The sequence below is a fragment of the Podarcis cretensis genome (assembly GCF_951804945.1).
Source record: "Podarcis cretensis genome assembly, chromosome: 5".
Lineage (NCBI taxonomy): Eukaryota > Metazoa > Chordata > Lepidosauria > Squamata > Lacertidae > Podarcis > Podarcis cretensis.
The window spans coordinates 32269153-32411544 of NC_137174.1; the positions used below are offsets into that span (position 1 = coordinate 32269153).

Sequence of the window (142392 nt, forward strand, 5' to 3'; positions counted from 1 at the left end):
AGATCTACCTGAATAGGGCTAACAGTGAAATGGGCAAGGGAAATGGGCAGACAATGTCCATTTTGGAGCAAGAGGAACCTGATGGAGAGTGGGCTTGTTTTGATTTCCCTCGTTCCTCGGTGTGCATGGCCTCTAACCTCTCTTCCACTCTTTGCCAGTCTGTTCCTGCCAGTCCAGTAATTACTGGGCCAGGTGTTTGCCTGTGTGCCTCTGCCAGGTGTTGTTGTAACCATGGCACTGGGGAGAGGCACAACCCCCCCCCCTCCACTGATAAGAGCAGCTTCCAGTTTTTCCTCTCAGTGAAGTCAGTTGGTGGGAAAAGATTCCAAGGAGCAGAGGCTGAAGGGAGGGGGGAGGAGAGAGAGAAAGAGAGAGAGAGAGAGAGAGAGAGAGAGAGAGAGAGAGCAAATTCAGGCACTGAGCAAAGCCAGTTAGCAGCATCTGCTTCGGTCACCAGCTGGATTGAAAACAGCCCTCCAATTTCCACCTGCTGCAGAGCAGATAATTCTGGAGCTGTTCATCAGAAGGAGCAGGGGTAACTAGAGAGGACCTACACCCAAACCATTGCAAAAGAAACTTGACGCCAACAAGTCTTTTGGAACATTTTCCAAAAAGGCATCCTTGAAGTGTGTGTGTGATCTCAAGGAGGAAAAATCCAAATAAGGGCAAACTGAATATTTGCAATGTCTCTGCCCGTTTGCTTCACTGAAAATCCTGCAGTCAGATCTTGAACCAACAACTGTTTGCAGAGTGCCTGATCTTGAAAACTGCTTCCATCGTACTGGAACAGAAGCAGAGAGGCAGACCTGGGGAAACAGGGGTATTATAGAAAGAAGGAGCATCTTTGACAAAGCAACGTAAGCTCTCCAAACTGCAGGGCCACTGATTTAAGTGCAAGCAGCCGACTCTCAGGCCAGAATACTCTTCCCTTGAAATAGCATGACTGACTTATTACCGTGTGTGAGAGAGAAAGACTAAGCCTAGAGGAAAGAACGTCGCAGAGCGGGACTGATTTGAATACTCTGGTCCACTGTCGAAAACTCAACCCCCCACAGATATAGTTGGAGAATAAGCTGGAGACTCACAGCATCATGGAAGATGAGGAAGGTAAGGACCTTAGATTCTTTATTTGGAAGAAAAATAAAATAAAACTTGGTTTGCTTAAGACCTGATCTCCAAAGCTGATTTTTTAAAACAATTAAGTAGATTTTTCTCATGCTGCTAATCCAGTCTCTGTGTAATTAAGTAGTTACGTGTGATCACCTAACAATCAAGAAGAACTTTTTGATTTGGTTGTTTGTTGCTGTTTCCCCTGGCCAAAACATGCTTTATTCTGAATGACCTAAACAGCTAGTGAAGGGATGTGTAAGGGGGGGGGGTGAGGCACCTGTTGTTTCTGTAACCAGTGCTTTGTAAATGCTGTTTTACATATCAAAGCAACTGTACAATGCCCCCTGTAGTGCTGATTTGAACACTTCATTTCTTAGTTGGCTCTGATCCGTGCTTCCAGGGGGTCTCCAAGAGCTTTTTTTTTGTTTTATAAGCCCCAGAATCAAGGAGTCCCATCTCAGTATTTGCTGTAACCCAAGATTTGCAAGATTTGTGAAGTGCTTCAGACCGCCCTAAAATCTCCTGAGTCCACACAGCTGATGGGGACCAGTGGAGTCCACGTGGCTGCTGGCATTCACCACGGAGAAGTCCTGGGAGGAAAAGAGCCTGCTCGTATGAAACCCTTCTTCCATGGCGCAGGGTTGCATGCCAAACCAGGAACAGGGGGGAACCTGTTGTCTGCACAAGGATGGATGTCATGGGATGGATGCAATGTCTGCTTCCAGACCCCATAACTGGGTTGATTAGCCACTGTTGATCTGTCCAGCAGGCTCTGTTTGTGCCAGGGAGCAATATGTCTCAGCCTACTATTCGTTTTCTCTTTTGGGAGGAAAATGTCCTCTCTTTTTTTCCTCACTCTTCCCTCAGAACACCCTGTTGTTGCGTTCATCCGCTAGTACCAAAATGGCTTCCGATTTCCCCAGATCTTGGCACATAAAGTACCTTCACAATTCTTCAAGGATGGGGACACCTGCTGCCCTCTGCCTGTTGCTGGACTCCGGCTTCCCTCAGCCCCAGTCAGCACGGTGAAACAGTCAATCTTCTATGCTGACAGAGCAGAAGATTTTCAAATTACGTAATGGGGCTGTAGTTCAGGAGATGGCTTCCTAACTTCTAATGGGAAGGGACATGATGTAGGTGTTATACAGCCAACAAGACTGACCTAAGACATTTTGCTGCTTCAGGTGGAACAATAAATAGCTCCCACATCTCCTCAAGTCACGATGCACAGCAGCACCCAAGATTAGCCAAGTCCTTTTCGCACCTGAAGCAGAAGATTCTCCCCAGGAAGAAGCTGGCCAGGTGTCAGAAACTAAGGAGACCCTCAGTGACAGCAACCACAGGAGTCTACCTTGGGCACCTTAAATGCTCACAAATTGTTTGTGGCGTATGCTTTCATGCACTAGAGGCTACTTCACTGTGACTTTTAAATAGGAGGTCAACTAGAAATAAACAGCCAAAGACAAGTTGTTATTGTTATTCTGTTGTAAAATGCAGCCACTTCTTACTTCACCGAGGGCCTTTCGAAATAATAAAAAGATGTGTTTATTTCATATACATGAATAGCTTTGCTGGTCAATGTTTGCCTGCTGAAGAGGCACTTCTGTCACCAGGCCTTTATCACCTGAGTTGTATGTTTTTTGGATCTACCCTATTCTTGTGGATATGGTTTGTTTCAGACTGTTTTAATATTGCATTAGAAATTGTTGTAACCCTCTCTCGGAACATTTGATGCAGGGCAGATAATAACAGTAGTCGTAATAATAATAATAATAGCAATGACAAGTTTTCTGTCTAAAAACAAAAGCAAAACAAAGCTAAGATATGTGCTTTGGACCTAGAGAGGGTTAGCAGAGCTGTCATTATTGCCACATGAGGTTGCTGCACTGCACATTCCTGCCACATTCACACCATACATTTAAAGCACTATAAACAGTTGTTCTGTGCCCCCCCCCCCCAAGTATTCTGGGAGCTGTAGTTTGTTAAGGGTGCTGAGAGTTGTTAGGAGATTCCCTATTCCCTTCACAGATCTACAATTTGCAGAGTGGTTTAACAATCTCTCTTCACAGGGAACTCCAGGAATTGTAGTTCTCGGCATCCTAACAAACTACAGCTCCCAGAATTCCTTGGGGGGGGGGTTAGCCACGACTTTTTAAAGTGGCATCATAGTACTTTATGGTGTGAAGATGATCTTGGAGTTAGTTGCCTTCTTTGGAGTTTTTTTAGGTCGGAGCCATTCCCCTTTGGACTATGGTTGTTGGTTCTATTTTCACATGCCTCCCAAAAACAGAAGATCCTTTGGGGGAAAGGCTGTAGCTCAGAAGTAGAGCATCAGCAGAAGGTCTTAGGTTCAATCCCCAACATCTCCAGATAGGGCTGAGGACCCAGCCTGAAACCCTGAGGAGCCATTGCCATTCAGTGGTGACCATAGAGGGATCAGTAGTGGATTCTCATGTTCCATTTGAGTTCCAAAACCTTTGTGTCGAGATCGCTTATTGCCTTGAAGTGAAGAGGAGCTAAAATAACTGAACTAATTTGCAGGGAAGCAAGATGAAGGGAGAACAACACCTCAGTAGGTGCAGGGGGAGAACTATATTATTTCAGTTATTCCAAACAGCTAAGCTCCCTGTTAACCTCAATAGGTATGTGGTTGGTGTGCCACCACAAGCTTAGCTTTGTTTTCAGTTGCTGTTTTTAACGTTTAATGGTGTTGTTGTGATTTAAGCATATTTTTATAACTAGATTTGAAGTAGTTTTCTGTAGGTTTAATGCAGGCCACTTCGAGTACACTTGTGAAAGTGTTTAGATATATGTGAATACTTACAAGAGCATATTTTCACAAACCAATGAATTGCAAGTTTATCTTTCATTTCTTTGGGTTTTCCCTACCCATCCACCCAGGTGACACATCCTGCCCTACCAACAGCAGCCCATCCTTCCCCAGGAATGAAAGCCGCAGCCAGATCTATAGGGGGAACTATACCTTCTCCTCCTACTATCAGCACTCCTCTCCAGTGGCCGCCATGTTTATTGTTGCCTACGTCTGTATCTTCTTCGTTTGCATGGTCGGCAACATGCTGGTGTGCTTCATAGTGCTGAAGAACCGGCAGATGAGAACAGTCACCAACATATTCATCCTCAACCTGGCTATCAGTGATGTCTTGGTGGGGATCTTCTGCATGCCGACCACCCTGGTGGACAACCTGATTACAGGTGAGTGAAAGAACAAAGTGCAAACACATCGGAACATAAGAAGAGAGCCCTGTTGGATCAGTCCAAAGGCCTATGCTGACCTGCATCCTTTTCCCACAGTGGTCAGCCAGATGCGTATGAGAAGCATTTGGGTGTTTAGAGGCATATGGTCTCTGATACAGAAGGTAATACTAACAAATGAAATGCTAACAAGTCTCCAATGCCATTAGGACTGTTTGATAAGCTTACAATGGTACCTTGGGTTAAGAGCTTAATTCGTTCTTAACCTGAAACTGTTCTTAGCCGGAGGTACCACTTTAGCTAATGGGGCATCCTGCTGCCGCCGCACAATTTCTGTTCTCATCCTGAGGTAAAGTTCTTAACCCGAGGTACTATTTCTGGGTTAGCAGAGTCTGTAACCTGAAGCGTCTGTAACCTGAAGTGTCTGTAACCTGAGGTACCACTATATATATAAATGTTGGGCCTTGCTGGTTTTGGAACCCATTTAGTGTCTCCAATAGGACTACCTTAAAATTACAGAATATGCAATTGTGCAGATGTTTCCTAGAATGCAATTATTTTCTTCAGGCAGACTTTCCCCATTTTGAAGTCTATCTTTTTTCTTTTGTGAGCTAAGGCAGCTGGTGTTCCTGTGACAAATACTGGTGGCAGAGTGACAGATATTGTATTCACAGATTAACTTCATTGGGAGACAGAATGAGAAGTATTGAGATTTATGAGGTTTGTTTTTTTCCATTCACGCACAGAACAACTTGGTTTTGTTATTGGAAAAATAGGGCTACAGTCTCCAATAATAATTTCTGCTGTGATTCTCCCCAAAGAGGGTTTATCCTCTTCAGTTCTTTAACATGTGCAACATGTTTGCGCAACCAAATGGTGGTACTCATGCCCTGCAAATTGTGTTGAGGTTAAGGATGCTGAAAAATCCCAATTGCAGAAACTGCTGGTGTTTGCTTATTTGTACCATGTCCAGAATGAAATCAATCAAGTGAATATGGTCAGTATTCACTGTTGTTGTTTGCAGTCGACAAATAATATATGATCGATGAGACACACACTCCTTGGAATTTGCACTTCATTTCCTTTGCATTAAAATAAATTGTGTGGAGTAACATAATGATAACATAATTCATTACACATAATTTCACCATAGTAGACAGGAAGAAGGATAGCTTAATATTAGTCAGAAGCCAAACTGCAGTGGAATGGAAACAGCGCTGCAGCAACAAATTCAAGGCAGAACATAAATCAATGCCTTTTTACACCCATAACTGAAGCACCTAGTTTTGGGACTTCACAGATTTCATGACATTCCTAATCCTGACAGCTTTATGTCTTTGTGCTCTCTGTAGCCAGAGGGGAAGATAGTGGAAATAGTGGAGCAAAGAGCTGACAGAGGGTCTCTGAACAAGGATGGCTTGCAACCATTGGCTCTTGCAAAATAAGGAGAGTATCAGCAACTCTATTATTTAATTGTGTTTTATTAAAGCACGATTTCCAGTTTTGTTCTGTCCCATCTCTGGCCAAGGCTTTCTCTGTTCGCTGAATGGTAGGCATGCCCAGTCCAAGAATTCTGCAGATTTTCTCCAGTGTTCCTTAAGACCATAATTTGTGAGAAAAGATAATGCTTCTCAGTGCTCATCCAAGTGACTCAGATGGCTGAATGATGAGTTCCAGTCAAATGCCATATAGACACCCAAAGACTGCAGCAGGAGCTATGCCCCCAAAGTCCTTTCTCTTTCCAGAGCCACTTTTCCTAATTCACACCCAATGGGGATAGGGCATAAGATGTCGGCCTTTGGCAGAGCAGCAACTAGTTCATTTGGAGCCAGAGATTTGGCAACCATAATGGCACCCTGAACTACACCACCACAACCACTCTATTTCTCTTCCTGACTTGTTGACCCATTGTATCCCTTCCAACTCTATGATTCTATGATCCTCAGACCTATGGATTATAGCATTACCCCAACAGAGTCTGTTCTGCCTGCTATCCAACAATTCTGGGAGTGAAATTCCTGTACTTGAAAGCATCTCTTAGGGTTGGCCAACCTATGAAGCCAGGTGAGGCATCTGCCTCAGGCGGCAAGATCCCCAGGGGCAGCAAATCCCAACACTGATCGTTCTTCCCCACTTGTTCCTCGTGTTAATCTCTCCTCACCCCTTCTTCCCTGGTGGGAGGACTCCCGCCATTGGGGGGTTTGCCTCAGGGGCCCAAATACCTTGGGCCAGCCCTAGCATCTCTAAACAGTAAATCTGGTTTTCTGGGTCGTATCAAAGTCTAAGATAGCAAGGATGTTCAGCGGCTGATTGTTAATTCAGATGGGAGGTTGGAAATTCACATTCTGCAAGCATTAGCATCTTTGTAACAGCCGGGGGGGACATGGCATGGCAGGGTGGAGAAAAACAAAATCTAAAAGAGCACAAGTAATGTCTGCCTCTTTCAAGAAACAATAGCTCAAGGATTTGAATGTCAGGGGACATAATTGAACTTCTGCCAGCCATTCTTTCCTTCTTCCAGCAACATGCACATTCATTTCAGTGGAGAGCAACATTTTTTACAATGTACAACATCCACATTTAGTAGAAATGAAGCTCCAGACAGTGTGATCAACAGAAAACATTTATCTGTGTGCAAACCATAACGTAATTGTTTCCTGACTGCTGAGTCACCTCCCTTCCCTTAAGATCTTTTGTTGATTTGGGAGCTTTGGAAACCCGGCTCCGTTCATATTGCAGGTCGGGCTATATATGCTGTAGATCTGGCAGAAACCACAATTTGGCAGAAATATGGTTCATTCACCTATTTACACCTTTAGTCTGCATGGAGGAACCCAGATTTTACAGCATGGCCATTTCAAGAGGGGCTTGTCCTCCACAGCCATGGAGTTCAAGGCATCTCTCCCAGCTCGCCTTCAGCCAGCCTGCCCAAGATGGATCCCAATCTTTTCCTCCTCCTCCTCCTCCTCCTCCTCCTCCTCCTCCTCCTCCTCCATCACCACCTCCTCCTCCTTCACAGAACACCCTGCTAAAAACTCTCTTTTCCTTTCACCTCATACCCTGTTACCCCAGTAACCTTTCCAACTTCCAGTCTCTGTTCACACCTCAGGGCAAGGGTGAAAGGACAGCTCTCTTGCATTGCCAATGGTCCTGTGTTGTTTCTTAATGGCCAGGTCATTTTGCACACACTAGTTCCAGAATTCCTCTGTGGTTTGTATTTCTCCTTTCATATCTGAAATAATCAAAATCCTATGATTTATTAATTTCTAGGGTTTAGTCCCCCCCCCCCCCGAATATTTATAACAATAGGAAGCCTCAGGTGCTTCAAAGCACTGCTCGGGATTCTTTAAAAGTCCTGCATAGTGCTTTGAAAACCCAACTTTGGGAGTTCAAAGCATTCAATCATCTGATGTCAAATTTTACTTGTGAATCTAACATCTGCTAAGGAACATGCAGAACCAAAATGGTTTCTTATTCCATACTAGGCATGACCATCACGCATTCAAAGAAGGAGCCACCAATTCTGCCAGGCTGAAGCAAGTCACTTGTGTAAGCCTATACAGATCTCTGAATCTCAGCCGATATTTCATAGATCTTACTATGTCTAATATTCCTTAGACTCTGGAATATTCAGTGAAATGGTGTTGGGAGATAGCTGTCAACAAGTGATTTGTTTTTCTTATCCCTTTTAACCAGCAAGGAGGTGGAAATATGATAATGAAAGGTTAAGATGCAAGCTACTACTTATGGAGAACTGCAGATAAGATATGGAAATGCCTGAGATGTTTTGCCCAAACATCAAATACCTTATTAGCATAATTCCTCATTCCAGTGGAGCATGTCAGTATAGCAGCATGCCAGAAACCAGTTAGGGGGCAATTCATTGATCAGTTAGTCTGGAGAAATCCGATTGGCCTCAGTGGAGCTTACCTCACTGTAAATGACCCTTGAATATTTCTCTTTAGGCAAGTCTGAGCTCTGCCTAATGCCAAATCTAAGGATGTTCTGATTGGACTTTGGATTGGATTGCAGGACTGAGCCATTGCTGTTTTTAATCCTGAAAGCAGCAATAGGAAAGAAGCCAAGTTGCATGCTTAAAGCTAATGCTCCATGTATGTGTGTTCGAAAAACACCGTTCCGAAATTATGTTATGATACACATTTCTGAAAGGGAGCAAAGGCAGGCCCATTTTCACCACGGAAAGCAGCTAGTGCTAAGAGCCTGAGAGACCAGCACAAAAAGATACAAAGGAGTTTTGGAAACGGATATTACGCTACTGGCTGCCTCTATCTCTGTTTTTGCTGCAGTAGGTAGCCCTGGCATTGCACTCTTGTAAGCTAATTTGTACTTAAAACAAGATCAGATTTCTGACTAATTATTATGCAGAGCAGGCAGGCACATTCCGACTCAGCCGGGGCGGCCCTGTCAACGGCTGAAAACCTTAATTTGTTAAAATCATATTTATGTTTCTGAACTGCTATTAGCACTTCAGAGCTATGCCTAAAAGACCCCATTCCACACTATATCCTTTTAATCAACAGAATAATGAGCTACATGCCAGTTACGAGATTGCTATTGCTTCCCCAGCTCCCAGGGGAGGATAGCTTCAATTTCCCTCTCTGATTTTAGTGAATTAAGGATGGGGTTCACCTAACCTGCTGTGTTACTGGAAGCTGTGCACAAGGACTTTCACTTGCACAGTGGGGCTTTCCCTCCCCCCATGTCACCCACACCCCTGAAATTAGCTCTGGGAGGGGTCAGGAGAACCCCCAGAATAGCATGGGGGGGAGGATAGTTCACTTTGGCAAACGGGAATGCTTGAGCAAAGGAAAGGATTCTTTGAAATCCACCCTATGTATCCGGCTGTCTATGGGTGGTAGTCAATGCTAGTCTTCCTCAGAGTAGGCCCATTTGAATCAATGAACCTAATTTAATCATGCCCATTAACTTCAGTGAGTGCACTCTGAGTAAGATTAGCACTGAATACCTTGTTTTATTTACACATTAAGATCTGGAAATTCAGGATACCAATTCAAATTCCCTGCAGTGGTGCCATTAGGTACCCCTGGCTTATTGGAGAATTAAAAAAACAAAACACATTTATCCTATGTGACTGTAAATAAATATGTGGTTAAGTGGTGGTATGTACCTTGAGTGAAGCTCTGTTGTTTAAGCTGCTCCATCTGTCTCTAAAAAGTCACCCCAGTCTTGAGAGTGAGTTGTCTCAGCTAGAAGGTCCCCTGGGCTTGCTGACATCTTCATTTGCTCTTGATGAGTGGAAAGTCAAATAGCTTCTCCCCATCGCCTCCTCCATTTGCTGTTAACGATGGTATCTTCCTTGTAGATGTCGAAGCTCTTCCTTTATTTATATGGTCTTTATGTTTCTACAACAGAGGTTGCTGGGCAGCCCCAGCTAGCATGGCGAGTGGTCAGAGATTATGAGATTTGTTGTCTAACAACATCTGGAGGGTCTCAGGTTCACCTCCCCTGCTTTACCGTATCAGTCTCCCCCAGTCCTTTCCCCATTTCTTGGCTTCAGAGAACCTATTCCACATTGGTTCACATTGACCATTCAACAGTAACACCTTGCAGAGGATTCTGGGAAATGTTCTTGGGTGCGCAATAAGTGCACACATGAAGCCTTATGTGAAATGGGAGGGCACTGCAGGAACTAGCCTGTGTTCTCTGAAGGCTGTGAATTGGACTGCGAAGAAAAAAATTGATCCATCGTGGACAAACTGCCCTTGAGGGAAGTCGATCCAACATGACGGTTCTAACAGAAAAATAGGTTTTGAACTCCACTGTGCTTAGCCTGTGGTCTATAGTAAATAAAATAATACACAGTGGAATGATTTTTCTCGAATGCTTTTTTATTTAGCAATTTGAGCTTTGGGGTTTACAGTGACTAGCCCCATTCCCAATTACAGGCCACAGCAATGCAGATAGAATATCTACCCAGTTTCAGTCTCCAGCATTTTCAGGTAGGGCTGAGGGGGGAAAAACCTTCCAAACCCCTGGAGAGTTGCTTGACATTATCCTGTAGATAATGTCATGGCAGATGGACCAGTGGTCTGACAAGGCAGCTTATTATGGGAAGGAAAGGTTGTAGGGCAGTGGTTTGGCACCTGCTCTGCATGTCAAAAAGCCCCTGGCATCTCCAGATACGACTGAGAGAGACGCATCTGAGATTCTGGAGGCCTACAAGGAGTCCCTAGAGACAAAAGACTGAGCTGGAGGGACCTAAAGTTTGCCAGCTTTCTATGTTCCTATAGCACGTCTGTCTCTTTGAACATTCTGGGTCTAAAAGCTGTCATTTGGAGATAGAGATTAGTGAAATATTATGTCCGTTCTCCTGCTTTCCTTCTGTCCCCCACCCCTCCTGTAATGATCATGGTCTGTATGTTGGCTCTAAGTATACCTTTCCCCTCCTCATCAAGTGACAACTATCCACTTACCCTCTTATCACCTTGAGCACTTACAGCTGTCAAGCGGGGGGGGGGGGGGGCGTGTAACTTTGAGGATTCACTCTGCTGCCGCCAGTCAACAGAGAGCCATGACTGCTCTTCTAATTGCAGCAGTAAAGCAAAAAAGAGGTTTGTTCTCAAAACAAGCGCAGATTTTGCAGCAAAAGCTCTGAACATATTTTTAAATGTGTGGCTCACTCCCATATTTACCATAGCTAGTTCTCTTTACTATCTGCACTCTGATGTTTCCGGCAGAACTTTACACCCGTCTTTCCAATCTACAACCAGCATATATGATGAAAATGAAGCACATTTGCATAATTTCTGATACAAATAATTAGTAGCATCATTATGCATATGTTCTGAATCTGCTAGGCATGGAAAGGAGCGGTGCAATTGCAACACTGGAATCCTGTCCCCTTGCACTTACGCAGCAATTTCTTTTGCTTCAGAGATTTTGCTAAGGCTTGCCTCTGCACATTCAAATCTTTTCAGTCCAAAGGGCTAGAAAATTCTTTCCAAATAAGAAAAGAAAGCTTTGCCCATATCCTCTCTACTGATCATTCAATATCACCCATCATATAAGACGCCTGTGTTAGAAGGGAACAGCAAGTGCTTGTGGGCAGGAGAGTGTTCTGCACATTCTCTTGAAGGAGCTGTCAATCTTTTTATTTTTTGACAGTAGGAAGTTCTAAATGGGTAGCAGTGATACCACGTGCAGCTAGCTCTGGTGCCCTGCACAAATCTGACTTATTCAGAAATGAATGGGATTGTGATCGTATGGTGAATGGAGACATCTAGAGGAAGCTGAAAACATTAAAGCCCGAACGCAGCATGCTTACAGGCTTGGGAGCACTGTATTTCTAGAGGGCAACACAGTCCTGCTTGCTACAGGAAGATAGATAAAGCCTGCCTCAGGACATTTGGGCATTTAAACTAGAAATTACTCCCCCTCAAGGAACAAAGCTACCCTGTAGTGTAGAAGGTTGAAGCTAATCTTGAACACAAAATGCGTATGATTTTTAAAAACATAATTTAAAATAGACACCATAAAGACAGGGAATGGTGTCCCTATGGGAAATGGGATTATGCTGAATGAAAGTGCAGAGGAAGCCACTGAAGGGTCTGCTGGCACCTTTGTTATTGCTGGATCTGAGCCTGGGAAACTGAAAAGAAAATTTGTTGGCCGAGCGATGCAATAGGATATTATAATTAGTATGAAATCCCCATCTTTGAAAAAGAGAGAAACGTGGATAAACGTTGGGTTGAAAAGAAACAAATCGTGATGGGGTTGCTGTGGCCGAATGGTGATTCCCATGGGCATGGGATCTCTCACAGGGACTTGATGCTAACTTGCAACTTGTGAATAATTTGGAGGCATTTATTTATGTTTGTTTGTCAATGAATGTTATATGTCACATTGGTCAGGCTACCCTGGTTGCAGGTCATTTCCCAGAAAACATTTTTTTCCACAGTTTCCAATAAATATTACAATATTGTTGCATGTTTGGGGAGTCAGTTCGCATAATGCCAGAGTCCTTTCCGATTCTTGGCCTCCAAACTAGACGTGGTTTAGCAGCTCTCGGAGAAGGCTCAGGTTGGATCACTATGCGTTTGCTATATTACCTCTCATGAGGACTAGAATGTTAAGAAATGCACTGCAGTTGACACACTGCATATCATTCCAGGCTGGCCATTTGACATCACCATGTGTAAAATGAGTGGCTTGGTGCAAGGGATGTCTGTCTCCGCTTCCGTGTTCACCCTGGTGGCCATTGCAGTGGAAAGGTAGGTTTGTTTTATTTATTTCAAAGCAGTTATAAACCGCTTAGTGTTTTTAAAAACCTCAAATTGACATGCGGCATAAAAACAGTAAATGGTATCATTAACACAAAGGCAACATTCCATATAAGAACAGGAAAAAGACAGCATATGTATATTGTAATGGTTCTAGGGGTTGCTCGTGTGTAAATCGGCGCCACGCTTGGCTGAGTTACCTGGGTGAACCCTTTCTGTCCGGACAACCACTCACCCGTGGCTGTCTCAATCGCTGGCAGAATCCGTCAGTGGGCGTTTCTTGAACTTCTTCCAGCAAAGAAGCTCTTTGACGCCTAGTCTCCGCCTACTCTCCCTGCGCGGAAGCCTTCTGTGCAGGGAGGGTGTGGGCAGCGGAGGACCCGTGCTCTCTCCGCTGGTCTCCGGTGAGGAGTCATGGAGCCACCTCGCCGATTCCCCCATCTGCCCCCCTTCTCCACTAGTGTTACGCTGATTTCCTTCCCCAGCAGATGGGCTGCTTCTCTCCCTCCCGGTACGCTCTCCGGAATCCCTCTGGAGCCCTCCCTCTCCCTCTGGCTCCGATGCCAGTTCCCTGACATCCATATATATATAAAATAAACAGGAATTCATGCAGACAAAAACAGGGTGTGATTTCATGGGTCAGGTCATTGGCCATTGCGACCCATATGTTGGCAACCTCCTATCTGGAACATTGCAGTGTGCTTGATGTGTGGCTTCCCTCGCAGCTTGCCCAGACACCTGCAGATAGTACAGAACACCACAGCCTGGGTGATGCTCCTTTTCAGGCCCATACCATGCCAACGCTGAGGGATCTGTACTGTGCTGCCTTCTAGCCACCAAGCCAACTTTAAGGTTCTGCTGCTTACATAAAAAAAGGTAAAGGTAAAGGACCCCTGACAATTAAGTCCAGTCGCAGACAACTCTGGGGTTGCGGTGCTCATCTCGCTTTACAGGCCGAGGGAGCCGGCGTTTTGTCTGCAGACAGTTCTTCCGGGTCATGTGGCCAGCATGACTAAGCCGCTTCTGGGGCAATGGAACACTGAAACCAGAGCAGCACACGCAAATGCCATTTACCTTCCCACTGGAGTGGTACCTATTTATCTACTTGCACTGGCATGCTTTCGAACTGCTAGGTTGGCAGGAGCTGGGACTGAGCAACGGGAGCTCACCCTGTCGCAGGGATTCGAACCACCGACCTTCTGATCGGCAAGCCCAAGAGGCTTAGTGGTTTAGACCACAGTGCCACCCGTGTCCCTGCTGCTTACATACAAAGTCCTAAATAACTTTGGACCAAGGCTATCCTCCACTGCCCAGCCTTGCGACCAGCTTTTGGAACCCAGTTACTTTTGTCATGACCCAATGATGATTGGCTTGTGGTAACACAGAGGAGGCTTCCCTCCCCCCCCCGGGGGGGCACCAGTTTTGCAGAATGCCCTCCCTGCTGAAATATGAGGCCCCATCACTATTGGGATTCCACTATCTCCTAAATGCCTACCAGTTTAGACAAACATTCCCTTGAACTCCCTGATTTGTTTTTAAACTGTTTTAATTGTTAGGCTTTTTAACTGGCTTTTGTTTTACTGTATATTTTAATTAAGGACATTTTGGTTCATTACGCATGGAATTTTGTTTATTGATTTTATAGTTGCAGACCACTTCAAAACCATTTTGGCATATACACAGTATATTTTGTTGTTGTTGTTGTTTAGTCGTTTAGTCGTGTCCGACTCTTCGTGACCCCATGGACCAGAGCATGTCAGGCACTCCTGTCTTCCACTGCCTCCCGCAGTTTGGTCAAACTCATGTTGGTAGCTTCGAGAACACTGTCCAACCATCTCGTCCTCTGTCATCCCCTTCTCCTTGTGCCCTCCATCTTTCCCAACATCAGGGTCTTTTCCAGGGAGTCTTCTCTTCTCATGAGGTGGCCAAAGTATTGGAGCCTCAGCTTCAGGATCTGTCCTTCCAGTGAGCACTCAGGGCTGATCTCCTTCAGAATGGATAGGTTTGATCTTCTTACAGTCCATGGGACTCTCAAGTGTCCTCCAGCACCATAATTCAAAAGCATCAATTCTTCAGGGATCAGCCTTCTTTATGGTCCAGCTCTCACTTTCATACATCACTACTGGGAAAACCATAGCTTTAACTATACAGACCTTTGTCGGCAACACAGTATATTAGCTATTATTAATAATAAATAATAGCCAACACAGTAAATAAGCAACAATTTTTAAAACCCCATCAAAGGCATATGCAGAGCCCCAAAATAATCTTCTCTGTCAACTATGGAAAATGTTACAATGATACCATATATAATTTTGATAACATTTTATCCGTTTATTATTTATGTTAAACATTTTTATTGCTTCTACCTTCTCTATAACCCACTGTCTCTGAGGATCTATCGCACATTGCATTGTTTTTAACTTCTTGCAACTCTCCTTGAATGCTTTGGTAGAAAAGTGGGGTGGAAATTAGAATAACACCTCCCTTCTCCCAACAAGGGCTTCAGGGAGAAATAGTTTTCCCTCCCCACATTTTATCAGCACAACAACCCTGTGAGGTAGGTTGGGCTGATTGGCCACTCATATCATGTCTGGGCAAGAATCTGAGCCCGGGTTCCCCTGACTGAGGTCTGGCTGCAGCCTTCATTTCACAAGCTGCTCATGTTTGCTTTTGCTAATTAGAACTTTGGGGGTCTATTGAAGTTTGTTTTAATGACGTTTTGTCCTGAAATTATCATCTCCTTTTAGAAAAGTAGAAAGCCACGACTGAGATGCAGTTTTCTCTCATGTTGTTATTAATTCGTCATGCAGGAAAACTGCCTTCTCAAAATCATACCTACGCAACCGCCTCTCCTGGTATGTCCCATGGAGGACCTTACGGTCTTCAAATAAAAACATTTTGGAGGTCCCAGGCCACAGAGAGGTTAGGCTGGCCTCAACCAGAGCCAGGGCTTTTTCAGCTGTGGCCCCGATCTCATGGAACGCTCTGTCACAAGAGACTAGGGCCCTGCGGGACTTGACATCTTTCCGCAGGGCCTGCAAGACAGAGCTGCTCCACCAGGCCTTTGGCCAAGGCACAGTCTGACCCCCTCCTTTGGTAATCTTCATAGAATGCTAGCCCAATGGTTGCCATTAATTTGATCCTGAATTGATGTTAGAATGAATTGATTTGAGAATGTATTTCAATTAATTGATTGTGATTTTATGTAAACTGTGTTACTTTTACTGTTGTTAGCCGCTCTGAGGCCAGCTTTGGCTGGGGAGGGCGGGATATATATGGTACATCCCACAAGTCTCTCAACAGACCATGAAGGAAATGCTTGTTTCTCATAGCTTTTCCAGTGTTGTATCTGAATATATTGCTTTCTCCTTCTTCTCTCTTAGGTTCCGCTGTATCGTGTACCCATTCAGGCAGAAGCTAACCCTAAGGAAAGCTCTGGTCACCATCATTATAATTTGGGTCTTAGCCTTAATCATCATGTGCCCCTCTGCAGTCACCTTGACCGTCACCCGGGATGAGTACCACTTCATGCTAGATGCCTACAACAATTCCTACCCGCTCTACACCTGCTGGGAGGCATGGCCAGACAAGGAGATGCGCAAGATCTACACAACCGTTCTTTTCTCTCACATTTACCTGGCCCCTCTCACCTCAATTGTGATTATGTACGCTCGGATTGCCTTCAAACTCTTCAAGTCATCCGCAAGCATTAGAGGCTCCCAGTCGGAGGAGAACGAGGGAAGGAGAGTGTCCAAGAGGAAAATCAGAGTTATCAACATGTTGATCATTGTGGCGTTGTTCTTCACCCTCTCTTGGCTGCCCCTCTGGACTTTATTGCTGCTGACAGACTACGGGAACCTCACCGAGAATCAACTCAACCTCGTCACGGTTTATTTTTTCCCCTTTGCCCATTGGCTGGCTTTCTTTAACAGTAGCATCAACCCAATCATCTATGGGTACTTCAACGAGAACTTCCGGAGAGGATTCCAGGAGGCCTTCCAAGTCCAGCTCTGCTCCATGGAAACAGAACACAAAAACACCTATTCTGACAGGACCAACAGTGGGTTGCTTTTTGGGGCACGCAATCGGATTTTTGTCGAAGTCCAAGGCAGTGACTCAGCGCAGCCCTCTGAGTCTGGTCAGAGTAGCCTTTTGAGAACAGGGCTGTATCCTGCAAGGAACGTAAGGGTAGCTCACCATGGTCTGATGGTGGAGGACTTTGACAGCAAAAGTTGCTCCCCCAAAACTGTCAGTATCCCAGCTTGGGATATCTAAGGATATTTGAGATGCTGATGGGTTGATTATACAATATATCATTACATTACTTTCACTGCATGTGAGCCAAATCCATTTCCAGTAAGCTTTTCAAGACCAAAACACATTGTCAGTGTAGATATCTAAGTGAAAGGACTTGACGTTTGTGGAACTTCCCCTTCTTATCCTGGGTTTTGATACTTCGGTATGACACGCACCAGTTTTTATAAAGCGCTGCAATTTATAAATGCTTATTCCTCCCCTTAGAACCTTGTATATATTCCAGATGAGGTGTTGGGATTCAGGCCTGTGTTCAGGGCCATCTTAAGCATATCTCACAGAGTTGTCAACCTTTTTTTAAGGGTGGGGGGAGTTTACATCGCGTGGTCCAATGCGTGCTCGGCATTGCATGTAAGTAAGAGGTGCCCGGATCGCAGCCCAGATGGCCTCCTGCAAAGCCTCCCTCTAAGTGCCCAACGCCCCTTACATGTCCCCGTCCAGGGAAGTCCGCACGACAGGAAGGCCAACAAGCAGATCAGGTGCCTTGTCGGCTGTCCCATCCTCGCTCGGCGCCGGGATTGCACAGGGCGCTTCCCTGCTCTACTCGCAGACTCCGCAGGGAGGCGTGCAGGCAGCGACACAGGCAGAGATGGGCGGAAGAGACACCCCCGCCCTGCCTCCGCCCCCGATTGCACCCACCAGGTGCCCAGGCAGCCCCGGCAGGAGGGGACGCAAAGGGGCTTCCCTGAGCCGGACGCAGCGCACTCCAATGGGTGGCTGTGAGGAGAGGAGAGGGCTGCCCCAGAGCGGGGAAGGAGCACGCCCTGACTCTCCTTCCCGGACACTCAGCCTGTGGCGCCCTCCAAAATCTGGCGCCCTGGCGCCCCGCACCACTAACATCTATGGGTAAGACGCCCCTGCCTGTGTTTAAAGAGGAACCAGACAGAACAATTATTCTGAACTAGATTTCTAAATAGAAGCGCAGTTGGCCGTGACTGGTCAGCAACCTCATCTGCTGGAGACTGCTTGTTGTGCTACCTCAACAATAAAAGCAAGGTAAGAGTGACAAGTGAGAGGAAAAAAGCCTCCATTCAGGAAACAGGAAGATACAGTATTTAGAGCACACACGCACGCAGACCATTCACTTACTCTATATCAGCCCCATAATTGATCCATTAACTTTTGTGAGACTGCCCGAGAATGATTCAGATGTTACTGTTGTGTCACGGTTGCTGCTTCTATGTGATCAGATGCCAGGGTTTGGGGGGGGGGGGTTGGTTGTTATTTTGTTTGTTTTTGTAGGAAGGTGTCTCTGGAATCTGAGATTCCCAGCTAGCATATATTAAATTTTGAGAAGCAATTTCAAAACCTACACTGTTGGCAGAGAACGTGGTTTATGTTCCCAGTTCATTGGGGTGGGTGTGGGGTGCCCATTTTATTTATGTCGCCAGGAGCCAAGTTTAAATGATGGCCGCACAGCCAGATCCAGTCAGGGATTTAGTTGGGATTTTTTGTGTTAATATGCATCACTTTAAACTTGAATACTGTTGATGTGTGTATCTCATTGGCCAATTGTTGCCCATTCACTCTCTTGGAGAGATTGTGACCAAGTTGGTGTCATCTACCTCACTGCTCAGCCTTGACTCTGTGTTATTTATGAATAAGTTAAATAACACCAGCCCCAAAACATATTCTTAGAGGAATGTGTCTCTTAGTTTTAACAATGAAGGAAATTATCTATCTCCTCACAACCCTGCTTCCTGGTATATGTCCATTAGAGGACTTACCTGTACTTCTATCTGTTTATTTTTCCCACGGTTACTAAGTCTCCTTAGGAACCGTAGCTGAAAGAGTTTGTAAAAGCTCTTTGAAAGTCCGGGTATATAATACCTGTCAGATTACCTCTACCTGCATGTTTGTTGGTGTTGATACATTAAAAAATATATATATTCTAGAAGGGGTGGTGAGGCAGTGTTCCATTAATTTTATCATGCTGACTTTAAATGTTTAGCCCACCTTTAGCCCAACTTTGCAGAGTAGCTTGTTGTTCCTTAATTGTTACACTGGGGACTCAGCTAAAAAGGTAAAGGGACCCCTGACCATTAGGTCCAGTTGTGACCGACTCTGGGGTTGTGGCACTCATCTCGCTCTATGTGCCGAGGGAGCCGGCGTTTGTCCGCAGACAGCTTCCGGGTCATGTGGCCAGCATGACTAAGCTGCTTCTGGCAAACCAGAGCAGCGCACGGAAACGCCGTTTACCTTCCCGCTGGAGCGGTTCCTATTTATCTACTTGCACTTTGGCATGCTTTCGAACTGCTAGGTTGGCAGGAGCTGGGACCAAGCAACGGGAGCTCACCCCGTCACAGGGATTCGAACCGCCGACCTTCTGATCAGCAAGTCCTAGGCTCTGTGGTTTAACCCACAGCGCCACCTGTGTCCCTGGGGACTCAGCTACACAGCTGCAAATAAAACATTATATAAATGTGTTGTGAAGTGCAATATACAAATATGACACTAGATGGCGGCAGTGAGCTATGCAAAATTCAATGTATTTTTCAAAACTTTTTTTATATGTGTGTAGATTCCACCCTGGAGAGGAGATGACATCCTCATTTCATTTCAGGAAGAGATGCATTTCTACCACATGGGGTTGCCAAATGATCAGAATAAAGAGTCTGTCCTGCTTTTTAACAGCAGCTTGATCTACAAAAATCAGCAGATGAAGCTCTTCGCCACAGGAAGAAAAACATGGTTTCAAATCAAGCTGCTGTGAAAGGCACTGGATCAGGGACCTTTTAAAAAAATAAAATGGCAGTTCTACTTATTTCAAATACATGGCTTGTATCCTTCACTAACCCCACATTTTAAAGAATAAAACAATCAAGAAAATGGAGGGTGTGGATGTTTGTATAAGAAAGCATTATTGAAGCTCAAAGGCAAACCCAAGAGGATAATTCATTTGCTGAATCAAAGTGTTTACTGCCTGTATTGGTCCATTGTCTTCCATTGCACTGTGACTAAAGACTACCTACCAGAACTCTTTTTTGTAAATTAGCTGTCCTGTGTTGTAAAAGTGGTCATGATGCTATTACGCAGTTGTTGACAATGTATCAGAAATAAAAGATACTCTCTGTTGCTGTATGCTTTTAAATTATGATAATATTTGTAGCTGCTGCTGCTGCTGCTGCTGCTGTGCAAGTCTCTGTTGCATTTAGGGTAGGCCAGCTTCTAGGCAGAGGAAGGAAGCTGCCTTGTGAACTTGAAACAGTTTAGCTTATATGTCCAAATACGAACAAAGTGCTTTCCTGCATGTCATATTGGGCAATGTTAAGGGCCCTTAGGGAGTTCAGAGTATGTCACAATCACATTACTTTTAGCCCCCTACATTCATCATTTCTCCATACCAATTATCACACACAGCTGCATTGTGTGTGCATAAGCTTGCTTTTCTGCTGCTCTGAAGGGTAGGATCCGAACCAATGGCTTCAAGTTACAAGAAAGGAGATTCTAACTAAACAGCAGCAGGAAGAACTTTCTGGCACCAAGAACTGTTCAACAGTGGAAAGGACTCCCTCAGAAGGGGTTGGGCTCTCCTTCCTTGGAGGTTTCAAGCAAAGGTTGGATGGCCATCTGTCATGGATGCTTTAGTTGAGATTCCTAAATTGCGGGGCGTTGGACTAGATGACCCTCAGGGTCCCTGTCCAGTTCTGTGATTCAAACCTCTGTAAGCAACACTCCTAGCTGTCCGGCAATAAAACTGCTAGCACATTTACAACAACACATCATTTGTCCCTTGGATTTGGGGGTTTTTCATAAGCATCTGGTGGGCCACTGTGATAGCCAGATGCTGGAGTTGATGGCTCTTTGGCTCTTTTTACATAGCAAGAAATGAGCAATGAGTTATGACGTTTTTGTATTGCAAAAAGGGGAAAGAATGACGGGTTTTGTTCAGGTGTGGGGCTGGGAAAGAACAGCTGCTAAGACAACCACTCTGCAGTCCAGTCCAGGCTTAATATCCCCCCATATTGCCAGAGATTATTTTTTTTGGGGGGGGGGGGAGCTGTTACCGAGGTTTAAGATTGCCTTTTGGATAGCGCTGCCGTATAGAATCTGGCTTAACCCAATAAAGATAATTTATTTAGGGGAGGAATATAAAACTGGGAGACTAGACCAGTGTTTCCCAAACTCTCCTTCTGTTTTTGGACTACAGTTCCCATCATCCCTCGCGACGATGGGAGTTGTAGTCCAAAAACAGCTGGAGACCCAAGTTTGGGGAAACCTTAAGTCTAGACTTTCTCCAACCTCGGTGATTATTATTATTTATTATTTCCACAGAACTAGCCCTGTTAATTCTCCAGCAGCAGCAGCAGCAGCAGCAGCAGCAGCAGCAACAACAACAAACTAGCTCAGCAAAGTGTTTGGCGGCACATAAGGCTTTGCATACCCAGAAGCAACTCAACGGGGTTACTCCCAGTGAAGCGGCGTTTAAGGTGTCAAAGGTGCCCCAAATCAAATTTGCTGAAGAAAAAGCGGAGGGGCGGGGAGAACTGCGAGGGGGCGGGACGTTGTGTCTTCACTACGGGGCATGCGCAGTGCGGGGCCGAGCCCGGCGCGGCGTGGGGAGGATGATGAAACTCAGAGGAGCGCAGGGAGGGGAGAGGCCGCGCGCCTGCGCAGTGCGGGGGAAGCGGCTGGGAGGGCGGGCCGTCGGCTAATAAGAGGCCGCCTCGAGGGAGGAGGAGCAGCGAGCAGCTCTCCTTTTGCTGTCTGTCGGACGAGCCGGTGGGGAGCAGCATGGCCAGCTACAGCGTGGAGGAGCGCGGCTGCCCCAACAGCCTCGGCTACAGGCTGTTCTTCAGTGAGTTCTCCCCCGGGGGAGCCGGGCGGGCTTAGCCGGGGGGCTGCGGGAAAAGCCCGGTGCGCGGGGCGCCCGCGAGCGCGCAGGGCGGGAGATGAATGAAAGAGGGAGGCGAGCGAGCGCGCGCGTGCGTGCGTGTACCTCGGGAGCGCATTTGTGGGGCAGACAGGCAGCCTAGGAAAAAGCCACAGCCGGGCTCCGTTTGCTCCTCGACGCCTTCTCCTCTGGAATCGTGTCCTGTAATTGCTTTGATAGACGGCGAGGCTCGATCCTGGATCCTTTCCATGGCGCTCTGCTTTTTGAAAAAGTTGCCATTGCAATGTCCAACTTGGAAGCGCAGTCAGGGAAAGGGCTTCTCGGCAGCCCCTGTGCGGGTTTAATTTGGAAGCGGGCCCCCTGGGGCGAGTTTGCGTTTTGCGCCCCTGCAAGCGGCTGGGACAGAGGCGCTAACGCGGGGCCCTCCCTCGCAGGGTTGTTGTGAGGCTCGTGCAGCGCCGGAGCGGGCGCCAAGGGGTTTGCGGACGCTGCTGCAGTTTCCCCTCGTGGGTAGCCTGGTGCCAGCCCGCTGTGTCAGCGTGAAAGGGGCTTGTCCAGAGAGCTTTTATATAGCTCTGCAGGGATTTTTCACAAGAGAGAAGGGGAAGGGATCCCAAATGCACCAGCACAGCCGTCATGCTGCCATGGGAGTTTCCCAGCTTCTCCAAGGCCTAATATTTGGGGTGGGGTGGTGGATTAGGCTTGGCGCATGGGTGTGTGCTCCTGCAATCTCAGTCACCCTTAAATCTAGGGCTGGGCCAGGGAATTGGGTTTGGGACAGGTGCATCACCTGAATCCAGTGCCCCTCCAAACTCTTGTATACAAACACACCTGTCTTCCTATGTGGAGATTCAGGGATGGCTGCTCCAGCCATGAAATCACATCCTGTAATGCTATTATTATAGAATGGCAGCGGAGATTTCCCCACTTCTGTGATTCTTTGCTGAGCCCCAGTTACCAACCCTCACTTTTGACTCCAGAAGGATGCGGTACAGAAAATAGAACAACAAATACATGGAACGTAGCATGCAATGCATTTAGCTGTGTGAGAAGAGTACCTTTGAAAGCATTTAGCTATTCTGAAGGAGGAGAGAAGATGGGGGAAGGGAAGCTGTTGGAAGGAAATGAAAGTGCGAGATACAGCTGCCCTTGGACGCTGTGACAGAGAACTTGATATATGGAGAAAAAGTCATTGCCCAAGGTACTAGAATGGGACTGATGCTGTCATAAAAGTTTTGTGTGTGGTGAGGTTTAGGATGACTGGTCATGGCATTAACTGTCCTATTAAGTGGCTATGGCCTAGTTTGCATGTCACATTAACCATAGTTTGTTTTTAAACTATGGTGTAATGTTAACTGAGCAGCATGCGACTCAAATGTTCCCAAGGCAGTCCTTTCTTGCTGCTGTGCCACAAATGAAACAAGCCGGAGTCTGACTTGCTATGTCATCTGACCCAGGTGGTTTGGAGATTACAAAGGTAGCTCACCTGGCTCCTACCCTCACCTTTCAGAATAGTTAAGTGTACTTAAAGTACTCTTTGTATATGCTCAGATTTGCTTGCTGGCTTTCCACTGGCTGTTTTGAAATTTCTTGCCTTCCTTGGTGCCCCAATAGCTGGCAGGTGAGCTCCTGGTGTGCTGTTCTCCTCTAACCCTCCCCCATTGAGCAAACAGCTGTTGGGTTTAAAGTCTGAACCAGACTGTCGGATATGGGCAGTGAAGGTGGCTGTAAAATGAAAAGCCTCCCGCAGTATAATCCTTTAAGGCGATTTTCATTTCTTCCTGGTAGTGCTCCACCTCAAAACAGCTTCAGTTTTTGCTGCACAAAGAAATGACGATTATCCAAAGTTTTCTTAACTGATGTTCCTGGTAAGCTGAAAAAGCTGAATCATAAAACAAGTCCACTGGGGTGAGAGACTGCCATGCTTTTTACTTGAGGCTCCTAAATCCACACCCAGGCAATATCTTTATTAGCAATATATAATTGCTAAAGGCAATATATAATTAAAATACCAAAGCAAGGCACCAGCCATTTAAAAAGAGGCATTGATGGGAGCAATTTGTGCAGACACTGAGACAAGGTGTGCTAGATCCTATGCCTTGACAGGAGATTCTTTTTTAAGGTAATGCTCCAAGATGCATACTCTTCTAGATTGAGAAATGCAACTTGCAGTTTGTTTTTGGTGACTGCTGGGAAAAACTTTTTCCTAAAGTGACTTAAGTACATGAAGGTATCTACCCTGCTGTCATCCATTCTAGTGGAAGCTTGGCTTGGCTTGGCTTTCTGGCAGTTAACCTTGCCTGTTAATCCAGGAAAGCCATGAGTCCAAAATTAAATGAGCCTCTGAGTCCAGACATACCTCAGCTAATAAGTTTGGACAAATGGATAGGTCCAGGTAGTGATGATTTTTCTCATCACAGGCTACCAGGGAACTGGCAACCTTCGAGTCTTAGCAAGGGAGACTCCAGTGACTCAGAGTTCGTTTCAAGTCCTGTTGCCCGGTGCCATTTGAACTAGAGGTCTTCTGCTTGCACAACATGTTCTCTGCTGCTGAGCTGTGACCCTAAACCCACATGCAACTTACTAGGTCCTCTTTTCAGGAGTGTGCAATGCCATAAGGGAGCAGATTTTCCATGGCAAAACTTGTGGGTGGGTAAATATATCAAACGTGTGCATGGGGCCAATTATTTGGGTCTTTCCCACCCCCGCCAGCTCCCCCAATGAGAGCGAAAGATTCTGCTTGGGTGGAAAGGTGCAGGAAAAGGGTGCAGCACACATGGCTGCAGTTCTCTCTCCCCTACTCAGTCCATAACACACACACACACACTGTGTTGCTGTGTGTGATAATTTCCTTGGAGAAATGCCATGTAGGTGTGTAGGGGGTCTAAAAGTAATGGGATTGTGACGTCTACTGACATCTATCCAAGTACCCTTAACATTGTGCACTATGACGTGTAGGAAATCATTTTGTTCGTCTTTGGAGATATAAGCTAAACCATTACAGGGCAACATATCAGCCTCAGTTGTCATTTGATAAGACTGGAGTCCGCTTGCTTGTACAGGTTTTGCTGTTTCCAGAGGCTCCCGTGGTTTGCACTTCAGGGAGAACGCCTTCTGAGATACCTTGTAAAACTGAGCGCACTATGCTGGAGCACAGAAGCAGCAGCAAATAGGGCTAGCCCAAGCCCTGGGCTTAGCTACCTGGCTGTTGCAGGTCACAGTCTACAGGTGTGTCTGACTACTGTGGAAGTGTGCCTTGGAGATTGCATAGGCTATCTGAAGCACTGCCGTTAGCGATGGGAGCTTTAAGCTGTGACGAACCGCTATCACATTTAGTGCTGTCTTCTGAGAAACTAGGTCAGGTAGGAACTCTGCAGCACACCTGCTGTTGCACTGATTTCATTGGTGCCAACTTGTCTTTGTTTATAGGCATTCACATTCTTTAAACTTTCTATCCCTGGTACTTTGTCGGCTTTATTTTACTACTGCATGCATTAAAGATAATAAAAAACTTGGACATTTCCTTTGTTTTTCAGAAAACGATAAGGGACAGTACATTTCTCCGTTCCATGACATTCCGATACATCCAGATGCTCGCAAGGTAAGGCTTGCCGTCATAGTGAGCAGAACTTCGTGGGGATTCACCCTGCAGACTGTATAAAGGTGACCCAGTCCCTAGATGTAGAGTTGCTTGCTCTTAACAGGGGACAAGCTGTGTGTGTTCAAAGCAACTTCAGCCTAATTTCTGATCTATTCTTGACAACTTAAGGTAACTGCCTTGGCTTTATTAACCAGTGTTACTTAAGTAAAACTTGACATGAAGGGAGGAATAATCTTAACATAGCATGTGCATGCAAATTAATTTTTGTTCTTAAGTTGGGATGGAGGGGTGCAACTTTCCCTTTACTACCATTGTTCACTAGTCATTAGTGCCTGTTTCAGCCCAACGCTCACTTTTTCTCTTTTCAGCTGTAGAACAGAGGTTCCCAAACTGGTCCACAGACCACCAGTGTGGTGTAGTGGTTAAGAGCGCTAGACTCGTAATCTGGGGAACTGGGTTTGCGTCTCCGCTCCTCCACATGCAGCTGCTGGGTGACCTTGGGCCAGTCACACTTCTTTGAAGTCTCTCAGCCCCACTCACCTCAGAGTGTTTGTTGTGGGGGAGGAAGGGAAAGGAGAATGTTAGCCGCTTTGAGACTCCTTTGGGTAGTGATAAAGCGGGATATCAAATCCAAACTCTTCTTCTTCTTCTTCTTCACCAGTGGTCCACATGCTTCATTTAGGTGCTGTATGGTGTGTCTGTGAAAACGCAATATAAACAGCACAGTGCCTTACAATTGGTTACAATAGGCAGACAAATCGTGAAGTGGTCTGCTAAAAATCCTCAAAGTTTTCAAGTGGTAAAAGCCACTCCAAAAAAGCTTCCAACTGGCTGACTCTTCCAGCAGGAGGAAATACATAACTGTCTCATATTATTGGCATTTTCATGTTCTTAAAGCTGGTGAAGCTGGTTCATTGCATTTTGTGTCCAACTTATACAGTGTGATGTTGCCAAAATGAAAAACCCGTGGCACTGACTTCTTAGCTATGTTAGATTCCCCCGGTAGTTTTCTTTCTCATCCTTCTTTCCAGATTTTAGAAATTCATGTTTTTTTTATATCCATGATAGTACTCTTCCCCTATAACTTGTTTGGTATTGAAGGGTTGTTATTATTCTTAGCAACCTATCTTAAGCTCATATTTGTACACAATGGCCAGCTTCAAAATGTAACAATCTCAATCTGATAAATCAAGTTTTTGGGGCCTGAAAGTGTACTTTTTGCCTACTCACCACATCCCTATTCCTTCTCTCCTCACACCTTCTGCTTTGGCAGTTATATCATGATTTGGTTTTGCCACAGTTTCCTGTTGTATCTGAATTGGGAAACAATGATTTGCAAGCGGGGATTGAACAAGCACATCAAAGTAGGGCTGAGCACTTCAGGCACAAGGAGTTTTATCAACCCAATAAACCATCATTTATTGGCTCAAGTGTTTTTTATAAATTTTTGTATTGCTGATACGAGGGGAAAAACCAGACAGAATATTATTGCAACAGTGGACAAAGACAAAAAGATCATGCACTATAAATGTAATGCACCACAACATATATTATGGGCATTAAAGCAGATCAGGATTGAATCAAGTCTTAACTATAGTTTTTTGGATCAAGAGCATTAAGTCTGAAATGGAGCAATGTTTGTTTCACATTTTCTATAGCTTTTGTTGTTTCAGCACTTTTTTGTTTCCAAGTAGGCCTAGAGGCATAACTTGATGCAGTGAAATCTTCACGTTATCTTCTGGAAATACTGTAAAGTTAAATAGTGTTGTCTTATTTGGGCAGCCCAAACTGCCAGGTCATGACATATTTTTAAAAAATTATTGCTTTTCAGATTTTGGGCTATAAATATCAAAACTCCAGGTTGGCTAACAAAACAAGAGCAGCACATAATTGTACCAAAATTTTAAAGCTCACTATTAAAGAAACCCAAATTAGTTAGCCACGATCAGAGCAGCATTAACAAGAAAAACACTGTAAACTGTTTTGCATGAATGACCCTGTGGTTTTTCTCTCTGTGTGTGCGCGCAACCAGCTTAGTTTATAAAACAGAATGGAAATCTAATCTCGTTGGTAGTAAATGCCAAGCTCTGAGGGGGCAAAAGGAATAGCAGGGTTGAAAACTAGAATTGAAAGGAGAACTTAAGTTTAAGTAGAATCTTGGCTAATTTTAGGCATGTACAAATCGGATAACTAATGGCCACTGTAAATGGTGCTCTTGGGCACAATTTACCTCATGTGGCAAGCAATAACTCTTTCAACAGAAGGAATGGGATTTGGCCGTCACTTGATGCATGGTACCCCTTGTTCACTATATTCCATTTTCAGTTATAAAGTGCTCAAATACAGTTGAAAACAACCCCGCAAATTCAGCCACTACTATCAGTGGAGCAAGGAGTAGAGGCAGGGGCTTCATGTGAGGTTTTTAAAGAAGCCACCTGTGGCAGCAGAACGGACTTTGTGTACAATGAAACCCTGCCCATTTGAAGGTGCCATGCCTCTTGCTTATCTGTTCGAGACACAGGTATAAAAGTTAGTAGGAACAAGCGGACATTTTATTGTCCCAGAAACTAGATGATACAATACAGTACTGATTCTCAGACTTCGCTTCTCTTTGTTTTTATTGCAGGGATGGCTCTCCTCGTTATTCTCCTGGGTTCTCCACAGCTTCAGTAGCAGCCCAGATAGGGAGTCCAGTTTAGGGCAAAAGGTTACATTACCCAGTCTCGTCTATAGCTCTTGCTCCTAATCCTCGTATTCTTAAGATCTTGAGAGGATTGGAGAGGTTCTAAATTTATCAGCACCTGGGCTACTGCCCTTGTCGTATGTTAAATGTATATGGCCTCGTTGTACCTTTCCGTGCTTGCCAGGGCATGGCAAACTGGAATGCTGCTTATGTTTATGTATGAAAAGGGTGTGGGGCTCTCTTTGCCTCAGGAAATAGCTACAGAACTGTCTGGGATTCTGTCATAAATATTTCCATTATTATTTTAATATACTTGCAGGCTGGTTTGTAATTTATATGAGCTACATCCAGAGCAGTACCAGTGGCGTTTTGCTGATGCGGTTGTGCTTCTGTTTCCTTTCCTTCCCCCCACGCACTCCACAAAACCTTCCCCAAAGGGTCCTTCAAGCCTCTGGAGCTGATTTTGAGAGCTGCAGGGGACAGAAGGGGAAAGTTGTATTACGCTAGTACAAATCTCTTGTTAGGGGAACAGGAGCCTTGGATACTGCCTCAAGGCTCCAGGGTGGTTCCAATCCACTTGACTCAATGCCTGCATAATTTTTAGCACATTTAATTCTGTTTTCTTAAGAAGCTATTTTTCCTTCTGAAGGAAGAAGGGATGTCCCCTCCCACCTCGTTCTCAAAGTAGGCTGTTGATAAAAGCCAATTCACTCTTCAAACGGTGTTAGGAAACTGAAGTCTGATTAGATAATTTTCTGAGATACGAGCTAGGTATTTGTGGGGGGTGATGTGTTTACCTAATAAAGGCTTTTAGTCCAGAATCCCACATACTTAAGAGTAACCCCCATTGTGCTTCTGAGTAGACCTGTATAGAATTTGCAGTGCGAGGTTCCTTTGCAGGTCTCAAAATGCCTGTCGGAATTCTAGCTTTTAAAAAAGGCACATTTGAAATAATGGTTGCGAGGAGTGTCCCTGGTACTTCATGCCAGCCAGGTTGTTCATTCCTGTATTCGATGGATAATCCTAAATGACGTTATCCTTTCTTCTGCCAGGCTGGAATTTGCTCTTCTGTGGCTGCTATGTAAATGCAGTTTATTTAAAAGAAAAAGAAAAAAAAAAGAAAATCTGGACGTGTAAAATCTTAACCTGCAATTGAAAGCAAAATGCATTAGCACGATAATGATCTTCAATCATTGAACTTTTGATTGTGTTCTTGCATCTCTTGCGTAATGGTCTCTATTAAATATCAAGTTATGCAATGAAATACCAGGTGGTTGGTGTGTTTTTTGCTTCCATTATGGATTGAAAGACTCAAAAGACAAAATTGTCTCCCCCACTGATGAATTCATGAAAGCTGTATAGTTTTCACCCCATTCCTTTATTGCAGCCCTGGGGGGGGGGAATTACTTGAATCCCGATGGCTTTGCTATTTTTACTTAAGATCTATTATCTAGACAGTTATATTTTTAATAAACGAAATTAAATGCTCAATTCTAGATTTATATGGATATGGTATATACCTCTCTGGTTTCTTACTCTTTTCAGGATGTGTTCAACATGGTTGTGGAAATACCTCGATGGACCAATGCTAAGATGGAGGTAATGGCATTATATATTTGGAAAGCCGTAGTTCCTGGCTTGGTGGCTGCCTCTTCATTAAAATCAGCTTATCCGTGAAAGATAAAGCCATTCTGCATCAGCATCTCTGAAATTTGAAATTTTCTGACTAGTTAGTAGTAAAAAAACTGGCAGCTATTCTAAATCTGCAGGACTGTGCACACAATTCGTGAGCAAGCCCTATTGGACTTCTGAGATTTCATGGTTGCTGTCAATTTGAATATTTAACTTTGAAAAGTAAAGTTTGAAGTACCTACCGTCCTAAAATTGGATTGCTTGTACATTCTTCTGTTAATGCTAAACTTAAACTAATTCTGTTTCAGATTGCAACCAAAGATCCTCTAAACCCAATTAAGCAGGATGTGAAGAAAGGAAAACTACGTTATGTCGCTAATGTCTTTCCCCACAAGGGATACATCTGGAATTACGGTGCTATTCCACAGGTATTTGTCTAGCTTTCTTTACTTTCAGATGTCTTTTAATTGCTGAGCATAGATGTTCATTAGGCTGCCCCTGGAAGTGTTATGTTTCCTTGAAAACATTTTAGCAAAGCAGCATTGTAGCAAGAGCAAAACACTAATGAGGAGGAACATGTAACTATTGCATGGACAACGGGATGGCAAAATCTCAGGAGAAAAGTGAGAATACAGTCTATGTTGTAAACAAGGAAGCTGATTGTGCTGCAACTGAATCAGCTGGCTTTGCAGATCACAATTCACATATCAGGGTCATCTTGAAAAGTACACAAGCAACCCCTCAATTTATGTAGGTGTTGCATTCCAACGCACACCACACGTTTAAATGAAATTGTGTATATTTGAAACACAATCGAAAAAGCTTGCAAAGACCCCATTTTGAGGCCACTTCCAGGTTTGGCGCAATGTGAGTATGTGTGCACATATCGGACATGCCTGAAACGGTCGCTGCCTGTATTCAACCCTCAAAAAGCCAGCACAAGTCACAGGGGATAATGAATGCATATGACTAAGACTTTAGAAACATGCCATTACAGTGCACTAACCAGACTTTTTAAGAAGAAAGACGTGAGAGCTTGCTATGGAAGCTATACTGTTAGCTTTATCACTGTAATACTGACTCTCTTACGTTTTGCTCTTTTCTTTACTTCAGCTAATTCAATTCCAATACTTGTTTTCTAGCTGGCATCAGTCCCTCCCTTTGGTCAGTTTGTTGTACCTCACTGATCAATCCTCTATTTCATGTGGTACAGAGGCTACAACATACTGTCAGACACTTCCTCCCGCTCCAGTTGGCATTGTGGTTACGGTTCTAACCACCTTTTCTTCAGACCTGTCCTACTCTGAGTTCCCTCTGACCACAGAACTACTCAGACTTCCTCTGCTCAATCATGTATTCTTGTCCTCAATAATTTCGAAGATTTTTATTTTTTAATCTTAAACATGTATTGAGGTAACTCCTACTTTCCAAATTGGCAGCATTTGTTCCAGCTAAACTTTAGATGGCCAGCATAAGGGATGCTATGGCATCATTATGTAAACTTTTCCGGAGCCCTGCCCTTGCCGGGGTTTTAATAACTCTGCTTCTGACCTGGAAGGAAGTTAGGTCAATTTCTATTAAAGCAGTCTGAATGGCAACTTCCCTCTGGCATGTGTTATCAACACATCCATATTTCTGTGTAAGGTAGCTAAATGCACGCACGTGGAAGTCTCTTCGACTTGAATTTATGCGAGCGTGTTCTGGTTAATGCAACAAATCTAACGGCAAGTTGAGGTTTCATAACTAGATCTAAAAATTTCCCTGCTCCTTTCATATGCAGGAAAATGCAGTGTTTTGTGGATTTGGTAAAGCGTCAAACAAATGGCCTAGATTCAGCTAGGAAAAGCAGACTCCTTCCTCTGATTCCTGAATTTTCTTGTAAGAAATATATCACAACCGCCAGCCATACTCTTGTGGCTGTCAGTGGACAAAGTTGTCTGCCTAAAGAGCATTTTAAGAGAAAATACTTTTTAAAAGACGTAAAACTGCAAATGCCGTATAAGCAGCCAATTAGCAAAGTAACTGTATGTGTGCTACATATAGCCTCTTCTTCTTTTTAAAGACATGGGAAGACCCAGAGCATAAAGATGAAAATACCGGCTGCTGTGGAGATAATGACCCAATTGACGTTTGCGAAATTGGAAGCAAGGTAACGTGTTTTTTGAAGTTGTGGTAGTCTGCATTTAGAGCTGTAAACTGTTGTTTCAATCTCTCTCTTTTTGTCCACCTTGGTGAAACTTTACACTTGAATGTCTTGCTGAACTGGACTTTTCAGCTAGTTGCCCTATGCAAACTTGGGCATTATAATTTTGCATCATGGCATGGTAAGGTTGCAATGAGTTTAAATCAGCGGTAGGTAACTTGTTCTGCATATACAACCGTGCTGGAAATGTATTAAGAATTATAGGGCTTGTTAGTGGGTCTGTTTGCTTCAACTGATTTAATATAGCGTTCATAATGGATTCTAGAATGTTTTGGTAGCAGAAACAGAGAGTCCTATGGTACCATAAAACGGAATTATTGTGGCATCAGCTTAAATGGACTACAACTTACTTAGTCAGATGCTGGAAATGCTCTCCTCAGCTGGAACATATGCCTGCATTGCTACGCAGAGAAAAGTTTGTAAAGAGTGAGGCTAAAATAAATGCCAAGGCTTACATTTCTACACGGACTCTAAATACTATTTAATAGTTGCCAAGATGTGCGGTGTAGAAATAATAAATTATTATTATTATTATTATTATTATTATTATTATTATTATTATTTTATTATATAAGTTAGACTCATGCTGCGGTATTGTCTTAAAACCGTTACCCCTGAGTTAGCCCTCAAAAAAGTTTGATACAATGATAATTAATATTATGACATGTGAAACATCCGTCTTTTTTATCACCCATATTCTCAGTCTCTCTACAAACATCTGTAGTTATACCTTTAATCTGAAAATAAAAATAAGAAAGATGAGCTCCTTGGGAAAACTTTACACCAACTCACAAATACCTTGGTTGGTGAGTGTTTGTCCCTGGTTTAGGCAGAATAAGTGGTTCAGGCCTATTGCTGAGCAATCGGTGAGCGATACTACAGTACTTAACAATTACGGCTTATTTGAATTGTTTGTTCAGTCTTTCCATCTTATTAATGAGGAACATCTACTCAATCAGGTGTGCAGCAGAGGAGAAATAATTAAAGTGAAAGTGCTGGGTGTTCTGGCGTTGATTGATGAGTCCGAAACCGACTGGAAGGTCATTGCAATCAACACTGAAGACCCTGATGCTGCTAAATTGAACAGTAAGTAGCACTGAAGTGATCTGAACTTTTCTTCCTCTCCCTTCAAATGCCCAGCAAGGAAAGGTGAGGTCTGTGTAGAGCTCAGGTAATATGTTTGTCTCGAGAACAATGTATTCCCAGATCCATGGAATATGTAGCAGGTTGTTAACAAACCTTTAGCAGGACGCTAACATCACTACTGCACAAATCTCATGGATGGATGGTAATAATGGTAATCCTTCTTGCCTCGAAGGGACTGAAGTCTTGAGTAAATCAAAGTTTTGTAGGTTCCACTTCATTTAGAAGAGGTGAAACTTATACTACTGGTAATAGCATGAGCAATAAATATTTGGACCAAACGTTGTTTTCCAAGTTACTTTGAGTTTCCTGGGGCAAAAAAAAAAAAAAAGACTACTAAATTTAGTAGTAGTGATGAGAGTGTGTTAAGTGCTAGAAACAACAGTTGCTTTGTTTACAGAAGGAAGTGCAAGCATTTAATTGAGACTTTGCTACGTGGAGTTTATCTGTAGCTTGGAGACCCAGTTACAAAGAGCAGGAAGATTTTTCCCGTGGTGTAGTTGGAGTCTGTGCCTAGATGGAGCCTAAGGTGTGGTCAGAACTTCATAAGTCGGCATATTTTATGAGTCATGGATAGGAAAACTGCCAGGTCTTGGTGTTTACACAAGAAATAGTACCTTTCTAAAACACCAGCCTAGCTTTGAATTATTCTTCACTGCATGTGATTTCCTCTCGACTTTCTACACACCAGTTAAGGCAATGGGTTGTTGTTTTTTTAGTTTGGTGGGAGTTCTTAGATTCGCCTCTTCCCTGTACAGGGGTGGATTTCTAGTGGGGTTGCCAACTTTGCCCTTGCAACAAGAGTCCACTGAGAAAGATAAGAATATTGCTGTGCTAAGTTGTAGATCTTGGCTGTGGTGCAGAAAAAAAAAGTACCCATGCAAAGTGATAGGTTCTATCTATCTAGGTTCTTGTATCTGTTTGCAGGCTCTCGGCAAACCTTTAATCCATGTTAGAACAATTGCAACTAGGCAGGAGAATGGATATGGTGGCAAGGTTGAGGGGTAAAGCATGTTCTTGAATCTAAGGCATGTCCTTTTAGTGTCCTGTAACTAATACTCGTAACTGGGTTCTGAAGGCATGGTTCTTATTTTTATTTATAAGATATTAATGATGTCAGGACGTTGAAGCCTGGCTATTTAGAAGCGACGGTGGACTGGTTTAGAAGATACAAAGTACCTGACGGGAAGCCGGAAAACCAATTTGCATTCAATGGAGAATTTAAAGACAAGGTATGTTTGCATCTTGATGGATAGCTGTCAATGTCTGAAAAGAACGCCTAGCCTCTTTCACAGTAAAATGGCGTACCAACTCCTTTTCGGTAATTGACAATATCATGGGGGGCCAGAGTTCTTCATGCTTCATTCTGTGGGGAAAGTAGCTCCTGATGAGTGCTTCATTTCCTTTAGCTGGAAGTTAAAAACCTATTAAACAGACAAATGTACATACAGTGGTACCTCGGGTTACATATGCTTCAGGTTACAGACTCCGCTAAACCAGAAATAGTGCTTCAGGTTAAGAACTTTGCTTCAGGATGAGAACAGAAATTGTGCTCTGGTGGCGCAGCAGCAGCAGGAGGCCATTAGCAAAGTGGTGCTTCAGGTTAAGAACAGTTTCAGGTTAAGAACGGACCTCCGGAACGAATTAAGTATGTAACCAGAGGTACCACTGTATTCTGTCATATGTTTGTTTACACACACACACACACACACACACACACACACCCCAACACTTGTAACAGCTCAGCCAGTCTCTCATTGAGAGACATAGGCAAAGTGCTTTTAATTCCCTTTCTCATCTGTTAGGCTGTATATTTATTGCTTGATAAACCTTGACTGTTCATTTCTTGTTTTTCTCTTTTCACTGAAGACAACAAGCACATTTATTTATATTTCTCTGTCCTGTCACTTGGTTAGAGGTGAAGCTGCAGCATTTATCTTCTTCTTTTAACATTTCTATGTTCAAATCAATACACTGATAAGCGGTAGTGAGCAGTGGAGAATGGCTGAGGGAGTCAGTCAAAACCTCTGCTGCTGTTCATGCCAAGTTGGAAGAGCCCTTTGTCTGTGTCTTACCATTGCAAAACTTTGGCTGGCCCTCCATCCTATGCCATTTCAAAGTACAGCCCTTGTTAAAAACTAGTTGCCACCCAGAAATGTGCCACTTCAACATTATTTTTTTAAAGGAGATGCATTGTTTCTGTGTTCCTTGAGAATGCAGCACATAATGAAATGGACAGATTAATACTAGAATGCCATTGACAAACTAGGATGGGACATAATGCAGGCTTGTGCGGTTATTGCCTAGATTTTATCTTGACTAGGGAAGTACTTGTTGCATTAAACACAAGGCATTGTTGCATTGCAGATATTGAGAAGAGGCACTGAATTTGTTCTGTTCTCTGTTTCATAGGACTTTTCAATTAAGATTATCGGAGACACCCATGATTACTGGAAGGCTCTAGTAAATAACAAAACAGGTGGAGAAATTTGCTGGTAAGTTGTTGTTCTTCTCCTTCCAGTCTTGGGCTTTTAAAGAGATGGAATTAAATGAGAGGGACTATCATACAGCTCACACAATGCCTAAAAATGTTGCTGTTAGCACTTGCACTCCTAACGCAGGCATCATTTTGAAATATGTCAGGGTTAAGAATGTATTTCAGTATTTTCATATTGAATAAATATGCTTGGAGTGAAAATGTGGCTACTTCTATAATTGAACTTTCTCTTCTAGCACAAATACAACTTTGCCAGACAGCCCTTGCCATTGTGATCAAACATCTGCGGGGGCTACTGTGGGAGAGGTAAGCAGATCTATTTAATTTCTATGCCCAGGACATGTAAGGACACTCTTCTAATTTGCATGGCTGTGTGCATTTCATGCAAAGGTGCAAAAGCTGCCAAGTGTGGTATTGGCTGTAGAACTCAGCATCTTGGAAATCTTTCTATTCAATGTCTTTAAAAGAAGATGGCTGTCTGGCAAAAAAGTACCTGGCAAAATCTGTCATGGTCCGAAAGTGGCTCCTTCCATGTCCCAAATAGTTCACTTACCTATATCCTCGTGAACAAGGGATGCACATTAACCAGGCTTGCTTTATGCCTTCTACATGGTGCAGAACTCTGGTGTTGTGTATGTTTTGTTTATGTAAAGCACAGCCTACACCCAGTTCTGAATGTTGTGCATCTTCTGCTCCTGGGATGGTGACTCCTATTGCACAGCCATCATTTTGAGAGAAGAGACTGTCTAATCTGATTAGTAGTGCAGCCTGTGCCTGTTAGTGATTACCTGGATAATTGTAAAAAAATGCTAATACTATTTCCAGGTCCCACCCTCCCATATGTTTCAGTAATACCGCTTCATTGACACCATGGGCAGAAATATCCTCCTAAACCCATGTTTTGTAAATGATGGGAAGCCCTCATAAGAACGTCCATGCAAGTGCTAGGAGAGGCTTAGCTTCCTTCACTAGTCCTAAGGCTGTTCAGGCTGTATCAGCTTCTGTTTTTTATTTTACTGTGCAAAGAGAGCACACTGTACTTCCACCCCCCTCCTCTTCTCCTCCCCCCCCCATAGGCCTACATTTTCTACTCTTCCTCCCTTCCTTCTCTGCTCTCATGCAAGGAATAGAAAGTTGTCACTGTGAACCGTGATGCCTCCCCCTGCTCTTTAGCTGATCATCTGGGGAAATGCAGGGATGCTGCCTAGTATAATGACCGAAAATGCATCTTCTAATGAATTTGGTTAAATGTGAGTGCAAAATAGCTCCTTGATTCTGGGTGGGGTTGGTCTGCAGCAACTACAGAATGCTAGCTCCACACCAGAATGCCAGCACTTGGTTCTAGGACACATCTTTTTAGTCTCAAGTTCCAGCTCCTCAGATATATAGTTTTACTGGGAGCATCAGAAGAGTTACTATTTTTCATCCAGTTAGTACCAGAAGGGGCAATAACTGGATGGCATTTAATTTATTACAATTATTGCATTTATTTCCAAAATCTTATGTACTGATGTGAAAGAGAAACTGAGTTTTTAAATTTAGCAGAAATCCTGGGTTTAATGCTCTCTTTTTTCCCCCTAGGCACCTGCCTGCGGACCTGCCGATCCAATACCACCAGAAGGTAACTTTAATTCAGAGTGAATTTGAGGTGTGTGTGTGTGTGTGTGTGTGTGTGTGTGTGTGTGTTCTTGAAGAGTGGGAACCATCAGTTAAGAGCTCTCATTCTGCATCCTCACCTGTATGGCACTGACCTTTACATTTAAACTACTACCCTATTAGAGCTCCTGCATTCTTTATCATTTGTGTAGCACTTCTGACAAGTGATTATGCAGTGCCTTAGGTGTCTGTAAAACTGCACTTGTCTAAAAAATCTGTTAATGCTTACAGGAGGTCTAACATCAATATTTGACAACCCTCACTTTATGACCCAGTTTCCCAGGAATTACATCTAGTGCAACTTTTCTCTTTTTCGTTCTGAGTTTCCAGTAAATGTTGAAGGGCTGTCTTTCTAGTATGCAAATGGTCCAGTGTAAGCTCAAGACATGGTTGCAGGTGCAAAGCTTGCAGCGGCCCTTCTAGCCAAATCCCTGGTACCTGTCCACTTGCCAGTACAAAGGACACAAGCATTTGTTTGCCTGCTCTCTAGCTGCTTCTAAAACATCCAGTTTTAAGAACAAAAGCCAGGATAAATTATATGGAAATTAGCACTGAATACCCGGTATGCACGAAGTTTGCTTCACATTTTGAAATGATGATTTGCAATGCCTTATAAAGAATTTTTGCCAGGTTACTTTATGAGGCTAAAGTTTTTGTCTCCTTTCTCCATTTCTTTGCCTTTAAAACCCAGTGGACAGGTGGTACTTCTATGAGAAGTGACCGAAGCAGATGCTGCCGTAGTTGCTACCACAACACCAGGAAACACTTGTGCACAACTAGATGAGAACCGAGAACTTCGATTTCAAGAGCAGTCCTGTTTTGAAACATGTAAAATAGTTTATGATGATGTAACAGATTTTGTGCTTGGAATATATGCTCGAAATACATCGAGATCCTAGCATCGGAGCAGTTCTTGTGTAAAACTTCAGCCTGACAGTCTTCAAAATCTACTTGCACATGATGGCAAATCACTGTTGCATGACCCAGTTGTGTGTAGATACCTGCTTTCGTTGCTTATGAAGAATTTTTGCTGAAGCTCATTCTGAAGTCTTGTCTCCTTCATGTTCTTTTGAAATCTCATGTGATCGTGAAGAGAGAAGCGTGCGTAATGGAAGATGGAGGAAAAAGTAAAAAGAAGCGTTGGATTCTGAAACGTCCCCCCCCCCCACTCCTTCTGTTTTAAAAACAGCAACATTATTATGGAAGTCAGAGATGCCTCTCCCTGTCACCAACCTTACCAGCTTGAGATGAGGCGGAAGTACAACACTTTTCAAGCAATCCTTGCGTTAGCTATGGCTGGTTTGGTAGCTCTGATGCCTAAGTGTAGTCTAACCCTCCCATCTCACAATAAATTATGGCCGCAACTTCCTCACTGCAGTGCTTGGTAGGTAGAGCTGCCATTGACAGGTTGAAGGGGGGGATAATGACACCCACTACTTGCCTAGTTGGTGGGCATGCTCCATGCCTCCTTGCCTGTCCCTTGTTCACTGCCCCCATCATCCATACTACACTGATGCAGATATGTCAGGAACATATCTTTCAGGTTGTGGCACTGGCAAGAACAGAGTAGACATGTAGGCCGGGAATTCTGCATAGCACTACCCGGCTGTCGCCCCCCACTGGATCCTGTGGCGACTGGGGGGTGGGTAGCCTAGCAGCATTAATGCTGAGTGGAGTTTCTGGCCTGTGCACCTATGCTCTTAACACTGAATATGCACAGGGTGGGAGTGGGGCTGCCATAATTTGGGTGGCAGTGCTGGCAGGTTTACATGTACCACACAGGCCCCCAGCTAAGCTACATTTGTTGGCAGCAGTAGACTGGCATATTCTACTTGGTAGTAAAAAGGATGATCTGGAAAGCTCACTTAATGCAAAATTATAGAGTCAATATCAATACGCAGCTTTGAATGTCTTGCAATGAGAGTGAACACTATGTCTGAGCAGCAGGGCCATGTCAGACAGGCAATTGCCCCCATCCCTGCTTCTCTATGGTGGGAGCTGTAATTTGCTTGGTGTTGACTACTTTGGCGTGTCAGCCTTGCATTTTATACTAGAAGTGCCAGTTAGCCTGCACTGGGCCTAGGGCCCCTCATGCAGAACTTGAGGCTACTTTCTGATAGGAATGAGTTTCTGGAAACGTGTGTCCATCAATGGCACTGACTGTTCTATACAGAACTTGAAATTCTTCAAAAGGATTTGCCACGCACTTCCTTGAGGTCATGTTTTGGTGTTAAAATGCAGCATGGCTTTTGTTCCATAAAAACTTCTGTTGAGGCCGTAGGTGCTTTCTGTTTTTGAAAGATCTGTTTCATTGATTTGGACAGAACACTATTATGTTCCAAATAAAATGCTGTTTGTGTAGTTCGGAATAAGATAACAAAGCTTCCCTCCCGGCAGCAGCATTGTAATGGCTATGGCATTATGCTGCATGTCTTTTGTTGTACTGGAGACTGGGTGAAAATTTCAGTAATGAGGTGAGGTTTGAAGATGATGGATTTTCTCACTGGGATCATTATGAATACTTGTGTGGGAAAGCAGACAGTCCTCTTAGCAAGGAACATTTTGAGCGCTTGACAGAGAATAAGCTCTTGAAGTCTCATAAAAGAATTCAAGTGATAAAGTACATTTCAAGTACTTTCCTTACCCTAATTTTTAAAGTATGCCTTGTTCTGGAACTCCTGGCTCCTACCATCTGTTCCTGGGCCTACTATTTTGCCCTTCCATTGACTCCTACGAGTGAATTTGTTTAACAACTGCATTTTGGGTAACTGCAAGTTGCAATGGGGGCAGGACTGGGAAATGGAGTTGTTATGTAGCGTAACCTGTTTTACCCCTCTCCCCACCCCTGACACACACAACGTACGTAAGCAGGACTTAAACTGGCTGAATAAAAGTAAATAGTGGTGTAGGGCAAGCTCAGTGGAGATGCGAGAGAAAGACACTACAGCCGTGTTTTCTTGCAGATCAGTAACTGGTTGAGGAATGGGAAAAGAGTAGGAATAAATGGGCATTTCTTCCACAGAGGGATGTAGAAAGTTGACACCCCTCCAGGATTGTTATAAGGTGCTCTCACTTTACACTAATTCATAAATGACCTAGAGTTGGGGTGAGTTGTGAGGCACTCCAAAGGATCTCTCAAAAGTGGGTGAATGGGCATTAAACTGGGAAATGCAGTTCAAAATACCCCACCCATCTGACTGGGTTGCTCCAGCCACTTTGGGTGACTTCCAGCATATATAAAAACATAGTAAAGCCTTCAAAAGCTTCCCTATACTGGGCTGCCTTCAGATCTTTCCCAAATGTTATATAATTACTCATCTCCTTAACATATGATGGGAGGGCCTCCCACAGGGTGGGCACCACTAACACGGCCCTCTGCCTAAGCAAATGTTGAGTGAGAGCTCATCCAAATCTTGTCCCACCATTTTTCTCATGGTTGAAAGCCTAGTTTAGTGCTGAATCAGAACAGATGGCAATTGGGTTTTTGTGCAGATTGCTGTTTGTCCCAATTTAGTACTAAAGAGCAGATTTTCCTGGGCTTGGGGTGGGGGAGCTGCAGGGCAAAGGCAAAACTGCTTGGACTCATGCTTTCTAGGCTTCAGACAAGCAAAAGTGTGGTCAAGCCCTGGTACTGTTAAAGATCCAGTTTCGAGTAGAACTTGATAGTGAACATGAAAGAACAGCATTTGCTGTGTATCTGAAGGCTGGCGAGGCCTTGAGACGCACAGTGCAGGATCATTGCAAAAAGCGAATGGATGGATGCTAGATAATCGACCAGGCCAAAAGAGAGAGAGAAAGCTTCAGATCTTTATTTTCTAATCGAATATTGGGTTTTCTCATGGAGAATCCACAGCCTTCCAAGATTGGAAGATTGAGGGAAACAACAGAAATTCTTCACACAGCACATAAATCAAGCAATCCGCTACTGCAAGAGGTACCGATGGCCACCAAGTGGAAAGGCTTTAAAACAGGCTTAAAACTCCCTGAGGATAAGCCTGGTCAGTGGCCACTAGCCACAGTGGCTGCGTCCAGCTTCGGAAACACCCACTGCTGGGGTGGAGATCGCAAGTGGGCAAGACAGCTCCTGCGCTCATGCCCTGCTCCCACCTGCGCGGCGACCGCAAGAGCACCATGCCGCAATGGAAGGGTGACTGAGCTGCAGAGACCTTCTTCACGTTCTCATAGACAGCCGAACTGAATTATAGAATCATAGAGTTGGAAGGGACCCCCGGGGTCATCTAGTCCAACCCCTGCAATGCTGGAATTTTTTGCCCGACATAAAAGTTGAAGCCACGTCTCGTAAGATTAAGCGACTCATGATCTACCAACTGAGCTATCCCAGCTAGCAAAGCCCGGTATGGTTTCATATTGGATGGGATGTTATTTCCCCGCCGCCGCCCGCAGACATTGGACGGGATGTGGAGTTTCCTGCATTGCAGGGGCTGGGCTAGATGACCGCGGGGATCCCTTCGAACGCTGCCATTCTAGGATTCGTAGCCTTGCACGCCCGGTGGGCGGAGCCTCCACTCTTGACGTCACTGCGTCTCTGGCAGGACACGTAGCGCGCAGGGCCAGCGCGGCGGCGGCGGCGGCGGCGTCTCCGCCTTCCGCTCCAGCTCCGCCCCATTTCCCCCTCACCGGAAGTAGCCCCTGCCGCTGAGAAGGGAGGAGATGCTACGTAGTTCCGGCGTGTCGCTGGCGGCTGAGGAGCGAGAGCGGAGGGGTGAGGGGGAGCCGTCGGAGCCGCTTGCCGCCGTCGTTGGTCGAGGCTGCTGCTGCCGCCGCCCAGTCCGGTAACAGGGAGGCGCCGCTGGGCGAAGGGAGGCCGCGGGGGAAGGCGGGGACTGCGGCGCGGGATGGGCGTTGGGCCTGGGCCGGCGAGCGGGCGGGCGGCCGAGACGGAGGGAGGGAGGGAAGCGAGCAAGTGACACGCAGGCGAGGTGGGGGCGGGGAGGAGTGGTCTGAGGAGGCCGAAGCCGGAGGGAGCCGCTCTTTTCTCTCTCTCTCCCCCCCCCCCGGATAATATATAATTATATTTTATATTATATTTATTATACATTATATTATATTATAATTATAATGGATGTATGTTTGTGCCTGTGTCTCTCTCCGTCTGTCCATTGACCTCTCGGGACCGGCTCAGTGTTCCTCTCTCTTTCTCTCTCACTCGGCCTTAGCTAGAGAGCCTTTTCCTTCTCTTACGTGGCTTGCCGGGATTGCCTCCCTCTCCTTGCTGTCTTTCTTTTTTTTCTCTCTCTCTCCTCAACTCCTTCCTCCTCAACTCTCTCCGTCGTTCTCCTTTAGTTTATTTATTTTTGGGGTCCCCGAAGTCCCCAAGGCTCAGCTGCTGACAGCCCACCTTTCTCACTTCCATCCTTCCCCTCCTCAAAAACAAAAAGGGTAGGTGGGGTATTAATACTAATGCTAATGGTGTTGTAATGCTAAACCGGTGTTGTAAAATCGGGGCTGGAAAGCGCGAGTGCCGAAACAGTGGAGTAGTGACCTCTCTCTCCCCCGCCCACACAAAAAATGGCAGTCTGTGCCCGTCTCTTGAGAATGAGGGTGACATCTGTGCATTTTTTGGTGGGAGGGAGAGGCATGGGTCTTTGGCTTGCCACCCTGGTTGTCCTCCTCCAACTAGTTGCTGGCTTGCGTTGTAAGGTTATAGTTGGTTTGAATAGCCGGAACTGCTAGCAGTATATTCCGCCCACCCGCTACTCATCCTTGGTTTTGGCTTCGCCCTAAAGCAGCTTGCTCTCTGTAGGATTGCCACCTTTATCCCTTCGCTCATAGGCACTTTCGTTCCTTAAAGAAATATATGGGAGGCTCCCAATTCGTGGCAAGTGAATTCTGTTCACCTGTTGGGTTTCTGGTTATTATGTAATCTGGTTAGTCACAAGGGGTAGGGGTAAAAGAAGGCAACCCAGACTTGGCATTTGGATTTTATGTGAGTTTTGATGAAGGAGTGAGTGATGCTGTTCTCTTCTTGGGAGTGTACTGTAACCCAGGGTTTCCCAAATGTGGGTCACCAGCAGTTTTTGGACTACAACTCCCATCATCCCTAGCTGGCAGGACCAGTGGTCAGGGATGATGGGAATTGGTAGTCCAAAAACTGCTGGAGACACAGGTATGGGAAACCCTGGTGAAACCTTTGTAAATTTATGTTAAAAATACTCCCCCCCTCCCCAGTAACTGAATAGTTTGACAGTTAACTTTTAAAATAACCAAAATGTTTTGAGCCATAAGCCTTTCTGGAATTCATGCCCTCTATCCTAGAAGTCATGGAAGTTCATTTAGTTTATTAGTAGTAACAGCAAATGCACTCTGTAAGTGCTGACAATAGTTTTGTTGTCAGAATCACAGAAGTTGGAAGGGAACCCAAGGGTCATCTAGGCCAGTCCCCTGCAATGCAGGAATGTCAACTGGTTCAGACTTCAGAACCTTTTCTTGGCATCAGTCTGTTTTGGGGGCTGAGCACTGACTGATTAAGCTTGGAATTCATGGTATCCTATTTGCGTAGCCATGTTGAAATAAGGAAGGATTATTATCTGGTAATGCTAGACTTTAGACAGAAAAGTTGGTGGGTAACTTGTTCAGTGTTCAAATTTATGAGGAAAATGTCCCCACCCTAACCCCTCCCAATTTTAGCCAAATTGTGTGCCCTGTAGCCTTTGCTTTGCATTCCACTCCCTCTTGTAATTCAAGCAGCATTTTTGTTCTAACATTTGGATTCCATGCTTTTGAATTTATAAATACATTAGAAGTTTAACATTTGGAATTAGATGAACTGAAGAAGATGTGGTCTGAGCACCAATTAAACGGCCTTAATATTGGTATCCATGGGTACTTTTTGTAAGAACATTTGTGAGCATAATGAGTGTTATTGTGTGTTTTGTGGGGCATGATTCACCTGCTGTGGTCCATACTGAAACAAGGAACAACTTTTCTCACCCTCAGTTAAGATGAATGTGTATCCATGCATTCTTCCATTGTATCCTGAGAGAAATGGATGCCAGTGGCTTATGTACCTTGCTTGAGTGTTCCCTAAACACACTAGCTGCAGAAGGAGAAACTTTATTTGTGTTCACCATATGCAGTGACAAGGCAGGGGATCCTCAGCTATATGGTAGTTGGGGCACTCGTTAGCCTTTTACAAAGGCCCCTAAAGACTTGTTTTGGTGTATAAACCTCAAATGAAAGACTCCCAACCAAGAGAAATCAATTTAATTTCTCTTCTATCTTTTCTTTTTGTGATTTGTGGGGTTGTCACTCAAAGTCTTGCATAAGAAGTAATTTATATTTGGAAGCTTCGGGAAGACACCTCGTAATATTTCTACTAAGAATAGAACTTGACTTCATATGGGGTTAGAGTAACCTGCTATGCATATCAAATATGCTGGTACAGAGAGTCAGTTGAAAACATAGGAGCCATTGTGCAAACTGTTTAGCTTATATTCCCTGCTTGAGGGAGGAAGTGTTGATTTGTTCCTGCTATCTTCATAGCTACCACTCAGTTTTGTTTTTTCTGCTGGTCCCTCTTAAATGGCAACTTTCTAGTTCATAGGAAATTATGATAGCTGAAATGTTCTGGTATATAGCCAAAATTGACAAACAGTTGCTTTTATTTTTCTCCTAGGCAATTGATCTCCCACAATGTCATTCATATTTGAATGGATCTACAATGGCTTCAGCAGTGTTCTGCAGTTTCTAGGTAAGGCTTCAAATGTTCACTTATGAACAGTTCTCTTGGGCTTAGTGTTAACATCTAAACTGCTGGTTTTCACACAATCTGCTACTAGGAACTGAGAGGTGGTGGCACATTATCTGATGCCATTTTGACCCCTCTGACTTTTATAATTCTGAATGTGTCATTTTACTCATTTGCCCTAGAGACCTTGCTAATTTTTAATTTCTTAAAACTGGCTACCTACAGTGGGTCTCAAATTTCAGCAGCACCCTGTGCAGTGCCAAAATTCTACAGACTCCCCTAACCCTCCTCTGCTACTTTGCAGTCCCATCTCTAGTTGATTGGCTGCAGCTCTTCAGATTTTAAGAAAGGAAACCGTCCTATCCCCACCAGGAGATGCCAAGGATTGAATCTGAGATCTTCCGTATTTAAAGCACATGTTGTACTGAGCTATGATCCTTCTCCCCTTTTCCCTCTTGGCTAACTTCACCAAATGTATTGGAGTCTATATGGAAGTAATTGTACAATTACAAGGAAAGGGTGGAGACACCATAGCTTACAATTCTAGGAGACTAAAGGGCACAAAAACCTGTGTAAGAGGGGCAAGCAGCAAAACTGAATTAAAACAGAAGACTTCTACTTTGTATAGTACCTAAGAGGTAGTAAAGGTAAAAGGTAAAGGTACCCCTGCCCGTACGAGCCAGTCTTGACAGACTCTGGGGTTGTGCGCCCATCTCACTTAAGAGGCCAGGGGCCAGCGCTGTCCGCAGACACTTCCGGGTCACGTGGCCAGCATGACATCGCTGCTCTGGCAAGCCAGAGCCGCACATGGAAACGCCGTTTACCTTCCCGCTGGTAAGCGGTCCCTATTTATCTACTTGCACCCGGGGGTGCTTTCGAACTGCTAGGTTGGCAGGCGCTGGGACCGAGCAGCGGGAGCGCACCCCGCCGCAGGGATTCGAACCGCCGACCTTTCGATCGGCAAGTCCTAGGCGCTGAGGCTTTAACCCACAGCGCCACCTGGGCCCCTTAAGAGGTAGTAGTCTGTCTTAATTTCAATACTGTACAAGTTAGAAAGCTCAGCCCTTCCACAAATGCTCCCTTCTTCCACTAGTAGCACCGGCAATTTTCTGTAGAAAAGCATCTGTTAATGTGCCCAAGGTAGCATGGATATTCAACATACAGTTTTCAAGATCCGTTTTTTAACATGCTGCTTTTTACATGCTGCTTTTCTGTTCTGCAGGATTATACAAGAAGTCCGGAAAGTTAGTTTTCTTGGGTTTGGATAATGCAGGCAAAACCACTCTTCTGCACATGCTTAAGGACGACAGGTTGGGTCAACATGTGCCTACCCTGCATCCAAGTAAGCTTTACATAGCTTTGGGTGGTGTTATCTATTAAGGTCATTTTTTAAAAAAATAAATATATGCTACTGTATGTTACTAGACTACTTAGAGCAGGCATGGCCAAACTTGGCCCTCCAGCTGTTTTGGGACTACAATTCCCATCATCCCTGACCACTGGTCCTGTTAGCTAGGGATGATGGGAGTTGTAGTCCCAAAACAGCTGGAGGGCCAAGTTTGGCCATGCCTGACTTAGAGCCTGGCATGTATGTTTTAAAAAAGTTGTATAATAGCAGTTCTCATTGCCTTGAAAAGTAAGGCTTATAAGCCTAATACCTAATAATTTTATAAAAAACTAATAAGAGATTATAGGGAACTGTGTCATTAAATGCACATTATACCTGGTAAATTTTTATAAGCTAGAATTAAAAACAATTCCATGTCATTTGAAGAATTTGAAAGTTTAAGAAGTAATTTTAGACTTAGGTGGTGCTTTAAGGCTAGGGTCTTAGCCCTTCAGCCATTGCTAGAGTCCAGCTCCTCAGCCACAAACAGCTAATGGCTTGGAATGATGGGAACTGCTGCTGTTGTCATTGGACTGCATCTGAACGGCAGCAGGTTGGCCATCTATGGTTTTAAAGTCTGGTTTGTCCTGAATGGCTTCTCTTAGATGCAGGCATTTTTATATGTGAGAGAAACAGTACAACCAACCAATACCGGAGTTCATAAAATATTTTCCTTCTTTGCTGCAGCATCAGAAGAACTGACAATTGCAGGAATGACTTTCACAACTTTTGATCTCGGTGGCCATGAACAAGGTAAGAGCAACATTTCCCATCATGTGACTTGCGATTGATACGTGTTTCTGTCTTGGTGTTGGTTATTTTGACATAGCAAATTATTAACTGGGAGTTTTAATTAGCTGGTCATGAGGATGCCATCATGGTTCTCAACCTTTTTGGTATGGTGACTCTTCCCCCCCCCCCTGCCAAAGTCCAAATTTCATTGGCATGGCAACCAACAATTTATGTTGTTGTTTTTTCCTCGCTGTCGGTTTATTGTTAGATGAATTTTGGATCACAAGCTAGAGTTTGTGGACCTCTTGTTGCCATGCTTTTCTCCTCAAACCATACTTTCCCCTCTTTGCTCCACACTTGCATGATCTTGAATGATGTGACAACCCCTGTTCTCAAAGAGAAGGGACACACTTGATACGAAGAGTGCCCTTTCACCACTCCCACACATCCAAAATAAACCTTTGGGTCTTTACTCCACACCTCCCTTTGTGGGGGGAGTTTGAAACAACACATTTTTATACAAGCCAAGTCTGTACATTTTTTATAAAAATACAATTTTTGTTTGCTCTGGGGATATCGTAATACTTGATGTTATAGCAACGTCCACCATGAAAAGAAGCTCGCAGTTAAGTCAGTCCAGATGCCCATCTAATCCAGCATCCTGTGCTCACACATGCTAACCAGATGCCTCAGGATGCTTGCAAACGGGACCTGAGTGCACTCTCCCCACTTGTGATTCCTAGCAGCTAGTATCCACAGGGGGACTGTCTCCAGTAGAGGAGGTGGAACATAGTTATTGTGGCTAATAGCCATTCTAATCCTCCTTACGGAAACAGCTCTCTTGCAGAAACAACCACATGGAGATAAAATGTAGCTCAGTTTTTTAAAACAGAACAAGTTGGCCTCAAGAAATGGCCCTGAAAATGTGAAAGTACTGAAATTTTGAAGCTAGTTCACATAATGTATTATACTTTTTAAATTACTGAGCATAGGTGTGAAGTGAGCGCTTGCCATAGAAATAAAGGAATTAAGGCACCCCAAGGGTTATCTAGTCCATCCCCTGCACTGCAGGGAAAGAGATAAGCACATGCAGCAGCTACTAGTGACGTTGTTGACTTTGATTATAATGGCAAGCTGGAATTTGAAAATGTGTCGAGAAACACTCTTGACCAAAATTCTGCCCTTCTTGGGTATTGTAGCTGGTGGCTGTGTTATCTTTATAAAAATGTTTTTCTTTCCCTTTTAGCTCGGCGTGTTTGGAAGAATTATCTACCAGCGATTAATGGGATTGTCTTTTTAGTGGACTGCGCAGATCATGCACGTCTTTTGGAGTCCAAAGTGGAGCTTAATGTATGTAGCCCCCCCCCCCTAGTTTTACACAGCCAGTTGGAGCCTGTATAGAATCTCTCTTCCGTTCTGTCACCCGAAGAATTGGATCTTAAGACTGTGTGAAAGAGAAGAGGTGTCATAATGAGAAAAATCTAATAAATATAAAGTGGAGAATGAAAAGAAGGCAGTAGTAGTTAAAGCATCTAAGTTCTAGAAACAGTTTTAGGCCTGAACATGCTTTTCAATAAACTTCTGTAGGACTTCACTGTAAGTCAAGTGCAACTACTGTGATGCCTCACTTTGTACAGTAGTGCAAAGATTTTATGTATGATAATAGACAAGAAACTGTTTGGGATTTATTGAGAATCATTGCTGCAGATATGTTATGACGCACATGTAATTCTCTTTTTCCTATTAGGCACTAATGACTGATGAAACAATATCAAATGTGCCAATTCTTATCTTGGGTAACAAAATTGACAGACCAGAAGCTATCAGTGAGGAAAAGCTGCGAGAGATTTTTGGGCTTTACGGGCAGACCACAGGAAAGGTAAGACGTCAAAGCTGGTCATAAAAATAAGAAAATAGATATACTGTATTGCAAGACTGATATCCTTTTAAAAGCTCTCTCAGTAGAGTGGTATTTCAAGATCCAAGTCTTGAAATCTGAAGTTCTAATGGCTTTTAAAATGCTGGAAAAGGACAGATAACAGGATTTCAGTACAGTGGTGCCTCGCAAGACGAAATTAATTCGTTCCGCGAGTCTCTTCTTCTTGCGGTTTTTTCGTCTTGCGAAGCACGGCTATTAGCAGATTAGCGCTATTAGCGGCTATTAGTGGCTTAGCGGCTTAGAAAAAGGGGGAAAAGGGCAAGAACTCGCCCGGCGTTTCGTCTTGCGAAGCAAGCCCATAGGGAAATTTGTCTTGCGAAGCACCTCAAAAGACGGAAAACTCTTTCGTCTAGCGAGTTTTTCGTCTTGCGAGGCATTCGTCTTGCAGGGCACCACTGTACATCTGTGTGTGATGCAAATATTAGTAGTTTTACTAGCCTACTAAAGAGGTTAGTAGCCTGTGTTTCTGTGCTAGCCCAGGAAGAGGAGAAACTTCTTAAAAGACTAGTGGGGAAAATTGCCTTCTACCAAACAGGCTGACTGCCTTTCTTCCTCAGCCAGTGCAGGAATAAAGAACTCTAGCAGAAGAGGAAAACAAGAGATCCCTCCCTCTCCACCAGCCCACTTTCTCACCATGTAATTCCTGGTCACCAATGGCTACCAGGCAATTTGTTAAGTAAAAGGCTAGTTTTAGTCAAAGCTATAATAAAAGTACAATTGGTCAAGGAGAACTGCAAGAGCTCACTTCTGTAGAATAGCTTTATTTGGTATATTTGCTCCTTTTTGGAATTCTTTCTCTTATGTGCAGTTAGAAATGACCAATCTTGTATAGTATGTGAACCCCTGGCTTCCCCAAAAAGAAATGAACAACAAAATCACCTGACACTTTAAAGACTAATAGATTTATTGTGTCATAAGCTTTCCTGGTCTACTTCATCAGATGCATGAAATGTTACCTTCAGTTGGAGGATACATATATACATGGGTGTAGAGAGAGAATTGTACAAAGTGGGCAAGGACAAATCTAGTGTGACAAATCTAGTAAAGCATAAATATATACAAGATCATTCACAACAGCAATCGTTACTAATAACATAGGAAGCCTTAAGTCATTGTGTTAATGAATGCCTACTAAAGAGCATGCATTATCTAGATTTAAAGCCTAAACAAATCAAATCAAGCTTCTCCGATTTAACCATTTTCTGCTTGAGTCTCCATTTGAAGTTCCTTTATTGGAGAATAGCAACATTCAGGTCAATAGTAATGCCTTAGGAGATTGAATTTTGCATACAGCGATTTCTTAATATTGCCATTTTTGTTGTCCAGTTGGGTTCCATTTATTTTTACATAGACTGTACGTAAAAAAAAAAAAGAACATTGCTGGCTGATAGATATACTGAGATTTTAAAATGTGTTGCATATGTTCATGCTTGCCTGACCTCTATGGGTATACTGCAAATTTTATTTTTGTTTCTTGCATTTGTGTACTGCATACTATGTTTCAGTCAAGGTAGAATTTACAATTCAAAAATACAATTTAATATACTTGTGAAATTTACAATTTAAAATGCTTACAATTAAAAATAGCTCAGCTGTTTGCAAAAGGGGTTTCAGACAGCCCTACGCTGAGTTTTGGCTGCACCAGACTACATGCCAAACTGGGGAGGAATTTACCTTACTCACCAGCTGATGAGGGTGAGTTAAATCCTGCTGATTTGGCTGTACACATCAGTTCCCAACAGGGGAACTTGTGCACACAGCCGACATAGAATCAAACATTGCCCATCAGGTGATCACACCCACCCACCCTGTTGTCAGTTGATTGGCAGGTGGGTGTGTTTTTAAAAAATGGCATTGCAGGCCAAATTTAAACCCCAGTGCACCATGATTGGCCTGCAGCTGAGAAGTTCCCTACCCCTAATTTTTAAGAAAGTTTTGTTTGTGTTTGAAGCCATGCGTAACTCTTTTACTGTTTTAAGAATTCCGCAACTGAGTCTCTGTGAATGAATTCTTGTTTGACTCTAGGGGAATGTGCCACAGAAGGACTTGAACACACGTCCCATGGAAGTGTTCATGTGCAGTGTACTGAAGAGGCAAGGCTACGGTGAAGGTTTTCGTTGGCTATCACAGTATATTGACTGATACTTGGAGAGAAATCTACTCCTGGACTGATCCTGTTCACAGCTTCCTTATGGACTTTTCTATTAGAACATGGAAGGCTCTCCAACCGCATACTGGCAATGACCGAGAGACTCCTGTCTTCACTTACCCAATATCACAGTGGTGACACAATTCTTTTCCCTTTGTCTGGGAGATAACATTCTACACACTGGTGCAGGTTGTTGTCACTTCCAGTTGCCATTGTTTCCCATGGAAACCATGGCTTTCAGTTACAATGGGGCTGGTGAGTTGGAACGCAAAACTGCACACAGCGCTCTTAATGGCTGGAAAAGAGAACCTGTCTCACCACTGTGGCCAATTGACTTTGGAAAAAGCAATTCTATTTTTTAAAGAAAGTGTTTAATGTAAACGGTGTCCCTTTATATTTCTTAAGTTAGCATTCATTTTGTTTGGGCCAGAATTCGATAGGGTTTTTAATAATCTATTTAAATGTTATTTAGGTAGAGAGATCCCAAATTACTGAACCAGCTATCATGATATTAATAATCCTTAGTGAACAGAAAGATGGGCTCAGTTGCCCTGTAAGATGGTTGTGCTGTCACACTGTTCGATCATGAAGATGGTGCTATTGGGACTGACTTGTGCAATGATTTGTTTTCTTTAATTTACAGGGGTTTTAGTTGGGGAGGGAAATGGAACGCACATGCAGACACACTTGTTTTAGCTTTCCATGTCATTATGCATAGGAGTCTGAAATGCGGTTAATCACCTTAGCCCACCTCTCAAAGTTACCACCACTTCCTTTGTCGGCAGTCTTCTTATCCCCCTTCTCTGCAGCAGCAGTGGAACATTTGTCTCAGGCTTGTGATATGGTTTGTTCTACATTGCAGGCAACTGCTGGAAAAAAAATGCAGTAGAAATCATGAGTTTATTTTGTTGGGTTACTGTAGCATTAAATTTTTCCACCAAATGCATATCATAATGCTGTTAATGTAAACTAACCCTGTTTCTTTTATATTCAACAGAGCTTGTGTTTGAAATTTCATTACTTGCCTAGACATCTTCATTTTCCATTTTAAAGAAACCACAAGTAGACATCAGTCTCCTTTAAAGGAGTATGATGGGGCTTTAGCTGAAATTATTTTAGTGCTCGCTGGCAGTGTATTTCACTGATAGATGCAAGAGATTGGTGGCTCAGAGTCTGAAAACTCTTGAGGTGACTTGTGTGCTAAATTTTGTTACAGAAGATGAAATGCAAAATGGCAAAACACCAGAAGAACTCTTGTTTTTGTGCCATAGGCACTTTTTCTGCTGAAAGGTGCACTCTGTTGCTAGGACTTTAGGTTAACTTGATTATTAGTTCCTGTCATCTAGCACCTTTTGTCTCCACATCAAAATCTTTGAAAGGGAAATAAGTCCTTAACATAACCATTAATAGTTTGAAATTCCAGTTTCTTGTGCTGGTGGTGTGAAAATCGTTTTTTGTTTTTTAAAAAAACATCTGAGTTTTGCCACATTCACTCAGCGCTTGGGCATGTCAAAATGTGTTGCTATTTACCCAAACACTTAATGGATTCCACTGAAGCATGTAATGCAGCTGTAAAGACAGGAAAATTTACAATTTCTCTGCCAGCAAGAGGAACAGAATGTATTCCTAACATGGTACACTTAAATTGCACCGGTTGATGCATCTGACTCCCAGGGTAGTTTAAGCTGAACCATCATTAGAAAGAAGCGTGTGACAGTAAACTATTCCTGAAAAGCATAACTAGAAGTCTGATCAGGATCAATAAGGCTCTCTTTCCACTTATAGAATACTTGTAATTCTTGACCTGTTTGCAGTGTCTTCACCAAAAATGGCTGCATATAGCATCGTCATTGATTTCTCTTTTAATCTTGTCTCTGTGAAGCCTTTTGATTTTACAGAAGCTTTTCAATCTGTAAATATCTCCCCAGGCCACCGTGCCTATAACTGTGTGGCCAAGGAGGTGTAGAGAACCACGTCAAACTACAGTGGTCATGCAAACACACTTGACTTTAACCGATCAGTTACTACATTATTTGAATCTCCAGTATTGACCACCTAGAGTTCTCCTGTTGGATGTTACATTCAAGGAATGCTAATGGAATTGTTCTTGAAACAATATGCGACCTGGTAACCCCTTACCAGAAGTGACATACTCCAGTTCCATGCTTAAAGGGAAGACCCCAGTGAACAGAGCTATAGAATTTGTGCCCAGTAGAGGCATAGTTTTCTATGAAGGTGGTGTCTCAACCACTGGAGAAAGTACTTGTGAATAGCTCTGACCTTTCCCCCCTCTGCCTTGCCATGTATTGTCATTAGACAAGTCTTAACTCCTTGCAATGTATGGATATAAAGTTTAATATATACTTTAGAAACTGGATTACAGATTGGAAGGCAAGAGAACATGTCATTCTGTTAGCAAAATGTTTTAACTTCCCATTTATGGAAACGTGAAACATGTTTGCAGAGAAGGTTTGTCTGTATCCAAAACATTTTAATAAAGTTTTTTTAATAAAAAAACCCCAAGAACAACCCATCACACTTAGTGGACTGAGTCTGGCCATAATCCTAATACATTAGAAGTTCATATGCTGACAAAATAAACTAGTGATAAAAGGTGTACAGTTCCTGATCTATAATGGCATTTTAGATGCATGGTTTTAATAAAAAAAAAAGTGTGACTTGAAGGTAGTAGAAAGTATGTCACATAGTAGTGTTAGCCATCAAATATGTTCAGTTACGTAACTGAGGGAGTTAATAATATATTTTCTGGCATGTGAAGCTCTGAAGCATGTTTAGGTTAGCTGGTTGGTTCAGAAGAAAACCTATAAAGGAAAAGGAAGCCCTTTCTGCATGTGGAGTTGCTTAAAAAGAACGAGATCGAAAATTCGTTAACAGGTTAAAGCCCGATTCAGAAGTTAACACAGAAGTAGAGCCTGAACAAGCGTATAACTGGTACAGTTTCTGTTTGTATATTTCAGCTAGTTGCTATTACTTAAGTGGCCATTTAAATAAAAATGAAAATTAAAGTAGATTCTATTTAAGATAATGCAAAAAAAGTATTCTTTATTGCAGCTTTTGCTCTTAGATGTACATTCTTTCATAACTGGGTGGAAGGTGAAAAAAGTGCTTAGTAGCTGCAGCTGAGGGGGAGGGAGGAAGATCTGGAGGTGACGGTGCCAGTTGTTTTGTGTACTGGGTGTGGGTTGCACAAGAGAGGGGAGGGTGCCTGGAAATAGCAGGGAAGGTGAAAAGAGCTTGGTAGTTGCATGGGGGGGGGGGAGCAAGCAGGAGCACAGCCCCTAGTAAAAAAGCAAGGAAAAGAGTTAATCACCTGTCTAAATAGGCCATTCTCTTCATCGCATACATGTTATTTGAGTAAGATCCTTGCGACCATCTCATTCTGTGCATTTCTTTAAAAGTTTTGCATTTTCTCCCAAGCCATATTGGGGGAAGGCCGGCACAAGAATCTCCCTGCCCCAACCTTAACTAACTTGATGGGTAAAGAGACTGCGGTAACGTTTTGCAACCTCAAGCAGCTCCTTAAATTCTTTTGTGGCAGATATGGCACACAGATTACCCAACCTGCTCTGCTGCTTGAAAGCATGCATATCTAAGAGCAAGAGGAAATGCAAGAAAGGACATGTTTATGCGAATCTTGAATAGAATCTACTGCTCTAATTTCCTAGTAGTAGTGTGACATCTTGCATTTTTTTAAAATTAGGAAATTGCTTGTTTTTTTCAGCCAATGCTAGGCAATGCAGGGGATAAGGAAAGTTGTGCACGTGCTTGGTACAAACCAGTGTTGCCTAGCAACAGCCTGGCTGGGCTGTAATTTTGCAGCTGGACCCGCTGCCAGCATGGGTGAGTAATGGAGTCTGAGAAGTCAGGAGGCAGAGAGGTCTCCCTTCTCTGCAAAAAAAAAGGGTTCAGCAGCGGCATTGAAAGGAATTGTGTATAGAGAGATAAAATAATTTTTAATAAGACAATTAGCAACTGAAGTAAATAATGGCAGGGAGATGTGACAGTTTCAAGGCAGGGGATAAAAATACAAGTATGAAAGGAGACGGGGAGGAGAATTTATGGGAGGTGAGTAAAAACAGTTTGACAGGCATGCAGGGAGGAAACATAGAACACAGTCTTTTTGACTTAAAGCCTCTAAAGCAAGTTCTTCCTAAAATGGGGAGTGGATTCAGAGTACCTCCGCAGCTAATGTCTATATTTCATAGACTCATAGAAGTGGAAGGGACCACAAAGCTCATCTAGTCCAGCCCCCTGCAATGCAGGAATTTTTAACCCAAAGTGGGGCTTGAACCCACAACCCCGAGATTAAGAGCCTCACGCTCTATGACTGAGCTATCTCCCCCTCTCTCAAGACACTGCATGAGCCTCTGAACTAAAATAAACATGAACACCTGAAATGAGAAGCCACCTGCTCCATCTGCCTGCATTGTTTTCAGAACCCAATGATGGCCATAGACTGCGGGCGCAATTTCTGCTGGGACCGCATTGCCCGGTGCTGCGAAAGGCCTAGTGCAAAATGTGTTCTGCCTGCCTGCATTGCAGAAAGCGCTTTCCCTGGCAGAACTTCCAGCCCATCAGGCACCTGTGTAATATCAAAGAGTTGGCTGTGCAGTGCGGCATGCGGCAAGCAAAGGAGAACAAAAGCTGTGCAAGAGAAACCAGGAACCCCTGAAGCTCTGCGAAAAATTATCAAACATCCATCTGCGTGGTTTGCAACAGGTCCAGGGTGCATAAAGATCACAGCATGATTCCTATAGAGAAAGCTGCTCCAGTTCACCAGGAGAAAATACATCACTGTTTGCAAACTCTGGAAGAAGAGAGACACAAGATTTTGTCATTTAAATTAGATGTAGCCAAGCTAGGATCTTCTGGCAAAAACCGAAGCTGAGAAGCAAAAGCTTGTGTTGGAATTGGAGAAGCTCCACCAGTTTCTTGAGAAAGAAAAACAGCTGTTAACCCAGCTGGATTGGGAAGGAGAAAGAAGAGCCATGTGGCTTAATTTTCTGAGATTTCCCCTAGGTAAAGGTAAAGGGACCCCTGACCATTAGGTCCAGTCATGGCCAACTCTGGGATTGCGGCGCTCATCTCGCTTTACTGGCTGAGGGAGCCGGCGTACAGCTTCCGGGTCATGTGGCCAGCATGACAAAGCACTTCTGGCGAACCAGAGCAGCACACGGAAATGCCATTTACCTTCTCGCTGGAGTGGTACCTATTTATCTACTTGCACTTTGACATGCTTTTGAACTGCTAGGTTGGCAGGAGCAGGGACCTAGCAATGGGAGCTCACCCCGTCATAGGGATTCGAACCGCCAACCTTCTGATCGGCAAGCCCTAGGCTCTGTGGTTTAACCCACAGCGCCACCCGCATCCCTTTTGAGATTTCCCCTACCAGCACCCTAATCAATGAGCTGGAGCCGAAGTGTCAGGAGTTTCTAGCTGGGCTGCTGCAGGATATTGGAAATAACAGGTGCATTAGGGGCAAATTTCAGTTTCCGGCTCCACCCGGTTCTTCAGAGCTCAGTGCAGTGCATAAGGAATTCTCCAAAGAGAGAGTGCATCGCTGCAAAGGGGAACTAAGGAAGTTGAGAGAGACTTTGACTGAACAAAAGTGGATAAATGAGAATGTGATGCTGAACCCCACAACAGCTCACACTCGATTTATTGTGTTTGACAGTCAGAAAGCTGTTGCACGGGGAGCTGTCCTACAGCACTGGTAGATTCAACCCCACCCACTGTGTGCTTGGCTCTCAAGGATTAACATCAGGGAAGCATCAGTCAACAGTGGATGTGAGCAAGGGAACTTCCTGGGCTGCAGGTGTGGCCAGAGAATTTGTGAAGAGGAAAGGACTGCCAAATATTGTCTCTGAGGAGGGAATCATGGCTGTTAGGCCTGGGCGATGTATCAGTATTAGGGCTGGGCAATACCTGCTTTTCAACATTAAAATAAACATTGCGATATTTCAATAATGCCTGAAGCTTTGTAGAGGCAAAAATGGTGATGTCCTGGCAACTGCTACTACTTATGGGTCTGACTCCGAAACTGATAATTTTCTATTTAACCTTTAACATACTGTTACAACTGTTGTGCTACTTTAAACATTATCAGTACAATGGTACTATAGCCTGTTTTCTGTAAAATTAAAGGGGTAGAAAGAATCTAAATCTGATGGCTGGATAGCTCAGTTGGTTAGAGTGTGGTGCTAATGCTAAGGTTGCTGGTTCAAACCCCATATGGGGCAGCTGCATCTTCCTGCATTGTAGGGGGTTGGACTAGATCACGGGTGTCAAACACAAGGCCCGCGGGCCGAATCCGGCCCGCCAGACCTCATCATGTGGCCCGTGTAGCCGCTGCCGGCCGCCAGCCTTCACCTTTTATTCTCGCTTTTTTTTTTTTTTTGACACAAGAAAGCCGCCTCTTCAGCGCATGCGCGGCAGCCTACAAGCCAGAGAACGCCTGCCCTCTAGCGGCGCCGCGGCCCCCAATGAATTTGAGTGTTTGACACCCCTGGACTAGATGATCCTCAGAGTCCCTTCCAACTCTACACTTCTATGAAAAGACAAGCGTTTACTCAATGATAGCATGCTTAACTAAACCATTAAAAATTTATGGAGAATATAGTACTGTTCTATGCAGTTTTGTGGGCAAAGTCAAAATTCACAAAGGTAGTAGATTTAGAAAAAAAAATTAAATAAACCTTCGTATGATTATAAATGTTATTTATTTTCAACAAATTCAAGAGTAGTTTAAGTCTACTTACACCACCTGTGGGATGATGGCAGAATCGCAGAGTTGGAAGGGAGGGACCTCTGAGGGTCTTCTAGTCCAGCCCTCTTCACTGATGCAGCCGTGATAGGCTGCCATCCAGCCTCTCCCGTAAGAGAGCAAAGGCAGCCAGTTAAATCTCCCTCCTCCTTGACTTAACCCATTTGTGACACAAGGAACAAGAAGGCTGTAAGGTCATAGCAAAAAATATGTGCTTTTTTTACTCCTGAGTAAAAAATTCCTGCGTTGCAGGGGGTTGGACTAGATGACCCCTAGGGGTCCCACCCAACTCCACAATCCTACGAAATCCTGGCTCTGTGCCGCGGCGAGCTTCGCTTTACTTGGGAGGCTCTCCCCTAGCCCCGCCCCCGCCCTTGAGCAGGCAAACCAACCAACCAACCAGCTCCCGATTCTGCCAGGAAATCTTCCTGCTGAGCCGCAAGCAGCCAATCGCGGAGGAGGTCCGCAGCACGAGCCGCTGCAGCCAACCGCAGCTCGCTTGCCCGGGCAGAGTAGCCAATAGGAGCGGGATCTTTCCCCCACCTGACCTTGCTCGCTCGGCTCCGTTCTGATTCCGGCTGCGGCCGCTGACTCGCGCGCTTTCGAAACGTAAGGACTTTGCCCCCTCGAGCTGCGCCGGGCAGAGTTCTGTTTACGCAGGGCGCACAGGAGACGGGGATCTCCGTGAGTTTTGCACCTGCTCTTTCCAGCTAAGCGAACAGATCCCAGGGGTGTGTGGGGATCATCCCGGGGCAGTCCCCACGTGCCTCCTTCGCCCGAGTTCTCTTGCACAACTTCAAAGCTGCGCCCTCCCTCTGCAAGACTCTGATCCCCCTCCTAAGCTGCTCTTACTTCTTGCACCATGCCGAGTGGATTTCTCTCCCGTTGCTGCTAAGGAAACGCGTTCTTCCTCCCCGCAATGGCCGAGGCTCTGCGGTTGATAGCAGAGAAAGCTGGCTGTGTCGTCCGTGTTTCTCACGCGCGCGGATCTGTGCCCCAAGGACCCTGGAGTGGCAGCGGCGTCCTTTTGACGCCGGACCCGGCCATTGTCCTCTGCCATGGGTCCGTCTTCTCTCCTTTCCTCCTGTCTGCCGAGCACCAAGCCTGGGCCCAGAGTCGATTTCTGCTCCCTGATAGCTTCCCCCCGGACATCCAGATCCAAGTGCTTAGGCCAGCAGAATGCAGTCTTAAAGCTCTCAATAGGAACTGGCTAGGCGGAGATCTGGTGGGAAACACCCCAGCCTTGAGATTCAACCCGCTTTCAAATTGGCACGAGACACCCAGCGGCCTCCGCTGCCACAAGGCCGAACTCATCATGATGCTCCCCTGTGTGCCCTTCCAGGATGCTTTCTCCAAACTCTTCAACTCCACTGAACAGTGGCGTTTTGGCACAGAGATGGAGGTTGAAGAGGAATCCAGCGCCCTGGAAGACGAGGCACGTTCCCTGCCCTGGTTTGCCCTGCTGAGGATCTTGGATGGTGATTCCCATGGTGTGGGCGGTGTGAGCTGCGTGGCGGCTGAAACGCTGAGGAAGGGAGACCCAGTCTTCGCCTGTGGCTCCCCGTTTGGCTCCTTCTGCCCGGACATCTTCATGAACACCCTCAGCAAAGGGATCGTGAGCAACACATCTGGAGAAAGCAACGCCCTAATCCTGACCGACGCTCGCTGCTTGCCCGGCACCGAAGGGGGCGGCGTCTATGCGCTATCAGAAACTGGCCTTCACTTGGTCGGGATAATCGTAGCTCCGCTTTGCTGGAAATCCAGCGAATGGGTTGGTCTAACTCTGGTTTGTGCCGTCAACAGTATTCTACATTGCATCCGGAGCGCCCTTTCTGGGCCTCACCGGGCTCTGAAAACGTGGCTGAACCCCTTGGAACCTGTGGCCAAGTCTCACGGAAAGACGGTGGCCAGAGGTGGACCACATCAGCAAATGCTGGCTGCTGTGGTTTTGGTGGAACGGGGCCTCACCTGGGGATCGGGCGTGATCCTGAACTCAAGACTGGTGTTGACCTGTCGACACGTGGCCAACGGCGCAACAAGTGTCTGCGTTAGGTTGCAGCCCAGCCACGGAAAGTATGTTTGGATTCTCACCTGTACTGAGAGATGCTGAGATCAAGTTCTGTTTGCTTTGCTGCATCTTCTAGTCTCTGCAAGATTTGACACTTGAGCATTCAAACCTGCGCTGCTCAGTCAACAGGGTAGACCTGGGTTTCTTAGTGGGCTGGAGCCACAGGGGTGAGCAGTCTGGGTATTTGCCAGATGTTGATCTTGTAGAGAAGCAAATCACACAGCATCTAGAATCCCCATTCAGTGCACTATATTAGAAATTGAGAAACCATCACCTGTGAATTGGAAAGAGATAATAAAATTGAGTGTCAATATAGTGGACACTTCCTTTAAAAAGGAATTCTGTTCGCTTCATATTTTTACAGAGCCACGCGGGGCACTTTTTGTGTGCCCATAACGCCGATGCTTTCATACATGGCTACATATTTCCAGCAGTGTGCATCTTCCAAGTAGAGTGGTACCTCGGGTTAAGAACTTAATTCATTCTGGAGGTCTATTCTTAACCTGAAACTGTTCATAACCTGAAGCACCACTTTAGCTAATGGGGTCTGCCGCTGCCCAATTTCTGTTCTCATCCTGAAGCAAAGTTCTTAACCCGAGGTAATATTTCTGGGTTAGCGGCGCCTGTAACCTGAAGCGTCTGTAACCTGAAGCGTCTGTAACCCGAGGTACCACTGTATATGCACTCTGGGGAGTCAGGATTGTCCATGTTGTAGGAAATGTATGTTTGCCACTAGGTATGTTGACTATTTCTGAATGTGCAGATCAACCCAAATGTGGATAACTCAGTGAGACTTGTTTCTAACACACTTCACAGGGCATCATGAAAAACATAGTGGCGTGGCTCTCATTTATGCTGACAGTGCTTGTTTAAGAGAGTTTCCCAAAGGATTTCATCATCTTAATAGTTAGGCCAGTTGAGCAATGCCAAAAATCCTGGCTTACTGCAAGTATCTGTATCTGCTGTCTCCTTAACGCTTCCTTCTGTTTGCTCCTAGGAGTTCTGTAGCTAAAGGGAAAGTGGTGTTTGCTACCAAGGACTCTTCTCCCTATGATGTAGCACTGGTAGAATTAGAAGATGACCTGCCCACTTCTACAGAGCCCGTCCTGGCATCAGAGTTTTACAAAGGTGAGAACCGGACACTCCGCCCATCTCCTTTGGGTCACTGCTCATTGGTCTTGTGGTTTTATTGTGGGGAAAGACCCTATAACATTCTGCCTACTAAATCATTTTGATATGGGCTGTTCTATTGAAAGTGGTATTAAAAAAAAAAGCTTGCTAGACTCCTTCCCCCTGAGTAACTTCTGTTGAGCAAGTACAAAGTCTAAGCTTTGAAACCATTTTGGGGTGTGAATATGTCCCCGTTGTGCCTGATATGCTCAGTCAGTAGAGCACAAGACTCTTAATGTCACGGTCGAATGTCACGGTCGTGGGTTCAAGCCCTACAGTGGGCAAAAGATTCCTACATTTTAGCGGGTTATGTGGCCCTCGTGGTCCCTTCCATCTCTACAATTCTATGATTCTATAATTCTGTGAATAGTTGAATTAGATGATGGATTCAGTTCAAGTGACCAAAATCAATCAATCAATCTTTATTATGGTCCAGAGACCCAACAAATCGTTACAAAGCAACGCACAATTCAGACATTCTACCTCCAGGTTAAACAAGCATTTTGTTCAGACTTAAAGATACTGATAATTGGTTCTTGCATGCTATAGTATTCCCAATCTTTAAGAGTACGTTAAGAAACGTACCCTCCAATTATAGGCCAATTAGCCTGCTTTCAATAATTGGGAAGCTGTATGCCCGATTCCTCAGTAGCAAACTGACAACTTTTCTAAATGAACATAATATACTATCTGAAGCCCAGGCAGCCTTTCACGAGAACCATTCAACATCAGACCACTGTCTAATGCTGTCCTTCCTAGCCAAGAAGTATACCAGGCCTCTACAGGGTAAACTCTTCGTGGCCTTCATGGATCTGAAATCAGTGTTCGATTCCATCCCCAGATCCCAGCTATGGTCCGAATTAAATGTGACCAAAATCAATACAATATGTTGCCTGTGGCAAGCAGGGCCGTTGCTTTCTGTACTTCATTTTTTATTAAATGTTATTAAATTAATTATTAAATTAAACTCTGATTTACAATACAAATCTCCTGTTTTGGGAAGTCTAGGAAGTCACTGGAAAGAGATTGGAAAGAGACTTAGTCTAATGTTGCACCATGGATCATGGTCTCCAAGGAAGATGGGGATGAAGTGTTGATGGCAAGTCCTTTGCTGGCTTCCGTTGTGGCTTGCTTCTGAGCTCTCCTGCATTTATTGTTGAGAGTTCTTGTAGGATTTTGTATTGTTTCTCCCCACTGGGAACTGTGCATCTCAGAACTGCTTCCCCCGTTGCAAAGAAACAGGGAAACGGAAAGCACAAACAGCAACTTCCGTTGGGTGGTAAGGGCAATTTGTGGCTCTTCTTCCTTGGAGAGACTTGGGAGTTTTGCCATCTCTCTGTGATACACAAAGTGGACTTTTTGTGCAGTTTTTCACTGCTTTGGTTTGTGCTCTTCCTGCAGGAGAAGATGTGAGTATCGTTGGTTTTGGCGTCTTTGGCCAGACCTGCGGCCCATCGGTAACATCTGGGATCCTGTCAGCAGTCATTACTGTAGAAGATGAGCCTGTGATGCTTCAGGCAACCTGTGCAGTTCATGGTGGCTCCAGCGGGGGAGCCCTGTTCTCCACGCACAGTGGGAAGCTCCTAGGTACAGCCTCTCTCTCCTTGTTCCTTGCTCTCCCATGATATGTAGGCGTAGGGATTGGTGCAAGGATGGAATCCTGTAATCTCATACTTGCTGCTGTGAGGAAAGCAAGTTCCTAGTCCTTAGTGTGCAGTGAGCTGGGTTAAGTGTGGAAGCAGTACTTGGTGAAATCTTGTTCAAGGCTGCTAACATTTAAACAACATTGGTCTCCAACACTGTCTCTGTGTGCATGGGATGGATTTCTCCTAGTGCAGAACCTTCCTCTCTTCCCACTTACAGTCCTCACCCACCCTCAAAATCTTCTCTGAAGTGTGGGGGAACTAGCAGAATTTGGGGGGAACATCATGGTGGCTGCAAGGCGAGGAGGGTGGAGCAAAATCCCACCACCCAATTTTAGAGAATTTCCCATGCAGCCCCATACAATGCATCTCCTCACTGTTGAGGGGGCCCCTTCTAACCCTCTGCAGAGGGTTTTAGGAAGGGGAAGAGAAAGGTGGCTGTTGTGAGCTCACACAACCCTTTTTACATGCCCGGCAGATTAAAAGCAGCAGTTCAGTAGGCCAAATGCCTGCCGAAAGGAAATGTCTGTGGGTAGTGGAGACCAGGCAATTGGACAGGGCCAAATGGGTCTCTTGTGGTAGAGACTTTCCAGAGTCTAGGACCAGCTACAGAAAAGGCCATGGAAATCAAATGCAAGGAGGAGCTGGGTTCTTTACCCCAATGATGCATGCCTGGGTATGGTGTGATTCATAATCCTCATTTGTCTTTGCCAAGCCAAAGTACATTACACAACTTTCTCACACACGTGCACTGAGCCTTTGATAATTGGTTGTGTGTAGCAATGCTCTTTATAGGTTTTTATTCTTGCCAACCGTATCTGATCACAGAGGCAGGTTTGTTGTGGGGTGATTTTATCTCTCGATTGCAACCATGTGCAATCAAAAGGTTGCAGCTCTGCAGGATGAAGCTTTTTTATTCCTCTGAATTATGAAATCCCCTTTTTTAATAACAGACTCTAGTTGCACAAGATTTCCTCAAGGTCCTCTCCACCCGCTTCCTTGCTCAAATACTTGTTTAAGTAGCCACTTCTTTGCAATTTGATTTTGGGTCCTCCAGATGTTTGGGAATACCTAATATTTTTTCCCCAATGGCAGGTATCGTTGCCAGCAACACGAGGGATAACAGCATAGGAGTGACGTACCCTCACTTGAACTTCAGCATTCCTGTCACCGTTCTGCAGCCGGCCCTCTTGGAATACCTTCATAGCAGAAGCCTGCGCGGCTTCCGGGAACTAGACAGGGTGAGCCACAAGATCCAGGTTGTGTGGAGACTCCAAAGAGAGCCTGTGGAGGGACCGCTCAGCAAGCTCTGAAGAACTTCAGAAGAGAGATGATAAGCATTGTTTATCCATACCCTGGTTGAGCTATATCTAGATCAGGGCAGTCCAGCTTTGCAGACGAGGTAGGCCGCAAAAAGTGCTTGTGGGCCACACATTGCCTTGTCATGCAGGTGAGGGGAGAAAGGCCTAAATTTGACTCCCCCCGGCCCTCGTGTTGCCTTCCCAAAGCTGGCTAAACAAGGCGCCAGAGCCCTAGAGCCCTTCCACCTCCTTCCCAAAGCTTGGAAAGCGATAACTAGGCTTTGGGAAGGAGGAGGGAGAACTCTAGGTACCTGTCAGAGACCTCAGGCCTCCTTCCCAAAGCCCAGTGCCTCCTGACCTGGCTTTGGGAAGGCAGTGTGAGAACCAAAGGGGGCAGCAAAAAGCATTGAGGGCCACATGCGGCCCTTAGGCCTATATTATTGGGCCAATGAACCATGCTTATGGGTGGGCTTGAAATCAGCTTTCCTTGGCTGATTTCAGTAGGGCTGAACCTTTTGCCCTCGTTTCCCATCATGCCCCTCGCTGTGTCCTTCGCTTCTCCAAATCTCACTTGAGCATCAAAACGCCCCCTGTTTCCCTTGAGCTCGTCTCTGCCTTGCTGGGGGGCTCTCTCCTGCAAACCCCTGTGTGCTGTTTCCACCTGTCTTCTGTCCGTTCTTTTTCTAAACCCACCTTTTCTGTAGACTTCGCTTGGCAGTTGTCCTCTGTGCCCCTTGGGAAGGGGAACCTCTGGCTCTCCTGAGGTTGTTAAGACTCCAGCTCCCGTCAGCCGCAGTCAGCATGTCAAGGATCCAGTAATCAAGGATGATGGGAGTTAGCCTAGCAACATCTGGGGGTGGTGGGGTTTCCCCTCCCTGTCTTGCCACTTCTCACAAAAAAACCCTACGTTCTCTCTCTCTCACACACCCACACCCACACACAGAATCAGATTTTGTACACATCTGCATTTGGTTATATGTATCCCCTGGTACCCTTTCCTTCCTCTGTTGCCTTTATGCACGGATGAAATTTCTACTGTAAGCTCCTGGAGGCTGCCTGGATTTTGATTATATAAATAAACGATAACATAACTGCAGTCCTAGCATTCTATATGAAGCTATATGACATCTTTTATTAGTTGGTTGTAGTGTCCCTGCTTGCCACCAGGTGGTGTCACTGTTCCAAACACCTATGTTTCTAGCAGTGTCTGTGTCCCGCCCCCGCCCCCCCCCCCCCCCGGATTTCAGTTTGCTGAAATTGCTTTTTAAGTTTTCAGTCAATAACCTTTTATGCAGAAGTTGTTTGCCACTGTCTCTTGTGTGCAAAACGAAATGAGCTTATTTCAGCGGCTCTCTCTTGCCCGTTCTCTCTGGATCATTCATTCGTCGCAGAATTGAATATTTACGAGGAACATAGATAATGGTTCTTTTTTCCTCAACAAGCCCAGTGCTTAGCCACAGAGAAGAGCTGCGCTTTTAGAGGCCCTGACTGTGCCCAGGGAGATCAGTTCTCTTTCCATGATGGCAATGTTCTCCCTTTTCTGACAGGGCCCGTGTTGCTTCTGAATGCCAGCGGCTGGGAATTGGGGGTGGAGAGAAAGTCTGCTTGCCCTCAGGTGCTTTTTTAAGGCTCCCTATAAGCAACTGCTTGGCCCCCGTGAGAACTGTGTGCTCATCTAGAGACCAGATCCATCAGAGCTGCTCTTATTTTCCACTTGTGCTTTCCTGGACAAAGTAAACAAAAAACAAACTCTGCAAGCCTTGCTTGTATTCTCAGCACGAGATTGCAAGTGCTGCAATAATAGAACAGTAGCTCGCCCCCCCCCCCAGCTCAAGGGGACTCGTGGGTGCTCATGTCCGCTTCTTAAAAAGAGAAGGTAAAGGGCAACACTGCTCTTCACTTCTCGGCAAAAGAGGGACTCAAACCATTCTTCTCTTTTTCCTTTCCTCTTCCTTGGGGATGAGGGCAATCTTCGCTCATTTCATTCCTCTGTCGACCCAGAGAAGGCCAGGGAAAAGATTGCAATTTATGGAAGCAGGCATTCTGTGCTGTGTTATGTTCATTCAGTTTCCAGTGCTGAAACTGAACAAACAGTAGTTTTTTTTTGGGGGGGGGGAGTTGTGCTGTATAATTATTTTTCTGAACACAACTTGCGCAGTATACATCTTGCTGTTGAGTGCGTTCAAGCCACGCTATGAATTTCTAATAGATATGGTGTAGAGCAGGGGAATGAACTTTTACTACTGGCTTCAGAGCATCTCCCCTGCTCACCTGTAGGAAAAGTTCACAGCCAGCGCAGCGAACCCCACTTTGCATCTGACAGGCTGAGATCCCCTGAATTTCTGGCTTGGAGGGGCTTTGATAAATAAATGGTATAGCTTCATAGAATCCATTGATCTAGGGAACTCATATGAGCAAAGTCCCAGGGATAGGAGATGGCATGTGTGGCAACCATTTATCTCCCAGTCTTCCAGTCTCCTCAAGACAAATGTCTACACAAGGAGCTCCACCGCTTTTGAAGAAAATGAAGACTTCTCGAAATGGTCTCGCCAGCAAGTGTAGCTCCTTCTCCCTCGAGCCATAAATATCTCTTGCTGCAGCCAATTCTTCCAGCCACAGTGCAGAAGAAAAATACTGTGTCTTCTTAAAAGGATGGTGGAAATAAGTTGAGAGTTTTTTACCCCTTGAGTTGTGGAGGGAGGGGAAGAGGCCAGCATTGAAATCTATGTGGCTCCTGCTAGGAAGAAGAAGAGGAGGAGGAGGAGGAGTTTGGATTTGATATCCTGCTTTATCACTACCCTAAGGAGTCTCAAAGTGGCTAACAATCTCATTTCCCTTCCTCCCCCACGACAAACACTCTGTGAGGTGAGTTAGGCTGAGAGACTTCAAAGAAGTGTGACTGGCCCAAGGTCACCCAGCAGCTGCATGTGGAGGAGTTGGTGGTCCTCACCGCCTCTTGGGGAAGCAAATTCTGTAGGCTAAACACTCTGCTCCTGTTCTGTAAAATTATAAATAGGATTGTGATGGTATAGGCAGCAGGGGAAGCAATTAAGAATCACTTGGTGGACCCTAGCAACATTGTCTTTCAACGGAGTGGGCCTGGTCTAGATTCATAAACAGAGGCAGAGTTAGATCATAGAATCGTAGGCTTGGAAAGGACCCTGAGGATCGTCTAAGTCCTACCCCCTGCAATATGCAGCTGTCCCATACTGGGATCGAACCTGCAATCTTGGTGCTATCAGCACCATCTCTAACCAACTGAGCCATCCAGGCTTATGCCTGTTACCCCTTGCTTGTGAATTCTGCTATGTGGCTCTCCACGCTACCATCTGTGTTTTTCTGCAACTAGTCACACATTAAAATCTTGTTTTATGCAGCAAGGACTGGATCAAAGCCGGAAAGGTATACTATCCTGATCTTTTATTTTGCAGAACTGAATGCTGGATGTTTTCCTCGTCTGAGGAATGACTTCTCAGTGTAAAAGCAGTGAGTGGACACTAACTTTGGAACATGCGTACAATGCAATAGACGCTACACAGGTGAACAGTCCTATACACTCAAAAGTAAACCTCACCGAGTCCACTGGGGCTTACTCCCAAGCATGTATTATTGTATACGACTGCAGCTGAGGAAGACCATTCAAACATTCCTTCCGAAAACATCCATTGTCATTCACAGAATTTTGGTTGCCAGTTGTCCTGTTCTCCGCTGCCTATGGGAGGCCCCCAAGCAGGACTGGAGGAGAATAGCCTCCTCCTGCCCATGTTCCTCGCTTAGTATTTGCAAGCATGCTACTTCAGATCATGGAGGAAATGCAGGGGCGTCTTGACAAGCACCCAGGAGCAGTAGCCTTATCCTCCGTTCATTTGTCTTATCCATGGTTTCCCAAATTTGGGTCTCCCACTGTTTTTTTGGACTACAGCTCCCATCGTCCCTAGCTAGCAGGGTCAGTGGTAAAGGATGATGGGGGTTGTAGTCCAAAAAACCGTGGGAGACGAGACCCAAGTTTGGGAAACCCTGGTCTAATTTAAGGTTACCAGGTTTTTTCCAATGAATACGGAGACACCATACATACATACATACATACATACATACATACATACATACTACATATTCGGGACGATGTTGCAGAGATGGCAGTGGCAGAGGGGCAGCCGCCACCTTGTCCTCAACCACCACGTTTCCCCTTCCTCTGAGGTTTCTATCTCCTTTCTCCATGAGCCTGGGCAGCCCCTGAGTTGTTGGTTCTTCGGTGGTGGTGGGGGAGTGGTGCGCGGTGGGTCAGGCATGGAAGGTGGAGGAGGGCCGAGAGTGGTGGCGGCGGCGGCAAGGCTCGGGCAGCACGATGCCTCCCTTCCCATCGGAGCAGTCCCAATCCCATTCCTACTCGCGTGCAAGCAGGAGGGGGCAGGGATCTCTCAGGCAGCGCAATGCCTCCCTTCCCATCGGAGCAGCCCCAATCCCATTCCTACTTGCGTGCAAGCAGGAGGGGGCATGGATCTCTCAGCTGGGAAGGGAGGCTTCCCATTGCCTAACAGAGATCCCTGCCCCCTCCTGCTTGCCTGCAAGCTTTGATAGGCAGCGTGAAGCCTCCCTTCCCAGAAGCTGGGAGGCTGCTCTGATAGGCTGCGTTTCCTGAGGACATTAGATGAAATCCGGGGGCATTCCAGGGATGGAATTTGTCCGGGGACTTACTCGCAAATCCGGGGACTGTCCCCGGGAAACGGGGATGTCTGGTAACCCTAGTCTAATCCCTTCCTAAATGGATGGGTTTGTGCTACCCAATTCCATAGGGTTGAAAGAACTGTGTCCTTCAATGAAAGGAAAATGAGTATTTCCCCCAGTCCTGTACAACACACTCTTATTTCTCCAAGTAAAAGGTCTTGGCTCAGCACAGTGTAAATGCTGCATGGAAGATGCACATGGGAAGTGCAAGTGTAAAAAGGCTTCTCAAACGGCTTAATGCAAGGCAGCATTGCATCACCGCACTTTGCAAACCATGACTCCTGATTTTGTTGCACATCTGATCTGTACGCTGTGCAGCTTCGTTTGCAAAGGGAGGGCTGGAGGGCCAGTTTGCACACAGCTTGTGGATAATTGTGAACTGAAGCCCCCAGGGACCTTCTCGGTTGAGCTGGACCTACTCTTAATGCCCTCCCTTTTGCCTTTTACTGCTTCTCCTGCCATGGAAGCAATCAGAAAGCAGCCCTGCCAAGTTCCTAAATTGCGGGGTAAGCTGTGACATCCGATCGCACGCACTAGGGGGCAGTGTGGTCCTTCGGCAGCTCCGCTCTGCCAGCCTCCAATCTCAGCCTATGCCAGCAGCAGCCTATAGAGCTGCAGAGTGTTCATTTTGTGCAAATGGTGTGATCAAAGCGCAACATGGGGCTGCTGCTCTTTTGCCGGCTCTTAACAGCCACGTGATGGGCAGCAACCCCACGTTCTCTTTGTCCTGGGGTGGAATCCCAATTGCCTGGCCCATTTTGATTTCTGCAGAGGCCATAGGGGTTGTTTCAACGTTGATGTGAGTTTCTGGAGTTATCCTTCCTCTGGCTTCACCCCCCGCTTGCTGGCGTGGGATTTGATTCATGGAATCGTAAGAGCTCCAAAGGCTTCTTTGGGATCAAAGGACAAGCAACCTGTTTTGCTTTCAAACCAGGGCTAGCTCTGGTCTTGTTAACTATAAAACCCTTGTACTAGCACATTCACTAAATAAATATTGGGGAGAGGAAGCTTGGAAGAGTGAGAGTAACGAGGATGTTGCAAGTAGCATGTGGTGCAATTCTAGGCATGTCTACTCGGGAGTCCCATCGACTTTCGTCGGGCTGCCTGCCAAACAGGCTGGCCTAGGAGTATTGCAACCTGCCTGCCTCACCTCTAAAACACAGGAGGGTGTGGCGCTGGAATCCCTGCAGTCCAAGAATGCCCTCTTCTTGTGTGGTCTGATAGGCTTCTTCTGGTGACTGAGGAGTTATGCCTCTCCATTGACTTGCCCATCGTGATGTCCAATTATTATTATTATTATTATTATTATTATTATTATTATTATTATACCCCACCCATCTGGCTGGGTTTCCCCAGCCACTCTGGGCAGCACCCAACAGAATATTAAAAACATGATAAAACTTCAAACATTAAAAACTTCCCTAAGCAGGGCTGTCTTCCAATGTCTTTAAAACGTCAGATAGTTGTTTATATTCCTGACATCTGGTGGGAGGGTGTTCCGCAGAGCGGGTGCCACTGCTGAGAAGGCCCTCTGCCTGGTTCCCTCTAACCTCACTTCTCGCAGGGAGGGAACTGCCAGAAGGCCCTCAGAGCTGGAGCTCAGTGTCCGGGCTGAACGATGGAGGTGTCAAAGAGCAAAGAGGCTTTTACTTAGCTAATTAATGGAAGTGGAGGGAACTTCTTAAAGAACAAAAACTATTTATTTTTTTAAAACAAAGTTGAGATAGAGAGAAAAGAGCCCAGATTCCAGCCTTTCATTTATTTGGGGGGTTGAGGGAAAATTGAAATAACTTGACTTCCAAGAATGGAAAGAAATTTCCATGTAGTTTTGAAGGACTGTCTAAATTCCTCATGTTCCTTGATTAGCAGCCTGCTTATACCCACAGGATCACAGAACCATGGAGTTAGATGGGACCCCAAGGGTCATCTAGCTCAACCTCCTGCAATGCAGGAATCTCAGCTAAAGCATCCCTGACAGATGGCCATCCAACATCTGCTTAAAAACCTCAAAGGAGAAGGAGAGGCTGTCACCTTCCGAGGGGAACCGTTCCACTCTTAAGCAGCTTTTACTATCAGAAAGTTTTTCTGTAGGTTTACTCAGCATCTCCTTTCTTGTAACCTGAATCCATTGATTTGTGCCCTACTCTCTACAGCAGGAGAAAAACAAGCTTGCACCATGTTCCACGTGGCAGCCCTTGAGATATTTGAAGATGGCTATCATATCAGTCTCCTGTTTTCCAGACTTAACAGCTGTTTTGAGAATTGGCCCTGAATCTAGCATATTGTTTTGTAAAGCGGGCTTACCTGGCCACTAGGTCATAACATTTTACCATGGGGTGAAAGCCTCTCATTATCCCCTGTCTGTTGAACATGCTCTCTGGGGCTGATGGGAGTTCAACAACATCTGGAGGGCCACAAATTCTCTCTTCTCCCTCTTAAAATACAATTGTGTGAGCTTCTACACACACACATTCAAATTGCCACGATTATTTCTTAAAGCTTAGGCAGTAGGTTGCCAACTTATTCCTCAGCCCCTGTGCCTGAAACAGCTGCTTGTTCTGCAGAGGCTGGCAGACATTTGCTACCTAATAGAGACATGTCAACCAGACGTTGTTTTTGTTTCTGCTGTGTAAAGTGTTCCCTCCTCATTTCTGTAGATCAGGCTGGCACTAAAGGCGCAAGAGCATGCTGGCCTGGGGTTCTTTTTCAGTCAGTTGGCAACCCTATGCAACAGGAAGGCTTGGTTGCTGCTAGGGGAAGGCGGCCTCATCTCGCCACCCTGTAAGGAAAGTTGTTTCCAAGGAAACAAGCTTAGGACCTGCATCCTTCAATTGCCTTCCTTTCAGAGACTGTACGAAATCACCTCCAAGGAGCAAACAGGCAAATATGCTATAGAGGTTGTGAATCAGCTATAAGCTCACCACACAACTGTTGTTTTCATCTGCCAAATCCAGTTTCCTTCCGTCTCGGGAGACCTGACACAGAGTTTACCTTTATGAAATCCTGGCTCCGTGTGTCCTAGTTTTCCTAGCACCTCGCTGGATTTATGGAGCTGATGAGATTCTTGGCTCTGCCAGCTTTGCTTCGAGCTGCCCTTGCTCATTCCTACGACCCATATTTCAGGTGCTGGACGGCTTCTGCAAGGGAGGAGGCAGAATTAGATTCAGAGCGGTTGAAAGGATGGTAGTATATTGTGCCTGTCTAGGTGCCCTTTTAAGTTTGGGCTCGGGAGTGAATTTACTGCTTGTTATTGTGGATATTATTCCGTCTGATGTATTTGTGTAGCCTCCCACCAAAGAGGATTTGTGGGTGCCCTGCAATGTTCCAAGTTCAGACTGTGCTGCTTTGTATTTCTGGTACTCGGGTGCTGCAGGAATTGGAACGGAAGAACAAAGCATCACAGCCTAACCTGTATATTTGGGGCAGAGGAGGAATGATGTGGGGTGGGATCTCGCAGCATCAGCTGCGACCCCTGCAGTTCACTGGGCCGGGTTCCGCTTGTTTCAGGGGTGGGGAACTGGTGACCCCCCCCAGTCCTGTTTGGACTCCACTTCCCATCGTCCCTGACCATTGGGCATGCTGGCTGGGACTGGTGAGAGGCAGACTCCTGCAATGCCCAGAGTGCCACAGGTTGCCCACCCCTGATTTGCAGGCAGTAGGAAACAGCACAGCTGCTCAGTTGGGAGACCACGAGACTCTTAAAACAAAACAAAACCACTTCACGTTAATGCGGGAGTGTTGGACCTTTGGCCCTCCAAGTGCCGCTGAACTATAACTCCCACCTGCCCCAGCCAGCTGGCCAGGGGTGAGGGGAGCTGGTGCCCAGTGACAGACACACCTGCAGCCCAGCCATTGCCCTGGCTGCCTGCGGAAACTGAGCAGAGCGATCTGTCACTTCCCCAGCTTGTTGTTTTGCCTTGCCGGTTCAGTGTTAGGCACTGGAGGCCACATCAGCCGGATGGAGGCTTCGGAAAGTGACAGCCCGTCGCCACTCGAGGGACAGGGAAGACGCTACTAGCTAATGCTAGCCTCTCTACTGGTTTCCTGGTGAGCATGCTTAGTCCCTCAGATAGCAGCTGCGGCTCTGGAAGGTCCTTCCTGGCTGCTGTGCTGATGCTGGAGGATCTCAGGTGGCCTTTGCCTCAGCCGTCCCTTCTTGGCCAGGAGGGCCTTTATTTTCAGCAAAGGTCTTCCAGGATGGCTACAGTATATATCTTAGCAGCTGGGATTTCGTGATTTCATTCTTGATTTCCTTTTCAACCTGCTTTCCTCCAAATAATACTATATTCTGCCGTTGTCAGAAGTGACAGCAGTAAATCGTACCGTGCACGTTGGAGTTAACTCTTTATTAGGAAAAAAAACATGTTCTGCAGGGACCTGGTGGAGCGTCAGGCCTAATGAGCACAGCAACTCAACTCTGGTAGGTCCGGCCCCCATGAAGCAGTTGTTGAGACTATGCCGACGTGCTTGTCTCTGCTCCTCCCTCTTCATGCCTCTTCTGGTTCTGGGGGAGGGGAGCTGGTCACAGCTGGAGGGGGAGACCCTCTGGCTTCTTCATCCTCAGCCAGAGTCATCTCTGCCTCTTGGCCTCCCTCCTCTCCTGCCTCAGCTTCTGAACTTCCCTCTGTCTCAGCCTTTTCCCTCTCACTAAACCCTCTTACCGTTTCAGCTTCTGACACCACCTCCTCCCAGTCTTCTCGTTCTGACCACTCGTAGCCACCCCACCAACAATCCCTGGGCTTCTTCCCTTAGGCGTTCCCTAGCTGGTTCCTCCCACCATTCATCTGCGTCCAACCAGTCCATGACGTCTGTACATGTCATTTTGCATAATTCATTGTGCAAGGAGTTTCCTCAAGGCTCTGAAGGGGACTTTTCAGGCTGATGGTCTCATCCCCTTCTGACAAAACTTACCCCCGTTGCTCCACCCACTTTTGCCTCTGGCCCCGCCCACCTCTAGCATGTGACCTCTGGAAGATTGCACACAGAAAGGAATGTGGCCCTTGGGCTTCCCTGCCTCTGCCCCATAGGGGGGCCTAAAAACCCATCAAAACAAACACATAAATAGCAGCCTTACCAATCACCCCTTTGCCTCACCTTGGCCTACAGAGATGTCCCCGTTATAGAAGTAAACAGATGAATTTTCCCAGCAGCTTCCAAGGTGTCAGTAGCACCTGTCACTCAGGGGAGCTGCCAAGGTGTCAGCACTTGTCACCTAGGTGAGCACTCCAGGAAACACAGGCAAATGCCCGAGGCGTTGGCATGCCGATGGCTGCTTGGATAATAAGCCCCAGTAATGAACCGAGCTGGGATTAGCCTCACCCTTTCCCCGAGGAGGGCTTGCAGGCTAAACATAGCCCAGACAATTAAAAAAATGTAAGCCCGCAAAATGGTTCTTTCGTGACAACGGCGCCTTGAAGGGTCCTCCTTTGGGCAGTGGAAGCCACAGGGTTTTGTTTTGGGGTTGGGGTTGGGGTTGGCAGCCGTTAGGCACAAGATAGGACACCTCTCATGCTGCGCTAGTATCGTGCTAAATGTAGCCTGGGGTAAGCCACTGGGGAGTTTTATACTTGACTCCAAGATAGGGGCAAAGCTGGGAATAGTTGGCTCTTCCTGTCATCAGGCTGCCCAGCTGCCCTCCCTATGAGTCTCGTTGGGCACAGGCCTCCACTGGATTGTAGAATTCCCCAAGGTTCTGCTTGCAGCAGGAGAAAGCAGCAGAGGACCGTAATTTCCACATGTGGATCTGCTGGTGGACACAGCCTCTGTTTGAGAAGGTGTGACTCAGAATGCAGAGTCCTTTCTGACATACGCTGGACCAACTTCCATCAGAGTCCTAATTGGATGTGCTAATCGGATGCAGCGAAGACGGCAAATGTCACCTCTCCGCTTTCTCTCTCTCTTCAGCATTCATCCTCATGAAGGAGGTTAGATGAGGTTGGGCTCTTTTGTGAGCATTCGGATTTGTTTGTTGTTGCAGGTATATGATGTTGGGTCAAGCAAGTGTTATCTCACGCTTTTCTCCTCGCTTTCCATATCGCGATAAGTCCTGTTTGTGGGAGTAGATTGGTGGTGGCGGCAGGTTTGTTGCTCAAGAGTTGCCCGATCAACTTCAACTGTGTAACCTGAATTTGCAATCAAATCCCACCTGAAAATAGCAAGCGTCTGGAAGCACCCAGGGAGTCCTGCAGCACCTTAAAGACAAGCCTTTTCATGATCCATCCATGGACTTGACTGGAGTCCTCAGTCACATCTGATGAAGTGGGCTCTGGCCCCTGACAGCTTATACCACTGTGAATGGTTCATATTTAGTGTGTGACAAGTAGGGAAAAGAGAGTCAATTTACTTTGCATTTAAAGCTGGGGCAAAATGTAGCCATCCTTTGAAATTCACACTTCTCCAAATTTTGCGGTACAGGCCTTTAGCAAAGCAAATTTTTACAAAAAATCTGTATACTTGGGTAAAGTATGCATGAAAATTTCTTTTTCTTTTATTTACTAAATTTGTAGACCACTCTATACCTGTAGCTTGGGGCGGAACACAACATAAAATTACAAAATAAAAAAATAAAATATGTTAGTGAAAATGACATACGAAAATACGTTAAATCTGGGGAAATTGCGATGTGAAAATGTGTGTTTCGGGCAAAATTGCATTAAAAAAAGTTTATATTAGAAGAAATTCACACCAAAATGATGACTTTTTTAATTTTTGCACACTGATGTGGAAATGTGAAGAGCTGAACTTAAGATGGGAAAGGTGAGAAACTTGAGAGAAACCAAAATGGACAGATTTGGCCATCGCTAGACACAATAAACTATTATCTCTTGCTGAGTGGGTTTTGCTAACCTGCTGTCTGATGCTGATGGGAGTTGTAGTCCGAAACACTAGGAGGGCACCAGGTTGGCAAAGACTGCTGTAACATGGGTGCTGCTGAGGTCAGCGGGGGCGGGGTTGGAGGGACATAAATTGTGAGCAGGATGTACTGTGCAGTCCGGCACATACAGGCCCTCATAGAAAAGCCTCTAAGCTCTTTGCGCCACTTTGATAAATCTACCACACTTCTCCCTCTCTTACAAATATGTCATGACTAGGCGGAAAATGATTAGCCAACTGGGACTCTGGCCAGGGGATGACAACTGCTGTGTGCTGTGCTAAAGCCCTTGAGCTGTGAACTCCACAAAGCGCTCCTGAGAGCAGAGGAAAGCGACTGGTCAGCAGTTCACATCTGCTGCCTTGGGACGCTGCTGAGCCATGCATGGCCTCCCCCCTTAGAGAAGAGGTTAGGCACATTTGGGTAGCACGTTCTCCGAAGAAGGGATGCCCACAGGAACTATGCAGCTGAGATCAGAGAAGAACAGGGCCGTGTTCCGAGGGGGGGTGACTAGGCAGCTGAACACCGTTTTCATTTTATGAAGATGAACTTGTTTGTTGATGTGTGTATGTCGTCATTCTTCACCTTACCTAATTTTAGAATGGGCAAAACTAGGGCATTCACTGTGGCAGCCTCGACATGGTGGAACAGAGATGCGCTATAATTTTTTTTAAAAATGCCGTTCACATGAACATGATGGAAAAGGTACCTCCGTCTGGGAACAGTCGTGTTTCTTTAAGAGCAGTTGTGTTCCTTTTATCCTTCATAGTGTTGTTTCCAAGTGACAGAAGGTGGAGTGGTCAAAGAAGAAATTCCTTTAGCAGGTAGAATCATGGACTTTTGGGAGAGGGGTTATCTAGGTAAGTTCATTATTATTATTATTATTATTATTATTATTATTATTATTATACCCCACCCATCTGGCTGGTTTTCCCCAGCCACACTGGGCAGCTTCCAGCAATAATAATAATAATAATAATAATAATAATAATAATATGTCAAACATTAAAAACTTCCCAAAGATTAGTCTTTGTTCCATCATTTCAAGGCCATCCACTTTAAATCAGGGGAAGAGAACCGATTCCGCCTGTGGAGCCAGATCATTATCTCTCCAAACCTTGGGACATCAGGTGATTCTAATATTTCTTTGTAATCCATTAAATTTCTCCACTGCCCTTCATCCAAGGATCACAGTTTGGCTTCCAATATATATGCTGCACTTTGAAGCCCCAGGTGTTTTTTTTATAAAAAAAATGGAGGTGGAAAGGAGCAGCATGGGATTAGTTCAGAGAGCAGCGGTGGGAGATGCTTTGCTCCAGCACAGTAGAACTCAGGAGACCACTCCAACCCGCCCTTACCTGTCCCACACCTGGGATGTCATGTATGTATGAGATCAGGTATAGGGTGTGCAGGCCTGGCTTCACCAGAACAGCTTTGCAGGGCCAAATGAGGCCTTGTGGTCCAGGTTTGACCCATGATTTGGAGATTCCCTACCCCTGTTTGCTTTTAAAGTTTGTGGGGTTTGTGTGGAGCTTAAGCAGAAAATGAAACCAGGGAATCTTTCCATATGGCCGGTCTCCTTGTCACTGTCAATGGATGTGTCATTTTCCCTGACGGCGCCACCTGCCATAATTCCCCCTACCATTTGTCTCTCACCAAACCATCTGCATGTTTCCGGAGTTAGGCAATAGCTTGCCTCACAACGTGACATTCGCAAGCATTTTAGATATTTTACAGCATTGTTTTTGTTATCCTTTACGCTAAACAAAATTAAGGATGGCAGCACCACTGCTTGTTTCGTTACTGTTTCTTCCACACGGTATGCTACTTTCTTCCGAATGGTGTTTTCCAGAAAGACATCACTTTTCGTACAATTCCACCACATGTGCATAAGCGCTCTGTGTTGCCCGCAGTCTCTCCAGCACCCTGGGAGACGTTGTTTGACTATTTGTGCCTCCAGGCTGCCACTGTTTTGCAGGAGGGATTCAAGTGAACAAATAATTGCAGGGGAGTTGGCTTATTGCTATATAAAAAGGTAAAGGGAACCCTGACCGTTAGGTCCAGTTGCGGATGACACTGGGGTTGCGGTGCTCATCTCGCTTTACTGGCCGAGGGAGCCGGCATACAGCTTCTGGGTCATGTGGTCAGCATGACTAAGCCGCTTCTGGCGAAACCAGAGCAGTGCATGGAAACACCGTTTACCTTCCCGCCGGAGCGGTACCTATTTATCTACTTGCACTTTGATGTGCTTTCGAACTATTATACCTATATATTGCTATATAAGTATTCTGCAAACAAATCAGAATGAATGCTACATAAAGATTGGGCATTGTCTGGCTTCCATGTTTGTGCAACTGAATCAGAATGAGTGCTCAATGAACAGGCTGTCTAGACGAAACCTGTATGTGTTAACTGCCCAGGAGCAATAGACTATCAACTCTAAGGCCCCTTCCCTACTTTGTGTACAAATAGATTTATTCTATCTTTCACAGTATATACTAGTTTTTGCAATGCAATGTTTCTTTTTTGCTATTACAATCCTCTAGTGTCTGTTTCATTTTCTGTTGCATTTTTTAAAATTGCAGAACTTGTTGCCTGATATTTTTCAAAGACCGTTCAAATTCTCCGTAATGGGGGAAGGATGAAGAACACCTTTGGGTCTTCATAGTGGTTGCCTCCATACTATGGAGCAGTCTAATGCAGGAAGTTTGCTCAAGCCCTGCTCTCCTGACTTTTGAAAAGGAATATCAAGCACATCTTTTGGGGAAATTTGTAACCTTACAGGCAGTGATATGGGGCTGAAAATTTTCCACTGCTCTATTTTCCCACCGAAACTTTTGTTTCCTGGGTTCATTAGTAGCAATTAATGGGTGCCAACTGCAAATTAAATATTAGGCAAGCTTGGTATTTTCACAGGTTTTACTTTTGTTTGCTAACTGCAAGTAAAGGAAATATGCTTAATTAAATCACAGCCTGGGGCATGAGAAAATATTTCAGTGCAAAGTAAAAAAAAAATTCCAAACTTGCCTAATTTGCATTAGAAAATTTTCCTGTTCAGTTTTTTCCCAGAAAACCTACATCACTGCTCACTGGGGGGAAGTGCCTATTGTCTGTTGTTAACTAAGGATGTTTTATCTGGCAGGCTTTTTATTTTTTGAGTGTGAGTCTATGTTATCCGCTGCCTCAAGCGTTTGGACAGGCAGCAGACAAAATGACATTGGAAAATGTTGCTGGCGCCAGCCTTCCATTGGAACCCAAAGTCTCGGGGAAACAAACCAGGCAAAAAGGATTCATCTGATATTTGATATTGCTTGCGAGAAGCCGGCTGCCAGAACGAGCCACCTGGAAGTTGGTGCCAGGAAGATACAAGCTTTGAGAAGCAGAGTCAACCGAGAGCCAAACTGCTGTTTGAAAACGAGACATGCTGTGATCACGGCGCAGCCTGGAAGCTTCACTGGTGCGGCTCCAAGTGCCCATAACAACCGAGGGCTGCATCTCACTTTACACTTTGAAATCCAGTGTGACGGACATCCAAGGGCAAAAATACCCAGGCCTCTAATCAGGCACAGACCTGAGACAATTTGGAGAAGAACTGAAATAATACCTCACCTCACTATTTGCAGGGCAGCGCATTCCACATAAATGTTTCTCTGCAGAGTCCTAGTCAGTGCTGTCGCTCTTCAGTTTGTTGCATATTCCATCCCTGATGTCCCATTGTGTCCCATCAGTAGCAGACAGCTTGTTGGGGCAACATCACTCACCTAGTCCCATTGCTGCATGTTCCCTCCCCTGTAGGGTCCTTGACCAGACTAGAACTTTGCCCAACAGAGGCCTGGAAAGTTTGGCTTAGGGGAAAATGGGAGGTGCCTCCTGGTTTTTCCTCTTTCTGTCTTTCTCCAGAGTCTGTCTCCTAATGGTCAGAGAGTGTCCTGTGTCTGCACCCCCATATTGGTATGTGAGCTGTTAATGGCCTTTCCTGGTTGTACAGTGCTGGCCCAAGACATTTTGCCACCTGAAGCAGAGCTCCCCAGAACGATAGTCTTGCTGCTCCAGTCAGAGTCAGACATTCATGTCTTTTATTTCCCGCTAGGGCCAGCTCGCTCATGAGGCAACTTGAAGCAGCCGCCTCAGGCAGCAGAAACCCAAGAGGCAGTGCCCCCTCTGCACCCACAGCAGAAGTGGCGCTGGCAAGATCTGGGAAGATCTTGCAAGATTTCAGTGAATTCTCGCTGGGAACTGCTGCCATTTTGCAGCAGCTGCCATGAAACCCAGGTAAGGGTTCAGGGCCACATCTGAAGACAGCCCTGTTTAGGGAAGTTTTTAATATTTAATGCTGTATTGTTTTTAATTCAATTGGGAGCCGCCCAGAGTGGCTGGGGATACTCAGCCAGATGGGTGGGGTATAAATAATAAATTATTATTATTATTATTATTATTATTATTATTATTATTATACGTTTCCCTTTTTGCCTCGGCCTGCAAAATGGGATGTGCCACCCGATTTCCCACCACCCTCATCCTGGGCCCTGCTCAAAGCAGGTCGCCTCAACCTGCTGCCATACTAGGACTGACCTGGCATGCTCAATAGGCAAAAGTGGGAGTTGCGTGCCTTTGGCGTCCAGAAACCTATTTTCTTCGTACAAAATGCAACACGGCACGAGACCCTGAGAAGCCAAAGAGTTAACCCTCTCTGCAGGTGCTATCCGTGCAAAGCCTCCTCGGCAAACAGGCCTGTCACTGTTCAGGCCCTGGAAGTGGGCGTAGAAATGCAGGCAGCTGAGGGGACAGCTGCAACTTGCGAAGTCTTGGCCTGGTGATAATGGGAAAGCAAGGAGAGAGAAAAATCCTCTGTGGCTTTGTTGGCTCGCGGCCTGCCAACGGCCGCCGCAGAGTGACAGTGAGCAATGTGCCCACACTGCAGCAGGAAGAGGCCTTTGGCGTTCTGCAGCGGCGACTCAACGCTTCGTTCCCATTTCGAGTTGGCATCGCTCCCTTTTTCCTTGTGGCTTTATGTGAGAGCAGAAAACCGAATCCTCGCCAGCAAGCCAGGACTGCTTATCTGGCAGAGCAAGGACAGCCTCTGTCGCCTCTTCTTCTCTCGCAATCATTAGGACCGCCAGGAGCATTGGAGCTTTGCAGTGTGGATGGCAGAGATCTGCACAGTACTTGCTTCCGAATGCTACCATCGAGGTAGAGCAGATTCTCTACCAGGTGAATATTTTGTAACATAGGAATGCAGAACCTGTGGCCCAGCAGAGTTTAGTGGACGCCACCTCCCACCTGCACTGTCAGTTGCTGAGGATGAAGGGAGTTGTAGTCCACCAGATCTGGAAACCTGTTGATTCCCCCAACCCTCCTGCAAAATGTGCTCTAGGGTGTGGTGGGAGATGCTTTGAAAAGCATTCCAGCCCAATGGGAAGATGGTCAAGGCTCAACAACTTTCGGGGTATCCTGGTTTTTACTTTTTGAAATACAGCAACTATAGTTTAGGCACTTACTTGAGGCTGGCTTGGGCCTGCAATGGACGCGGCCTAAAGTTTTGGGTGTGCCATAAGAGCCACATTCGGTCCTTGGGCCAGACCCTCACCATCTCTGCTCTAGGAGTTCCACATTTACCCATATGACTGCATACACCCATTGAGCTGTTCTGAGGCCGCCTCCCAGCTCAAATCACAGAAATGCCTTTCCAAAGCTAATGGACGGCAAGAAGTGGGGATTCATCTTGGAAGTACCACAGCCAGGTGGAGCCCAACAGGTGGGCCTTTTTACGAGTAGCCATCTTCCCTGAGCGCACATCAGCGCCCTTCCGTCTTCTCAAACTCTTCCCCGACCCCAATCCCCTCCCCAGTGCCATTACAAACCACAACGGAGTGATGTTTATAAATTTTTATTTTCTTTTTTTAAAAAATAAGGTTGTATTCATTTCTTGGAATGGTGTACGTGTGTACTTGTTTCCTTAGGTTAAGTAAGTTAAGTTATTAGGCAGAGAACCGACAATGTGAAACAGTTTCCCAGGGAGCCGCCGGGAAAGCGATACAGGAGTGTCACAGCTGGGAGGGAGGGAGGGGAGAGGGCACCCTAGGAACAGGAGCCTGGGGGGCAAGGTCTCGCCCAAGTTGAGCTCTTTAAAGTCCCAGAACGATTTCCGTGGAAGGAAGTGTTTAAACTTTCCCACTGGAACCAACTGGACAGCTTTTGCAAACATGGCACCCTCTGAATGTCCTGGACTCCCATCAGGCCCACGCAGGGTCTGATGGGAACTGTAGTCCAAAGTGGATATCCGGAGGGCACAAGACTAGCAAAGGCCGCAATAGGATTTCAAAGGCTATGAACTTGGGCAGGCTTGCCCCCGCTGGTGTTCCAGTGCCCGCCATATGCACACACATACATTCTAACACTTTTTTTTGTTGTTTCATTTTTAATCGTCTAGAATTACCGAGATACACTTGCAGCACTGAAATATACAAACTGAAATCAAAGCACTTGAACACGATGTTTAACGCTATAAAGTTCAGAAGTTATTATTGCACATAAGACTTAAATATGTTCTCAGCCTATAGGCGAGTTTGTTTCTCGATTCTGGTTTGTTAAGCGTAAAATGCTGTTGGTTTTTCCCCCCCTTTCAAAAAAAAAATCAACTCATTTTAACACTTTAAAAATACACATTCTTTCCATCAACACTGAGCTGAGATTCAATACAGAGAAGAGAGAAAGGTTTAATAGATTGGACTAGACAGAGCTACTTTTAATTTGTTTGGTGTGGGGAGACTTGCAATAAATGTGTAGAAATGATCTATTTGAGATTTGGACACTAAGGGGAAGAAGAGGGGTGTGTTTGTGTACAGGGCAAATTTCAAAAGCAGCACACCTGTGAGCCTAACTCCCCCAGTAACTAACACAATTGTCTTGCTACAACATGAAGGGAATCCCTTATGTAGAAGCAAACACACTACAGCCAATGTGGGTGAGTGTTTTGATCCACATCTCAGGGCTCATCTGGAACTTAATGGACTTGCAGGTTTCACTTGTTGGTGCAGACTGGGATGCACACCTCTGGCTGTTGTGCAGAATGAGTGCTGGATATGGACGTCACTTCCAACTGAATTCGCTTCTGAAGCGTGCTTAAGAGAAATGCAACCTTTGGCTGCCATCTTCAAGTCACATGCTCTACACGGCATTTGTGCATGAAAGCATCAGAACAGGAACACATCCCAATGGCCATTGGCCAACTTTTGAGGAGGTGGTTCAAGAACTGCGGTCTACTCTCCACATTTTAAAATGAATTGAAGTCACTTCTGAATACAAGAACATTTGGATGAAATGGTTAGCTGCAGTCTTAGGAGTTTAATGCATTGCAAAGTTTTCCTTCCCTTGGATGTTAATTCTTGTCAGCTGTACTCTGGAGGAGAAGAATGGTCCATTTCCTTCCCCTCCAGCTTCCAGAATCAATGAATATCAAGGGAAAATAATATTTGCCCACATGAATACCAAGAGTTCTTCCAGATATATTCATTTGTCCTCTGATCATCGGCCAGTAAGGGGTTCCAATAGAAGGCAATTTCTTGCCCACCTGAGCAAGCGATTGCTTAGCTCTCCCAGAGAGGATCAGGGGAGCTTGATCCTCAAAGCTCAAAAGAATAGAAAGAGGACTTCACCAGCTCAAAACAGCAAGGATCAGGCCTGTAGGGCTTTTTCATACATTACACAAAGGCAAACCTGGGTTTGCTACTGAGGGCACGCTCGCCAGGTAGTCGCTGCCAATCAGTTCCTTGACAAGATTACTCAGATGACACACAGATTCAAAACATGCTATGAATGCCATACTACAGTCGCTAGTGTCAGCATACACCTAAAAATGTGATCATCTTAGGGGCAAACCTAAAAATGTATGGAGACAAGCAACCAAGAAGAGGAGCACCTGCTATTAGGGAGACCCCTTTGGCCAATTTGTTGAAGCAACCAAAACATTACATACTTACGCTCTGAAGCAGGCTTGCTCTTTCTTATTTGCACAGGGCTCATGCATGAAAAAATAAATAAAATGGCGGCAATGCAGCCTGGTGTTTTCAGAAATCCGAATCTGGTTGATACTAACGGTATGATAAGAGGCTTCTTCGCTTGTCTTTTCTCACTCTCTGCCAGCACAGAGATTGCAAAACAGGTGAAGTTGTCAGAACTGCCTGATACACACAGCTCCAGCGCTGGCATGGCTGCTTGATATGGTGATGATATCCTAGCTGCTTCCCTCGGGGAAGAGACTCTTTCTTTTTTATTTCTTTTAAGTCGTCTCTGGTGTTGAATTCCCAGGCTGGCTAAGACAGTTCCTGCTCTTACTGAAAACAAACAGCATTGATGGGGCGAACGTGGTGTGGAAAGCAAAGCTGTGAAGAGGAAGAACTTGTGTGTGAGAGAGAGGGAGAGGGGGGGGCATGCACGTGCCAAGTGTTGTTTCCTTATTTACAACATTCAGACTAGCTTGCAGGTTTGGAAAAAAAGAGTGAGATTTTGAAAAACTGGGATGATCTAACCAACCCCAGTGAAATCCAAGCAAAGTCAAGGGTTGCCAACTCCTTTCCCCAGCGGGACCCTGTCCTGAGATTCAAGCCTGCTCCAAAAGTAAGCCTCTTATCTGGAAAGACCTACCATGTAATCTCAGATATGTGAAAGAGGCCTATTTCAGATTACCCAGTAGGAAGGGGCATTGCACATGCTCAGAGGTTATTTGGACTAATCCTCATACTCTTAAAGTTTAACCCTAGCAAAAAGGTTTGGGGAGCTGAGATTCGATTCACTAACTCGACACAAAGTCTTGCTCTCATGTCTTTGAACAGCTGCATGACAGGAGAAGCGCTACAGATAAAATAATCCCCACACTTCCAGTCATGGAGTCACAGTGATTGGGAAGTTTGCTCCTGCAGTATTTCTCTGTTCTCTGTTAGGAAAGGAGTTGGCAACCCAAGGAGAAACAGGAAGTCTTTAATTCTGCACCCAAGTCCACTTGACAAGGTGAACCCTACAGGGGCGGCAAGAGTTTCTCCTATGGACGTCATTTGGGATGACGTATCTTCTGCTTCTGCTACCCTAGAAGTCAGAGAATGTGTCACGAGGTAATACGAATCAGCTAAAAATGCATTAAAACAAATGGGGTGTAAAATTAAGGCTGGAAGCAGAGAATAGACAAAAGACATTATGTGTTCACCATAAGAAGAAAAAATGATCTCCAATTACTTTTTAACCCCCCTTAAGAAAATGGAGAGGTTTCTCTTCCATTGGCGAATAAGTATGTCTTTTGTCCCATGGGGAAGTTTTTCTTTCAAAACTGGGCAAAGCTAGACAATCTGGAGAGAGAAAATAGTTCTTAAAAAGAAAGTTGAAAGTGGCATGGTTGACTTATCGTTTTCCATGGCACTGACACTCATTCCTTTGTCTTCAGTCGATGCAATACATTTTTGAGAAGCTGGTTTTTGAGCAGTTCTTGACAGCCAAAACCTACAAAAACCTGCGATCAGACACAATGAGGATCAATCATGGGCCACCATTTGTCTGCCATTCTACCTTCAACCCTCTGGAAACAAAACAAAACCCTATCATCCGTCTCCAAGGCTGTCGTCAAAGGTGTCAAGGAGGACAAGCAATCATCAACCATAAGCCTTGTTATCAACACAGCAAGCACACACACACAAAAAAAATTGTTGTCTCCCCCCCCCCCCAAGTTCTACAGTATTAAAGAGTGTCTGGTGTGGAGGGGCACCATCATTGCTGCTTCCCTGGATGGGGCAAACTAGGTTGGCAGGGAGAGGCGGGGGCTGTGCAAGGAATACAGGAAGAGCCAACACTGCTCCCCCTGGCATGTCTGCACAGACTTGGTCCTGCTGCCACCACTGTGCCATCCATTAAAACACCCCATCTTGGTCACTCCTGTGTCCAAATAGATGGGCAATTCTTCCTCTTTGCATTAATTTTGGGATGCTGCCCTGCTAGTGAAGTTAGCAAAAATTTGCTTCCCAGATTCGAAAGATGTATTTACAGGTTATTTAAACATGCACAACTGGGAAATTCAGTCCCAGAAACACAGGCAGAAGGGGGGAGGAGGCAACAACAGTGGAGGAGCCCTCAAAGAGGGGCTTTCCAGAAACCAAAGCTCGAGTAAGTCACTGGATAGTTGGTGCTGAAGTTGCAGGTTCAATCCCTATATGGGACAGATGCATATTCTTGCATTGCAGGGGGTTAGGCCACATGATCCTCAGGGTCCCATCCAACTCTACAATTCTGTGACTCTGTGTATTAACAAGATGCAAATGGATCTCTTAGCAGCAGAAAGGGAAGGGGGGAGGGTACAAAAATGCAAAGTCTAAGGAGGAAGAGGAGGAATTTCCCAAAGGACAAGGACTGAGAAGGCCACTCCCTCCCGGCAGTGACAAGTTCCAAGTCTCGCTCGGTCATAAGCTATTATTCTCTCTGCAGAAAAGTAGAAGAAATAGTGGAATAAAGGAGGGGTGTGAAGCGTGCGGGTGTGTATATAGACAGAGACAAATAGAGAGGGAAGAGCCTAGGCAAGAAGGAAGGTTAAGAGAGGTCGACACAGCAAGGCTTGTTTATTATCACAGCTGGGCTACACAAGTGTTCTCTGTTATGGTGCCACCGCAAGCATGTGGCCGGGCTCACTGGGAGGTTTAGCTCACGTTAAAAAAAATAAAAATCCCACAGTTATTCATAAACTTTTTGTGTGTGTATTTGAAGGATATGGAGCCGCACAGAAAGCCTAGATGGCTCTACCGGAAGCGCAGTTTTTGCGTAAGCTCTGGAATGCTCAATGTAATAAGCCAAGCTGGCCCTCCCCCATTCTCCACACACGCACACACACAAACACCCACCATCTGCTCACACTGCGTGAGGGCACCCGTGGCTGCAACACCCATGCACTCACAACACACTCACACACAGAATCTCACACCTGCAGGAACCCACGCCCACAAAGCAGTGGGTGCGTCCAAACGCAGCAGCAGTGGGACGACCGTCTCTTTCAAAGGAGAATTTAAAGTTTGCTGCGGTGCACCCTCTCCAGGCGAAAAGCCTACAGTTCCCCTGACCTGGAAAATAATATAGAAAAGAGCATCTCTACCTAGAAACAAAGCAGCCAATAGCAACGCCACACTGCAACCCAAATCATTCGGAAGCAAACCTCCTGGGGTGGCTGTTTTGCTGTTGACGGATATGGACCCCCCCCTTTTTCATCATGGGAACTTTGTTCCTAGCTAGGGATGCCTTTTTGCCGTTGGTTACCCTAGCCTGCCCCACAAATTTGCATTCCACAATCAATAAAGTTATTTCTCCTTTTTTTTAAAAAAATAATAATCAGTGTTTCTCAGCCAATTGTGTGCCCAAATGCCTCTGTCATCTGCCAGGGCACCGAGAGGCCAAATGGAAGCCCGTTATTCTACAGTGACCAGAGATGAAGTTGAGACAAGTTTGCAGTGCCCTTTCTTGGGATCCTTTAAATCAGCGGGCACAACCCTGTGATCACCTGTCGGTTCTTAAATCAATACGAGGATGCCAAGCCTCCTGTGGGGGACTTTCCAGGGAGGTAGGATTTTGCAGGACCCTCTCGGTGTCTGAGAAGTCCGTAATATGCTAGCCAAGTTTGGAACCAGCGCTGTGCTACCTGTCCCAGCCTGATATGGATCTAACATATGGTCAAAGGAAGAGAAAGGGGCTGCTCTTCATCCCTGACCTGTCAGCCGAAGTCCAGGTGATCACACCTCTTCCATTGCGACGAAGACCCAGGAATGCTTGGCAGAGCTCCTGGGCGCTTGCAGAGCATGTGCTTGAAAGCGATCTGGTGCACCAGGGTGTACATACCTAACAATGTGTAAATTGTTGGAAGCTATTGCTAGGAACCATAACACGAGAGATGATGGGGCAGGTAAACATATTTGGGGGTCTGGCTACGAGCGGAAATGTGTGATAAGACAATTTAAACATTAAATTAAATTACATTTTTTAAATATATTTATATATATAAAAAGACCACCCGAACCTACAGTGCAGAATACTTTGCCCCCTTTCCCATTTTGCTTTGATACAGCTTTGATCTCTGCTAAGCTGGGGGGTGGGAAACAAGATAATCCCCACGGCCATTTAAGGAGAATGGACTCACCCAGGCAGGTGCATACATACACACACTCACACACGCACACACAACATGTTCTGCCATAGTTAGTTACATTCAACTGTGTTTCCTGATCATCTTGTTAAGCTGTTCCTCTCCTTCGGGTTTTGACGGCCGTCTCCCAGCCCTGCAGCCAGCATCCTGACCAAACTGTGCCCTCGGCGGCTTCTACCAGATGTAGCCTCCGTCGTCGGCCTCTCCCGCCTCGCCTTCCTCCTCCTCGGCCTCCTCGCCGGCTTCCTCAGTCTCTTTCTCTTCCTCGTCTTCCCACCCGACGCCACTCCCAAAGTCCCCAGAGAATCCAACGATATCATCTGCAACGACGAGAAGAACAACAGCAGAAGAAGCAGCAGCGTTAGTAAGGAAACGGCGGTGCGGCACTTTGGTAACCGTGGATGGTGAACCCTCCCCCTCTGAAGGCATTCATTCACTTCTTCCATGGCGAGGAAACCTTTCCGCTCAACTCTACAAGTGGGGCCAACAGGAGTGAGCCAGCAGGAAATCACACTGAGCAAGTTGGAGTTAACTCTTTGTTGGCAAAAAAACCCAGGAGTGTCAGGCCTCGTGAGCACAGCAACTCGTCTCCAGCAAGTCTTGCCCCCCTCCCCCCCGCCTAGAAGCACTTGCTGAGACTGAAGGTTCCTACCTCCTCACTGCTGCCTAAGTCCAGTGTCTGTGAAGTTAACTCTTTATTCGAAGAAACCAAAACAGTGCAGGCCTAGAGATCACAGCAACTCTTTCTAGTAGCCCCAGGGAAGCAGTTGCGAGGTTCCCACCGCTCTGTAAGGCTCCTCCCTCAATTCCTTCCCCGGCAGCCGAAGGCTCTGTTGTCTTGTCTCCCATTCCTCTGCCCTCTTCATTTCTCTGCATGTTCTGGGAGACCAGGAAGAGGGGAGCTGGTCGCAGCAAGAGGGGGAGACACTTGTGCCTCTTCACTAGCCAGTCTCCTCTCTGCCTCTTGGCCTCCCTCCTCTCCTGCTTCAGCTTCTGGACTCCTCTCTGCCACAGACTCTCCCAGCTCACTCAGACCTGTTACCTCTTCAGCTTCCGACACCTCCTCTGCCCAGTCTTCTCCCTCTGACCGCTCATCGTGGTCCCACCACCATTCCCTGGCCTCTGAGCCTTCTTGTGAGTTCCACAGCTGGTTCTTCCCACCGTTCCTCTGCATCCAACCAGTCCACGACGGGGACCACGACGGAGGCCCCCTTTGCTGTGTGCAACGTGTACATTTTGTGCTCCAACCCGCCAACAGTTCTCCCCACCTTTCCTCTCCATTCTCCTTACCACAATCTGGATTCCCATGCATCCGTGTTCCTGTTAGTTCCATGCCAAGGTGGTCCACGCACCAACACTCCCCACTGCTTGGGTCACACTGCATCTTCCGATAGTACCCATCCTCATCGCAGCTGGGGATGAAGATCCCTGGGAAAGCAAAGTCAGCAACAGGGCGTCAGTAGAGTTGGGATACAATGGTTGCAGCAGCAGGACTTCATTGCTGGGAAATGATTTTTAGGATTGCTGTGTTTTGAAGAACAAAAAAGAGGGACACATTTGCCGACTTCTGCTTTTAACTATGGATCGCCATGGCAAAAAGGAGGACTTGTCCTGGGAAAAGAGGACATATGGCAACCCAAGCAGCCCACAGCATCTTGTACAACTGGGAATTTAAAGGAAGATCATACACTTTGAATAAGAAAGGAGCTTAGACTGTAAGGAATAACTGGCCAGAGTACGGACTTTATATTTAATTGTGCTTAGAACCACCTTAAAAAATTAGCTTCTTCAATACACAGTTAAACAAAAAATGATCTGACCTCAGAGGTGCTTTCACGCATAAACATATGCAGTGGAAAATGACAAGGGAAAATCTTCACACATCGATTATTTCCCTGACAAGAATTATGGTGTGCAAAAACCACAGACAAAAATCATAATGTGTAATAAGTGGATTGCCATATATGCACACGGCCAGGGCAATGCACCGCTACAAACTCCCGTGGCCTGGCCTGCGACAATGAGCTGTTGCACGATTATTGCTGAAATCTGCCCAGATTGGGGATTTGCTCGCACAAATGGCTCCAGCCATAAGGCTGCTTTGAGCATGTCCACCCACATATATGAGCTGGACCAGGTATCCCCAAACTCGGCCCTCCAGCTGTTTTGGGACTACAACTCCCATCATCCCTAGCTAACAAGACCAGTGGTCAGGGATGATGGGAATTGTAGTCCCAAAACAGCCAGAGGGCCGAGTTTGGGGATGCCTGAGCTGGACCTTAGGGAAGAGCCGTCAGATCTGCCTAAATCTTCATTTCCATGACACCATCATCTAAAACAGGTGTGGATCCTCTGGCCCTCAGCTGTGGGGCAAGCAGAGATGGGGCTTGGGTGAAAGAAGCCAACATTGCCTGCTGAAGTGCCTTCCAAGCATGGACTATCAGCACGAGACATCCACAAGACCCCTTTCCCCTTCCCTCACCCATCCCCAAACAGCTCCCCAGTTCCACAACTCACCAGGTTTCTTTTTGGCTGCTTCCTGGATCTGTATCCTCTCCAGCTCCACAAGACAAGGAGGCTCTGAAACACCCAAAGCAAAACACAGGTCCATTCCAGGATTGCCAAAAACCAGCTCAAAATAATCTCAGCGGAGCTGTGTCAATAAATGAGCCATTCTCCCCCAGTAATCTCTGATACGAGGGCCTACCTTGCAGGACTGCTGGAAGAATAATTAACATAAAATATGCAAAGTGCTCTAAGCCCTTAAGAAAAACCACTTACATAAATATCAGTGTTTCATTTACTAACAGCAGTGGTCTAACTTCCAGGGCTGTTGCAAGGATTACTGAAGTGTCTGTGTGTGTGTGTGTGTGTGTGTGTGTGTGTGTGTGTGTGTGTGCGCGCGCGCAAAGGGCTCTGAGTTCATAAGAAAAAGCACTACGTAAACGCTAAGCAAATATTCTCCCTCCTAAAAACTACTGGCAGCTCCCGGGGAGAAAATATAAGAGAGACCAGCTTCGCTGCAAGTCTGGGAAAAAGCATGCTGCTAGAGACTATCAAGGTGGGGTGATGTTTTGGGGCTTCCCTTGGGGTCCAGAATTAATCTTGAAGGTTTATTTACAGGGATGTTTCTGAGTTTTATTAGTAGACCTTACTAATGTTCAATTTTATGGTATATTTATTACTGAGATGCTGAGATGTTTTAGTTAACTTATTGTTAAATTCTGTTGCCACTTAGCCAGTTTTGCCACCACGAGCAAAATTTACGACGGAAAGGTGGCGTGCAAATAAAGGATGATCTTTAATCTAAGTGGGGCTGTAACGAGTGCCTCTTTAAACAGCTTGAACTTAGTACTAAAGGTAAAGGGTAAAGGGACCCCTGACCATTAGGTCCAGTCGTGACCAACTCTGGGGTTGCGGCGCTCATCTTGCTTTATTGGCCGAGGGAGCCGGCGTACAGCTTCCGGGTCATGTGGCCAGCATGACTAAGCCGCTTCTGGCGAACCAGAGTAGCGCACGGAAACGCCGTTTACCTTCCCGCCTATTTATCTACTTGCGCTTTGACGTGCTTTCGAACTGCTAGGTTGACAGGAGCAGGGACCGAGCAATGGGAGCTCACCCCGTCACGGGGATTCGAACCGCCAACCTTCTGATTGGCAAGTCCTAGGCTCTGTGGTTTAACCCACAGTCCCTGAACTTAGTATTATGCTATGGTAAAACACATCAGCCAAGAAGAGGCCTTTAGCTTAGTGCCATCAGTGAAAGATAGGGAGAAGCCCATTTGTCAGTGTGTGTGTGTATCTCTTTCAGCATCACTTACAACAGTTGGCGCTATATAAAAAATGGCGGGATATGACTGGCTGGAAGGAGTCAACACAAAAGACTCTTAGGAGAAACCTTGCAGCAACGCACTTTCTCGCCAGAAGCAGAAGCACCACTCTGCGGTGGAGACGCGGCCGTCCTTGTAGGTGTCGCAGGAGTTGAAGAAAGGCCGGATGCAGATCTCGTACTTGTCCAGGTTGATGGCTGCCAGCTCCGTCTGGTCCAGGAAAAGGTCGCCGTTGGTGTCCAGCTTGGAAAACATCCAGCCAATCGAGTCTTTGCAACTGGCCACAAGGCTCTTGTCCAGCACTGCAAGCAGAAGGGGTTTGAAAAAACAACAACAGCAGAGAGTGAGAAAGAAGAGTAAGGGGGAGCGAAGGTGCCTCTGCGCATATAGTTCTAACGAGGGCTGCTTGCGCCCGCAAGTGCGGGATTTGGGTGCAGAATTCATCATCCTGAGGACCTCAGCTTCCATTGTTCCCTCTAAGAGTGAACTCAGGTGGTTTGGAGCCGAAATGGGGTTTCTGAGAGACGAGATGGGAGAAGCAGTGTGTGAAGGTGAACCTCAAGGTAAGAAGAAGTATAAAACTTAAAAAATACACCCCTAGGAGGCAAAACCACCCCAAAGACAACCCAATGGAGACTGAGCATGCTCAGCAGCTGTGGAATGTTGAGTGTCAGCTGATAAACACAAAAACCCAAAGTGTGTGTCTGTGTGTGCAATGGAGTATCCTAAGGACAACACGTCTGTCTGCAACTCTGAACAGGAGCACTTGCACTGAGAGGTAGATCACCTGCAGTGATTTGTTGCAGGTTCTACTCGTTATTTTAAAGAAACCAAGCAAGCTGCTAGACCTTATGGCTACAAAGACAGGGGTGATTAAAAACGTGTAGGCGATGCTTAGGAGCTACACAAACAAGAAGCCGAGGAGAACACCCTGTGGCTGAGAGGAAGGTGCTCCTAGAGTGCCTTGCCGCTCCTCAGAGAAGCTGCATGCATTATGCAAATAGGCTTGATCTGCATAATTTATACCGCTCACAGAGTTCCGTCTTCCTAGTTGCGGAATTTTTACTTATTTAAAAGCTCGTGCGTCGACACAAGCTTGTGCATACGCACGGCCTCTCCTGGAAAGGCTGCCTGTCAATGCTGCTGCACACCAGGATTCAAACCGCAGGCCTGAAATTCTGCACCGGAACCCCAAAATACCACCATCGCAGTTCTGCATGGCAAATACATGTTAAGCATGTATGGAGCAGAGGTGAAGAACTGCAGGCCCACTGGCAAAATCTGGTCCTCTACAAGGTACCAGCTGCTACCCCTCTCCTTCCTGAAGCCAAGCTAGAGGCAGAAGATGCAAGGAGGACATGGCACGCAGGACAGAAGACGACAGTGGCAGCTCGCCTGAAAGGGTCATGGCTGTGGCGTCGGCCTGCCACGCTCGGCTCGCTACTCAAAGTGGCCCTCTAGGAAAAGCAGCTGCTATTGAAGGAGACGGGAGCCTTGCCATTTCCCTGCACGGCCTGCTTCACTTCCTATCTCCTACGTAGTTTGTGATGCTGCTGCCAGGCTGGTTCCAGATGGACTTCCTCGCCGCTGGAGGTGAGCCACGGCGGCTCACTGCTCTACTTACGAAAGCCGAGGGACGGGAGCGGCAGAGCCAACGGTGGCACAAGGGCATCGCCCTCCCAACGCGGCAAGACTTCCTCCAATGCATCAGGCCCGCCTGTGGGAGAAGCATGCGGCTTGGAGCTTTCTGTTCACTGACATTTAAACTAATGATCTTCCTCCTGACCGGTCACACTTCACGTTCTGCGTGTGCTCTGGGACCAATCTGCCAACTCTGCTCAGGGGCTGGGGACTTGTTTAAAACAAACAAGTGCGCAAAAACCTTTACCTTGCTGTGCTCACACAGCAACTGGCAGAGTGTGGGTGGCCCACACAGAAAGCTCTGCTCTGTGGAAGCAGCCAGGAGATGAACAGGGCTTGCTTGGTTTAATGTACAAAATGTGCGTTTGCTGATGACAAACCAGTCCAACTTTCTGTGCTAAGCACATTTCTCCTTTTATCACACTAACTACAAAAAGAATAATAATAATAATAAGTAGAGAATTCCACAGACTCCAGCTTGTCGTTAGAGCGTTAATTTCTCAGATCAGCTCTGAGAACAAAGTATTGTGTTTCAGCTAATGAAAATGTGGCAAATTGGCACATGTATTTAACGCACCGAATCTGATTGGATGAACATGATGGTGACTCAAGAACTGTTTAGTGCAGAGATGGGGAAAGCTGTGGCCCTACAGAGTTTATTGGACTACATTGCCCATCATTCCCAGCCAGCTTGGTCGGCAGCTGGGGTCGATGACGGGATTCGTAGTCCAGAAGCATCTGGAGAGCTGCAGATTCCCCATTCCTGATCTCATGGTATATAAACTAATAGAGTCACACATAAAGACCAGTTTAGTGCCAAAATACAACAAGCTGCTGGCACCTAACAAGTAACTGCTCAGCCAAAGCAAAAACAATTTAGTTTCACAAGGGGAAATAAGAGCTGACACAACAGGGGGAATAAAGATTGACGGAACCAGGCACATCTGCTGCCCCAGCTCTGGTGAAATAAATGAGCCTGTGGCTCTTGCAAAGTCCTATTCATTCCAACAAGGCTGTCCCTCTCTAACAGGAGTTGTTGAAGGGCTGATTGTGGTCACCTTCCCTCGTTCAGTGCAGGACACAGAGCTTTCTCACATCGATCCTGAAAACATGGCGGAATTTTCCCACCGGTATCTCTGCACTGCTGACGTTACAGCTGAATATGTTCCTGCGTCTTTCACACCTGAATGAAACAACGTTCTTCCTGGTATAACTTAGAGGAAATAGAGGGGTTAAGCCAAGTGGGGGGGGTGACCAGTAGCCCTCCAGATGTTGTTGGATTACAACTCCCTTCCATCCTTGTCCATTGGCCATGCTGGCTCTGGATGATGGGAGAGTAACCCCTGGGTTAAGCCAAAGTATGCATTCAGAAATATCCTATTGCGCATAAGTATCCCCAGGACTGTACCACTTCGTAGATTGTGAATCACACGTTTCAGCATTATCCCCTATCAAAAGCTCCCTGTGTGTGGAAAACCAGCCTGCCAGGAAGAAATATATAGAAGAAATATGGGCGGTATTCAACAGAACTGTTGCATTAACACAACTGGGTCCCCGGCCGCTGTCCTCAAATCTACTCCAGAGAGTTGGAGGAAACCCCAGAAGAGATTTAGGGGGGAAGCAGAGGAGGAGAACATTTCCTTGTGCAAGCAGAAATCCTCATCCTGACTTAAGGTTTGTCTTAATGCTACTACCTTGAACGTAACCCTTTCTTCCCCAATGTGCAGGCTTTCCAAGGACAGAAGAGTGTTTGTTTTTTAAACCTATTCAATCATGCAACCAACCATCCACCTGCAGCTCAAAGATGTTCAGTCTAAGGGAATCACTGGACACAGATATCAGTCCAGTAACTGCAGAGAGAATCTCTTCAGAGATTGCATGGCTCTGTCCCTGTCTTTCCATGACTGTGTACGCGTATGCATATGACAATGGCCACAGTTTCTGCATACCATTCACTGGATTGGCCCCTGCGCTCCCGGAGCTGTTCTGCTTGGCATTCTCATGCAGGAGCTGGAACCAGTCACGGAGCCGATCCCCCAAGTCTGCCAAGTCTTGCCCAGTACAGGTTTCTGTAAATCAAATGCAGAATTATTAACTGAGCACCCCGAGCTGGGAAGAATATGAAAGACACCCAAACTCTATTTTATTCATTGTGCAAGTCTCTTTCATGTAGCAAAACATTCCACCTTCGTGGAGTAAAGTCAGTTTGTTTATGTGTGTAATACAGAAAGGACTGCTTACTGAGGAGTTGGAGAAGGGGGTGACTTGTGACATTTATTAGCTTGGAAATCCCTGCCTTAAACAAAAGTCTGAGCTGTCCAAATGGTGGATAAACTCCAGAATTTGACAAGAGCACCACTCACTTGCCTAACCAGAGTGTGTTACACATCTTGGACTTGTCTAGAATTTGGCCTTCTGTACTTTTATGGGGATGTAAAGCAGCAGACAGAAGCCTGCCATTTTAAGGGTTTAGGTACAGAATAGCATACAACTCAGAAACAACCTTTATACCAACAAATTGAACAAAAGTTACACAATTAATTTGCTAATTAATTTGCTAGGTTTTTCTCAGGTAACAGTGCTATATTCGCTAAGTAACATTAAGCATTCTATTTATTCATTTATATTTATTTCATGCATGCCTCATAGCAGATACTTACCTCTTTATCCTGGCGTTTGATGCCTATGGTACGTTTTTAGGACCCACCTTATATTTTTGATTGTAAATTGGTTCATCTGGTTTTAATACTGTCTAAACCTGCCTTGGATCCTTATGGTGAGGGGCAAGGAAGAAATCTAAGCAACAACAAAATGGACCTATTTCCTTCCTTCCTCCATTTTGCAAACGGCGGTGTAGCGTGAACTGGATTTCCCATTTCCATGCGAGCTGGCTCTTGGCAGATGTGCTGAAATGATTTCTGAATCTTTATTGCATGGACCAGAACTGCAGTCATGGGGGAACCTGATTTTTGGTGCTTTAAGCTTTCCCACAGCTCTTAGGTCAGCACCATATTGACCCAAGTCCAGGAGACCCTAGATGTGTGTGTGGGACCTGGGCAATGTGTACTCTTTATGGAAGCCCTTCCCCAGCAGTGGGCTCTGATGGGCTTACCTGGCATTAGTGTGCAGCTGAGACTGTGCTCTGAACGCTGCCCTAAAACAATGCTGCACTGTGGGGAAGGGAGCATTTTAATAATAATATAATAATAAATTTTTATTTATATCCCGCCCTCCCCAGCTGGAGCTGGGCTCAGAGCAGCTAACAGCATTAAAAGTAACACAGCATTCTAAAATCAATATTCTAAAATCAATTCAAAATCAAATGGCAACCACTGGGCCAGAGTTCTACGAGGATCACCAAAGGAGGGGGTCAGACTGTGCCTTGGCCAAAGGCCTGGTGGAACAGCTCTGTCTTGCAGGCCCTGCGGAAAGATGTCAAGTCCCGCAGGGCCCTAGTCTCTTGTGACACCAGATCAGGGCCACAGCCGAAAAAGCCCTGACTCTGGTTGAGGCCAGCCTAACCTCTCTGTGGCCTGGGACCTCCAAAATGTTTTTGTTTGAAGACCATAAGGTCCTCCATGGGACATACCAGGAGAGGTGGTCCCGTAGGTATTTCCCGTAGGAAATTCAAACAGCGAGTAGACCCAGCGTAGAGAACTAGCTCTTTTTTGTTTGTTTTTAAAAGGTGGGTCCATGGCAAGCAGCAGCAGTGCCCGCTGCCACAATATGCTGGAGCCCTGAAACTGCCCAAGGTTGCCTGGTAGTAATGCCAGCCCTGGGGTCACCTTCCCAGAACAAAATGATGACAATGCACACGAAACCGCAGTGTGAGATGTGTTACCGGGGGAGGGAGCTTGCCTGCGTCTGGATCATGGTCTCATGTAGTTTTCCTGGCAGACGAATGCATATGGCATGATCAAGGGAGATTGAGGCCCCTTGGAATACGATTTAATGCCAGACTCTTAGGCATGCTTTCTGTTGTTCACACAAAAAGCAGCAGAGAGAGAAAGGAAAGGAGAGGATGCTGTCATCAGACAATTTGCTAAAATGTTCCCCCTGACCTTGTTTGGTGTCTGTGGCTGAGGTTGGGCTATGCTCACTCGCGCATGGGCACTGCCCCTCGCACTTAACCGTCAGCTGTTTGCTGGTCAGGCAGGCTTGCTGCTCCAGTTTGCACTGCAAGACAGAATGGAGAGTAGACAGTCAGAGAAGTCAGCACTTGCCAATCAAATGGGGGACAGGATACCCGGGCTCCGGGACTCTGCTGGTCTAGGAGAGCATGCCATGAACCTCCTCGACCTCATCTCACCTGCTCCTCTGCTGCCGCCTGACGCTTCCCTCCTCATTTGGTAGTCCCTGTCTAGTCTGTCCAACATAGATCACACACCCTTACAGAGTGGACAATGCCTCCTTCTCCTCTATCTTTTGGCAGCAGGAGCAAGAGCAGAAGGGCCACTTCATCACCTCGGTCAACAGGCCAGACCCTTTCGGCTCCTCCTTTCCTTAAGTTGTTTTCATCCCAGCTGATCCTGCAAAGACCTGGTGCCTGAGTTTGCTTATCTTCATCCCTTTCCCCCGTTTTGTATCATCCCTTTTAGATTATAAACCTGAGGGCAGCAACTGTCTTGCTTTTTAAATGATTGTTAAGTTGCTTTTCGGCTTCTGGAGCAGGGTCCAAACACTACAAACAAACGGATACTCTAAGTTCTGCACTAAGATGACGATTCACCTATTGCTTAATGCAATGGCTGAATACTCATGCACAAGTTCGTAACGGTTACTCCCCACCCCCCCGTCCAATTCCAAATTCCATGAATAATATTCCTCCGAACGCTCCTTGATGGGATGCAACTCCATTAATCAGCTCCAGTGTAAACATATTAATCACAGGGATTAGCAGCTGCGTATATCAATATGCTGACATTCAATATAATAAATCGGAGGATGTGACCATTTCCCTTTTGTCTGCGATAGAAGGCACAGCGAGTCTTGGAAAGTATTCCTATGGCAGTATAATGAACTCTGCCTCTGGAGCCATGCCCAGCTGGAGCAATGGTGCTCAGCTGATGTAGTCCAACTTAGGAAAGGGTTCTGTTACTAGCCAAGGCTACATGCCTGCTGTGATTTCCGGGGGGGGGGGGGGCATCACAAGGAAGATATATACACAAGCATGTGTGCAAGGGAAGGGAAGGAAGCGGGGAATACATTAGGCTTTTGGTAGCTGGGGTGGGGCTTCAGTGCATGAGGCAGTTTCTCATGCTCCTAATGACTAGCACAAAAGAAATGTTGCAGAATTCTGCATTTATTTATTGATCGCTATTTTTCATTATTAGAGACATCTTGCAAATGGGCTTATTTTTCACCCACTTACACATGTCACAGAATTTGGCTTGACGTAGGATTTTGATTGCAAAGGCACAGACGGGGTTTTTAATTATAGTGCACTTGATTCTGCTTATAAGGTAAAGGGACCCTGACCATTAGGTCTAGTCGTGACCGACTCTGGGGTTGTGGAGCTCATCTCGCTTTATTGGCCGAGGGAGCCGGCGTACAGCTTCCGGGTCATGTGGCCAGCATGACTAAGCCGCTTCTGGCAAACCAGAGCAGCGCACGGAAATGCCGTTTACCTTCCCGCCGGAGAGGTACCTATTTATCTACTTGCACTTTGTGCTAGGTTGGCAGGAGCAGGGACCGAGCAACGGGAGCTCACCCTGTCGCGGGGATTTGAATCGCCGACCTTCGAATCCGCTGTGGTTTAACCCACAACGCCACCATATCTCATGCCAAAACACAGGAGGGTTCTGCGTAGGGATGGGGAATCAAACTTCCCCTCTATGCTCTGTGAATGTTAGGGCTCCATGGCTAGATCCTGCCTCCTTCCCATGATGATCCTTGCTCTTTATTCTGAGTACATTTAGGAGCTCTAAGTTCCAGCAACAAGCATCTCTCTCCCGCTGACCCCTTTGAAATCCAAGGGCAGATTGCAACAGAAGGGTTTTGCAGCAGGCCAGCCTTCTGATCCTGTTACTTTTTTTTATTTAACTCTTCAGGCAACGAGGAACCAAAAGCAAATAACAATGAATCTTCTTAGTGCTAATCTCCCCCCAATGAAATTTCCTGCTGTGCCCTGGTTTCGAACTAATCAGGCTAAGGCTTCTCAACATTCTTTGGTGCATAATAGGCTACAAACTGGCTGCCTGTTTCCTGCAAACTATAGAAAAATATTTCCCCCAGCCACTGACTTGACCTGCTGTGATTTCATGGGGCATTCACAGACATCTTAATAACTGATGGGATGGGAGAAAGAGTAACATTTTTTTTAAAAAAAGGGAAGGACCCCAGTATATTTGGCTGTGACAAAACACCACACACAGAGTGTATGGAAATGGAGGATTTAGTTGGTGGGAAGATGAAGGGGTAGATTCACAAAACCCAAAACAAATTTGAGCAAGATGGGCAATGGAACTGATTACTTAGAGGGATGGTGCAGTCTCCCTCACTGGCACAAGCGATGGACAAATCTTCAATTTATTCCAGTTTCTCATTTCTCCAAACTTAAATTCAGTTCTCCATATTTCCACATGGTTGTGATTTTTTTTTAAAAAAAAAAGTTCCCATGAAAATTCACCAGCGTTTTTGTGTAAATTTATCCTAATCTACACGTTTGTATGCAATTTCCCCTAATGAACAAGTGTACGCAAAACAATTTCCCCTAATACAATAAACTGTTTCATGTTATTTTTCACTCATATATGCATTTTTATGCACACTTTACACCAGTATGTGCATCTTTGTACACATTACTTCTCAGGAGAGCTGCACTACAAAATTCAGAAATGTGTGACTTTTGAAGACTGTGCTTTGGTTCTCATATTGTGTTGGAAAGCATGAAGTAGGTACGTTCATCTTTACACGCAAACTGAATTGAATTTCTCCTCCCATCCCCTACTTGTTGGAGGCTTTCAAACAGGCTGGACCGCTCTGGATTTCCTGCATCAAACTACATGCCCAACAAGACCACCTCCAAATCTATGGTTCCAAGTGGTTGGTTCAAAGCATGTTACAGCTATTTACTTAGCGGCAAAGCCATAATTCCAATGCTCCACCTCACTGCCAGATCAGTGCTCGGGATGCAAGGAGACAAGAGGGAAGAATCAGAATCCTCACTTCCTGTTGCAAATTGTCCCGGCCACCATACGGAGCAATCCAAAAATGGCTGTAAAAGATCTCTGAGTTGCATGCTTCAGGAGCTGTATAAAAACCAGCCTCAGTTTTTAGCAAAGTTTCTGAATCAGTTTACCCCAGGCTGGGAGGCGATTCTTCACAAGACGCGCATCTCTATTTTGAGAGAGTTAAATGCAATTGTATGCGCTAAAGGCAAGAGCTTAGTTGGAACAGACTCCCCCATTCCAACAGCCAGAAGGCAGAAAAAGTAGGTCAGCACAGCATGACAAGGGCTACCCAAACGAGCTTTGGCTCAGTGAGTCACACCAATCCTGCACAGCTTCACTGTACTGCATGTAACGCAAAGGCATATTGCACTCACTTCCAATACTGTAAATATACCACTGCACTATTACCCAGAGACTCACTTTGTCTAGAAGGAAAGTCAAATGACCTCAAACCCTTGGCGATATTTGTATTGCTGCTGTCCGTCTTTTTAAGGGACCTGCTTTACATTTCATGGAATCAAAAAGATGGGAGGCACCTCGAAAGGTCAACAGCAACCTCAACAGAGGGCCAGCCAGCCTCTGCTTAAACAGCTCCAGCAGAGGAGAACCTACCACCTCCCAAAGCTGTCAAAGAGCTCTTACTGTTAGGAAGTTTCTCCTAATATTAAGCTGAAATCTGCTTTCTACCTGTTAGTTCCAGTCATGATTCCGTGGGCCAAAACCATTCACAATGTCCTAATTGTATGCATTTTGTTTCCAGAATGTGATGTTTTGATACCAGCATATTGGTAACAGACATTCTCCCTTTTCTAACCAACACCAGGGAAAGCCAATAGTATTTCCTTCCCCAGAAATGAAGGTGCCCTTAAAAAAGAAAAGAAAAAAGGATTCCTTGGTCTTGCTGCCAAAACTCATCTTGATTTCTGGTCTGGTCAATGGGCCCAGCAGGTTTTCATATCGTTTCATAAACCTGTTTGATTACAGGTGACAATGAGGATAAAATAAATTCGTGGAAGGGGCATAGCTCAATGGTAGCGCATCTGCCTTGCGTACAAAGGTAAAGGGACCCCTGACCATTAGGTCCAGTCGTGGCCGACTCTGGGGGTGCGGTGCTCATCTTGTTTTACTGGCCGAGGGAGCCGGCGTACAGTTTCCGGGTCATGTGGCCAGCATGACTAAGCCGCTTCTGGCGAACCAGAGCAGTGCACAGAAATGCCGTTTACCTTCCTGCTGGAGCGGTACCTATTTATTTACTTGCACTTGACGTGCTTTCGAACTGCTAGGTGGGCAGGAGCTGGGACCGAGCAACGGGAGCTCACCCCGTCGCGGGGATTTGAACCGCCAACCTTCTGATTGGCAAGCCCAAGGCTCTGTGCTTTAACCCACAGCGCCACCTGTGTCCCGTGCCTTCCGTATAGAAGGTCCCAATTTCACTCCCCGGCGTCTCCAGGCAGGACTGATAAGGACTCCTGCCTGGAGAGTTGCTGCCAGTCAGTGCAGGCAATACTGAGCTGAATGGACAATTCGTCTGACTTCGTATAAGGCAGTTTCCTTTCTTACTGTGGGTCTGATTTGACTAACCAGTCTAATAATAATAATAATAATAAATTATTTATACGCCGCCCATCTGGCTGGGTTTCTCCAGCCACTCTGGGCAGCTCCCAACAGAGTATTAAAACACACAATAAAACATCAAACATTAAAAACTTCCCTAAACAGGGCTGCCTTCAGATGTCTTCTGAATGTCAGGTAGTTGTTTATCGCTTTGACATCTGCTGGAAGGGCGTTCCACAGGGCGGGCGCCACTACCGAGAAGGCCCTCTGCCTGGTTCCCTGTAGCTTCACTTCTTGCAGTGAGGGAACCGCCAGAAGGCTCTCAGCATTGGACCTCGGTGTCCGGGCTGAATGATGGGGGTGGATGCACTAGCAGAAGGCTGCACAAGGAAGCCCGCACAATTGGCCGAGGGGGTGCGTGTGTCAGTACAGAATGAGAAGGGAAACCACTCTGTCAGGCAAACAGAAATGTGTGTGCTGACAGAGTGATCTCCTTAGCGCTACAAATCCCTCCCTCTGTTACTAAATGCGTGTCTGCACCAGAGGAAGTGAAGCCTTCGTATAATTTGTTATTCTCTTAAAATAGTTATTCTCTATTCTCTTAAAAGCTGTGCCTCATTTTATTATTGTCTCCGTGCCTTTTTGGTTCTTCTCATCATACTAGCATCCACGAGAATTCTGCAGATCTGCAGCGTTTAGCAATGACAATTTTAGCTGCCCTCAAAAGAAAAAGTAAAAAAAAAAAACCCAGCTCATAATTACCTCTTCTTTATCTTTAAAATCAACCAATTACTCCACCTCTGGGGCCTCCACCAAAGGGTTATATATAATCTTGATATAATTTTGTGGGTTGGTGATAAATTAAGCAGAGGTGCCAGAGAGGTTGTCTTTGTTGGTTATTATCTTTAATATTGCTCGCTAACAATGCCTCCAGTGCTTCCACTAAGATATATATGTATGTGTGTGTGTGTGTGTGTGTGTGTGTGTGTGTGTGTATGTGATTTATTTAACTGTACTGAAGTACTAAGTACTGCTCCACAGTTTGGGTTAATGCGTCCTTACAATTTTCACAAAATTGTCCGTTTTTATAGCTGGAAATTAATGGCGAGAGGACTTAGGCTACCCACTGATAGCCTAGAGGAGGAGAGCATTAATGAAGTACAAAATTATGTCCATGAGATGGCAATGTAGGAAAGAGGGCAAAGTTTCTAAGCTTGAGAGGAGAGGTGTTGTGAGCAGTCAAAAGACACATCAAGAGGAAGGGGCAAGTGGCTTCCATGTCTTCTGCTCACACTCCTGAGTCTTGTCCTAAGGAAGGAGACAGGCACTTCCCTCACAATGAGATGGCCTCACTCCTGAGCCTCCAACGGAACGTGCTTTTCCGCACTACAATCCAGAAATGCGGAAAGAGGAAACATTAGACCCTTGAGCAACCATTCTGAAACAAACAGGCCCTAATAACAAGTTAAAGAACCAAGCTTTTCCCATGGAAAAGTGTTGCATGAGACGCAAGTAAATATTTATTTATTTGTTACATTTATATGCTACTACCTTTCCTGCTTTTGAATTATGGTGCTGCTGCTTTTGAATTATGGTGCTGGAGGAGACTCTTGAGAGTCCCATGGACTGCAAGAAGATCAAACGTATCCAGTCTGAAGGAAATCAGCCCTGAGTGCTCACTGGAAGGACAGATCCTAAAGCTGAGGCTCCAATACTTTGGCCACCTCATGAGAAGAGAAGACTCCCTGGAAAAGACCCTGATGTTGGGAAAGATGGAGGGCACAAGGAGAAGGGGACGACAGAGGACGAGATGGTTGGACAGTGTTCTCGAAGCTACCAGCATGAGTTTGACCAAACTGCGGGAGGCAGTGGAAGACAGGAGTGCCTGGCGTGCTCTGGTCCAAGGGGTCACGAAGAGTCAGACACGACTAAACGACTAAACAATACCACCTTTCCTTCCAGAAGCCTGGAAGCTCCCTTGTATCATCTTCTTCTTCTTCTTCTTCTTCTTCTTCTTCTTCTTCTTCTTCTTCTTCTTCTTCCTCTTACTACTACTACTACTACTAGGATTTACAAGCTATTTGTAGAGCCAACTCCCAGTACACCATAAAGCCCGCTGAATAACTTTGGGTCCATTACTGGGTGGTTGGGTTTGTTTTGTTTTTAAGCTTAACCTACCTCACAGGGTTGTTGTAACGATAGAATAGGTGGGTGGGTAGAGAAACAAAAGGACTCGGAGCTAATTCTAGCAGCTCAGTTGCCTAGAGCATGGTGCTGATAAGGCCAAGGTTGTGGGGTTTGATCCCCTTAAGGCACAGCGGCAAATTCCTGCACTGCGGGGGGGGGGCTGGACTAGATGACCCTCAGGGAGCCCTTCCAATTCTGCAATCCTATGACTTAAGAATGTAAGGAACAAGCAAAGACTGTAAAACAACTCAAGAGAACAGAGATACAAAAATTCCCTGCACGCCCCCCCCCCCCCGCATAGTACTATACAGATATGAAATTCAGACCAGACCCCCTGAAATGTTGCGGCTGCTTCTTCCCCTGAACGAATGCCCTCCCGCCAACCTCGTTTCCAGGCTTAGCTGCTGCCATTTTCTCTCACCACGGAGCTGTAAGTGTGTCCATCGGAGCCACAGACAGATGCGAGCTGGGTCATGTGACAAGGCTTGCACAAGCTCTCCTTGTTTCCATGGAGTTTCAGGGTAGGCTGCTTGATTCTGTGGGTGCACAGGAGGGAGAGATAAGAAAGAAACAAAGAATTTGTATTAAAGCAGGGATAACCTCGCAGCAAACACGCCCTCAGGCACAAGATGCGCTCTTCTCTGTTTGGCACTTGAGGAATGTGAAATATCCGGAAACTGCAGACCGGAGAGTGCTCCTCAGGTATCACTGTAATATAAAAGGCAGGGATCCACAAGTGAAACTTTTCACAGAGCCACGAGAAGGAAAAGCTTCACCTATGGATTTCTGCCTGTTGTGCTGCTGTGAAAGCCACACGCAGAGCTTCTGCCTGCCAAACAGCGACAGCTTTAACCTTTAGTTATATGATTTGTTCGCAGGAGAAAGGGGCGAAAAGCCATTGAGGCCAAAGGCCTCTTCAGCCATTTGGGGTGAATGCACATGGATTGATAAGAGGCAGGGGTATGCACAGAAACCCCAGTCCCAATGTCACTGCATGGGCCAGATCCACTTCACACCATCCTGTATTGAGAGCAAAAGTCTGAAGGGAGATTTTAAGGGTGTTCAGATGAATGTGTGCATGCACCTGTTTTCTCCCCTCTCTTAGCTCACAGGAGTTTGGGCGAACACTTGCAGAGAGCTCATTTGTGAACACCTGTGGACCTAGCATAACGTTAAGTGAAGGAGCGGAAGAGAGCCTTAGCCACAAGGAATGAGTTCACCTGTGCAATAAGGCCTCCCTTAGGGATACTGCCTATTCCTCCTCTGCCTTTTCACTCTTAAATTTAAAAAAGAAAAAGAAGTTAAGACTTACAGAAATTGCGCAGGCAACTCTATACCTGTTTGTTCAGTGAGAGCAGGCAGTGGGGAGCAGGATCCCGCCAACGGGCCAAATCCTGACCCACCCCACAGGCCATTTTGAGAGATGGGTAGTGCCTCCATCACCTGACGTCACAACGATGTCACATGATCCGAAATATACCTGGTCCTGAGTTTCAGAGTCCTGGTTAACAAGTGCCACTTCAGCAGGTGGCTGACAAGCACTTGGCACTTTTAAAAATATTCATTCAATATCCTGAATAAAACAAATCACTTTTAAATCTACTAGCCAACTGTATTTAAGTTTGGGTTGTCCTCCATTGACTTATAACAGCTTCCTTCCTTCCTGGTGTGACCACCACAAAAGGACTTGTCGGAAGCAAGAGCAAGTCACTCAGTAACACCTATTGCCCCACCAGGGACTCATGGAGAGGCCAGCTGCTTCCTTACCTGTGCTCCAGCTTTTTGCGGCTAATGCACATAGCCCGCTGGTAGCCCTGGGCGATGCACACCTTGTGCCGGCTGCATTTCACTTTCTGGCAGGGATCCTTAGTGGTGTCCACACCTAAAGACAGAAGTAAATGGAGTGTGAATGACTAAATGCTGCTTCTTATAGCACCTCTGCAGAGGTTGCTGCCTGATACAAAGCAGAAGCTTGCAGACAACCACACACAACATGCTAAAAACCACAAAGCAACCATGGTCTGCAATACTTCATTACATGCAAGTATATTGGGATCAGAAGCTGTTTCACAAATCAACTTAAATTGAGTCTGATAATTGGGCTAGTTTCCTGTTTGTAGTGCTATCTTATAAATAGGACTGCCCTACGTCCGGGACTCGCGGGTGTATAGCAATGTCGGAAGTGTTGATTTTTGGGAGAATTTCCTTTTTTAAAAAAAAAAAAAAAGCACAGCAACTTCATTTTGAGATTTTGCAGGAAAAGGTCAACAACTTTTGTGTTTGGATATTCACTTTCTGAAATACGGCAGCCCTATTACAAACAACTTTGCTACAATCGACGATTTCGAAATTATTTGCATGCAGTGTGCTGTGTACTGCCGACAAACAAACCTAAACTCATCGCTTTAGGAAGACGGCTCCCCAATATGCAACGGCAATGAACCTTCTTGCCGTGTGCTCTCCCTATGACCTGCGTGGATTCCTACCACATGCAAAAAGGTGCTGCGAGAGAACCACCTGACATGGTACGTATAAGGATTCACATTCCCATCTTGGCTGAGGAACAGGTAGGAATGCGCAGCTGCATCTGTCCTGCACGGACACAGTCAAGGGTCACCTTACACTTGTCATGTGTGCCTGTCAATATGCAACCAATGTGGGCTTCGACAAATCAGCTGGTTTACTCACCTGCAGCAGTGTCCAGTGCTGAACTCCATATACTGAAGGCTCTTTGGATTTGCATTCAGGGCGTGTTTGTGTGTGATGGAGGACTTTGTGCAAGAAAAGCCCTAACCACGAAAGTGAAGTATCTGCTGGGTTGAGACCAGTATTTTTGTCATGGTTCTTTACAGAACTAGCACCTGAAATCTAGTCTCTAGCCACTCCCCTTTCAAACACATTTTTGTTTAGATTTATTTTTTAAAAACACACCCACACAGCCCTATGCATCCAAACATCTAAATCCCAAATCGGTGAGATTTAGGTAATACGCCCACAACAACTAATCGTCGCTAAATTTGGGAAACAGCTATAGCTCAGTGGTAGACTGCATGCTTTGAATGCAGAACGATCAAGTTTCGATCGCAAGCATCTCCAAGCAGCTCAGGGAAAGACTCTCTCCTCAAAATCTGGAGAACGGCACCCAGTCAACGGAGATAATCCTGAGCTGCATGGACCACTGGGCTGACTCAGCAGAAGGCAGCTTTCCATGTACGCTGTGTCAAATCTAGAATAACAGACAAGTTTCAAGCCCTGTGCTCTAATCTGGCCCCAATGACTGGTCTACTGAAACAGCCTCCTGCTTGCATTTGTCACCAAAGGTACACATCTCCATCTGGGCTGCAATGGTTATCTACCCTCTACCAAATTGTCTGGCAGATGTAGTTTGGAACTTCCTGAGGGCACCTGAGGTTGGAGGCGGATGGGCTAGATGTGTCTCTGGATGGGAATGGAAGAGGTGCCTCTAAACCCAGTCCCTCCAGCTACACATCACTAGCTGCCCACGATTGCTGTTGGATTTGGGCCGCAGAGGACAATGCAGCGTAGAGCTAAGCGCCCTTAAGCTTGCCGCTTTCAAAGGGCATAATAAGCATGCTTAAATCTGCGTGGGTTCAAAGCCAGCAAACTTTACAACGGCAGGAACTTTGCAGCCTGGATCAGACAGCCTTTGAAAAACAAAATGCTCTTGCACTATTTTCTGAAGGTCAGCAAATCAGTATTCTGGTCAGGCCAGAGCAGTCAAGGCATTCTTTAAATTGAATTGCCTTTATTTAATAAAACCAAGGGAGATCAAAGGACTGGTGCTCAAGTACTCAATTTTCTAAAAGTTTAGGGGAAAAAAGTCTGGTGCCAGCAGTGATTGGAAGATCAGGCGGTGGTAACCAGTGAAACTCCAGCTCCTCAAAGCTTGAATGTATAAACCTGCTTTAAACAGAATCAGGACCTCAGTCCACCTATTTCAGTTCTGTCTATAACAAGATGGAGGAATCTGTAGCCTCCATGTGCTGTGGGACTCCAACTCCCATCATCCTCAGCCAGCAAGGGATGATGGGAGATGGGAGTTCATCAACATCTGGAGGTTCCCCATTCCTGGCCTACCCAGATTGGCTATGGCTTTATAAGGTCTCAGAGAGGAATCTTTCTAGCTCCATACCTGGCGATGCCAGAGTCTGAACCTGGGAGCTTGGGTATGCAAAGTATACACTCTTACTTATTTATGTGTCAATTTTATTTAAGTCAACCATGTCTACACCACTTGCCACCTTAGCATCTAAGTGGTGTATGGGAAGGATAAAATTAAAGCCAGTTAAAACTGACTGTGATTTAAAAAAATAAAAATAAACTATCTGCAATTGAACTATGGTCTGTTCTTACAGCTTGAGCATGCTGTTCTTTTGCATACATTTTTCAACGGTTTCGAAGACCGCGTTGCTCAGGCAACATGTGGATATACTCAAGTTGCTTGCCATAGAACACATGCTTTGATTGCAATCCCTAACATCTCCAGGGAGAAGGATCAGAAAGCAAGGAACGGAGAAGGCTCTGGTGTCAGCTTAAGTAGTAGACTAGACAGACCCAATGGTCTTGCCTAGAAGAAAGAAACTTCCTCTGTTCCAGGTTGGCTAGGAAGCTTAACCACACAGCATCTAAGTCAGCAAACTATTCCATCAGTTCTCCCTATGCCCCATATACGTTCTTTCCCTAGAATAGGGAAAGGGAAACCTCAGGTCTGGTGGCCCCACCAGTGCTCTCTTTTGGACTCCCCGAGCTCTCCACCAGCCATATCCCCTCTCCCCAGAAGAAGAAGAAGAGTTTGGATTTGATATCCCGCCTTTCACTCCCTTTAAGGAGTCTCAAAGCGGCTAACATTCTCCTTTCCCTTCCTCCCCCACAACAAACACTCTGTGAGGTGAGTGGGGCTGAGAGACTTCAAAGAAGTGTGACTGGCCCAAGGTCACCCAGCAGTTGCATGTGGAGGAGCGGAGACTCAAACCCGGTTCCCCAGATTACAGGACTACCGCTCTTAACCACTACACCACACTGGCTCTCCAGACCACATGATTCACAGTTTTGGCTTTACAATTTCCTTGAACGTTTTTGCCAGTCTGGAACCTGCTCCTGAACTCTACACTCATTGTTCTACCCATTTTTGTTTCTGGACCCGCCCACTTCTAGCATGTGGCCCTCGGGACATTGCGGAGAAGGTAATCTGGCCCTCTGAAAAACATTCCCCATCCGTGTGCTAGAATATCTACGCAGTACCAGCGCCCCCGTTTTTTCATCCAAGTCTCCCTTTTGAAAACTAAACTTTCCCATTATGCTTTTGTTACTTGACCTGTTTACATAAATGTCCACACCACCCTTCAGTAGATATCCCTGCTGAAGTGGTTTACATGGAAAGGCCAATGCAAAAAAGAATTAAAACGCACGGGAAGAATCACATAAACACAAAGGCCAAAAAGACAGCCATATCTGAAAGCTGTAATGCCGCCAATCAGAGGAGCACAGCTGCATTTACCCTTCCTGCCCCTCTTCCCTTCCTAACAGCTGATCAGTGCAACTGCAGTTGACTTGACACGAGCTACATGTGCACAGCTTTGGCTTGTTGCACATGGATATTGTTGGATCAGCGCCAACTGCCCCACTTGCAAAAAAAGGAGAGGAAATATATATATATAAACCTCATATCCCACTACAACGCTTAGATTAAAATTAGACCAAATTTAGAAAACCTTCAAGCACAGGAAGGTCTTTAAAGCAGATTTAAAATTAATCAGAGGAGTGCCCATTTGGACTTCTCTGGCAAAGCATTTGTGCAAGCTGCAGTACCACCCCCGAGACGGCCCTGCAACATCCCAACTCAACTGCTTTAAAACGGTCGTGGATGTCTCCCGACAAGCCCCTGAAACAGCCATTGATTCAGATTATTTCCTCTCCTGCATGAAATTGAGTCCTGCACCATTCCACTTCTTTATTATCTGGACAGCTGCTCAGCGCTCAACTCTGTGCTTCTACTCCGCAAATTTCTCCTCTGTCACATCAACCACCCACCCAATAATTTCGGATCAATCATCTGTGAAGTCACAACTCTGGAGGCATCGATTTCAAGTAGCAATTAAATGATACTAACCAAGGAAACCAAACCTGCAAACTGTAAACATTTAGAAGCAGGCGTCTCCACTAACATAAAAGGGGGGTTATTTCCATCACTCGCATAAGCACAATCAATTCTGCTCAATGGCACACAACACCCTTATCTAACATGCAGGGAAATAGACTTAACTAACCAAAACATCTGGAAGAGCACCAGAATTCACCCCAGAAGAAAGTGATTAAGGCCATGGGTAGACCACTCTAATGAATTATCAAGGGCAGGGAAAACTTTGGCCTGTCTAGAAATTGTTTTTGTGTTTTTAAGAATATGCATTGGCAGGTAGATGAAAGACTACTGCAGCTCAGAGGTAACACCATGCTACTAATGGAACAGAGGGAGTGGACGATAAAAAAGGAAGACCATACCCTCCACTTAGAAGGAGAGTTGCAATTCCTGCATTGTACACACACATTTTTTGCAGCTAGTAAAACCGAAACCGGGAAACATGTCTCTCTTCAAACACGCCTGTACTCTGGCTTGATAGTCTTGCCTTCAAAGTCATTTTCAAACGTCTTTAGAACAGATGAAAGCAAGGTAGATGCAAGTGAGATTTGCTCCCGTATTTACCATCTTGCAGGCCAGGAGGAACCTTGTCCTAACAAGGTCTTGGGCACTTTATCGCAACAAGTCCTTTAAAAAGATTAAGCAGAACAAAACAAAACAAAACAAAAAAAAAAAAAAGGAAAAAGGGTACCTTCATCAACTGGCTGATTATCCTCCCAGCTTTTGATGTAGTCATCCTAAATGAGGGGAAAGGAAAATGACAGCCTAAGTGAATTAAAAGAGTTTAAACAAGAGAAAATGTCAACTATAAAAATCCAGATGCTGAGAACTCCAGGCAAATCAAAATCCACACAGATAATGTTATGCAGAGGATGCGACAGTGATGCTTCCTTGACAGCCTGAATTCCAGGAAAGAGGCTCTGTTGCTGTAATTTCTCTTGGCTTTACCCTCTTTGTTCCCTTTTTGCAGGAGAAGCTCAATGATTTGATGGGCTGGTGCTTAAGAAGGCTGAATCTTCTCAAATCCTCGATTCTTCGCAAAGCAAAGAAATGGACTAGGCTCTGTGGGATTTGTCCAGTCTTGAACAGCGATGGGAAACCTCCGTACTATGAGCCGAATCAGGCTCCCAAACTCCAATTTTGGCCCACAAGGCCATTTTGGCCAAGCCACACCCACCTGACATCACATATGATGTCATGCTGATAGCGATGTGTCAGGTGTGGTGCAGCTAAAGACCTGACTTAGCCAAAATGGGGTTTGCAGGTACTGCTGATCAGCTGATTGGCAGCCCCTGCAAAGAGATACACCTTTGTCCTAGCAAAATCTGACCATCAGCTGATTGAGGTTTGCTATGCCAGGGTCTGACATTGCAAGACCCTACAGCGTAGAACTAGGAAGAAGATCCAGGCATTTCAATACACCAGGTCATATTCTCTTGTCGCTCATGACCTTGTTTTTACTTTTTTTTTAATAAAAAAGAATCTCTTCACATTTTCCAAGCTAGCAAGCAATCAGAAGTTAGCAGCCCACTGCAAATCAATGAAGCCATTTTCTGCTTTAAAGTGTTACGCAATCAGAAATAAACATGCTCTATCAACCAGAAAAGCAAAATAAAAGCAGTTTAATGATAGAGCCCTTGGCCATCCCGCTTTAATCAAAATGAAGTGTGTGGGGATTGGGGGGCGGGGAATCCCCAAACCTCAGCAGTTTTCTTTCTTTCTTTTAAAAAAATCTCATCCACTATGGCTCTGAGCTGACCAGTCAGAACACCATTATTATTATTTAGACAGACTGCTTTCCCCCTCCATGTGGTACAGTGGTCTTGTGAAGGCACTCCTGTGTTGCAGCACATCTACATTTTTTTAGGATATGCGAACTGCTGATATTGCCATGGTGACAAAGATTGTGTGACCTGACAGGCAAGAGAAGGAAAGGCTCGCTTGTGGAGTAGAGGGGTGCACCTAGCCCTCTTACTGGGTTCTCACAAATATGCTGCCAAGCTCTGGCAAGAAGGGAGTCGCACCAATGTCACAGAACCATCTAGAATGTCCCTCTAGATGGAGGGCCGGATTCCCTCCTGACCAACCCCTGGAGGGCCTTATGACAGTGGTGGGATGGGCCAACTGGGAGGAGGAAGACATGGGACAGAAATATGCCACGTAAGAGCCAGAGGTTTTTAAACACAAACACCTCTGAATTTTCCACCCTGGCACACCGTTCCAGCCAGGCAAAAACATCTGACAGGGGCACAGAGCAAGGCCTGTAAGAGGGGCTGCGGTCTGAGGAGAGTCTGAGAGGGCTGTATCCGGCCCTCAAGCCCACCAATCTCCCCATCTGCTGTCCGTATTTTTGGGCAGATACCTGATTCAAGATGGTGAGCCAGGGCAGACGTTAACTGCCAACAGATGCTGACGCAAAAGAGCAATTTAAGCTTCCAAGGATGTTGTTTTTATTTCAAATGATCCCAATAATCAAGGGGACAAAGATCTTCAGAGATTGGCAAAGAATGATTTCAAAATATATCTGGCAGGGCAAAAAGCCACGAATACAATTTAAACTACTAACTGATGCGAAAGAAAGAGGTGGCTTCGCCCTGCCGGACCTGAAACTTTACTATGAAGCATCCTGTCTCTGGTGGATAAAGGATTGGATAACACTAAAAGATAATAAGCTACTGGACTTGGAAGGGTTTGACAATAGGTTTGGCTGGCATGCCTATTTATGGATAGGAAAGAAGAAAGTTCATAAAAGTTTTGCCAACCACATTTTCAGAGGTGCCCTTATAGAAATATGGGACAGGTACCAAAATATTTTGGAACCAAATGTACCACATTGGTTATCCCCACTGGAGGTCATGAGTGTCAGAAAGATAAACATGAGAGAGGATTGGATGACTTATGGAGACATTGTAATTAAAGAAGGGGGGAAATGGAAATTGAAGCCATATGAACAAGTTAAAAAATATGTATATGATTGGTTGCACTACTTCCAAACAAATGATATGTTTAAGAAGGATTGTAAAGAGAGGAAATATATTGAAGGAGAGTCTAGATTCCAGAAAGAAATAATTAATAATGATTATAAGGTATTGTCAAAAATGTACAAAATGTTACTGGAATGGCAAACAAAGGACGAAGAAGTTAAATCAGTTATGATACACTGGGCCAGGGATTTTGGTTATAATATACAGTTAGCAGATTGGGAGAAGGTGTGGAAGGAAAATATGAAATTCACTGCATGCATGACGATAAAGGAAAATATTATGAAAATGGTATACAGATGGTATATCACTCCCGTAAAATTAGCAAAAATGTATAAGACATGTAACAAATGTTGGAAGTGTAAAGAGAGGGAAGGGACATTTTATCATATGTGGTGGGAGTGTAAGAAAGTAAAAGGCTTCTGGGAAATGATATATAATGAGTTGAAAAGGATGTTTAAATATACGTTTGTGAAGAAACCAGAAGCTTTCTTGTTAGGAATTACAGGAAGAGAAATTAATAGAAGTGATTATAAACTTTTTCAATATGCGGTGACTGCGGCAAGAATTTTAATGGCTCAAAAATGGAAACAAGAAGAATTACCAACATTGGAAGAATGGAGACAGAAATTGATGGACTTTGCTGAACTAGATAAACTGACAGGAAAAATTAGATACCAGAAAGATCACAAGTTCACACAGGACTGGAGAAAGTTTACGATTTATCTGGAAAATATTTGTGATGAACAGACAACGCTAGTTGGATTTAAAGAGGCTTTGTGATGAGAAAGGGTATTGTGAGAGGGATAAGAGTTGTAAAGATTTACTAACTGGCAATACAATCATAAAGGAAATGTGAAATAAATATAAAATTATGAGGATTGTGGAGGGAGCGGGGGGAAGTCCAAAAGAATTTGGCATTATAGTGGATGTGAATGTGTTATTTAAATTTGTAAAAGAAAATTTTTTCTAAAAAATTAATAAAAAAAAAAATTTAAGCGAGCAGTGCCATGTCAGGCCTGGAGCCCACAGAAGGTCAGAGCAACATGCAATTGTTTCTAAATACAGCATTGCATGATTCCCTGCTTCACATGCTATACCACTCAAGAGATATTGGAGCTTATCGGGAAGCTGCAGGACTGTGTCAACTCATTCATGCGACTTTAAAGACTTTGAGGGAGCACAAGGGAGCAGGTGGTGCCTAAGGTGGGCAACCTCCATTGTTTTCAAAGTGTGGGGGGGGGGGAAAGGGGAAAGGCAGTATATGGGCAAAAAGAGATTTATATTCTGACTCGTGGCAACAATCCCCTTAAAGGAGCATGGGGCGTATTCTGCATCCCCACTCCAGTCACCTTGCTGCAGCAAAAGGTGCTTTTGAAAAGACACAGCTGGAGCTCAAAAGTTCCAGAAGAAATGAGAGTGTGTGGCTGGGTGTGCCTCCGGCACAGCCTTCTCGAGAGGCTGTGGGTGGGTGATCCTTATTTTGTCTTCCTTTCTCCTTGTATGCTCAGGATTTATGTATGTGCGTCAAATGTAAATGCAGACTACACTTGTGTTACAAGTGAGATATTTACCTGCGTGGAAGACCCTGTGTAAAGCAGAGGGTTGGGCTTAACCTCTTTTGATATATTCCAGACCTCTGATTCAAAAAAGCAGAAGTAGTTCACCAGGCGGTTGCTGGGCTAGCTTCCCAGCAGGCTGATCGCTCCTGTTCACTGGGAAGGAGCGAGGAGGCAGCCGGGAGGTCAGCACAGTGCAGGAGTACCAGCAGAGCCAACATGGTGCTGATCCTGGTGCATTTGCACCCTGCCAACCTCTTCACCTCACCCTTCTCCCTCCTGGTAATCAACAGGAAGATAGTATATCAGTTGCGCTCCACCCACCAAGCCCTTGAAAGCGCCATCCTAGCCAAACCACACAGTCAGAAGAATCACATGGCAACAGCCCTTGCTGAGCTCAGCTACTTCCGTCTGTAGGTGAGAAATTACATTTTGGGTTCTCCTACCGCATAGAAACAAAAAGCAGCTCAAATTTCCCTGCCACAGAAAACAAGCATGTCGGAGACAACACTTTTTTCTTTCAGGCTTTCTACCCAAGGAACTTTTTCATGTCCTTGGAAGTCTGAAATGGTCCTCCCAGCAAGAGATGCCTGCCATGTTGATTCTTTCATTCTTGTAGCCTGGCTGTTAATTCAGCTCTAAAGCACACCCTCCTTGACGTGGGTTTATAGCAAAATTGGATTTAGTTTAATGCACCTTTGTGCTGTGCCAGTTCAGGCACCAGTGATTTCACTGCAGGCAGATGGACGCAGCTATCGAAACACGCAGAGCCAGGATGACTGGCCAATTTTTCACAGACCACATTCAACCACTTAGAAGGTCCTCCAAAATAAACCAGAACCAAAATGAAGGAGCTGCAGTAGAGAACAGGAGACGATACAGATGTGATGATAAAATGAAACAAAATTATAAAAAAATATAAAAATATCAGTACTAACCTCCACCTCCTGGATAATTCAGACCACAGCAGAAGGGCAGCAGAAATAACATGAAAAGGAGAGAAAAAAAGAAGTAAAAAATCCCACACATGAAGATAGCATTACATAGCAGCTATACCAACAAGCCAATGCAGCCACTGCTATTCCTCTGCTCAAATTCAGAGTAATGTCAGGATTCATTTCCCAGAAATGATGTTTTATTAACCATTCTACTAATGCAATTTTTCGTTTTGTTTTTTCCAATTTGCATCCATTAAGCCATTTGCCTGTAACAGTGACAGCCGTGGATTCGGGTTGTAAGGGATATAAATCAAGACGAGGGCCTGATAATTTGGGGCATTTATTAAGCAGGCGGCGTCTTCCTCAGGAGGTTTTCTGTTGCCTACAGGGCATGAACGGCAAAGTCTCAGAAGGATGCGCTGGAGTCGCACACCGTATTTCATACCCTTTTTGACACCCCCACCGATACACGCGCTTGATTATTTTTCCCTTTTTGCCTCCGCCAATAAAGGCCACGATTCAGACTATATGCTGGCGGCAGCCATTATAGTGCAAGCCTGCTAGGCCACCTCCCTCAAAATGCACCCGCAAAGAAGTAAATTAAGAAACAGGGAAGGGAAGGGATATATATGGCTGGGTTCAATGCTCTGTAGCTATATACGCTGCCCACAGAGAGACTACAGTTGAGGTCAACGATCCACCCACGCTCTTGTCCAAAGGGGTTTCAACAGGGCAAGCCAATCCCCACCCAATCCACTCTGCTAGGTATTTAGATGTGATGGACGTGTTTCTCCACCTGGCTAAAAGCACAGGCAAGAAGCTACCATCAGCAACAGTCAGCATAAACCCTCGAAACAGGAGGAGAAGGCAGAGCTGAGCCTTCCAAGGATCTGCAGAATTCTATGCTGGTCCAGGTACCAGTGATGGGCCTGATCCAGCCCTCTCTGCTCTGCCAACCTGGAGCTGGTAAAGCAAAAAAAAAAGGGGGGGAGCAGCTATGTGGTTACTGTCCTCCCACAAGTCCTCATCTGCTCCAGGTCTGGATACTGCAACAACTAAGGGTGCAATCAGTTCACACGGCCAAATAATGTAAGTGGTAAGAGAAATTATTAAGACTGTTATTTCCCCCCATCCTTCCACAGAAAGGGGTATCTATTCTGAAATCTGAGGGGTCAGCACAACTAGCAGCTAGTGATAATTAAGGCCTTTTGGGACGAATGTGGTTCAAGGTTTTCAAAACACTCCATGGATATGAATGACGAGGCTTTACTACCACTGTGAGGTCAACTGCCATGCATCCCTGATTAAAGGAAAAACACAAATCCCTTCCAGTGTACCTCTATCCTTATTTGCCCCAAAAACAATTAATTTGGACCCCAAAGTGAGTGCCTGTCTTTGATGAGCCTACTGGGGACATTCTTAAAAGACCCAGAATGGGTATAGGTGGGACATATTGAAGGGTGATGTGCATATAGCTGAGAACTGGGTATGCAGCCAGAAGCGACAAGCCACTGATCTGTTTAGAAAGTGGCTTGCCTCTTCAGCAGCAAGGAACAAGTGTAGTCAGTTGCTATGTCTACCTATGGATCATCAAGGCCAGGTTCACATGGACATATGCATCACTTGATATAAACATCTGCCAGTCTCGTGCTGTCTGTCAATGGGCAGTTTTAGGTGGGCTCTCCTTCAGATCCAAGATCTCAGCTGTTTCTCAGCCCTTCAGCCAGGGATCCATTTACAAGCAATGCCAGGATTTGTACTGGGCAAAGTATGGCTCGGCCAAAGTATGGCTCATCCACTCCCCCCCCCCCATAGGAAGCTGCCTTCAAACTGTGGGCATCTAACCTTTCACCATGCCTTGGCTGAAGTTTGGTAGGGTGGCCATGAGCAAAACAAACAAACAAACGTTACCCTGGTGGCGGTGGCAAGATGCTGTTTTTGACTTATGGCAGGGATGCCAAGCCTGTTCCCCTCCAGATATTGCTGAACTCCGGCTCCCATCAGCCTCAGCAAGCATGGCCGGTGGTCAAGGAGGATGGGATTTGCAATCCAGCCACATCTGGAGGGTCACAGGTTGTCTCAAGGAAACATCACCAGGGCCTGTTCCGTGGAAATCAGCAGAAGCCATTCTGCAGCTACTGCATCTGCCACACTCCAGGAAGGCTCATCCTCTGAACAGGACTGCCTTTTCCATCAACAACCCTTTAAGCATTCAGCCCCCATTTCCCCCTCTCCCCCTTTCCGCCTCAGGTCTCCAGCGAGCCCATTCATCTTCCCTATGAACACTTCTGCAGCAGCTCTTCCTTCACCCTACTGCCGCTCTCTTTCAATGCCCTGGCTCTGTCCCCAGCCTCTTTGCCCTCGTCCATGTGTCTCTCTCCCCCCCCCCCAAACACACACACACACACACACACACACAGCTGGAACACCGATGAGACAAGGGGTCCCTGCAGGTTAAAGGAGCTGCACCATCAAAGGCAATTGTGCGCTTCCTCCCCCCGCCTGCCGAAATCTGCCTTCCCAGCTCTTATAGCAAGGCTGGCAATTGCGAGCCAGGGAGAACAAAACCAATTTATTCTCCACTGCACGCTCAAGACTTCCAGGGCGTTCCACCCCCACTGGGAACGCTTTCAATAGCACCAACCGAAAGGGAGCACAGGGAAGAAGAAGAAGAAAAAGCAGCATAACAATGTCTCTCCCTTCCCCTCGTTCTCGCTCTCTTTCTCTCCAGCCCAACCCGACAGGAAACGGCACATTGTCAAAGCTGGCACCCTGCCACTCTGCAGCAGGCTCTGCCAAGTAAGCAAATGAGGCTTCACATCGGAGATGGTGGCGCTGATGTGCTGTGGAGCCACCTGCCGCTCTGGGGACCGCTTGTAAGCGCAGGGAGGTGGAGGGGGCTCTATGGGGTGTGGGCAGAGGAAAAGGACCGGTCCAAGGTCCTCGTGATAGATTGGAATCCACACCCGGCTGCGGCGTTCAGTGGGTGACCTTGAGTCACCATCCCTCTGGGTCAGTTTAACCCACCTCCTTGGGGCGGGGGGGGGGAGGGCTTCCAGGCCCTCGCCATTTTCGGGTGGGATTCAGTCACTGCGCGATTACAGCCGATTGGGAGGCAACCAAGCTGCTCCACTTCCACCCAAAACCAGAGCTTTTGCCACAAGGAAAGCAGCTGGAAAATGCAGAACACTGTCCAAAAACAAATCAGAATAGCACTGCCTGAGCTCCAATCAGGATAACTACTGAATGGACAGGTCGTGTGGAAGCAACTGGGGTTGTTTTATCCAAGCAGGATAAAAAAGGAGCCTTTGTGGACTAGAACCTGGGAGGCCAGGGTTCAAAATCCCCACTCAGTCATGAAGCTCACTGGGTGACCTTGGGCCAGACACTGCCTCTCCGTCTAACCTACCTCACAGGGTCATCGAGGGGATTAAATAAAGAGAACCAGGGCTCGCCCCCCCCAGCCAGAAGTTGCCAGAACTCAGTTCCAGCACACCTCAGGTGGGTGCCATTGCCATTCTAAGAGAACAAGGGAAGCGTTCATGGTGAGTTCTGGCACCTCTTTTTCTAGAAAAAGAGCACTGAGGTGAACGATGCAGGCCAGCTTCAGCTCCTTTGGGGGAGGAAAATGTAATAAATGTAATAAATAAGTAAACCCCATGCATGCTCCTCAAGTGCTTTAGGAAATAACAAAATTAGATAACCTCAGATTTCCCAGGGCAGACACAAAACACCAAGAAGCTGCAGAAACCCTAAGAGTACTGTTAGCAAAGACACCCCCCATGTATGTCTCTTGCAAGGTGGCCATTTTAAAGCCCCTTTCCCCCTCTCTTTTAAACTCAGGAGTCATGCTATGCTGTGTAGTGGCTACAGAGGGCTGTGTGAAAGCCAAGGAGACCTAATTTCAAATACCCACCAGGCCACAAAATTCACTGGCTGGCCTTTAGTTAAGTCACTATCTCTCGGTCTAACCTACTTCACAGGGTTGTTGTGAGGGTGAAATGGTGGCAGGGACAGGTGCAGGAGAGGAAAGGCGGGATAAAAATGTACTGGGGCGAGCGCACAAACCGAACACTCATGCTTCATGAAGAAAGATCATTCGGCTCCAAACACTTGGTGATAAGCAATTAAGCGATCCGCCGGCATGTGTGCAGAACAGACCCCCAGCCACAGCTGCAAAGCAGTTCTGTCAAAGGCAAGCCCTTCTGATTCTCCCCCCCCCCTCCGCCCCCAATATATTTAAACAATCCTTTCTAGTCAGCGCTTTCTGTTTCTGTCATGCACTTTCCGGAGGGGGAGTGAGGACTGTTGACAGGGTAGGTCACTCGAGACAGCGGCTCCCTCAGGAGGTCAAACTACTGAAGGAGACTGCGCCTGACCTTGGCGCTACTGAAGGGAAGCATGTTTGCTCAGCGAGAGGAGGGAGTTACCAAGGGCATGCTGGGAGCTCAAAACGCTCTTCGGCCTTTATATTCTGTGCCGGCTTCTGTGGTGTAATAACATCAAAATAATCCGCTTTGAGAGCAGGTCTACATCTGAGGGCTCATCTTCAAAGCCCCACGCGAGGCTTATCGGAAAGGTGGGGCAGTCCAGCAGTGCCCAGAGCATTTTATGCCACAGCATAAAATAAAAACGGCACCTGTGCTTCTGGTCCTTCCTCGCTCATCTGTGATGTCTAAGGCATCTCCGTACAATTCACTGAGAGTTTCTCTCACCTTTGTTGGCATCCGTCTGTCTCAAGAGACAACAGAGTACGCCTCAAACCATGCAGCTCTGAAGTGAACTCCCCCGGGGCACAAGCCTGGGTAGTGTGTATGGAGGTCCTGGGATACCCAGATGACAAGACCCGCCTCTTGACCTTGCTGATGTGGTCCAAAGGAAAGCAGAACAATGCGTTTCAGACCAGCTTAACTGCATGAGTTGCTGGAAGGAGGCATACAAGGCGCCATTCAAGTGTCATAGGCACTCTACTCCGGATTGGTCTAAGGTTTTACACCTTAGCCTTTTCTTCTCCCGAAGGTGTCCTAGAAAAAAGTGGCTACGGATTTTTCCATGGGGTTTACTTTTCCCAAAGCTTTTCTCACCAATGAGTAGAGAGTTTTCCTCTTCCTAGATGGGCTACCTTCCCAGGTAGACAAGCCACATCTGCCCCTTCGTTCTCTCCACAGCTCACATGCGCACACATATGCCACACATTATATAACATGTGGTGTGTGTGAGAGAGAGAGAGAGAGAGAGACAGGATGCAGATTCTTCCTATTCCATCATACACAGTTATTTCTCCTTTTGTGTGAAGCAGACCTCTAAATCCTATAGTTCAGCCCAGCATCGTCATGGAGCTGTCCAGCAGAATAGCTCCTGAATGGCACGACTAAGGCTCGTCTCATCCGCTAGTATTATCACACAATTCATAGAATTGTAGAGTTGGAAGAGACCACAAGGGTCATCCAGTCTAAGCCCTGCAATGCAAGAATCTTTTGCCCGACGTGGGGCTCGAACCCACAACCCTGAGGTTAAAAGTCTCACTTACACAAAACCCTCAATGTTGGCAAGGGGGAGCTGCTCCTTAACCTTTTCTCTTTTAAAAAAACTTTCAAAATCTGTCCATTACAGCTGTGTGGAGTTCTGCTGCTGCTGGAATCTTCCTTTGAGAGGGAGGGAGGCAGCTCTGTTGGGAAGCAGCCATTGCACTCAAGCCAGCAATATTACGATGTTGGGGGTGGGGTAGGGAGGGGAGGGATGAAGGCAAAATTCCCCACCCACTCTGGTTCCACAGAAAACTCTCTTTGCTTAAAAATCACTTCCGGGTTAAAGAGTCAGCAGTCACCCAGTTAATGGAGCATCAAAGTGGGCATTTTGGCCCACTCTTTTATATACCCCAGTTCAATGTGTTTGGAAAGCTGGTTTAGCAATGGAGAGATAGACTGCTGCTGTCAGTCAAACAACCATCACTTTATCATGAGCACAGAGGATGGGGGGGGGCAAGGTGAGGAATCAATCCAAATCCAGTCGTGCTCAGAAAGCTAAACATTATATAGTGAGCTGTGAGTCAACAGTTCAAATACTGCCTCAGTCATGAACCGGCAAGGCCTCTCATTCTCCTCAGGATTCCGGATTGGTGATCTGAGGAACACTGTGTAAGAAAATATGAAGCTGCCCTATATCTGCTTGGACTATTTGTCCCATCTTGTCTACTCTGTGGCACCAGCTCTCCAGATTCTTGGGCACAGATGTTTCCCCATTTTGTTAACTGGTCCTCTGTCACTGGAGGGGCCGAAGATTGAACTTGGAGCCTTCTAAATGAGAAGCAGCTAAGCTGAAAATAAAAAATACACACCAGAAAGGAATCTGCTTGTGTACCACCACTCTGTTCTGGCCAAAGGAGGAAACTACAAGTAGGACAGCCACAAAACTAAAGGAAGCCTCAACAATAAGCTAGAGCTGGTCAGGTGATGCTCCTGGGACCTCCATAGAAGTCTCAAAATCAGGCCTTCTCAAATTCCTGAGCAACTAGACGACCTGCTTCTGGTGACTACAAACCATATTTGCCTTTTACACAATCTCTTTCTCTTTCTCTCTCTCTCCACCCCCCACGGGGATTGAGTCACTGAAATGTTCTCCCAGCTGCAGGGGACCAACTCGGTTAAGCGACTCCCACGAGGCTGAGAGAAAATGTAGAGGACCCCGTGAGCTTCCTCAGTAGGGAGCTATCGCCCATCCCGGGTGGCTCGCCAAAGGACGTCTCTGTGCAACGCACACGTTGACAACCCCATCTGCCTCACGTAGACGATCTGCAGATTTAGATGCTGCTTTGGGAGTAGGGTGTAACAAAAAAAAAATTAAAATGCCATGTGCTAAGGGAACCTTGTATTTCAGGTGATGTAACTGAGCAGGAAAAGTAGGCTATTTGCTTGCACACTTTTTCACTGTGGTGGCTACTGATCCCAATATCTGTCTCCCTGCTTCCATCCATTTCAAATCTCAACACCTCAGCCAAACCAGAGAAGTGTTCCCAGCGTGCCCCATTGATGCGATCTGCCACTTTCCCCAGGAACAGCGTCCAAACTGCCTGATTGTCCTTTCCTAAGCCACCTGCCTCTCAAATAGCTCAATGTTCTATTAGCTTAAAAACCTATTAACAACCCTTTTAATGAGGCGATGTTAGGCAAGGGGGAGGGGGGGAGAGGAAGAGAGAAGAGAGAAGAGACAGTATCATGCTGCCAAGGAACCTTTCATCTCTCTGCCGCCAATTCAAACCCACAGCAGATCAGTGGTGGCCAAAAACGCCTTTTCCAGAACACATTTACATCGTACAAAGACTCAGGCGCACGGCACAGCAGCTCCCTGGGGCGGTCCAGCCATAGCTTCCATTTTATGCGCAACAACAACAAAAAAGTGTATAAAATTTTAATGACAAGAAGAAGGCAAAATGATGGTTCCTACCACTTCAAGCAGGCGGCTACTGCGTATTTCAGATATATGCAGCAGGAGGTGGGGGAAAGCAGCAGAGAATAAAATCTTATACTTTTATCACAGGCCATTAGCTACTTTTCAGATAGAACATGAAGCATGTGGGGCAGGGGGAGCTAAGGTAAAGACCCTGGTCCAGCGTCAAGTAGGGGAGGGATCATAGCTCATTGGCAAGGTGTACGTTTTGCAATCGGAATAGACCTCTACCTGAGACCTGGGGTGCCAATCCTGGTCAGAGAAGGCAATATTGCCCTAGATGGGCGAACTCCATACAAAGAAACTGTGCTGGAAGCACATAACACCGGTCCTAAAAGATCTACATGGGCTCCCAGTATATTTCTGAGCACAGTTCTAAGTGTTGGTGCTGACCTCTGAGGATGCACAGAGTGCCGCCTGCATTGCAGGGGGTTGGACTAAATGATCCTTGGGGTCCCTTCCAACTCTACAATTCTGTGACCACTTTTATCCCCAGAGGTCACACTTTACTTCCAGGTCAGCTCATTGCAGCCATGATTCTTTCCTCAATCCAGCCTCATCCCCGAGTTGTTGTTCTTCCTGTGCAGCTGGCTACCCACACTCCCAAGCTAAAGGTTTGTTGTTGTTTTTCAAGGACTCCTGCCCTGTCCGTTCCCTCGCTTTGCTGCACCAGAAGCCAAAACCACACAGGCATAAATCACGGCAAAAACGCCACTGCCCATATTTTCACACAAAACAACCTGGAACTTCTATTGCTCTTGAAGAACAAAAGGGCCATAAAATATTTCACGGAACGTCTATTTGCACCTGGCTGAAACGTATGTCTGCTGCAGCAAAAACAATATGTGATAGGAGTTATAGATAAAGATGAAAGTGTGTGGGGGGGGGTCTTAAAGACAGTCTCGGGTCATACTGGCACATTAAGCAAAATATGAAAATGGCCTCCCATCAAGACTACAGTTCCTGAATCTGGAAGTGTCCCGTCCCCCCCCCCCACGATTTAGCCATTTGTTTTTCCAGGACCCACTGCCTATAGAGCAGGGAGAAGCCTTGGCTGGTCACTTAGTCCCAGCTCCCTTACGGCACCCTCCATGCAGACATAAGAGGATATCAGCAAGCTGGGGGAAACCCCAGGGTTTGCAGAAGTGCAATTTAAAAAATCAAATGCCCTAAGCAGGGGGTTGGGAAATCTCAAAAACAGCCTAATGTTGACTAGGCATACTGAGAAGACACAGAATGCTGAAAGAGTGTTTGGAGGAGCAGGGGAGCCAGAAAACAGGGTTGCGGGTGGAATGGAGTGTCTGGAATCCGGAAGAGAAGCACTCCATGCTGCAATGCTATGTTGCAGCTCCTAGCTGCAACATTCCTTTCGGCAGAAGCCACACAGTTGGGCATCTTATGAATGGATAAGTGAAAAGAGAATGCGGGAGTGTTTTCAGTTACTTCCTTAGCGACACTGCCCTTCATATACCCATGCATATATATATATATTTAAACCCTCACTTTGCTTTTATTTTTCATCCTGATATTGTGCAGAACAGCAAGGAGCTAGTCCCAATCCCTGCCAGGATAAACAGTCTAGATCTGGGAGGCAACATTTGCATTCCGAGTCGAAATCAAAAGGTTCATTTCTTGCAATGCTGAATAAGACTGCAGAGGGACCAGCTGCTACATCCTGCCGCTGCTGTGTTCACGCATACAGCACATTCACAAAAAGAGAGGGGCGGCTTCCATGCAGGAAACTGATCCCAACATTAACCATATAGACTTAATCATCCCCAAACTGACATGCTATCAGTGTGCTTTTAAAGGGAGGGCCACTGGGGCAGAAAGCTCCATTCTTCCTCAAATTAATAGTGTACCTACCTACCAGTGGCAACTGACAATCATAAGCTTGCAAGCTCTGGGGAAAGACTCAATTCACACCTGCCTGCAGTGGCACGGCTGCCTCTCCAAGTTGGTTTGGCACAGCAAGGAAGGACTCCATAACACCATTGGTGGGCACCAATTGCCCATTAAATCAATAGGCTCAACCAGGGAGCAGCACAGGGGTGGCCAATCGGTGCAAGACGTGGCGCCGGCATCTTAAATTTGGGCCCCTCCCTCCCTCTGCCAGCACCACAAGGTTTGTGGGCCATTATTAGTATTTTGCAACAAAGCCAGGCCTGCTCTACTTCCCCAGTGCTGCGCTCCTGCATAAGACGAGCCCGGCTAGATCAGGCCAGTGGCCCATCTAGTTCAGCCTCCTAGTCTCACAGTGGCCGGCCGGATGTCCACAGAAAGACCACAAGAAGGACCTGAATGCAGAAGTGCCTAGAAGTGATTCCACTTGTATTCAGCAGAGGTAGAACACAGCCACTGCAGCTAGCAGCCATTGATGTCTTCCATGAATTTGTCTAATCCTCTCTGAAAGCCATCCAATCTGGTGGACATCTCCAAATAGCATGTGCAAAGAAGTGCTTTATTTAACCAGTCCCGAGATTTCCCACATTGCCAGTCCTTATTCTTCCAGCTGCCGTACTCTCCGACTCAGTAGCATGGAGGAAACACTCTTTGAAGGCACAGCAAACTCCTTAACTGTGATGTCCTGCTGCAGAGCCACACCTTGGACCAGACACACAGAACACTTGCCAAAACGTTGGGGGCCCTTGGAATAAGAAGTCAATTCCATTATATGTGCTACTAAAAGGATGGCCCTAAAAGGTGCCAGTGGGAATAGGTGTTCTTCCGCCCATACATTCTAATGACAGCAAAGAGAGAGAGAGAGAGAGAGACTTTTACCTCCCATTACTGCGATTGATTTTGAAAGAAGCCAGAAGAAAAAAAAGAAAACCGGCTCTTCGATGCATTTAGCCATAATGTTGACGTTTTGTGCAGTCTCGGCAAAGCACTGATGAGTTCTGCTCTTTGAAAAGTCAGACTTATTATCTTTCTTTCCGAAGATGCCATATAATGTTAAAAGGTACAAGGAAATGAGCAACTTGTCTCCATCAGAAAGATCTGGCTCGCCAGTGGGTGGGGGAAATCTCCCCTCTTTCACTGCTCCTGTTTTGCCCAGACCAAAAAACTAGGGTTACCAGCTTTGGAACAAGTTAGGATCTTACACCAACTTCCACCTGTAGCCTACAATCCTGGTTTCCCCCCTGAAGCTGGTATAGTTTACTATACCTGAAGCTGGTATAGTTTACTGGTTTGGATGAAACTATGGTTAATTAGAGCCTTCCTGAATTAATCATGGCTCTTGAAAAGCAGCTGCCTGTGCAGGCAAAAGCCTGGTCCATATTTCAGTTTATTAAGCCAAAATACCATAATCTGAAAGCAGCCACAGTCTTCTAACATGCTCTCTCATTTGTGGCCAGCTATCTTAAAAAAAACAGAGGGAGGCTTTTCTGGTCAGATCACTTTTAGCTTGCAGCAGTTACCCTTTTACTGCTAGTAAATCTAAATTAAGTTTGTACTTGGCTGGTGTCACAGCCTGGCTGCTACCGCTCTCGGCGTATTGTCAGTAACTGAAGCATTTGCTACCATAGCATGTGATTATGGCCACAGGATGCTTATGTTGCACTAAAGCAAAGGAATAGACAAATTCATGGAGAATGGGCTCATCAACTGATATGAGCCACAATAGGTGAATGAAACTATCTTCCGAGCCCATATTCCTCTGATTAACATGAACTAGAGGACAGCTCTATGCTTCCGAACATCTAGAGCAGGCTTCCTCAACCTCAGCCCTCCAGATGTTTTTTGAGACTACAATTCTCATCATCCCTGACCACTAGTCCTGCTAGCTGCGGATCATGGGAGTTGTAGGCCAAAAACATCTGGAGGGCCGAGGTTGAGGAAGCCTGATCGAGAGTGAAAACTGAACTGCAGGTGATACCTTCTTAGGGTTCATCCATGCTACTGTTTACCTTGCTGCTTTCTCCCAGGAAAACCCGCAGTTTAGCACCGAATCAGAACCAGTGTTAGAAATGGCTCCTTAAACCAAGGTTACAGTTGCTAAAACAGAATGCATAGTTGCTATTTTGGGGGCCAGATGGCTCAAAAGCCGTATTTTTCAATACAACTTCTGGGATCCTGAAATTCATTCGGACATCAGGCACCATCCTGACACCCAGGCATCTTCACTTGGTCGCAAGTGGCCAATAAAAAGGTAAAGGTACCCCTGCCCATACGGTCCAGTCTTGACAGACTCTAGGGTTGTGCGCTCATCTCACGCTAGAGGCCGGGAGCCAGCACTGTCCGCAGACACTTCCGGGTCACGTGGCCAGCGTGACAAGCTGCATCTGGTGAGCCAGCGCAGCACACGGAAACGCCGTTTACCTTTCCGCTGGTAAGCGGTCCCTATTTATCTACTTGCACCCGGGGGTGCTTTCGAACTGCTAGGTTGGCAGGCGCTGGGACCGAACGACGGGAGCGCACCCCGCCGCGGGGATTCGAACCGCCGACCATACGATCGGCAAGTCCTAGGCACTGAGGTTTTACCCACAGCGCCACCCACATCCCTCAAATGGCCAATAGCCAGGTGCAAAATGCGCCTAGTGAATTCCAAAAGCTGATCTGAGCCAACGGCAATCAGGCTTTCCATAGATTGCTGTTGGTTCCAAGTGAATGCTAAACTGGGGGGAAATAGCAGGGCAAAGTCAAAACCGCTTGGATCCATGCCTAGAAACTGCAGGACAAGCAGAAAACAACTTCGATCCATACTTTCTAGGCACAAGACAAGTGCAAGTGTTGGCCACTCTTAGTGAAGTATATTCAGGCTTTGGATTGGCTATGCCCAACCAGGTTTGCTACTGCATTCTCCTGGGCAGGTAGGACTTCAGGTCCTGGAGGAGCCTTGCTTGAGTGACACAGTCTTCCTCCTCTCAAATGTGTTCTTGCATCCTTGGTCCTTGCTTCTGGCTTCCTTCGGAACCGTGCCTTCCTAGTTTGGCCTTCGGTTCTAACTTCTGGCTTAGCTCTGGCTTCTGGCTCATCTCAGACCCACAAGCCCTGTTCTGGCATGAGAGGCACCTTCTGGGTCACCACTGGAGACAGAACACTGGGCTAGATGGAAGCCGGTCTAACCCAGCAAGCCTCTATGCTTGCATCTCCTTACAAGCTGCACACTTCTACAGTTCCTTTGGGAATAAAACATCCCGCAGACACAGGACCACCACTAGATTGCGTTGCCAAGCACAGCATCAGAAAAGCTTGGTGGGACAACATCCCGCTGGCATTTTTAGGGAGGAAAATGCCTTCCACAAATAGCGTCAACTCCAGTGCAGGAGGGAGCTGATGGCTTATTAATTCTGACAAGGCACTCTTTCTTAAAGGAGCAGATTCCTGCAGAGTGACAAGGGGTATTATACAGAGAGCAAGGGGTAGGGGGGAGAGCAGAGAAATGATTGGGGAATGAGAGTGTGCGCGTGTGTAACATGGAATGACAACGGTCTAAAAAAGAATGTAAAAAATGAATAATGGGAATGTCCAAGCTGTAAAAATGAAAATAAAAAAGTAAAGAATTACAGGAATGTTGAAAAAGCGACACATGAAAGGACAAGCATTTTAAAGCAATCTAAAGTTTATACTGGGGAGGAGCCATCAGTTTGGAGAGTGGTTGAGGAAGGTTAAGCACAATTGCCCCCGAGAATGTATTAGCACTGGATACAGCATCTGGTGTGTTCTAGTGTCCAGGCTCAGTTCACAAGGGGAGCAGCGAGGAGCACGTGGCCCAGCCAGAGCACTGCGCAAACTGTGTGTCCTGGACCAGCCTTCTCCAACCTGGTGCCCTCCAGAACTTTTAGATCACACCTCTCGCCAGTCCCAGCTGGCACAGAATCCTCTCCAGTGCTCCCTGGTTCCACAAAAGCAAAAAACCACTGGGCCACCAAATCTGCACGGGAAGGCCAACGGTCTGCAAAGCAGGGGCCAAGCCTACTGACTTGCTATTCAACCCGAGGACAGAGACCTGTGTTTGGTTTGTTTACTACACAACGCCTAGTTGCTTGAAGGGGCTCTAGAAATTGCAATGGAGCAAGGGCTTAAACTCGTTTCTCTTAAGCAACAGGGTGCTCTGGGAACAAAATGAGAGCGAAACACGCAGAGCGAAGCGGCAAGTTTTGTATAAGCCTGTAATTACAAATGTTGTAAAATGGGTTGCTATTTACACCAAGGGAAGGAATCGCGCCATTAGCTGAGCGACACAGTACTCTCACGGCTAGCTCATCAAATCATGGATTGCAACAGATGTGGGAGAGGAAACCTGGGATGAGAATGTATGGCACGGGGAAACTAACAACCAATAACCTTTTTCTGATTAAACAGGGGACTGGACCGCATTGCCCCCGTATACTGACAACACATATTGTTGTTAAACCTGAGGCCTTGCCCAAAGGTGGGGCGAATGGATTCTTTGGAGCCTGAGAGCACAGTCCCTGATCCCACACACACAAACTCCCAACGGCAGGTGGGTAACACTCAAAATCTTGGGGATTCAGAGTGGAAGAAGAGAAAGGCAGAGAGACCAAAAGCAAGGGCACCCAAAGCTCCTTGCATTAGCTTGCAGCAGACATTCGCAGTTCAGGGAAAGCAATTAACCCTGTTGCAGGAGCTGCATCTATCCCAGCCTGTGTGCTCTGCTTGGAGTGAGGTCATTCCACTCTGCATATCCATTACAGCCACGCTCTGCCAGGCACATTAGAGGAAACATGAATACGTTGACTTTGAGAGAGAGAGGGAGAAGGGGAGAGACAGGCAAGGTGCACAGCACAGCCTCATTACTCACTGGTCCCCAGACACACATCTCCAGGGGAACTTCCCCCTCCCCAGCGCTCCCGTTAATGAAGGGAAGAGAAGCTGAAATGGCAACCGGAGCAGGGTGGGGATGCTGATAAGGCCAGCAACCTACATTAAATATCACAGTGTGCTTCCTGAGCTCAGGAGCCATCTCCCAAATGAAGGAGGAATGACAGTGATGGCATTTAAAAACGAGGATCTCTTTCTCTCTCTTTGCCTTGAGCAATGGGGCATGAAGACGAGTCGCAGCACCCAAGTTCCCTTGGTAAGGTAAAGGTAAAGGTACCCCTGCCCGTACGGGCCAGTTGTGTCCGACTCTGGGTTGTGCACTCATCTCCCTTGGAGGAAGCCTTAAAATTGCTGGCTGTGGACTTGCCTTTCAGAGAGAGAGAGTAAATATTATCCCAATAGGTCACTCCAGCTACAGTAGTGGGCACTCACATATAGGCAATTGCTTATGGTGCGGCACTCTCTGGGCTCCACCATTTTAGGATGCAGATTGGGGAAGGAGCTGCTTGCTAGGGTATCACGGAACCAACCCTCGGACACTCCGAGTATTTGGTCTGTTCCTCTGAGCGAGAAAGAGATTGAAATGGACAAGATAACAGGATCCGTGTCAGCTTGCATTCTTCGCAGGGTCAGATCAGGCAGGTGCAGGGAGGTGACCTGTGCATACATGGAGCCCGATAAAAGTCAAACTCCGCCTGCATTCTTTCGCTGCCGTTATCACCTTGATGATTCTTGCTTACTTTAATTGGCAATACTCACCTCTTAGCTAGCAGACAATGAATGGGTTTATAGACATCAAGCCGTTAAAATCTGGCAAACCTTTCAAATGTGACCTATTCCAAAGAATGCTTTTTATCAGATGACAGGTCTGGAGATCCACTGACATATGCATAATTGAAACGGTGTAATGTGTTGTTATTGTCTGAATCCTAGCAAACAATACCAAGATAAGGACTCTGGCGCAAACCACAATGGGCATTTATTTATAGAGCCATTTCTTCTCCTCATCTTTTTTCTTCTAATTTCACTTTTGTTCCTATAACTGCATGTGCACACAGCAACATTCTCTGCTTTCAGATGATGAATTTGCTGTTAATTTTCTGCCTCATTAAAATCTTTCCATTCTCACCCGGTTCTAATCCGGATCTTGGTAACATGGCCCAGAAGTCTGAGGAACCATCATGAGCCGGGTTGAGTTGAAGGGGCAGATGGCTCCTGGCAGAAGGACTACACGAAAATTTGTGATTAAATTACATGCTGCTAAAATAAAGCCATAACTCTAGATGGTGAAAAATTTGTGGACACGATGTGTCTATTCCACAAAATTTCTATTCTCAAACTGATACCTGAAATATGACATTTTTCTGACCCAAACTTTCCAATGCTATCAAAGATGGACTTTGTAATAATAGCTATTTTGGACACAGAACTTAATTCGTTCTGGAAGTCCGTTCTTAACCTGAAACTGTTCTGAACCTGAAGCACCACTTTAGCTAATGGGCCCTCCCTCTGCCGCCGCACCGCCGGAGCATGATTTCTGTTCTTATCCTGAAGCAAAGTTCTTAACCCGAGGTACTATTTCTGGGTTAGCGGAGTCTGTAACCTGAAGCGTCTGTAACCTGAAGTGTCTGTAACCCGAGGTACCACTGTAATTCTTTCTGAGCAGTCATTTAAACATGCCATCTTTTCTTTAGGAGTCTTTTGATGTTAACAGGCTTGATGGAAAAAAGACTCTGGCTCAAGTTTGGGCAGAGCCTCCAGCTGGAGAAGGTGACACATCTATGCACCGAACTCCGGCTTGTCTCTGAAAAGAAGCACAACCCATTCTCTCCATTGCTCACTCTCTCGTTAGCTTGCCTGGAAAGACTGTCAGAGCAGATGCTGCCATTAGAGTCGAGCATCAAGCAAGGTAAGGCATGGCATTGCCTGCGGCTCCAAGTCAGAGTAAATAAAGCAAGCCTGCGCTGTTGCATTCATCTTTCATGTCTACAGTGAGAAACAATGGGCAAAGAGGCCCTTCTGTTAGAAGGGACTCAGCGGCATGTGCAGCCACCAGAACATGGACGAAGGGCTGTGCTAGGACAGCTCTACCCTTTGGCTCTCTCTTGTTCTCTCTCCCAGCTTGAGGCTGGAAATCTAGAAGGGAGACAAAGAGAGTCCCCAGTGCATCACCTTGTTCAGACCCTTTGGCTCCTATGTCCCATGCACAGCTGCCATAGCACTGCCCTGTGTTTTAATACTGGGCAGTGCTATGGAAGCTGCACAAATAGTGCTCTCGTGACCCAGGAGCACCAAGGACAAAAGTGAGCAATGGGGGCAAAGGAACCAACCTCCCAACACATTACTCTGCGGTAGCGAAGACACAGCAGAACTATGGCAGCTGTTTAGCCTCACTGCCAGGTCTAGACAGGTATCAGGAAAAAACAGAACACTAAAACAGAATAAAATTTCAAACATTAAAAACTTCCCTAAACAGGGCTGCCTTCAGGTGTCTTCTAAAAGTCAGGTAGTTGTTTATTTCCTTGACATCTGATGGGAGGGCACCATTCCTGGAGTGTTTATTTGCAGGATGGTATAGTTGGGAAGCAAAAGCAAACATTAAGAGATTCCCTCATATTGAGGGCAGTGCCAAGGGGCAAGCAACAGACACACAGAAAGATTCTGATTATAAATCTCGGCACATCAGCACGTCTTCCGAGCTTTTATGAGCTTCTCTGAATCGAAGATTTGTTGCAGCCACCTGCCACATGTTGGCTCCTGCAAAACCAAGCAGAATCTTTCAACAAAGGTCTCAACCAGGACACGACATCTGGGAAGCCACAAACACCCAAAGATTGAGTGATTTCTAGCCTAGTTTTTCAAATGGCGGTGTCTCTCTCTCTCTCTCTCTCTCTCTCTGGCTGCTATTCTGAGCATCCTCCTGCAAATTGCTCTTGTTACATTGGAGGCAGTTAATGTTTTAAAATGCACAATTCTTTCGTCCCACTGTCACTTCCGGTCAAAACTGTTTATAAGGTTTTTGAAACCATACAAAAAAAACCTGCCAAACTTGCTGGGCCACAGGGGAAAGCAAGATGAACACTCACAGCCAATCCCTCTTTCAGGTCACCTTGAACGTGTCTGTCTGTGTGTGTGTGTGTGTGTGTGTGTGTGTGTGTGTGTGTGTGTGTGTCCATCTTCGGCCCAAGTTGAAATCACCATCTTGCTCCAAACATTCTTCCATGTCCCAAAACTACCCCATAAGACAATTTCCTCTTGCCCTCCAGTCTCTGAAGAGCCTCCCTCCTGACTGTAAAGTTCATCTCAAAATAAAATAAAATAAAATACAAGCTTGGAAACATGCACAGGCCGAAGAGGTTATGAACAAAGGTTAATGGCAACAACAAACAGGAGGATGTTCTGAATTATGGAAGCATGGAAAAGATGGGCAGGGAGGTTAGGTGTATGCCTGTTCTTTGCATCATGGTTAATGGCTGAGCAAGGGGGAGTGAACCAGTATGTACTAATTAGATCTGTAGGCTGGGAGGGGCTAGGAACATGAGTAAGGACAAGAGGGGGCTGTTGCCTTGTAGTTTGTTTGAGAGAATGACAAGTGTCTCTAAAAAAAACCCACAGGCCACTGGTGGGGAATTAGCAAAGAGGCACCCAACAGGTATTTCAGCACCTTAAAACTGCTTATTTCATGGTATATTCCAGAAGTGATCTATGGCTATGACTAGGAAAATGATAAAAACTGCAATATTATTTATTGATAATCCGCTTCCTCTAAATTTTCAGTTGGCTTACAAAAATCCAACCTAAAATGACGAAATCGGTTTTTAAAAAGCCAGATACTGCGGCTGTCTATTTTTAGCTGCTCCATCACCTGAGTTGGTTGGTGTTTTTTTTAGCAAGTGGCTAAATTGAAAGCAATCTGCATGTAAGTGCTTTTTTTATACTGTATAAGTAACTTTTCGACACTCTGAAGTGAGTGTCAATTGCAAAAAACAACAACAAACGAGTCTTGTGGTTCCTTAAAAATGATCAAACCTATTAGGGCATGAGATTTTGTGGACTACAGTGCACTTCCATCAGATTCATTTTTCAGTCTATAGAGTCCACTGCCCCGTGATCTAAATTTAATAAATAATACTTCAGCCTGGAGCAACAATGGGTAGACCAAACTTCCCATGTTGCTCCATTGGGATGTTTTAGACAGCCCATTGCTGGCCTGATTTGAGCCCACTGAGCTTTCTCCCAAAGCTCTGGACACCCCCTTAAGTTACTGACATGTGCGAGGAGGATGGGGATAATTTGAAAAGACCCGAAAAGATGCAAGGGGCATTTCCCCCCTTTCCTTTGAAGAATTTCAATTTACGGCAGGAATGTGCTGATAAGAGACTGGCAGAGGGACCCAGCTCTTTCATGTCTGGCTGGTTAAATTACATTGGAAAGGGAAAACATATTAAGAGCCTGTATTCCTCAGCAAAGAGAAACAGACGCTCATTCCTGCTGACATTTCTCCTTTCAGCCACCAGCTGAAACCTAACTTCAGGTCGCCAGAACTGCATCAAAGGGAAAGGCATCTTCTGCTACAGTTCAGTTCCATTTTGGCTCTTTTGTTCAGAGGTGGGGGGAAAGGAATGACAGGGAACAGGTTGAATCAGTGGTTTAAACCACAGCATGGTGCTTCCCTCTCTTCTATAGGTAAAGGTAAAGGTACCCCTGCCCGTACGGGCCAGTCTTGACAGACTCTAGGGTTGTGCGCCCATCTCACTCAAGAGGCCGGGGGCCAGCGCTGTCCAGAGACATTTCCGGGTCACGTGGCCAGCGTGACATCGCTGCTCTGGCGAGCCAGAGCCGCACACGGAAACGCCGTTTACCTTCCCGCTAGTAAGCGGTCCCTATTTATCTACTTGCACCCGGGGGTGCTTTCGAACTGCTAGGTTGGCAGGCGCTGGGACCGAGCAGCGGGAGCGCACCCTGCCGCGGGGATTCGAACCACCGACCTTTCGATCGGCAAGCCCTAGGTGCTGAGGCTTTTACCCACAGCGCCACCCGCGTCCCCTCTCTTCTATGAATCCACCCAATTTACCTTTCAAAGCCGCTCCACTCCCAGTCAGTGGCCATTGCCCCATATTGTGGTTATGAACGTTGTGCTAAGTTAATTCTGAATGCTTTGAAGCACTTCTGTTTTAGCTATGCTGAACATACATCCAAATCAAATCAACAACCCTGCCCAACAAGCAGAGAGCGCTCTGATGGTCCCGATACCATCCTGGCAGTCCCCTAACTTCAGCGTCAACATCTGCACGGACGAGGGCCTTTAATAATGGCTCATCCTCCTAAGCTGCTGGCAAAGCTCCCAATGAGCAGAAGTGGAACACCAGGGCCATGTTGTCAAAGTTCTAGTACAGGCATAGGCAAACTCGGCCCTCCAGATGTTTTGGGACTACAATTCCCATCATCCTTGACCACTGGTCCTGTTAGCTAGGGATGATGGGAGTTGTAGTCCCAAAACATCTGGAGGGCCAAGTTTGCCTATGCCTGTTCTAGTATATTGGAGAGTTGGGGTGTCCATCCAGTCTCAACACGGCTCAGAGATTTGAAGATCTCTATCATGTCTCCATCTAAACAAAAACAAGCACGTGCCACCTCCCCTTATCCCTTCTTCATAAGGAGACCCCTTCTTCTTCTACCTGGGTGATTTCCCCACATTGCCTACTGCCCATAAAGAGCATCCAACTCACTGGTGCTCGTTAGTTCAGAATGTGGACGTCTAAATTTGTCAGATGTCTCTAGATGTTGTTGTCATTATTACTACCGTCACTTTGCTCATGGAAATGGCTCCTAGAGGCTTAGACACAAATAGGAGTGTAAAACCAAGCAATAAAAATCTAAACAGCTACACATCTATACAAACAGAAGACAGATGTTTTCAACGGTGTGTTTTCGAAGGGTAGCAGCCTGCTCCAAGACTGGATTTCTAGTACCTACAGAGTTCTCGAGAGTGGGCTTTCCAACTGACTCCTTTAGAAATAAATCAAGGGTGGGGAACTTGTGGCCCTCCAGGTATTGAAAGGGAGCACCCCATAGGAACAGAAGGAAAAGAAGTGGGATGGGAAGGAAAGCTGGGAGAGTTAACAGGGAGAGATCGAAGATACATGTGATCAGGATTGTGAAGAAGAGGCAGACATTGACATGCACATTTTGAAGTGGCTTGCAAAGCTTCTTCTGTGTTTGTGTAGTTTCCACATCCAGGATCTTGTGTCGTTAGACCAGAAAACCCACAAGGTGCAAAATGTACAACACTTCTTCCTACTCAAAATGATTTGGTTCTTAAGTCCCTTTCAGAAGGAAACCCCAAATGCTATGAGCCACAGTGGCTGTGGCTACTTTGATTATATTCATTGAGGAGTTCGGAAAGCACCTCCTATTTTTAGAAGAGCAGTGGGAACAAATTGGGCAGGGAGATCATAGGACCTCCTTTCTTGGAGATGAAGAACTTGTGCCCTCCAAGTGTTGGACCCTAACTCCCACCAGCCCACGGCAGCATGGCCATTTGTTAGGAATGATGGGAGTTGCCCTTTCCAACTCTTTCTCATCTCCCCCCATCACTTTCCTTGGGCTTCTGCTTTCTCAGGAACCTCCACCCTGGCCTCCTCTTTCCCTAGGCCCCTGCTCTGCTCTCCTTCCTGATCCAAGAAGCTCAGCCAACAGCACTCAAAAATCCCACTACCCTCTCTGACATCAGGGCAACTCAACCAATCCACCACCCCCAGATCCCTTGATAATATGAATAGAAGGCAAGACAGCACAAAGGCCCAGATTGGCATTTCACAATCTCTCGCCCTGAAGCCATACGGGGCAAGCACTGCAAATCTAACAGGCAAGATGGAGACAGGCAGGGTACTGCAAATCCAACAATATTATTCTACCCACAACGCACACACACTCCCCTGCTAGAGCATCGATCATACTCAAAGCTCCACTCTAAAACCTTTCAGCCAGCATCCTTCTGAAACTGTAGTGCCCAGTACTAAACGCAGTTCTCCAAATGAGGTCATGCTGTGCTAAGTGGAGTTCAGCCTTCTGGGTTTTCGAATGATGTTCTTGTTGTTAATACAATGGAATTAGTCTTTTTAAAAACCACAGTCAAGCTTGGCTAATTCGTGCACCGGTTGTTACCAGAGAAACATGCCCCCATCCCACCCCCCCCCAAAGAATCTCTGCTCCTACAATATTTGAACAAATGGCATAGAATCATAGAATTGTGGAGTTGGAAGGGACCCTGAGGGTCAACTCCTCCAATCCCCCGCAATACAAAAATCTTTTGCCCACCGTCGGGCTCGAACCCATGACCCTGTGATGAAGAGTCTCATGCTCTAGCGACTGAGCTATCACTTCAGTTGTTAGACGACGCCCATCAGCCCCCAGACTGATGGGATTTGTAGTCCAGCAACACTTGCGAGAGCGACAAGTTGACAAAGACAGCTCTAGATTACTGGATTTAGATTCCAGATCTATGGAAATTGTATCAAGAGCTACACAGCCTCTGCTACAAGCCCCATCATTGTCGGTATTTCAGAAATCCAAATGGTTTGATTCAGACTCTATCCTTGAAGTGTCCATCGGCATTACTATTTTGAGGCATGTGTCACCAGAAGTGACAGCAACGTCCTGACTGACCTGAGCTCAGCACATTTGTGCGTCTGAGGTTGATACTGGAAAAACAGAAGGGAGGCTGCAGGGAGGACAATAAAAGCTACAGGCGGAGTGTTGTTTGTTCTCACAGCTGTAATGATGTTTGTTATGTGTCTCTTTGTGTGTACAGGTCTTCTATGAAGAATGCAGCTAGAAAGAGGACTTCTCAGCTAAGCAAGGGCTCGCCATCACACCATTTGGTTCAAGATTTTGAATGCCACTGTGGTGTAGTGGTTAATGTGTTGGGCTAGGACCTGGGAGATCAGGGTTTGAAACCCTGCTCAGTCATGAAACTCATTGGGTGATCTTGGGCCAGTGGACCCCTCACAACACACCTATACTTGGGACAGGCATGGCTTGATTCAGGGGTCCCCTGACCTATTTGGGCCCAGGGGGTGCCATGGGCCCATTTCAACATAAGAAAAATTGGTGATGTTCAGAAATCCCTCTTCCCTATGTCTGCACCCACACCAAAACAAATAAAGCACAAACTCCAAAAAGGGAAAAGGCAAGCAACAACCCCCTTCTCCAAAACCAGGGGAGGGGGGACCCCGGCCCCAATCAAACAAGCGAAAGAGAAGGGGGAAAATATTTTTAAAACTGGGAGAGCAAAGGGAACCAAAGAGGATGTCTGAGGGCAATGTGGAGTTCTCAGGTGTCACGCTGGGAAACACAACTCAGCTCACGACAATGGTGGCCCTTTACAAAGAAGGTCAGAGGACTTTCACATTTCATGGCTGTTCAAAAGGTAGCATTCTGGCAGGTGTAGTTTGGCATGCAGGGGGAAGAAGAGTAGGAAGCAGAGTTAGACCTACTGAAATCCCTTCGTACGCACCTGTTACATGTGCAAGACCCTTGCCCTCCACAGTATACATCTCCAGTATGTGAAACCCACATTCTTCTGCAGATTAAGCCCCACTGAAGTCCAGGAGGCCCACAGGGTAACTACAGCACCAGGAGGCCAGCTGTCAAGCCTTTCTGTATCATGGCCTAAGTCAGTTGAGAGACTGGAACTCTATAACGGCCAGATCTGCCTGGTTGTGGTTAACAAGGCAGAACGCCATTTCCGCTGCAAATAATACTGCCCATCCTCAGAAGCCCAATTATTAATAGAGCTGCATTTGGCAACATCATGGTGGTGTGTGCCTTTCTGCAGATGCACAGGCAATTTTTGAAGGGGGGGGGGCTGCAATCTTATCCTTACCTAAGGATGAAGGAGGATTTGTCCTGTCTGCATTTTTAAGCAAACTGATATAATCTGCATCTCCCAGACTGATACACGGGCTGAAACATAATCGTCCTTCAGATTTCACACACTTCTGAATTTTACAGTTATGATCCTTGGCCCCCTAAGATGCACCAAAACACATCAAAATTACGGATTTGGGGATAAAATGGGTTTAGGAATGTGTTTGTTGAGATAAGGCAGGCATTTAAATCCAGATTCAGACAAAGTGTTATTCAATACGTTTTAAAGTATGTGCTTATGCATTTTCATACAGCCTTTTTAAAAATAATAAAATAAAATAATAATAATCACAGATAGATACAAAAACCAGAATCAAACAAACTCATGCGAAATTGACCCAGGCGTCAATCCCACTGTACACAATCCTAACAGGTTTGCACTGGAAATCGAGGGAGGGGGGAGCTTTCAGAGAGGAAAACAAACGGCAGGCTATCAAAGAGAGCCTGAGAGAACCCGCACAAATGTTTCTCCCAAGCAATTGCAGGAACAATAGAGTGTGTGTTGAAGCAGCATGCCGAAGGGGGAGGGAAGAGAGGAGAGAGAAAGATTTGGCACCGCTGAATCTCTTCCTTGGGCTCCATCCCCGGCTCCTTGTCTCTTTCGCATGCATCCTGCCTTGCAGAGGACAAGTGCACCAGCCAGCTTAAGCTGAGATTTTATTTTATTTTATGGCACATAAGTGGCTCTCGGTGACACACAGTGACACAAGCTAATCATGACTCACCGAGCACAGCATACATCTCAGCGGAGGGAGCCTGTTCCGAGAGACTTGCTTTATTAATCCCGCATTACTGGGAGAGCTTCTGGGGCTGCGTTTAGGCCCTTGCGTTGCAGCAGGACTCCAGGGGGCTGCCGCTGCTGCGCTGAACGCAGAAGGGATACATGAACTGCTCGTGTTCCCCTTGGGTGCACAGACATGGGCTTTCAAGCATGTGTGCCCGTAAGAGGGATACAAAACCAGGCGCGTTTCTCTCCCCCCCCCCCCCTTAGAGGCTGTTTGGAGTGTCAGAACAGCAAACAGCGCAGATGGCCATTTACGGGGGGAAAGGGAAGAAAAGAAATCAACATCACACCTACAACGTACACACATACATACTTGTGCAGCATTTAACTTCCCCCTGTCGGCTTGTCAAGTGCAAGTACAGTACATTGGAAAAGCTGCAGAGCACTGTAAATCTTGCCAGAGGAGGAACAAAAGGCAGAAGGACCAATTGCAACCAGGGTCACAGGATGCGTGCCAGGGATGGGGAACCTGTGGCTCTCGGACTACAACTCCCATCATTCCCGGTGGTTGGCGATGATGGCTGGGGCTGATGGGAGTAGGAGTGCAACACCAGCTAAAGGGCCACAGGTTCTCCACCTCCGCAGAAGCTTCTGGGTGTGCGCAAATGCTTATTTTGATGGAAGCAACTTCCTGCTTCCCACCACTGTGACACCAGCCCTCGCCCAGCACCATCAGCAGAACTGATGCCAAAGCCACCTTGCTTCGGAAAAACAAAGCCTGCTTGCTCCATTTTCCTTCTTCTCCATTACAGCTGCTGCTCACGCGATTCAAGCTAGTGGTGAAATTGATTGGACCAAATAGCCCAGCCCTTGCTGGACTAGTCAATTTCATTCAACAAGGAAACTTTAGTTGGGGGAAGGGGAATCTTGAAAGGCAAGCCACTGCTGTGAAAGGGGTAGAAGTACAAGGAATCAGGGTGATGGGTTTTTAAAATTGTCCTCTTCTTATGACTTTAATAGCAGTTGGCCACAAAAAGATTTTAATGGCATAGAGATAAGGTGTTGGGGGGAAAACTTCTGCATAACTCCTTCCATCCTTGGTAAAAAGGACAGCAAGCCTAGATCCCACTTTTACTCCTGAAATGTGTAACCAGAGTAAGGACTGATCCCCTGTTTTTCATGTTCTACCACAGAGGGTGACAACTTCCTCTTCAGAGTAGGAGAGAACTCTGAATAGACTTGTACACAATCTTCCTAGGTAGAGGATAAGCCTGGAGTATGTAAAGCTCAGATGATTGATAGGGGAGGAAGACGTTGTCCAAGGCCATGTTCTTCCTGGGGACACAGCAGAGTGATGAGATGTGCAGGATTGTCCTTATGCCCTCAAAAAGGTGTGTAAAAAGGAATTTGGGCAACTGCAGCTTTGAGGCCTCTTCTTAAGCTGCAGCTTCCAAAACTCCTCTTTCTGCAGAGTTATTGCAGGAAGCGGGCCGTGTCCAGCCCCTACAGAGGAAACCCTACAGAGGATCCAGTTCTGTCGCAAACAGGATTTGCTAATTCCACATTATGCGGTTGTCATAACGGGCCCCCAGTGGGAAGCATTTAACAGGGGAACCTCCCATCCCTCTTTTATCCTTGCCCTTTATCTATTAAACTAATTGGTTTATTTAACACAGAGAATTACAGCCCACCCTCACCAGCACAGTGAGAGCTCTGATCTATATTCATGAATGCACAGTTCAGCTCTAGCCTTGCTGGCTGTCAGGACAGATATTTCAAGAAGGGGTGGCAATGAGGGGCTTTGTTAAGGCTTCATGGCCTTTCCCTCTTCTTCTTCTTCTGGGAAAAGTCTGGACTTGTGTGGGTGCCTCAAGCGGAATAGTAAGGCCGCAAACAGTTCTAAATGCTAAATGTATTCTTGGAAAGAAGATACGCATCCATGGACACTTGCCCTGTGATAGCGTTCCAACAGCTCTGGGCTCTGAGCATCTCTTAAGGTAGGCTTGAGGAACCTATAGTTCTCCGGATGTTGCTGGGAGTCCCAAAAGGCCCCAGCCAGCATAGCCAATAGTCAAGGATGATGAGAGTTGTAGTCCCAACAACATCTGGAGGGCCACAGACTTAAACTGTAGCCCAAAGGCCACCAGTAGTCCACTTTCAGGTGGTCCTCGATACCAAACAAAAGAACAACAAAGGGAGGGAAAGAGGAAAGCTAAGTGTATTGCTGAAGTTTTCATCACATGCTGAAGAGGCAATACATTTCTCAGTTCCAAGTTTTGAGCAGCTTGCCTCTTCAAGTAATGCAAAACAGCAGGGCAGGACCAAGGCATTTTGGGACCTGAGGCGAACCACAAAATGGCACCCTCCCCTCTGCCAAGGAAGAAGGGGTGAAGTGGGGATCAAAGACCGTCATGACAAGGGAAGGGACCTGCTCTGAAAAATGCTGGGTGGTTACAGAGCCCAGGAGACTCGAGAGGGAAGCCCCCTAGGGGAGGGAGGAGACCAGCAGCATCACCAAAATGCCCCTGTAGAGGTGCCATGGGGGGGAGCTGCCTAAGAGGTAGCAGATCCAGCCTCCAATGGCACCACTGTGGCAGCAGCAGCAGCAGCAGCAGGCAATGCATTCCTTGGAGGCCAAATCTGCTGTCCCTGCAGATCCTGCCGCCCAAGGCAGTTGCCTCATCTTGCCTCATG

General features: G+C 46.0%; 5 protein-coding genes, 1 long non-coding RNA gene and 1 pseudogene across 8 annotated transcripts; 6 read left to right on the forward strand and 1 right to left on the reverse strand.

Moving 5' to 3' along the window:
* Window positions 1-380: 380 nt before the first annotated feature.
* NPFFR1 (neuropeptide FF receptor 1) lies at window positions 381-17110 on the forward strand. The gene is made up of 4 exons (XM_079976379.1): window positions 381-1107; window positions 4012-4323; window positions 12476-12575; window positions 15971-17110. Exons 1-4 carry the CDS (start codon window positions 1092-1094, stop codon window positions 16860-16862), a joined length of 1320 nt encoding a protein of 439 aa, XP_079832505.1. The 5' UTR covers window positions 381-1091; the 3' UTR covers window positions 16863-17110.
* A 109-nt stretch (window positions 17111-17219) lies between these two features.
* Window positions 17220-19976, forward strand: LOC307216351. Its single transcript, XR_013839052.1, has 2 exons — window positions 17220-18924; window positions 19301-19976. It is a non-coding gene; the product is annotated as an uncharacterized lncRNA (long non-coding RNA).
* A 1566-nt stretch (window positions 19977-21542) lies between these two features.
* PPA1 (inorganic pyrophosphatase 1) lies at window positions 21543-38190 on the forward strand. 2 transcript variants are annotated; one of them, XM_079976548.1, is made up of 12 exons: window positions 21543-21699; window positions 25272-25336; window positions 27963-28043; window positions 29565-29618; window positions 29960-30079; window positions 31714-31800; window positions 32814-32940; window positions 34102-34229; window positions 35410-35492; window positions 35731-35800; window positions 37076-37115; window positions 37842-38190. In XM_079976548.1, the coding sequence occupies exons 1-12, from the start codon at window positions 21636-21638 to the stop codon at window positions 37868-37870; spliced, it is 948 nt and encodes a 315-aa protein (XP_079832674.1). In that variant the 5' UTR covers window positions 21543-21635; the 3' UTR covers window positions 37871-38190. The 2 variants fall into 2 exon arrangements, with proteins under 2 accessions (XP_079832674.1, XP_079832675.1); XM_079976549.1 differs by lacking the exon at window positions 27963-28043.
* A 6590-nt stretch (window positions 38191-44780) lies between these two features.
* On the forward strand, window positions 44781-52082 carry SAR1A (secretion associated Ras related GTPase 1A). Its single transcript, XM_079976497.1, has 6 exons — window positions 44781-44861; window positions 46081-46200; window positions 46933-46998; window positions 48224-48327; window positions 48725-48856; window positions 50942-52082. Exons 1-6 carry the CDS (start codon window positions 44804-44806, stop codon window positions 51056-51058), a joined length of 597 nt encoding a protein of 198 aa, XP_079832623.1. The 5' UTR covers window positions 44781-44803; the 3' UTR covers window positions 51059-52082.
* Window positions 52083-54922: 2840 nt separating this feature from the next.
* LOC307217430 (zinc finger protein RFP-like) lies at window positions 54923-57090 on the forward strand (annotated as a pseudogene). The gene is made up of 3 exons: window positions 54923-54926; window positions 55491-56098; window positions 56420-57090. The product of its transcript is annotated as a zinc finger protein RFP-like (transcript).
* A 1321-nt stretch (window positions 57091-58411) lies between these two features.
* On the forward strand, window positions 58412-65127 carry TYSND1 (trypsin like peroxisomal matrix peptidase 1). Its single transcript, XM_079976347.1, has 4 exons — window positions 58412-59922; window positions 60915-61045; window positions 62489-62674; window positions 63826-65127. Exons 1-4 carry the CDS (start codon window positions 58769-58771, stop codon window positions 64041-64043), a joined length of 1689 nt encoding a protein of 562 aa, XP_079832473.1. The 5' UTR covers window positions 58412-58768; the 3' UTR covers window positions 64044-65127.
* A 16371-nt stretch (window positions 65128-81498) lies between these two features.
* Window positions 81499-111066, reverse strand: LOC307216305 (testican-2). The gene is made up of 9 exons (XM_079976478.1): window positions 111022-111066; window positions 105941-106055; window positions 104595-104709; window positions 97322-97436; window positions 95210-95329; window positions 91703-91921; window positions 90308-90370; window positions 89081-89218; window positions 81499-88110 (listed from the first exon to the last, which is right to left on the reverse strand). Exons 2-9 carry the CDS (start codon window positions 105970-105972, stop codon window positions 87965-87967), a joined length of 948 nt encoding a protein of 315 aa, XP_079832604.1. The 5' UTR covers window positions 105973-106055; window positions 111022-111066; the 3' UTR covers window positions 81499-87964.
* Between the last annotated feature and the right edge of the window lie 31326 nt (window positions 111067-142392).

Coding starts and splice junctions, on each gene's coding strand:
- NPFFR1 (XM_079976379.1), top strand. Junction 4,324..12,475: donor GGTGGACAACCTGATTACAG/GTGAGTGAAAGA, acceptor ATATCATTCCAG/GCTGGCCATTTGACATCACC. Junction 12,576..15,970: donor GTGGCCATTGCAGTGGAAAG/GTAGGTTTGTTT, acceptor CTTCTCTCTTAG/GTTCCGCTGTATCGTGTACC.
- PPA1 (XM_079976548.1), top strand. CDS start 21,636: ATGGCCAGCTACAGCGTGGAGGAGCGCGGCTGCCCCAACAGCCTCGGC. Junction 25,337..27,962: donor TACATCCAGATGCTCGCAAG/GTAAGGCTTGCC, acceptor TTTTTATTGCAG/GGATGGCTCTCCTCGTTATT. Junction 31,801..32,813: donor TTTGCGAAATTGGAAGCAAG/GTAACGTGTTTT, acceptor CTACTCAATCAG/GTGTGCAGCAGAGGAGAAAT.
- SAR1A (XM_079976497.1), top strand. CDS start 44,804: ATGTCATTCATATTTGAATGGATCTACAATGGCTTCAGCAGTGTTCTG. Junction 46,201..46,932: donor TGTGCCTACCCTGCATCCAA/GTAAGCTTTACA, acceptor TCTTTGCTGCAG/CATCAGAAGAACTGACAATT. Junction 48,857..50,941: donor ACGGGCAGACCACAGGAAAG/GTAAGACGTCAA, acceptor GTTTGACTCTAG/GGGAATGTGCCACAGAAGGA.
- TYSND1 (XM_079976347.1), top strand. CDS start 58,769: ATGGCCGAGGCTCTGCGGTTGATAGCAGAGAAAGCTGGCTGTGTCGTC. Junction 59,923..60,914: donor TTGCAGCCCAGCCACGGAAA/GTATGTTTGGAT, acceptor GTTTGCTCCTAG/GAGTTCTGTAGCTAAAGGGA. Junction 61,046..62,488: donor GGCATCAGAGTTTTACAAAG/GTGAGAACCGGA, acceptor CTCTTCCTGCAG/GAGAAGATGTGAGTATCGTT.
- LOC307216305 (XM_079976478.1), bottom strand. CDS start 105,972: ATGTGCATTAGCCGCAAAAAGCTGGAGCACAG. Junction 95,330..97,321: donor AGCCACAGACACCAAACAAG/GTCAGGGGGAAC, acceptor TTTGATTTACAG/AAACCTGTACTGGGCAAGAC. Junction 88,111..89,080: donor GCATGGGAATCCAGATTGTG/GTAAGGAGAATG, acceptor TCGTCGTTGCAG/ATGATATCGTTGGATTCTCT.